Raw genomic sequence first — 144,179 nt, 5'->3', positions numbered from 1 at the left:
TGCACATGTTTATCTCCTGAACCTATCTGCCATCGTGTACAAATCAAACATACATGGTCAAAGCAACAAATAGCAACGAATGACAACCATAAGATGCTGTTTATGTGGGACTTAAAATTCTCTCAGCTGCAGATTTAACAGGACTGCAAGAAGTCTTTCGCAAGCAATTACCTGAGAAGTCCATGCATGACATGGTGACACTTGACCTAGTTCTGACAAATGGAGAATTACAAAGTAGAGCAAAGAAATAAAGGCCAATATGTAACCACAGAAACCAGTATAAGGAGAAATGTAATGGTCATCCAAATTTGACTACTATAACATCAAGCTTGACATTGCAATCATAAGTTTTCTTTTTGAGTGATAATATTATTCAACCATATTATTAATAAACTCTCAAAACTGGGTAGTGAAAGTACATATTCAAAGGTCCAAGCCTCCACATAACTGTTCAATAACTAAAACCAGATCCATTACTTTCCAAAATCCAAAGTAATAGGACCTTCTCTGCATATCTCTGCTTTCTAGGAAAGATTCTCCATTAACTATGCTCCTCTGACACAGTCATGTATCAGGGAAATACTGTAACATCCATTGTGCTTAACAAGAATGACATTGAGCTGTATTTAAAGGCAAAAAGCCATGGAGAACCCAAGACCGACAGTGCAAACATTGTGGGAAATCAGAATCACCTGCTGAAATCATACCCCCATATTGCTTATTAGAACATATGTTTCAATGGTGCCTTTAAAGTTGTGCATTGACGTTATACGCTGATGCAGATTGTATGCATCTGACGATGAACATGGTACTGCAAGCAGGCTGGTATTATCTTGTCCCAAATACAATGCAGAGTTGGTTTCCAATAGCAAGGCAGAAAATGCAGGCTTAAACAATTTGGGCTAAGCCAGATTCTTTGCCAGCCTGAGTGAAAAGATTAAGCTGTAAACAAAAGACTCACACCTTTACCTTGCAGCAGGTGTCTAGCAGCTAAGATTTAATGCTAAAAAATGCAGAGTAATATATTTAGGGCATAAAACCCTGAGGGAGAGTTCCAATACCGGAGATAACATTCTAAGCACAAAGGAAGAGTTGGGATCTGGGGGTAATTGTATCTGATGATCTTAAGGTGGACAAAGTGACAGTAAAAGCCAGAAAGATGTTTGGCTGCATAGGGAGAAGAATGATCAGCAGAGAAAGGGAGACGATGTTGTCCCCGTATAGGTCCTTGGTGAAACCTCATTTTCAATACTGGGCACAAATCTGGGGCCCGCATCTTCAAAAGGATATAAACAGGATGGAGTCAGTCCAGTGGGCGGCTACTAAAATGGTCAGCGGTCTTCATTCTAAAGCGTATGGGGATAGACTTAAAGATCTAAACATATATACCCTAGAGGAAAGGTGAGATAGGGGAGATATGATAGAGACATTTAAATATCTCAAAGGTTTCCATGTACAAGAGGCTAGCCTCTTTTAAAGGAAAGGGGGCTATGGGATGAGGGTGAAAGGGGGTAGACTCGGGAGTAATCTTAGGAAATATTTCTTGACAAAAGCGGAAGTAAATGCATGGAACAGCTTCCCAGTTGAAGTGGTGAAGAGGAAAAACAGTATCTGAATTCAAGAAAGCATGGGATAAAACACCAGAGGTCTCTAAGGAAGTGATTGGAATTAAATAAAGCTATATTAATTGGGCAGATGGGCAAATTAGATGGGCCATAAGGTCTTTCACTGCCACCATGTTTCTCTGGCATTTCACAAAGAAGAGTGATTGGCATATGAAATCAAAGAAGGCCCTGCATGGCTTGTCCAGGACCTGGAGAGGACAGGGGCAGAAATCATAAATATTAATGAAGTATTGCCCTCCTCCAAAGGAAGACAGTGGAGGAATTTATTTGGCTTATTGATCATGGAAAATGCATAAATATTATACTTGGTCTCAATTACTGAATATTTATATAAGCGGTGTGGTAAAACGCACAAAAAATCACATTAACAATTACAGTCAATCTTAACGACAGGACCCAACTACTAAGTACAGCATATTGTGCAATGCAGGTTTAAAGATGCCTAAGCACAGTGGTAATCACAAGCTGAAGGCCAGGTCATCTCCTAGATTCTCCGTCTGCCTGGCTTCATGGAGGCTGTTTGAGAGCTTAGGGCCCTGTCCTCTTGTCCTTCCTTTAATTTGTCTTACGTGTCGCTGTGACAGATTACACCTTATACTACTTAGAGCTTGTTAGATACTGAACAAAACCCAAGCTGTCTAGACCTCCGGTCAGTGGAATCTCTGGGCTGACTTGTCCTTTGTCCATCGGGCATGATCGCTTGGGGATTGGCATTATTGATGGCGCCTCCGTACATTAGCCCAGCCCTTCGTTTGCAGAAACGCCATTACAAAACATGACAATTGACTGGGGCGCTGCATTTAGGTTTGCAGAAAGAAACACATTGCAGCTCGTAAATTGTTTACAGGTTTCAAAGAACTATAAGAGACATTTTTTTTGAACTACAGCAATAATTTGTTTAATTTCTTGGCAAACCCCCCCCCCCCCCATGTATTTTGTCAAAAGATGTGAGAAGACGGCTTCTATGGCAGGAGCAGTATTACGATAAAGATTTAGGAGTATGTGCTAGTAGTGCAAGGAAATGGAAATCAGAAGGCTCCTATTAGCTTGATGCAGTCGATATGCATCTTATTGAAGAATGCTTACAGTACATGACATCATTTATAGATATAAAAAAAAGACTTTAACTTGCTTAAAAATTAAATGACTGCTGCTGGCTATTGCTGGAAATATCACTGTTATGCATAATTATTTTGCCTATTATAATATTGACTACTTGGGGCTCACTTGCTATTTTTCATAAAGACAATATAACAGACCCCACGTAGGGTAGGACAAAAGTAACAATTGGAGCTGTGCCATATTACCCCAGGAACCAGGGCGTCTGGTTGGGATGTGGGAAGCCAGAAGATAGGAGACCTGTTTTGCAAGGGTCATGACTGGTGTGTTAGTAGCTTGCAAAAACTGGAAAGAGATCCAAAGGTGATGTTTACTGTTAAGTAGGATCTTCCAGTGCTTTTTGCAAATGAGAGAAGTCCATAAGGTAAAACATTGTTTAAACTAATTATTCACAGTACCTTTAGCAAGCAAGTCCACCAGGCAAAAGTTAGTATATTATACACAGGAACAAGGCAAGGTCAGAATTTAAGAGAGGTTACAGGCATACCTGGGAATTTCTGAGTTCTGGTCAACCTGACACCTCTTATATTATGGAGCACACACACACCAGCAAGTCTAGCAAATAAATGTTCTCGATGGTAGGCGACATTGTGAGTCTCTGTCTTTGACATCTGACACTAAAGTTGGTAGAATAGTTAGTCTTTATTAAGACAAAAACCCTCTCTTCTGGTTTTCCTTGAATTCCGATGTAAGTGGCAGGACAACTGAGCTTATAGATTTTCATGCCCTCTGAACACCAATGTCCAAACCTTTGGGGGTTCACCCCCCCCCCCCCCCTACTGAACACTAATGCCCATAATTTTTTGCCAATACCTTGCGTTGTTGATTCCTCTGTTGTTTGTTCTGCCTGTCGTTTAATGCCTTAGGACAGTGATGGCAAACTGCAGTCCCACAAACAGGCACTCGAGGACTGGAGTTCACCACCTGTGCCTTAGGATGTTGCTGCCTCTGCTGCTGCCGTCTGTCTGTGTCCTGGGGCACTGTTGCCAGCACTGCTGCTGCTCTGCTCCTCTCTCGGTGTCTTGCATCATTAATGCCCCCTCTGCTGCTGTTTTGATCCATAGGTAGTTTAAGCCAAGCCTCCTTCACACGGTCTCTGCTGTTTTACTCTGTCCCCTCACTCAGTGCCAACAGTAGAGAGGAACCTTCGTTGATTGCAAGTTTCATAAAAATTGGATGGAAAAACCACTATTTTATAGGCAAAACTGGAATGCTTTATTGCTTCCTTCAGTTGTTTTAATGGAAACTACACAAATGATCATGAAATTATGTAATGACAAAAAAATCCAAATTGATATAAAGCGAAAATTTATTTTCATGCATAATAAATGGGCAAAATCAAACTTTCACTTCAAGGCAGACCTTATGTGAAGAAACAGAAGGTCACTTTGCAAAAACATGCCTGCTCAATTCATTGCACAAAATTAGTTATTTAGATACACTATGGGGCAGATTTTCAAAGGCTTATGTGCGTAAACCCCGGAAAGCTGCCCTTGCATGCGCCGAGCCTATCTTGCATAGGCTCGGTGGCGCGCGCAAGCTCCGGGATGCGCGTATTTCCTGGGGCTTGCAAAAAGGGGCGGGGCGTGGCCTGAGCCTCCAGGCACCATGGCCATTTGCTGCTGTGCCCGGGATCATGGGTCGGCCATCGGCCAGCGCACGTAAGTTATGCCTGCCCGGGGGCAAGCGTAACTTCTTCAACAAAGATAAGGGAGGGGGGTTTCTAGGTAGGGCTGGGGGGCAGGTTAGGTAGGGGAAGGGAGGGGAAGGTGCGGGGGGGAGTGGTGGAAGGAAAGTTCCCTCCAAGGCCGCTCTGATTTCGGAGCGGCCTCGGAGGGAACGGAGGCAGGCTGCGTGGCTTGGCGCACGCAAGTTGCACAATTGTGCACCCCCTTGCGCGTGCTGACCCTGGATTTTATAACATGCGCGCGGCTGCGTGCACATGTTATAAAATCGGGCATAGATTTGTTCGCGCTGGGTTGTGCGAACAAATCTGTGCTCGCGTGCAGGTTTTAAAATCTGCCCCTATTTGTTTACTGCACACAAAAGTGCATAGAATGAGACTTCCATTCAAGATGGCCCATCCTATTGTCTGATGCTGTCATCCATAAGAAATTTTCCATTCCAGTGATTTAACATTAGTCATTAGGATTGCCACCTGGCTGCATGTTATGAGGAACAAGCTAATCCAGTCCTGATTTTAGTGTATTGCTTGAAGGAACTTATACCTCTGATTGATTAACTGAGGCAACAATTAGAACTACAAATTCCTGCATGCAATTGGGTAAAACCAGTTCCAGATCAGTCTGTTCCTTATGACATGATACCAAGTGGCAACTGTAGTAGCCATGCAAATTTCAGGTGACTTTTTTTTTATGGCAAGTTGATTTTCATGAAATAAAGGCATATTGTAAAATTAACATTATCATAGCAGAGGATTTTGAAGACTTGTTTTCTGGCTCATGCACAACCTATTAGGTAATAGATATGAATGACATCAGAAATTTTAGATTCCTTTCTTACTGTGCAAATTTTTGATAATCAGTTTTTGCACTGGATCTTTTTCCAGTTTGTGCATAATCTGAATACAGAATATAATTGGATTTTATACATAGCATCCTCTTCTTCCTTAAAGCAAAGCAATTATTACTAATCAACCTTATCCTCTGCTATTTTCTTCCCAGATGGTGTCAGGGGCGTTCTATCTAATGCCAGAATTTGAATAGGAATTTAAGAATTATTTAAATGTTGTTTTTGAGCATCAGTTCCAGAGTTGCGATTGTTATATAAGAGATTTCAAAGTATTTTATGAGGATAATTTTCAAAGGGACTCCTGCAGGTAAAATAGTGCTTTACCCACAGGAATGGACCTTTATAAAATTATACAAACAAAGCACGTGTAAAATTAAGCACATACACTCTGTGGAGTAAATTTTCAAAGGGGCTTTGCATTTAAAAAATAGCATAATCGAGAATAGAGAGTCCACAGAGAATGCCGTTACAAAATAAACAAAAAATAACACAGCATTCACCCTTACTTTGAACGTCTTTCACATCCTCAAAAACATTTTTTCAGACAGTGACACAAAGTATTTGAAATATATTAAACAAATTCAGTCAAGTGGCTGCGAAAGAAACCTTCTTAACACCCATATGTGCAAAAAAACGTCTTGCACAAAATGCCGAGGTCATCTTTAATCATAGGGTCCTTTGTTTTCTTATGAGCAAATGTTTATACTTCAAATTTTTGGATTTTTTTTAATATGAGTAAAATGATTACCGGTAGTTCCCTTAAATTTGTTGGAAGCAAAGGCAGCGGCAGTTAGTCACTGAAACGCGGCAGTTTTCTTTTCAAAACAGACAAGGACGCCGTCTCTGTGTGTGTTCCCCTGATGCAGCCACCCCCCACGAAACAGGACGTTAAATCGGGTGCTTCATGAGTGCTTAGCTGCTGCTGCTGCTGCCACTGCCTTTTGCTTCCACCAAATTAAAAGCAAGGAATGAAAAGGGAATAGGTGTGGGCAGAGCAAAGAGAGGTTCTCGCATGTACCTACGCCCCTGGGCACACACCCAGGACCAGTGCGCATAACTTTACTTCTGCTATGGAGAGGATGTAAATTTAAAAAAAAATTAATACAGGTATCTGTGAAGGGTTTGAGTGGTCTGGGGAAAATGGGGGGGATTGCAGATCCAGAAGAACACTGGGAAACTGGTGGATGAACTGGTGAAACTGGTCCTCGGCTGGATGCACATCTGTTTTAAAATATAAGAACATAAGAACATGCCATGCTGGATCAGACCAAGGGTCCATCAAGCCCAGCATCCTGTTTCCAACAGTGGCCAAACCAGGCCACGGTAGGGGAGAAGAAAAACTGATACTTCACGCATAGCTCTCTGCTTCAACGGCAGGGGAGAAGAAAAACTGATACTTCACGCATATCCAGCATAGCTCCCTGCTTCAACGGCAGGGGAGAAGAAAAACTGATACTTCACGCATATCCAGCATAGCTCTCTGCTTCAACGGCAGGGGAGAAGAAAAAAGGATTCACACTCACAAAGCGGGGAGTAGCTGGCTTGTTACGGCGGTTACTACCCCAAACCAAATAAGCCTGATACTTCACTTTCAATGCATATCCTGCTTCAACCGCAGGGGAGAAGAAAAACTGATACTTCACGCATATCCAGCATAGCTCTCTGCTTCAACGGCAGGGGAGAAGAAAAACTGATACTACACGCATATCCAGCATAGCTCCCTGCTTCAACGGCAGGGGAGAAGAAAAACAACCAATAAGGGCTGAATAACACAGTCTGGGTAAAACAAATAAATAGGGATGTGAATCGTGTCCTCGATCGTCTTAACGATCGATTTCGGCTGGGAGGGGGAGGGAATCGTATTGTTGCCGTTTGGGGGGGTAAAATATCGTGAAAAATCGTTAAAAATCGAAAAACCGAAAAATCGAAAAACCGGCACATTAAAACCCCCTAAAACCCACCCCCGACCCTTTAAATTAAATCCCCCACCCTCCCGAACCCCATCCCTCGCCGGAACATCGTTAAAAATCGAAAAATCGAAAAATCGAAAAACCGGCACACTAAAACCCCCTAAAACCCACCCCCGACCCTTTAAATTAAATCCCCCACCCTCCCGAACCCCCCCCCAAATAACTTAAATAACCTGCGGGTCCAGCGGCGGTCCGGAACGGGCTCCTGCTCCTCAATCTTGTCATCTTCAGCCGGCGCCATTTTCCAAAATGGCGCCGAAAAATGGCGGCGGCCATAGACGAAAAAGATTGGACGGCAGGAGGTCCTTCCGGACCCCCGCTGGACTTTTGGCAAGTCTCGTGGGGGTCAGGAGGCCCCCCACAAGCTGGCCAAAAGTTCCTGGAGGTCCAGCGGGGGTCAGGGAGCGATTTCCCGCCGCGAATCGTTTTCGTACGGAAAATGGCGCCGGCAGGAGATCGACTGCAGGAGGTCGTTCAGCGAGGCGCCGGAACCCTCGCTGAACGACCTCCTGCAGTCGATCTCCTGCCGGCGCCATTTTCCGTACGAAAACGATTCGCGGCGGGAAATCGCTCCCTGACCCCCGCTGGACCTCCAGGAACTTTTGGCCAGCTTGTGGGGGGCCTCCTGACCCCCACGAGACTTGCCAAAAGTCCAGCGGGGGTCCGGAAGGACCTCCTGCCGTCCAATCTTTTTCGTTTATGGCCGCCGCCATTTTTCGGCGCCATTTTGGAAAATGGCGCCGGCTGAAGACGACAAGATTCAGGAGCAGGAGCCCGTTCCGGACCGCTGCCGTTCCGGACCGCCGCTGGACCCGCAGGTTATTTAAGTTATTTGGGGGGGGGGGTTCGGGAGGGTGGGGGATTTAATTTAAAGGGTCGGGGGTGGGTTTTAGGGGGTTTTAGTGTGCCGGCTCACGATTCTAACGATTTATAACGATAAATCGTTAGAATCTGTATTGTATTGTGTTCCATAATGGTTTAAGACGATATTAAAATTATCGGACGATAATTTTAATCGTCCTAAAACGATTCACATCCCTACAAATAAACATGGGTGTAGCTTGCTTATTGCGGCGGTTACTACCCCTACTACCCCTAACTAATCAAGCTTGATATTTCACTTGGTTGCAGCTCCATCACTGCTCTCTACATTAATGGTGGGGGTGGAAGAGAAATAGAACCAAAGAGCTAAGAGAAACAGATAAGTATGAGAAAAAAATGTGAAGCTTGCTGGGCAGACTGGATGGGCCGTTTGGTCTTCTTCTGCCGTCATTTCTATGTTTCTATGTTTCTATAAGAACCTGGCAAAAACTAAGTCTATTCCATGTTACTGTTGCTAGTAATAGCAGTGGTTATTATCTAAGTCAACTTAATTAATAGCAGGTAATGGACTTCTCCTCCAAGAACTTATCCAATCCTTTTTTAAACACAGCTACACTAACTGCACTAACCACATCCTCTGGCAACAAATTCCAGAGTTTAATTGTACGTTGAGTGAAAAAGAACTTTCTCCGATTAGTTTTAAATGTGCCACATGCTAACATCATGGAGTGCCCCCTAGTCTTTCTACTATCCGAAAGAGTAAATAACCGATTCACATCTACCCGTTCTAGACCTCTCATGATTTTAAACACCTCTGTCATATCCCCCCTCAGCCATCTCTTCTCCAAGCTGAACAGCCCTAACCTCTTCAGCCTTTCCTCATAGGGGAGCTGTTCCATTCCCTTTATCATTTTGGTTGCCCTTCTCTGTACCTTCTCAATCACATCTATATCTTTTTTGAGATGCGGTGACCAGAATTGTACAGAGTATTCAAGGCACTGTCGTGCATCTGTAAACTGACATGCTGCTGGGCATGGACAAGCTTAAAACTAGACACACACATATGCATGCCTAGACTATTTTATTACATGCCTGCATATGTGTGCACTTGTTATAAAATGGCTGGGTTTGAGTGTATGCCAGCGCACACGTGTATATATGCGCCTGCACACTGGTTTGAAAGTTACCCTCTGGGGCGGTAACTTTCAGACCAGCGCTCATGTGCACATTGGCACATGTATGCCGGGGTGTGTCCAGGGACATGACTTTATGACTTGCATGCACATATGTGCACGTTATAAACTACATTGGGCACACGCACAGTACACCTAATGTTAAGTAGGTGCATGCCTAGCCACGTAAATCCCGACTCTACTGCATAAGTCAGAATTTTAAAAGGGGCACATCCACACGTTTCACCACCCAGTTAACAGGTCCTCCAAACCCTCTGTTTTGATGTCCTGCACCCCCCCCCCCCCCAGACCATTTAAACCAGTCAGAAATGAATCTTTCTTTTTATTTTCTAATTTATAACACCTCCATAACAGAAGTAAACTTATGCAGCAGGGGAGCTGGGTGTGCACCCAGGTGTGCAAGTATTTATATACACAGCTCTTTGCCACACCTTGAAATGGCCAGAACATGCCCTGCCCCTTTTTTGAAAACTTTTGAGATCTACGTGCATCTGGGTGGCTTTTAAAATTCAGTGGGTGTGCATAAGCTCAACTTGTGCGCATATCTCTCGATTTTGGTGTGCACCAGGCTTTTAAAATCTACCTCTTAGTGTGCACAGTTTGAAAGCTGTGTGTGAAATTTGCAAAACCATACACACTATTTTTCAAAAACAAATTGAGACAAACTTTTTCCTGGTTTTAGGGGTCGAATTTCTTTTGCATGATACAAAACGAAAATGGGCTTCTTCTTCCCATTTTCATTTCAGATGAATACACATCCCTAATTTTCTGCCATGTCATATAGGTCACAAACCTGGAACCTTTTTGAACTTGCTTCCTTTTCCCCATTGTAATTCTGTTATGTTTTATTGTAAGCCATCTAGGACTATGGATAATGCAGCCTATAAGTATTTTTAAAAAGTAAATTAATGAAATAAATTGCAGTTGGAGTGGAAAGTGGAAGCTGCTGCTGGACCTGGCCTGCTACCTCTTTTTTTTTTTTTTTTATTAAAGATAATTCCCATTGTATGCAGGACTTTAATCCTGCCAGAACCTTTCTCAAGAGTTTTAAATGCAGCTGATTTGGACTCCACATTAGGAAGTCCACATTGAACAAGCAGGCAAGTTATCTGTCTAACTTTATCCAGATATTCAGAGGAACTTACCAGGATAAGTTTTCCACTGAATATTAAGTATGTGCATGGAAAATAAATTCATTTTGTTTTTTTGTTTTTCGTTTTCATTTTGGAAGGGGGATTAATTCAGGGTTTGGTTTGTTTAATATTTATTTTTGGTTTGTTTCATTTTGATGAACTGAAGCAAACATTAAATTAACAAAAACAGAACCCCCCAAAAGAAAACTAACTCCCCACCATTCCAGACCACACTTACCCCTTCTGTGGAGGTCTCTGATGAAGAAAGGAGTGGGAGTAATTCACTGTCGTTCCTGTCTTGCTGGCACCCAGTTTGGAAATGGCACCAGCCAGAGCTTCCTGGATTAAAAAAAAAAAAAACAACTGCACTCTAGAAATGCCCTCAGTGCCAGCTTATTTTGTCCACCACCTGTACAAAGTTAGCCAGGTAAATCTGGTTGGATGAAAATCTCTCCTAAAATTATTTGGATAGCCATATTGAGATACCTTTGTCCAGGTATATTTACCAGAACACTGAGCTGGCTAAGTCTCTCTGAGTCCCTGATGAAAGTTATCTGGGCATCTACCTGGATAGCTTATTCAATATGGATTTCTGGAGGTCTAAATCTAGTGCACTGCCTCCATTGTATGTAGACATATGTCATGCAGATTCATTTTGGGTTGGCCTGAAAACCAAACTGGTCTCTGACACTCCAGGTCTGGCATTGTCTACCCCTGACACACCTCATTACTTTAATCAGTACAGTGCTATGTGTTCTGCGGCCCACTTCATTAAGGAATACGAAAAGCAAAGACACATCCCCCAGAAGGAACGAAAAGTCAAACAGGCATCTGGGCTGAGACCAAGTTTGACATTTAGTCAAAGATAATGTGGCAATCATTTGAGTCTGCTGTGTGAATAAGGTCTATTTATATGTTATGTATTCTGTTTGCTCTTACTCATACGTTATGACTATAACCCCTTCCTCCCATGTTGTAGTACTCGGTAGGAATCCATCATGCTTTCCTGATAATGTCATCTCATTTTAGGGCTTGACTTGTCCTCATGACTCAGTTATGATGTAAGAGGCCAAGTCTTCTGTTTCAATATAATTCTCAAGCAATTTTAAAATAGCAGTGCAAATGATTTCTGGAGAAATTTAAATTGATCTTTTCCCAGTATTGGTGTATATTATATAGTTCTGAAAATACTGTTCAGTATGGGGAAAGTATTGTACAGTAGAGATGTGCCTTCGTTTTTCACGATTTAGCCAATGCCAACGACATTGTCTAATTCGTCATTGTTGGGGAAGTTGGGAAAAAGAATCAAAATTCCACGAATGTTCGGGTTAAAGTCGGTTTTTTATTACTGCGCACTAACGGATGTTAGTGCGCATGGACTATCCGTTAGCGCGCAGTCGCTGGACGTAGTGCGCAGTACATGGCGCCTCACCGTACTGCGCACTAACGGATTATTAGTGCGCACTAGGTACATGGCAGTGCGCAGTGATATATGTTAGTGCGCACTAACGTAAATTGATACTAAATTGACACTTTTTTTAAAATTGAAGGTTGAATATGTATTCCTATTGGGTGTCTTCTTGTTTTTTTATTCATTACCAAGGTTACCAACAGCCAAGGTGCTGTTTTTTACAGATTGTTTTATATGGGGGATGGGGAATGGGAATGGGGGATAGAGCTATTAGCTTGAAGTTCTAATCCTACTGTAGTAGTGTGTCTGTGGATATTGTGATTATGTCATCAATCATGTGACTAGAATTTGTTTGATATATTATGCATAATATTCATTTGCATCATTTTTGAATTGGCCACTTAAATTAATAGGTTTATTTTCCCTCCTACTTTTAGTCAATAGGTAGCAATAATAGCTATATAATAAGGGGTGCTCTGCTTATGTGTTGCTTTTGTTTTGTGGGTTTGAGGAGAAAACATCAGTCAATCAGTTTATAGCTAGCTGCAGCTGTTGATTTGATAGTTAGTTAATATTATACAGCCTTTATTGTTATTAAGGGGTACTAGCTGCTAGCTGGCTTAGCTAGCTGATACTAGTATCAGCCTATGATACTAGCAGCCAGCCAGTAGCCATTGCCACTAGCCACAGTAGCATATAGCTAGCTACTGCTAGCAGCCAAGCCACTAGCCAAAATAGCCAATAGCCACAACCAGTGAGCTGAGCTGAGCTCTACTCTTTTTTTCTGTTTCTTGAGTGAGCTCTTCGTTCGCAGCATTCCTAGCCTAGGCATAGGCAGGCACCAGCACTCCAGTCCAGCAGCAGGGCTTGCTTATAAAGGACAAGGTGAAGGTACTAAGGTAGGTGCGTTGATTGCTTTCTGAACATTGCAGCAGTAGAGTTTTAATAGATTTATAAATATATAAAATTATATAATATTATATTTATCAATATTATATAGATGTATGTGTAATCTACCAGATTTATCACTAATAGTGTTTTTAGCTAGCTAGCCATAGCCAGTGACACTAGGCTAATAGCTAGCTTGGCTATTAGCCTAGTGTCACTGGCTATGGCTAGCTATTAAAGCCAGTGAGTCACTACTATCAAATCAATTCTACTACTAAACCTATAATTGGCCAATAGTCTGTCCAATATCCTATATTATGTATCTTGTGCTTGGCTTGAGGCTTCTGCTCCTGTGTGTGAGATCTGTGGGTAAGACTTGAAGTGGGAGGGAGAAGTTATTTTAGTTCAAAGAACAGAATAGGCCTGAAAAGGATATGAAAAAATAGGAATAGGACTTCTCTAACCTCAATGCAGAAAAGCCTAGCCACTAGCCAGTCCTGCCAGGAGGCTAGTGTAATGAGTGAACTGAAGTATTGCAGCCTAGTTTCAGTCTCAGTCTGCTGCAGTTTGATGCTCTGGCCAATGCATGGTATAAATTGCAATATAATATATTAGTAAGTATACTATATCAAATTATCAATTGTCAGTGTCACTCACTGACTAATAAATAATCACTATATCCTTCTTTGTCCTGTGGTCTGGGGGTAGCCTTAGCAATAGCTAGCTAGCTAATGCTATTAGCTCAATAAAGTTTTAAAAATGAATACCAAACTAATTTATTAACTTGTTTAATGTACTATATTTATTATATATTTCTTTGACCACAGAATCATAATGCCCCTACCAGTACCCTCTGGAAAAAAACGTGTTGCTAGTGATAGTGCTACTGGAAAGAGCTGTCTGCCAGTCCCTAGGAAAAAACTGCGATTTTTTGAGAAGAAAGAGGATGTAGAAGTGCAAGGAAACTTGTTGCAAGGGAAGGAACGAGCAACATTTGAGGGAAAGGTGAAAAGATTAGATGAAAGAATGGTGCTACAGAAAGTATTGGATGATGATGATGAATCAGATATTGAGGAGGAGGAGGAGGAGGAGGAGGAGGATGATGATCAGGAGTTTTTGGCTAGTAAACATTCTGAGGAGAAGGAGGAGGAGGAGAACAGAAGCAATGACAATGTTAGTCAGATTGCAAAACAAACAACTACTGCCAGTGCCAGCAGTATTGCTGGTACCCTGTCCCCTACACCATTTGAACATCCACGTGTGACTACTACTACTACTACTATTTCTACTACTAGTATGAAAATGACAAGTATCCAGCCTAGAGTAAGGAACAGTACAAGGACATCAAAGATTTGGAATCATTATCATGTTGTGGCTGACCAGAGATTTGGACAATGTATCCATTGTAAAAAGATGGTGAGCCGTGGAAGAATTATTGGACATCTTACTAACAGCAACATGAATATCACCTTGAAAGAGAACATAGAGCACTGTTGCTTGCAGAAGAAGCTGGTCCCACTGTGCTTGCCCAGGCTTCAAGTAAAGCAACAGGGAAGCAGCCACAGAAGGAAAGTAGTACTAAAGAAGATACAGATTGTGTGCATCTGCAGAAGCAGCAGTCTCCTCTTCCTCATCCCCAGCAGCAGCGGCAAGCTACCATGGAGCAGATGGGGTGGTGTTCTTCTGCAATGTCACAGAGCAGGAAGCAGGCAATGTCTAAAGTGGGTACACGACATATTGCTCTAATGATTGCTTTGGATGATCAGCTGCTGCAGATTGTAGAAAATGAGGGATTTAAGCGGATGCTCCATTATTTCGCCCCTTACTACAAACTTCCTTCAAGAAGTACATTTAGCCGTCAGGTGCTTCCTTCCCTATACAGAAAATGTCGTGCTGAAATGCAGATTATGATGGCAAGGGCAAAGGGGAGGAGCATCCATCTCACCACTGATGTTTGGACTAGTATGAATGCAATGCATGCATATTTATCTCTAACAGCACATTGGTGGCAGCTGGATGAGGCATTAATACCTGTAAGCACTAGCAGCATTGGCAGTGGCAGTGGCAGCAGCTCCAAAAAGGTTTCGCCAGGATACCATTGGGCTTTACTGCATGCTCAAGTGCTAGACAAGAGACATACTTCCGAAAATATCTTACACGCAATTCAGGGGATGATGGAAAAATGGAATGGGCTCCTTAGAAGCAGTGATATGGAATGCTTAAATGGATTTTTCATTACTGACAATGGTTCCAATATTATTAAGGCTCTGGCTGATGGTAGATTCAACGGCATCCGATGCTTTGCACATACCCTGCATCTGATAGTGAGGGATGCTTTGGGGCTTAGTGGCAAGGAAGGTGGTACTACTAGTTGTAGTAGTCAACTCCTGAAGCGGTTGATTGAAAAGTGTCGCAAAATAGCTGGGCATTTCAATCGTAGTGTAAAAAGTGGGAAGCAACTCAGAAAGAGGCAAATAGCAGTTGGCGCACCTTTGCACAACCTTCTTCAGGATGTGCCTACCAGATGGAATTCCACCTATCTTATGTTGGAGAGGTTGTCTGAACAGCAGACACCTCTTCATGATTTGGCAATGGCAACTGAAATTGGATTGGAAAATCCTCTTGGATGTCAGGACTGGACAAACATTGCACACATGGTGCATGTCCTCAAGCCTTTCAAAGTATATACTGATGCATTGAGTTCAGCTAATGCCACTTTGGGTGGTGTCATCCCTGTAATAAACTATCTGGAGGAGGTATTAGAGGAATTTCTGCATCATCCAGATTTCTCTAAGGAAGTGTTAATGCTTGTTAAATGCTTAAAAGAGCAAGTTGAAAAAAGATTGAAACCTCTCATGCAAAGGGATTGCTATATGTTAGCCACGATGTGTGACCCACGTGTGAAAGGCAGTATTGCTCTCAAGAACAATGCTCTTACACATTGGAAAAAAAAGTTGATTACAATGGTTAAAAACATAATGTCTAACAGGGTCTGTTCCACTGGTAACGATGAAAAAGAATTAGTATCATCCTCTCAGTCTCCAACTCCATCCTGCTCAAGTACTAGTATGATCAGCTGCTCCCCTACCCCTTCCATAACACATCAAAATATGAGTCATTCCACATTTAATGAACTGCCTGCCATGTCACAAGCAATCGCATCAGCTGTTGGCAGAAGAGTTACTACTGAGTCCTACCTGCAGGAGAATGTTTCAGAACTGCATGTTAAGAGTTTTCTGTCCGAGCCAATTCAGAGCATGGACTCAGATCCCTTGAGATATTGGGTACAGAAAGCTTCAATGTGGCCTGATCTTGCAATACTAGCACAGCACTTTCTTTCCTGCCCGCCAACAAGTGTGCAAAGTGAAAGAGTATTTTCAATGACAGAGAACATAGTGAGTCCACACCGTGCACGTTTGTCTCCAGACTTAGTCGAGCAATTGGTTTTTATCAAAACGAACTTTCCACAGCTTGGGTATCTGAACTTTCCCTGTGACTGGGAGGAGTGAGTCTCTTGTCGAGGGCCGAGATCCAAGGTCAAGGGGTGGAAGAGAGGCTTGGCTCTATGCAGCTGTGCTCCCCGCATCGCTTGCTGGGGCGCCCGGCCACAAGAGGCAGCAGTGGCCACAACATTGCCGCTGCTGCCTCTTGTGGCCCACAGGAGAAGCCAGTCTGGGAGTCACAAGACATGAACACTCTGTCCTGCTGCGTCTCCAACACAGGCTTCTCACTCCCAGGCTCCTTTCCCCCAATGTCCACCTCTGAGGCAGGCAAGTCCTCGCTGGGTTCTTCTGCCTCAGCGTCCATCTCCAACAGCATGATTGTGTGAATGAAGTATGAAAGAATTTCAGGCCAATACAATATTAAATTGCACTTACAGTGCACAGAGAGGTTGATACTCTAACTAAGTAGCTAGTGGCTGTACTAGTAGTAGCTAGCTACTAGCTAGCTACTAGCTAGCTACTACTAGCTACTGGATATCCAAGTACTAGCTACTACTTGGATATCCAGTTTATATCCAACTAGTAGCTACTACTACTAGCTACTAGTTGGATATAAACTGTTACTGTTATATCCACTACTGTAACAATATATTGATTAACCAAATATATACAGACACCCTTGAGTGTAATAAAAAGAGAAAACTGAGCATCCAGAAGTTGTACATTTCTGAAGGATTTTTTGTTCATGAGTCTGCTTTCTCCTAGTCCTTACTCCTACTTTAGTATCACAAGCATTACATTTTTTGCTTCAAATGGCTGTCTTGGTCATGGAGCAATTTTTGGCATTGACGTGTGAGTCATTGCAGTAGCTTGAGTGCTGCACACAGTGCACAATATTGTATTGGCCAGGTTGAAAGATGTGTGAATGGTCAGTAGCCACGGTTGAAGCCTTGACGTTGGCGCTACTGCTCACAAGTATACAACTTGTGCTAATTCAGCCAGACTGAATGTTGTATGGAAGTGTATGACTAACTTAGTTACTACTACTAAAACAATGAAATGTGTTGGATTATAATAGACATACATCCGTACATGTCTGCTCTTTGTAATTTAGTAGTACCATACTATATTATTTTGGAATAATTATTATTAGTTAAATGACTAATAAAATAATATATAAAAAAGAACAAGCAAACACTTACAATGTTAACAAATTTATTTTAACATATTTATATTTTACATATTTTACATATTTATATTTCACATACCACCACCACATAGACACATTTAAAAAAAAAAAAACCAAAAAAAAAAAAAAAACCAGGCCAGCAGCCCAGGTCAAGGCGAAATATGATGCCTTGACTTCATGATGTTGCAGCAGGGTCAGGCTCATGTGGAGAGGAGGGTGCCGCCACTGGAGAAACCTGCTCTGAAGCAGAGGGAACTGGCACCTCCTCCTCATGAGGCATCTCATGAGGAGGAGAAGCCATTTCCCTCTGCTCCTGAGGGGCCTCCTCCAGGGCTAACAACCTCCTCTCCACATTGCACACACTGGCCTGCACCTCTCCGACCTTCTGCTGCAACATCATGAAGTCGGCATCATATTTCGCCTTGAACTGCCGTACTTCCTGCAGGATCTCCTCCAACTTTGAATATTGTGCACAGCAGCACTTACAGGTTGGAGGAGATCCTGGAGGAAGTACGGCAGTGCTGGTGCTGGTGCTGGCACTGGCGCTGGTGGTGGTGGTGCTGGTGGTGGTGCTGGTGGTGGTGCTGGTGGCAGTGGTGGGCCGCTGGGTTTTCACAGCTTTTTCTTGGCCTGTAAAGAAATTTAAAAAAAAAAAATTCAACATGAGACACAGAACTATACATTATACATACATTACATAGTCAGATATGACAAATAAAAAAGCAAATACTACTGGATGCATGTGAGCAAGTTTATAAAATAATCTACCCCTTATTTAGTTTATTGACCTTGAGGATTATAGAAAAATGAGTAGTCCATTACAGGGAAGAAGGAGTGAGGGGGAGAGTGGAGGGATATCAAATCTATCAACATAGATTAGAGAGAATACATAATTTGAAGGATTGGAAGGAGAAATAATAGTCAATCTCAGGTTACACAGAATATGATGGTAGGAGATACACTACAAACCTCTTCTTTTTTTTCACCTTCAATTCTTTAGTTTACTATCATAGCCACTCAGTGACATTTAATATATACAAATAAATAAATACACACATCCCCCCATTCCCAATCCCCAGCCACTATAACTGACTGATATAAAAAAAAAAGATTTTGTTTTCCAGCCTCAGATAATATATAGTACTACTGTACTGGCCGTGCCAAGATATATTATTTCCTACCTAGACCACTACTTGTTGACGTTGCTGACTCCGTCCTCCTCTGGTGACTAGGCCCAGGAAGCCCCGCCTCGTCCCTGCCTGGGTGTGGTTCTGTACAAGACAAATCAAAATTCAGAGAACAACAGTTAGAATTTTAAAAACAAGAATGAGATCAGACACAATGATTCATTCACTGTTATATTAAAGAAACATTTTTAAACACAAATTCCATTACAATTAATTGAATAGTTGTGTAATGTGTGTTGTTCTTGTGTAGTATTCTGAAAACAACTTACTAGGCACGGAACGGGGCAAGGTTCATCGGACCTCCTCGAGCCACCTACCCTCGTGCAATCGCAGATGGCGACCTGAAAATTAGAGGAATATACAGGAAAAAGAATAACATTGATTAATTTTTACAACATGCCCATGTTTTGCCTTGACCTACTAGATTATTTTTTATGCAACATACAAAAGTTAGTTATACATAAATACTATTTTATTTATATTTCAATGTGGCTTTCAAAAAAAATCCCAAATACCATCATTTCAAAAAGATAAATATAAATATCAATAATATACCACAGATAATTTTATTTCCTTTGTAGTCTAGTTATTAAGTATTAATACTAGTATAGTATAGGGTAAGGGTGGTACACTAGTAGCTAGCTAGCTAGCTACTAGTGTACCACCACTAGTGTACCACCACTAGTGTACTAGTATTTCTGTTTTTTTTTTAAATATATTTACTTAACATTATAACTTTTATTACTTATAGTAGTTAATTATTACATTATAATTATATAACTCACTGTATGCTACTAGTAGCTACTGTAGCTAGTATTACTATCATACTCTATTTAATTTTCAATGACAAAATAATATACATAATTTATAATTGAATAATATGATCAACATTATTATTTCTCACCTTTCTTTTTGAGGTCTTCCACCTCACGAGGGTAGGAGGCCCGCCGGCAAAACTCCTCCTGGAGAGAGGCCCAGGCAGCAGTCTCCCTTTGCAGGTTAGGCCTGCTGCCTGGGGGGGTGTAAAGGTTCCCCTCATCCAGGAGCATCAGCCGGGCCAGGAAGTCCACGTCGGCCTGGGTAAAGCGGGGCTTCCTGGACCTTGCTGCCACCTTGGAGGAGGACGGTGGGGAGGAGTCAGACTCCCTCCCCCTGTCATCTGACTCCCTTTCACGTTCCATCCTACCATGAGAAAATAAAAAAGAAGATGAAAAAAAGTATGTGCTATAGGACAGCTGTTTGTTCAGAAGCTCACACACTAATGCAGGGAGGGGCTAGGCAGCTCCCCCCTGTCTGTGAAGCCAGCCCTCAGCCCTCACCCTCACAGTGACAGTACGCTATTCAGTTCAGTGGCAGGGACATGGGGGGAGGGGAGGAGTGAGGGTCAGGCAGCTGAGCTCCCCCCCCCCCTGTCTGTGAAGCCAGCCAGCCTCTCACTATGTAATGCAGGCAGGGAGGGAGCTGTCTCAGCCCTCACCCTCACAGTGACAGACAGTACGCTATTCAGTTCAGTGGCAGGGACATGGGGGGAGGAGTGAGGGTCAGGCAGCTGAGCTCCCCCCCCCCTGTCTGTGAAGCCAGCCAGCCTCTCACTACATAATGCAGGCAGGGAGGGAGCTGTCTCAGCCCTCACCCTCACAGTGACAGACAGTACGCTATTCAGTTCAGTGGCAGGGACATGGGGGGAGGGGAGGAGTGAGGGTCAGGCAGCTGAGCTCCCCCCCCCCCCTGTCTGTGAAGCCAGCCAGCCTCTCACTACGTAATGCAGGCAGGGAGGGAGCTGTCTCAGCCCTCACCCTCACAGTGACAGACAGTACGCTATTCAGTTCAGTGGCAGGGACATGGGGGGAGGGGAGGAGTGAGGGGCAGGCAGCTGAGCTCCCCCCCCCCTGTCTGTGAAGCCAGCCAGCCTCTCACTACGTAATGCAGGCAGGGAGGGAGCTGTCTCAGCCCTCACCCTCACAGTGACAGACAGTACGCTATTCAGTTCAGTGGCAGGGACATGGGGGGGGGGGAGGAGTGAGGGTCAGGCAGCTGAGCTCCCCCCCCCCTGTCTGTGAAGCCAGCCAGCCTCTCACTACGTAATGCAGGCAGGGAGGGAGCTGTCTCAGCCCTCACCCTCACAGTGACAGACAGTACGCTATTCAGTTCAGTGGCAGGGACATGGGGGGAGGGGAGGAGTGAGGGTCAGGCAGCTGAGCTCCCCCCCCCCCCTGTCTGTGAAGCCAGCCAGCCTCTCACTACGTAATGCAGGCAGGGAGGGAGCTGTCTCAGCCCTCACCCTCACAGTGACAGACAGTACGCTATTCAGTTCAGTGGCAGGGACATGGGGGGAGGGGAGGAGTGAGGGTCAGGCAGCTGAGCTCCCCCCCCCCCTGTCTGTGAAGCCAGCCAGCCTCTCACTACGTAATGCAGGCAGGGAGGGAGCTGTCTCAGCCCTCACCCTCACAGTGACAGACAGTACGCTATTCAGTTCAGTGGCAGGGACATGGGGGGAGGGGAGGAGTGAGGGTCAGGCAGCTGAGCTCCCCCCCCCTGTCTGTGAAGCCAGCCAGCCTCTCACTACGTAATGCAGGCAGGGAGGGAGCTGTCTCAGCCCTCACCCTCACAGTGACAGACAGTACGCTATTCAGTTCAGTGGCAGGGACATGGGGGGAGGGGAGGAGTGAGGGTCAGGCAGCTGAGCTCCCCCCCCCTGTCTGTGAAGCCAGCCAGCCTCTCACTACGTAATGCAGGCAGGGAGGGAGCTGTCTCAGCCCTCACCCTCACAGTGACAGACAGTACGCTATTCAGTTCAGTGGCAGGGACATGGGGGGAGGGGAGGAGTGAGGGTCAGGCAGCTGAGCTCCCCCCCCCCCCTGTCTGTGAAGCCAGCCAGCCTCTCACTACGTAATGCAGGCAGGGAGGGAGCTGTCTCAGCCCTCACCCTCACAGTGACAGACAGTACGCTATTCAGTTCAGTGGCAGGGACATGGGGGGAGGGGAGGAGTGAGGGTCAGGCAGCTGAGCTCCCCCCCCCCTGTCTGTGAAGCCAGCCAGCCTCTCACTACGTAATGCAGGCAGGGAGGGAGCTGTCTCAGCCCTCACCCTCACAGTGACAGACAGTACGCTATTCAGTTCAGTGGCAGGGACATGGGGGGAGGGGAGGAGTGAGGGTCAGGCAGCTGAGCTCCCCCCCCCCCCTGTCTGTGAAGCCAGCCAGCCTCTCATGCAGGGAGGGAGCTGTCTGTGTGACACTGACAATCTCTGTTAAACTTTTTTTTCACTAAATTAGCATAAAATTAAATGAAGTACTTTTGTGTGTTAAACTTTTAATTTCCCCTAATGTAAGTAACTTCATTTAATATTATTTTTATATTATTTTATGCTACTTCACCGAAAAAAAAGTGCATTAACTATTTAACTTAACCAACTAAGTAACTAATAGTAAAGTAATACTGTATAAAAACTAAAAGAAAATCTTATATATTTATTATATTATACACTTACACTGGTAAAGTTGTTGATGATATTGTTTGTTGTAAGTCTCTGTGCTGTGCACAGCTCAAAACACAGCTTCAAGTTCCAACTTCTCTGGCACTGCTGCTGCTCTGTCAGACAGCACGTAGTAAAAAAAATAATTATTAGTGCGTGCAGCAAAATGGCCTCTGGGGACCTCACAGAGCATGCTCAAGAGAGCGCGCACTAAGCCGCGTTTGTGCGCACTACCCAGCGGTAGTGCGCACTATCCAGCGATAGTGCGCACTAAATACGGATGAGTTAAAATACTGATTCTACATTCCCATTGGCTGTTTTCCAGGTGGTGCGAACCAGTGGGAGCCCAGAACCGTACATTTAGCTAACGAACTCCTTAAAAATTGATACGTTTTACTTAAAAGTTGCAATTTTTGGTAGTGCGCACTAGCATTAGTTAGTGCGCACTAACGGGAACTTTGGGCGCACTAACCCCGTTAGTGCGCACTAACTCCGTTCGTAAAAAAACCCAAACCACACGCGAAAAACTAAACTTTTAAACGAATCGGTCGACCGAAGCCCGACCCGATTCCTAAAAACGAAGCACATCTCTATTGTACAGTATGATTTGTGAGTGCTAATTCTTTACATGCAGAAGATTTTATGCATTCCATGTACAACTTCCATGTATAAAATCCAATTTTATTCACATAAAATGGTATTTATATGTCTAAACTTTCCAAAGATGAATGGGACAAATGGATATTTTAGAACAAATTGGGGAATTTTCATTTGAACCAAAAACGATCGAGACAAACATTTTCCCGATGCACTTCCCTAAAAAGCATTCAATCAATAATAAAGATCGTAGTGTCAAAACGTCCCTTGCCCATTCTGAGTAAATTAGGACACTATTTAAAAATAGGCCCCGCAGTCTTATATATAGGAACCTTCATTTTCAGTTTATCAGCGTTATTCATAACCAACAAAAACAGGAGAAAATCACTGGGGGGAAAAAGGAGCTTTTATTTCCACTGATTTTCTACCATTTGGTTATTTAAAATAAAGACTGATAAATTCCCAGGGAAAATAAAATAAAAACTGAAAGCAAAAGGCCCCTCCCCTTATAGTATATAATATATACATGCCCTGGTTGTTTACTATCCTTTTCTGTGACTCTTCCATATTTTTCTTCCCCCCCCCCCCCCCCCCCCCATTTCTCTTCTCTTTCTTTGTCCTGTCTTGAATCCCTGGCTCTCACCCTCGTCCCAGCAAACCCAACCTTCTGTATTTCACCTGTCATTTGTGATGTCACGGCAGTGCAAAGGGTGCTGGTCAATGATTGGCAGAGTGGAAATAATTTATATTTCCTGATATTTCATTTCTTTATATCAGGACCATAATGTTCCTGTAACACAATTATCTAAGACAAAATATTCTCCTATATGATTTGGGGGCTTGGGGCAGTCCCACCAATTGGTAGTCGAACAGACATCAGAGGCCAAACAGGGGTAGCCAGAAGCATAAAACTGCTTCAGAAGAGGAGGTTTAAAAATGCATCCTTTATTTGAAAATCAATTATATATAAAAAAAACAAAAAACCCCTCTCCAACATCAGACTAAATGTCAAACTTGGTCTCAGCCCAGATGCCTGTTTGACTTTTCGTTCCTTCTGGGGGATGTGTCTTTGCTTTTCGTATTCCTTAATGAAGTGGGCCGCAGAACACATAGCACTGTACTAATTAAAGTAATGAGGTGTGTCAGGGGTAGACAATGCCAGACCTGGAGTGTCAGAGACCAGTTTGGTTTTCAGGCCAACCCAAAATGAATCTGCATGACATATGTCTACATACAATGGAGGCAGTGCATGCAATATATCAATCTTATTCCTAATTTCCTCTTTGTCTAGCCCTTATATAGATGGAGATATTCCTACAATGGGGCCAGACAAAGCGGCCCGTGTGGGTGAGATTAATAGAACATCAGAGATGTTTAAATACCCAGAAACTTCAAGCACCAATAGTCGAGCATTGTGTAGCTATGGATTGTGATTTCTTGGATTTGAAATGGACATACAGGAAATCGAGAGACTAGATTAAACATGAAGGAGCAATATTAGGTATTGTCACATGGTCTCCTGGAAGGACTGGGAGCATAGCAAACACAACATGTTCTTCCTATGCTTGTTCTCCTCTGCAGGATACAACCATCTCACAGTACTAAAGTCTTCAATATGGTAATCCTCCAACATATAAAGTTCAAAATGGTTTGCAGTAGGGCAACTCCCTTTTATGGCTGCAAAACAAATATGAAGCAATTGAAAAAGGCATGGTTCAAAATGTATTGCAGTAGGGCAGCTCTCTCATAACTGCCAGAACAAACACTCAAATAGCAATTTCAAAAGGCATGGTTCAAAATATATTGCAGTAGGTTAGTTCTTTCTATAACTGCCAAAACAAATGCTTAAGTAGCAATTCAGAAAAAAAACAGTTCAAAATGCACTGACCTTAGGTGGTGTCCATGCTCTCCTGCTCTAGTTCCTCACTCAGTTCTACTTCCATTTTATCTTCCATTCATGGCTGCAGCTGTGTCTTCCATCTAAGAAAACAGCACCTTTCCCTTTCCCTGTGCCCATCCAAAAGTTGATACTCTTATCCGATGTGAGGTCAGAGTCTCTGCCCACCCTGAGAGCCCCACAATTCCCTGGATACATTAGTCTCATCAGGAAATTAAGTTTCTACAACTTCTCTCACTGTTATCGGGTTTATTCTGACCTGCTGTCAATAAACTTCATGCCTGCGACAACCTGGCTCCTTGTCCTCAACCCTATCAGTTGCTCTCTCTAGATCTCACTCTGGTCTTATAGATCTCATATAGACATGGACCTCTGTAGGTTAGGGGAACTCTGCCCTGTTTCTCTTGTAGCTCTACTATTCTCTTGTGGAGAGAGCATTAACTCTTCAATCAACCAAACCCCAGGGAATGGATACAGAGATATAGTGTGATATGAGCTCATAACTACCTTAGCAGTAGGAGAAATGAGTGTCAGAGGTCTACCAGTTATTAAACAGAACATCTGCTAATCTTTCAGTGGGAAGCAAGCGAGCTCCTCGTGATTGCCTAGAAGCACTAATAGTACAAATAGGATTGGATGTGGAGGGTGATGAAAGATCTTTGAGCAATATTTTTATTTTGCCTGCAGAAAATGCTGCTGACGGAGGTTCAAAGCTGTCAGCATTTCCCCCTGAGGCAGATCAGACAGGAAACTTATCTTTTCTTGTTTGCTGATCTGTTTCTTTAAAAAGTTTATTTTCTTTGGTTTTGCTAATTCTGTAGTTTCTTTCCCCTTGTGAGCTGGTGATTTGTCCTCTTCACTATCAAACCAGGGGGGGTTGGAGGATCTAAGGTCTTCACTGGGCGAAGTGGTGGAAGAACTGGTGAAACTGGCAATGGTGTGGGCACATGAACCTTTTAAAATCCCCCGACTTATGCAGGAGAAACAGGATTTGCATGCCCATGCATGCATCCACTTAAAATTAAGTGCAAATGTGCACACGACTAGCCTATTTTATAACATGTGCGCTATGGGGTAGATTTTTTTAAAAAGTACGCTGGATTTTATAAGATACGCGCATAGCCGCGCGTATCCTCTAAAATCCTGGATCGGCGTGCGCAAGGCTGCCGAATTTGGGCAGCCTGCGCGTGCTGAGCCACGCAGCCTGCCTCCGTTCCCTTCGAGGCCGCTCCGAAATCGGAGCGGCCTCGGAGGGAACTTTCTTTCACCCTCCCCTCACCTTCCCCTCCCTAAACCCCCCCCCTTACCTTTGTCCCTAGATTTACGCCTGCGAGAAGCAGATGTAAATCTACGCGCGCCAGCGGACTGCTGGCGCGCCGTCTTCCGACCCAGGGGCTGGTCCGGAGGCCTGGACCACGCCCACGGGCCGGCACCACGCCCCCGGTCCCGCCCCCGAAATGCCGCGTCCCACCCCCGAAACGCCGCGTCATCTGGCCCCCGACACGCCCCCTTAAAAAAAAAACACGCGACCTACGCGCATCCCGGGGCTCTGCACGCGCCGGCGGCCTTTGCAAAATAGGCGCGCCGGTGCGCAAGGCCCTGCAGGGCTTTTAAAATCCGCCCCTATATGCATGCATGGTATAAAACGGCCATTTCCAGGGCACACGCTGATGCAAACGCACCAATGTGTGCCTGCTGATCAGTTTGAAAGTTACCATCTAAAATTTCTTACCTATACCTAACTATTTAACTATGGTGAATCAACATGATATAACCATGGCACAATAGATGACAACCTCATAATCATGTTAAAATATTTGTATTGTATATATATCACACATTGCTTTAATCACAGGTCAGGTCAACAAGATCATTCTTTTGAAAAATATCTTTTAATGTCTTTTAATGTCTACCACTGTTTTTTTTACTTTTTTTTTTTTTTTTTTTAAATTGCACTTAAAAATTTCATAATCTAGAACTGAGTTTTAATTATCTGCCAAGGCCCAATTTCACAATTGCAGACACACAATTTCCTGAGCACTCTATTCTTTTTAAATGAACTTATCTTTGTGCAAACATCGCAAGCTTGAATTACCAGACCCGACACAGCCCGTGTTTCGATGTCAACAGAACATCTACCTCAGGGGAAACTTTACTGCAACGTTGTGCCTCTACGAGGACTGTCTTTGGCACTTGCACATATAAATCAGGGTCTTATATATATTTTTTTGCACATAAAATATACGTGCATATATTTATAGAATAGGTAGAAAAAGGACGTGCCTTCAATGCATTGGTGCAGTTTGTGTATTCTAAAACATATGCGTGTTGAGGGGATGGACATACACATATTTTATAATCTATGCAGACCAGAAATACACAGGTTCTAAAATACTTTAGTGGAACTTTGTGTACCGATATCCACGCATATATGGAGCTATGTGGAGTTCTTAGAAACATATCTTGCTTATGGTTATTTTACAACATATTTATTTATTTATTTGTGGATTTTTATATACCGACATTAGTATGGGAACATCACATCGGTTTACATAGAACTAAAAAAATAGCAAACAAGCTTTACATGGAACAATTACAAAAATAGCAACAGATTTACCATGGAACTATGTACAGCATTATGAGCAGCATAGGAACTATGAAACTATGTACAGTATTATAAGCGACATGGAGCTATGGAATGGAAAATGACCAATTTTGAGATGGAAAAAATCAACTATGTGGATATAGCAGTAAGTTAAAAAAAATAAATAAAAGGATGGAATAAGTAAAATGCTTTGACTATGGTTTATGTTCTCGGGGGAAGAAGACTATATTAGAATCATGGATTGCATAAATATAAATAGGAGTGGAGTATGGGGAAACAGACGGGGGAGGGGCAGATTGGGCTGCTAAAGAATGACATAGGTGGAGAGCTCTGCAATCGACGGAAGGAAGAGGGGAGTCGGAAAGAAGGAGGAAGAACAAGGTGAATTTGAGGGGGTGGGGCTCTTCAGGTGTAGGCCTGCTTGAAAAGCCAGGTCTTTAGATTGTGCTTAAATTTCTTCGGGCAGATCTCAAGGCGTAAGTTGGTGGGCATAGTGTTCCATATTGTAGGCCCTGCAATGGATGAGGCCCGGCTTTTGGTGGAGGAGAGGTTGGAAAGTTTAGGGGATGGGGTGTATAGGGTAGCCAGATATTGCATTCTAGTAGGTTTTGTAGAGATACGGTACAGTAGAGAATCATTGAACCAGAGCATGCTGCGATTGTGAAGGGATTTATGGATAAGGGTAAGAGTCTTGTGGAGGATCTGGGATGTGATGGGGAGCCAGTGAAGTTCTTTGAGTAACACTCACATTTCTGTGAGTGTTAGTGAGGAAATGGACAGCCGCATTTTGAAGCATTTGGAGGGGCTGTAATGTATTTTTGGGAAGGCCTAGGAGGATGGCATTGCAATAATCAAGTTTTGATTGAATGGTGGACTGCAGAACTGTGCGAAAGTCATTGAGGTATAATAGAGGTTTCAGTTGTTTTAAGGTGTGAAGTTTGTTGAAGCCGTCTTTTAGGGTGGAATTGACTAATTTTCTTAGGTTGAGTTGGTTGTCCAAAGAGACGCCCAGGTTACATACCTGTTGCGAGAATGTGATATTGGGGGTGACGTAAGGAGAGAACGGGAGTTGGGATTGATGCTTTGGGTGGATATGGTTAAGAGCTCAGTTTTAGATGTGTTGAGTGCAAGGTTGATGTTAGAGAGAAGGCTTCTGATTGCTTGTAGGGCAGATTCCCATGTCTTAATAGCATTATGCAAGGTGTCTGTCACAGGAATGAGGATCTGCACATCATCTGCATATATAAAATGTGGAAGGCCGAGCTGAGAAAGGAGGTGGCAGAGGGGACGTAAGCATATGTTGAATAAGGTGGAGGACAATGAGAAGCCTTGTGGGACACCTTGTGTTAGCTTGATTGGTTTAGACTCATTGTTTCCGATTCTCACTTTGTAATGCCGGTTGTTTAGGTATGAGGTGAACCAATGTAATACAATATGCAGCTACTTTTAAAATACATAAGGATATAGTACTATAATACCCAGAAGGGGTCCTAATGTATGAATTATTTTGACTATTGGAAATAAAGCAAGCTGTGGACAGGTATGGCATGACTTCTTCCTGGGACACATCCTGTGACAGAATGTAGGTACCATGGATACCATTTCAGATATAGGTTGATGCAAGCAGAGCTGGAGCTTGATAAGCACTTTCCAAGGCTGCGACTTCAGGTCATTAGTCTCAGCTGCACTAAATGTAGATTGAATTACCTATTTTCCTCTCTACGGGATTTGACAAAGTGGACGCTTGTCCTGGAAAGCTTGTGCCTCAATAAATCCGTTCAACTACAAAGTGACACCGCCTTCTGGGTTGTTTTCTCTGCAGGTAGCAACCGATGTCACATTCTAGGTGAACGTGTCGTGCAGCTCTGGCTGTGTGGCTTATCGCAAAGAAACTGATGCACAGTTTGTAGTACTGGAGGTTTCCTTTTAGTCACTTCTAATGGGAAAAAATAATGTGAAATTTCAAACATGCTGATTGGATGTTTTCCAATGAATTACAGGGATTTTTCAGGGAGATTTGATGCTCATTTTGGGATAAAACAAATAAAAAATGCCCAATTTGGTTTGGATTACCATTTATTTTAAAATGAATCCACATCCCTAGTTACTTATAGTTCTATAATCAAAGCATTGACCTTAGTTGCAGTGTAGTTTCTTAAGCCTGCTAATTGCAGATAAGCTAATTTTTGCTAACATTTTTTTAGTTTGCTGTGACTTATTAACAAATGTAGATTTTCTGCCTACTGTCACTCTACATTGACATTTCAAACCTGTCATATAATTATTTTTGTATTCAATAGCAACATCAAAAATACAAAGTTTGCCAGGAGTATCCATATTTTATAAAGTTTAAAAGCAATGCAACAAAATTGTGGATTAATTTAACCCCTATTTGTACAGAATAGTGATGAGATTTCTTTCCTGACATTGTGCATAATTGCATGTTATATCTTTGACGCTTTGAGCCGTCTCTTATGGAGCAAGACTAAGCCTCTCATCCCTTGCTTCTACTCCGAGCTCCCAGTCTAGAGAGTTTGATTAATTTACTTGCATTTTTCAGACCCGTATAGGCAATTCCATTTCCTAGCTAAAATGAGGTAAGCAACATGATAGGTTTCCATAATCACTGGCTTATGAATAATTTATTAATGTGTTACCTCATAGCACCATGATAAATAATTTAGCAACAATTATACAAAAAAAAAAAAAGATTTCCCTAGCATGCTTTTCGTGAAAGGTATGCTATATCGAGCAGCATGCAGTCAGGACCCTAGGGATTCCGCAAAGTCCTAAGGGATCCAGCTCCCAAAGCATACCTATACACACCCTACATACACACTCACCCACACACTCTCTTTCTCAGACTCCGGGTACACTGGAATTGGACCAGAGCAGGCAGCTCAGTAGTAAAGAAACAGTAAAGTAAGCAGTCGTACAGGCACTCCTCTCCCCGCCTCACAGCCTGACTTTCTTCCCCAAGCTGCATCTTCATTTCTCCCTCCCCACTCCCCTTCAAAACAGTTGAGGGTCCCGATTTGGGTCCTTGCTTCTCCCTCCCACCCTAGCTGACAGAATTGAAGTACTTTATAGGGATGTGCGGAGTCAAAACATTTGTTTTGACTCGTTCGTTCATTTCATAGGTCACACTAAGAACATAAGAAATAGCCATGCAGGGTCAGACCAAGGGTCCATCAAGCCCAGCATCCTGTTTCCAACAGTGGCCAAACCAGGCCACAAGAACCTGGCAATTACCCAAACACTAAGAAGATCCCATGCTACTGAAGCAATTAATAGAAGTGGCTATTCCCTAAGTAAACTTGATTAATAGCTGTTAATGGACTTCTCCAAGAACTCATTCATTAGGTTTATCTCAAATGAAAAAAAAGATTTTTGTTTATTCCATTATTTTTCTTTTTTTACATTGACTTCACTGTAAAATAAAATATGGGACATGGACAAGTCCCATCACTGAGGCTAGGACCAATGCCAGGACCCATTCTAAGGCTGGGTTCCTTCGCTGAAGGCCCAAGCCCAACACCAGGGCCCATCTTGTCTTGGAGGCCTGGGATTCAGCCTTGATACCATTGCCGAGGCCAAAGTCTGGGCCCAGGCCCAATGCCATGTCCATCACCAAGGCCCAACTCTAGGCCCAGGCCTGGCGGCCCAGCACCAGGCCTTTCAACCTCTTCTTATATCACCAAAAAATGACACTATCCAATAGAAGGGCACGCTGCAATGTGGCGCCTTCCTCCAAGATGTACAGCCATTGAAATGTGCATCCTACATCACTATGGAGCCATCTGCTGAAGATGAAGGTGCTGCAGGTATGTCACTGTGGTGCATCGTTCCAATGGATGGCATCATTTTTCAGTGATCAAGGGAAGACAACAGAAGGCCTAGGCCTGGGCATTGGTGACAGGATCCAGCCTTGGGGCAGTCCTTGGCAACAGCCTGGGCCTGGGCCTGAGTGATGAGACTCAGCATCAGGTCTAGACCTAAGCATGAGCCTTAGTGTAGGAACCCAGCCTCAGGCCTATGTCTTGGTGATGAGACACTGCCCCTGTGACAAGACCCATTCTCAGGCTGGACCTGGTGTCGGGCCTGGGTCTAGGCCCAAGCCTTGGTGACTAGGACCTAACCTCAGGTTGGTGCCTCGTCTTGGGCTTAAGCCTTGGCAAATAATCCCAAGTTTTTGGCTGGACCCTAATGTTGGACTTGGGTCTATGCCTGGATCATGGTAATTAGATTTGGCATAGCGGCAGGCTCCAGCATTGGGCCTAGACATTCATGACAGGACCTAGCCTCAGGCCAGATACCTAGACCTCAATGATGGGATCCTGGCTCCAGCACAGGGCCTAGGCCTGGTTCCACTGGATGCCTATATTTTATTTAATATATGAATATGAAGAAAAATGAAAAAATTAGGTATTTTCATTGGAGGCTATTTTTGGTTAATTTCTTTCGGAGCAAACTAAAAATGGAATCATTCATTGAATTTTATACATTCATTTTAAACAAATGCACATCTCTATGACTTTATTTCTTGTGTACTCTGCCAACTACCTGACAATCCCAGTAGCTGGACAGTGTTGAACCCAGAGAGCCTACACGTTAATTTTCATCTAGTAAGATTAAGTTGCTTGCTCAGGGTCACACAAAGAGGGAACTTACGGGGTCTCCAGATTTTCGGGTTTTTATCCTGACCTATCTTACTTTGCCAAGACCAAACTCTTTCTTCCCATTAGAGTGACATTTCAGATTTACAGCATTGGTTTCTTCAGAAATCTTTGTTCTTGTCTCGTTTTGCATAACCGCTGGTATCTAACAGTTTGCAAAGCCTAAAATGTTCCCATAACTTTCTACACTTGACATCGAAGTAGGAGGATGTTAAACTGAAATAACAGCAGAAACTTTCTGAATACTATCCTAGGTAATTAAAATATAACACGCTTATTTTTAGCTATTTAGTTACATGGGGAAAACAAAATAGATTTAACAATTACTTGTATCTCTAGAGGAAATGATCAGTGAAAACTAAAATAGCACCGATTTAACTTTGCAAGTTTTTCATTGACCTCATTCTGCTTTCTTTTCCTTTTATCAGATTAGCAGAAAGAATTGTCTAAACAATTATGAAAATAACACATTTCTTCTTCCTTCTTCTTTCAGCCTCTTCATGCTTCAAACTGGAAAAAAAAATTAGGGCTGTGCAGTCATTGAAAAAAGAATGGGAAATCTGAATACAATTTTTCAGTTTGTTTCATTTTGGTTTTCAAACAAAAAAAAAGAAAAATGAACAAAATGTAATTTTTTTTGTTTTTTATAGATCATCACTGCTGTCAAATTCCACCCCTCCTCCACACTTTCCAGTGCCATCCCATGATATTTCCCTGCATTCTCCAGCCTCCAGCCCCTCTAACACTCACATCCTCTGATTGAAAATGTTTTCACTGAGAAGAAATAATCCGCAGTTATTCCTGCCCTACTGGTATGGTTATTGCAAATGATGCTGGCAGAACAAGGCTGGTACCAATGTATATTTTTGATGTGCAAAATGATGCCTGGTCAAATTTTGAATGGCTTGATTTAGGAAATTTTTCATCTTAAACACCTAACTGCTTAAATTCAGCTGAAAATTTTCCTAAACATAAACAACTAAAACGAATTTAAAATTAATTATAATTTCATTATCTCTATTCGCTACTTTATAACTTTTTATCATTTTTGTTATATGTGAACTGATGTGATGGCCATGGTTGAATATCGGTATACAAAAAAACCCAAAAATAAATAAAATAATTGGTAATCTTAGCTGCTGAGCTCCAAGGAATTCTGCCAATCTGCTTGAAATTCCAAGACACTTTGCTTACATCCACAGTGAATTTTCATAGAACTGTCATGAATTATGTGAGCTAACCTCTAATTACAAAAAAAAAAGGGTTTGTGAATTAATTGGAGGGATCCATGGATGGTACAAGACTCTGACAAACCAGTTTGCATGTCCAAAGCAGCTGCTGTATCCTTCCCGAGTTCCATCCCACTTCCAATGCCTATACCTATTTTAATAAAGAGAATGGGTAAAATGCACATGTGGCAAACTCAGTTTCTCTGTGGTGATGTGCGTTTCTCTTCTGACAAAGGAAAAATGCAACTTTAAATGTCGGTGGCACTGGAGTTTTTTCAGCACCGGCAGCAAGGGGAAGATCCCTTCCTTACTTCCTTCTGGTTTTTTCCTCTTTTTCACGTTGGTGTGCATTTTGTTTCTAGTAAACAAGCCAAACTGAAATGAATATCCAACACAATGAAAAAATGAACAACAACAAAATGAGAAACACGAAACAAAAATGTTTTCGTGCTGTAGCCCGGACTGCAAAGGAAATGCGTGCTATTTTGTTTGGCTGTGAACAGTTTTCTTCAATATGTTTGTGGGAGAAAATTGACTGTAAAATCAGCTCATAGGCTACTGGAAAGAATCAGGAAGAAACATCATGCTACAGCATCAGCCCTACCTCCCAGAATGATGCTATTACATCTGCAAGAAAAAAAAAACATTCAGGTAAAATACAACCTGGGAAGGAAATTCCGTCCTTTAGTTCCCTCTAGTGGTTCTGTTTCCCTGTTCTTGCTGTTCACAAGTGCTGGACTTCATTTTTCTTCAGCTATGGCTCTAGTCTAATCCATTGGCTGCCATCTCAGTTTCACAGGGCACTACCATTTCAACCCTGTGCAAGGGTATATTTATTACAAATTAGAATGCCTTTCAATGATGCGTCTTGACAAGTGAAGAAAAGATTTAACATAGAAAGATGGCCACAGATGTGGACCACTTGGTTCTTCTAGTCCACTGAGTTGTGACTGCCGATATTTATCAATGATATGCTTGCAAGTTTTGTCTACTGAGGCTTTCCTAAAGTGGATTCCTTTTGTAGGTTTCTTTTCTGGGAATTTGCCTGCTTACTTGGATGCAGCTCCATCACCGCTCTCTACATTAATGGCGGGGGTGGAAGGGAATTAGAACCAAGAGCTAAGAGAAACAGATAAGTATGAGAGAAGAAATGAGGGAAGCTTGCTGGGCAGACTGGATGGGCCATTTGGTCTTCTTCTGCCGTCATTTCTATGTTTCTATGTTACTAGGGGTGACTCAGTCTCCAAAGACACTGGCAACCCCTTAATCCTTCCCTTATCCTTTCCACCCTCTGTGGACCATTCTTATCTCATCCTTGGGTCATAAAAAGTCAATATTGGGCAGTAGTGATGCCCAGCCATGCCTACCTCACTGTTTTACAAATGGTGCCATCTGGCCATGAGGCTAATGCCATACAGCATTTGGAACCAGAATGGAACCAGCTTCAATGGCTGGCTGGCACGTATTGAAAATGGGAGCCAGTGGAGCAGGAGCATCTGGGGATCGCTCCGGTCCCATTTCAACTTCTTGCAACCCATGAATAAGATAAGATGCGTGTGGGGACGGTAGGAAAATGTGGGAAGGCTCAGATGGAGTGAATTATTTTTATTTTGGTGATGCTGAGAGAGGGGAAGGATTTTCCTCTTTTTTTGTTTCATTTTGTTTATTGTTTTTTTTTTTTCCATTTTTTTAAAATTCGATGTTGATTTCAGCTAAGTGAAACAAATTGAAATAGACATGAATAAAAAAAAAATGACTACAATTCTCAAACAAATAAGAAAACAAAATGAGATACCTGCTGTTCATCAATTGATACTTAAATTTCCCAGGGGAAACTCCTTAAGAATTGCAGTCACATGTTGCTCAGTCATTTCCATTCCAAGCATGAGGTAAGAAAATATTTTAAAGATGATTAAATTATGAATGTATATGAAGAATGTGTGAATGGATAGTAGCTAAGGGTGAAACTTTGCCCACTGGTGCAACTGCTCCCAAATTTCAAACTTGTGCAGATTAAACCGATTTTTTTGTATCTGTTGCTATATGTCCAATATATGCACATACATTTTTCTGCGCAATTATAGTGAGGCAGATTTTGCATATGTACCACCAAGTATGTTCTCATTACAAATCCAAGGAAATGGCTCCCCTGTGTGCCAAGAGAACTTTTAATTTATTTGTAAACTTTAAAATATATTAAACAAGTTAAGAGGATGAGGATCATGGCAGGATCGGTGGCAATGTACAAATCTTGCTATAGTTTTTGTGATCTTAGCTCCATTCCCAGCTTCCCAGCTACATTTTTTAAAATTGTGCTCCTCTCCCAGCCCTCATTCCTCTCCTCTCCTCTCCCTGGACAATCACATCCACCGACAAATTTGTTCACCTATTGATTTTTAACTTTCCCAAGGAACTTCCTTCAGAGGCACAGGCTGAATGTTGCTCAGCATTTCAAATCCAAGCATCATGTAAGCAGACGTGATATATACGCTCCACTTTATATGGATATTTTTAAGCTGATTGATTTATGAATGTGTATGAATGATGTGCAGATGGACAGTAGCCTCTGTTGAAGTCTTGATAATTAGTGCTACTGCTACCCAATTTCAAACTTGTGTTAATTCAATCCCTTTTTTTGTGTCTGTTACAGTGTGTCCAAGATAAGAGTAGTGTTTATTGGCGTGCATAGCTTAGCACATACGTGCATAAGCAGGTGTGCCTAAAATTATGCCATTAATTTTATATAAAATATTGAGTATTTTGCCCCAAAAGTCCATGTGTATGTTTTAATGCAGGGATCTGCATATTTTACTTACCTATTTTATTAAAGTGCATGCATATATTTTACGTATTCAATAATTGTATCATGTGTAACAATCCTTAGTTTAAACTTAGAGGCAGCTATTTTATAAAATTGGCTGATGTATGCACATACTTCACTTATGAAAATACTTCCTTGCTTGAGTATTTCCAAGCAGCTGTTTGCCGAGACCTCCAGAAGTTGGCCCACACCTTCAACAGTTCACCTGCACCCTCCACCACTTGATCCAAACCCCTCCTCCCACCCAAAAACTGCAGACAAAAAAGAAGTCAGATTTAATTTCTGCAATTAAAAGCCTGCAGGCATGTTTGATGACGTATGAATGTACTCAGTTTATAAAATACATACATATGCATGTTCTTGCAAACCCTGCCCTGGAATGCTCTAAAGATATCCCGTGTGTGTGTTCATAGTTTCCTGCACTGCAGCGACAGCGAGTACATAGTCCTAACCCTTCTGAACATTCACTTACCACGCACAGACACTAAGTACATGTGCGATCCTTATATGTGCATGAAAATTCATCCCTATAAGTGCATGTATTTTTCATGAACAAATACAAGGACACCAGTCCCAGCACATTCATTAATGACAGAAGAACATTCTCTATCTACTCCGATCCAACAGCCACTTATGTAAGATGTGAAGCGACAACTTGTCTTCGGATTTTTGCTTAGATTCTTTTTATGACATTTTTCCTAGCAGATGAACATTTCTTTTTACCTAATTGGAAAAACTGCAGAAAGGTGAGGTTTCTGCTTGTAGTTAATGGTAGCATACAGTATATGGAACACTAGAAAAGCTGCTATGTTGAAGTATAGCAGAAGAGTATATTTAAAATTTAGGAAATTAGGGTAGGTGGGATGACAGGTAGGCAAGTCACAAGGGCTTGTAGTCAAGGGTCCACAGACCCTTGCACCCTATGCAGACCAATGTAACATCCCCCCCAAAAATTCACCCTGAGTTGAAAGTGCCCCTCTTACAGTGGGAGATAGAGTGTCAGATTGTCTCTCTCTCTCCCCTCCCCCCCCCAAAAAAAATATTCCAGGCTTGTGCCTCAGAGATGGCTGAGGGGGATATGATAGAGGTGTTTAAAATCATGAGAGGTCTAGAACAGGTAGATGTGAATCGGTTATTTACGCTTTTGAATAATAGGACTAGGGAGCATTCCATGAAGTTAGCATGTGGCACATTTAAACCTAATTGGAGAAAATTCTTTTTCACTCAAAGCACAGTTAAGCTCTGGAATTTGTTGCCAGAGGATATGGTTAGTGCAGTTAATTTAGCTGGGTTTAAAAAAACTTTGGATAAGTTCTTGGAGACGTCCATTAACTGCTATTAATCAAGTTGACTTAGGGAATGGACTCTGCTATTACTGACATCAGTAGCATGGGATCTACTTAGTTTTTGGGTAATTGCCAGGTACTTTGTAGCCTGGATTGGCCACTGTTGGAAACAGGATGTTGGGCTTGATCGACCCTTGGTCTGACCCAGTATGGCAATTTCTTACGTTCTTATGTTTTTATCATGCATGTAACTTGACATACTTTCCCATGTTCAGTCTTGGAAATTTCAGGGGTTATGTGCATAAGTCTTGGCACCACTCCGGAACACCCTTGCTCCTTCTCTGCCTCCTTGTTCTTGACGTGGGCACAGGGATGTACGCATGTACTTCCTGGCTTCTTAAAATTAGCGTTGCTCATGATTGACCCACATATGCGTGAATGGGGCCATTTCTGCGTGAGCAACGCTTTTAAAGTCTACCTGAAAGTACATAGACATTTTTATCGTGTTTATTTTGCATTTATTAATTTTCAAAGACAAATAACACAGCTAGTTTCTCTTTGAACATGTTGTATTAGCCCAGAATCTGAACTCAGGGAGACCCATATAAAGCAGCCACCCAGTGTAAGAACTCCTCTGGGAAACCCAGACTACGAAGCACTGAAAACATACAGTATATTTCCAAAAGAATCTGTCAAATGCCTTTATCAGCATCTAATGACAGAATCAGCACAGATATGTTCATCTTCTTTACCAAGTGGATTATATTAATCAAACGCCTAATATTGTTAATAGAGGATCTCCCTTTACCAAAACCTGTCTGGTCTAGGTTAATCTATAGTGGAAGTATAGGTGCCAGTTGAAGTTGTAATATTTTCACCATGATCTTCATGTCTGTATTAATAAGGGGAGTAGAGGAGTATTGTCATGGTTAGAGCAGCAGGCTCTGAATCAGGGAAGCCAGAGTTCAAATCCACTGCTGCTCCTAATGATCTTGCATATGTTACCTTATCCTCCGTTGACTTAAGTACAAACTTAGATCATGGGCCCTCTGGGGATAGGGAAATATCTATAGAACCTGAATGTAATCAGCTTTGAAATGCCACAAAGCAAGAATATAAATCAAAGTATTATATCGCTAAAGTGCGCACATTAAGAGCACCCACATGGATTGTAACTACAAAGGCTTTTTGAAAAATTGTTTCCATAACGCTCTAAAGGCAGCTCGATAACAAGGAGAGGGCTTTTAAACTCTAGTTTACTTTTTGGGGAGCAACTACCTGCGTGTTTGCACAGTAGGAGAGTATTTTCATCCCATAATTACTTATTGCAAATTTTAATAAAGAAACTACCTAGGTAGCTTCTCTTGGAAACTTTGCTAGCATGAAACATGCAAGCTAAAAAAGTGTCTGCATGCTTTGCACCTGCTATTTTATTTTTTTTTGTGGCAGACGAAAAAGGGTGGGTGTAGGGGTGAGGATAGGGTAAATACCTTTGGAACCCCCAGTTATACATGCTGTTTTTCTCCTAAATACGTCCCTTCTCCTGGGAACACCTCTTTTGAAGCTGGCTAAAAGTGCATGCACGATGAAAGCCCACATGTACTTTTAGCCAGACAGAGCAGGACATTTTACCCAGATAAATCAGTATTTACCTGGGTACATGGTTGCCCTCAATTAAAAAAAAAAAACCAAAAAACACAACATACAAGATAATATTTTGCAATAATTTTTTTTTATTAAAGGTAAAAATACATTTCTGGATTATTTTACAGGCCTACCTACAGTTCTTTTTTTTTTTTTGTTTATAAATATAGCTATAATTCTATTAGGCTATCTCGTGTTCTCATCTGGCACTTAAGAACGGGTTATAGGTCCTTTACCAAGTCATTTTCTTTTCAGTTTCCATCTAAAATATTACAGCAGGTTTTTTTTTGTTTTTGTTTTTTTTTAAATGTAAACATGATTAGCACTGATTGGTTCCAGAGTAGTTACATGTGCTTTGAGTGGTTCTAAACCTCGCTCAACAGCCGATTTCCAGTGACGGAAATGTCAAGATTCACCATTACAGTAATGCTCTCTGTCACCTGCATTTCCTACGTCGTAGCACCTGGGTCTGAAGATGCATTCCCTCGGCTTCATTATTCCCTTTCCAGCTAAGGCTTCAGAAGGGTCTTTTGGTATCACTAGAATTACGGTGCTGGAAGAAAAGCATCTGATTTGATGTAGGCAACTTGGCCTCTGCGTGAACAAAACTGCCTGCGTGTTACAAAGGGTTTGATCATAAGCAATGTGGGGAAACTGGGAAACATTTGTCGTATTTGCTACAAGACCAGACCGAATCTTGGTCCCATGAGAAAGTCATTCTCCTGCAAGAAGAGTTTTTGCATCGCAAACCGTGCCCAGCTGGTACCTGTTATTTGATCCACGTGGGTTTCGTTCCCATCACCTGCTCCGTTTTTTTTGCTTCCTTGAAATGCTGGTTGACTAGATCAAATAATGTGTGAAGGACGTCGTTCCTCCTTTCCCTTTAATTAGCGTTGACATTTATTTATTTAAGTTCTTCCCAAATTTATCACTGAGCTGCTGTATAAGTTCTGCTAACTCCCCAGTAGCCTGTGATTTTTCCTCTAGAAGTTCATAACGCAGACTTGAAATATCTTGCTTAATTTCTTTAAGCTCACCTGAAATGAAAAACAGCATTGGGTTACAAGACCGCGACTCAAGATCACTCACAAAAAAGCTTACTTTTATTTCTGAAAGCTGTCTGTTTGGGGAGCAGAGAAAGCAGGAATAGCCTTGTCTGTAGAAGTCATTGTTTAAAGTGTTCATTTAATGTTAACTTATTTCACTCTGCTTCTTTGCACACTTTGAATACCCAGAGAAAAGATGAGAACTCTTCCCTGATAAGGTAAACAAGCAGAGTGCTAATTGTTGCACATTTCACAAACTGTGATTTATTGTTTACAATTTATATTCATTCAGAGATGCATTATTTAAGGCTTATCTGATGGATCAGTAGCAATGCTGCAGTGTGCCCTGCCATGCAGAAGGACTAGGATTCGATACCTGCATCAGCTTTTTTTTGCTCCCTGAATTGGCCGGCATTGGGGATGCTGGGGGTTAGGGTGGGGGTGGCACTCGCAACCCCAGGTCATTGCACAACAGTGACAGATTTGGGACCCAGTACTGCAGGGTTACAGAGCATGGCCCCAGGATGAACGCTGTTACTGAAATGACTGGGCTGAGGGAGTTGGAAGTGGGATATTAAAGAAGGTAAAATACCCGGAAAGCTGCAGATAAACGCTTATGGTGTTGTAGCCCAATAGAGGCCGGTTCCCATCGAGCTGGAAGACTAAATCAAATAATGTGTGAAGGACGTCGTTCCTCCTTTCCCTTTATTTAGCATTGACATTTATTTATTTATTTAAGTTCTTCCCAAAGGAAGGTTGGGAAAAAAAAAGATTTGGGCAATTGAAAAGGATGGATAACCGTGACCCAGCTCTGCTGTTTTGCAGTGAGATGATATGGCATCACGGCAATGAAAATGGAGGGGGATTATTGGAGCCACCTTGCAATGCACCATTCCTTGCCGATATAAATTAAAGGGGATGCACGTGCCTTGCCCGCCTCCCCCCCTCCCCAATGTTTATGCGCGAGGGGCGTCTGAAAATTAGCCCGATAGGGAGTAATATTCAGACACTGACCAGATTGCACAGCTTACCAGATCAATTTAGCCAGCTTTAGGGGGATATTCAGTAGTGCAGCCTCACTAATGAGGATAGCCAGATATCTTACAAATGGCCTGATAAGTTTATTTTTAGGGTTATTCCATGGCATGACCAGACTTATCTCTGACTATCTGTGTTAGTGAGATAACATGGCTGGCTAGCTAACTCCTATGATTCCAGCTAAATGTCAGATAAGTAGATAAATTATCTGGCTAAAATTGAGCCAGATAAATGGGGGAAATATTTAAGCCGGCATTTAACCGGTTAATTCATTAATTATCCAGCTAAATGCTGCTGGATATTGACCCTTTATTCTTTAAATATACGTTGTGCTGAATAAGAACCCATAGATCACCCCCTCCTCTCTCTTATTTCCAGGCAACAACAGTATTTACAGAATTAGAGGCAAGAGAGGGAGGAAAAGATGGGGAGGAACAGCAGAGATAGCATTCTGCCTTACTACTATTACTTTAGGGAAAAAGATGCCTAAGGGGGAGAGGTTGGAGTGACAGAGATAGGGTCCTACCAGGCTGACCTCACTTTAAAAGAAGAGGTCAGAGAAGAGGAGGTAACAGTAAGGATGGAGGAGGGAGGTCCAACTGCTGCCTGTTCTTATGGAACACGCGCCTTTCTTGCAACAGGAAAAGGATTCCCATGGGACCATTTCTCAGATGTAGTTCTGTAGGAATCCCACAGGTAAAAAAAAAAAAAAAGAAATATAAAAATTGTAATCCATGGACTGGGATCAGTCTTTAAAAATATATTGTGCCTGCTTCGGATGAATCATGGTCAATGCATCTTTTGGTTAAATTGACAAATAATACAACATACAATATGCTGTCTGTGAAACCGTTATTAAAGTTACTGATCAAACCCGTTTTGTTCCATGCATGATAGAATCAGTGTGATGGGTAAAAAAAACCTATGTTTTCTTTTTTAACCAGTAGCGGATGAGTTTTACTAATGAGAAAAAAAACCAAAACAACCAGTCAGCGCTTCTAGAAGGAAGAAATGAGACGCTCAATTTTTCACTGCCGTAAAGTTTTTCAGAAAAGAGCTGACAAGTCAATTACTCAGTGGTACAAGCTGTCTTCCAAAGAAAGAAACCCACCGCAGACCGGCAGCTGCATCATGTTCTCTGAGACATCCCCTTAAGCAGTACAAGACTGCATACTCAACATGTCTTTTTGATCCAAGAGAACGACCAGGGCTCAATGGATCACTGAGAGAGAAGCAAATGGCGCTTTTGTAAGAACAACCCCCAGGGGAAAACTTTCAGCTTACAAGGAATATTGAACTCTTGAAACAAATTGAACAGGACTATTTGCCATGGCATTAGTGGCTCTTTCTAGCCACTAAACAACAATTTGGATATTTTGGGATTTGAAATGTTGTCATAATAGAGAATGTCATGTGCACATAATTTCCCTAGCCCTGTTGCTTGCCCAGAGACCGTAAGTAAATCAGGATGAAAGAAAATGCACTTTCCCAACTGGTAATATGATCACCTCGCAGTTGACTATAACACAATATCAACATTGCTGATGAAAGAAAACATTAATTTTCGGTACTTGATGACAACTTAGCCGGATACGTTTGGACTTATCCGGCTAAGTGGCACCGTTTGAATATTCAGCCATGTTCAGTTGCCGCCACTTAGCCGGATTACTATTTATCTGCCTAAATAGTTATTTGGCTAAGTGGGAGGAGGGATAGGGGCTTTCTGGGGCGGAGATACTTATTCAGCTAACTAAGAGGGTCATTTATCAAAACGTGATGTGGGGTTATTGTGTGTGTTAGAGCGTTATCACACCCTAACTGCATGCGATAACTTACGCATCACGATGGTAAAATTTAAATGAGGGAAAGAGGAGAGGTTTGGGAGGGGTTAGGGAAATGTTTTTTCTGGTACCGCTGCAGTAGTGCTGGAAATAACACTACCTTTTACGGTGGCACTATGGGGGGGAGGGGGCAATAGTGTGCACCGCACCACAACCGCAGCAGGCGAAATTGCACCGCTGCGATGTGGCCAGTTGCACAATATCGCCCCCTGCCCCCTTTTTCCTTCCCGGGTCATCATTCCACTGTAAACATCATGGAATGATGAATCCCCCTATTAGCTGGATAAGTGTTGATATTCAGCCTTATCCAGCTAACTAAGCCAGATAAATTAGACCTGCTGTTGAACAGGTCAAAAATTGGTTGGATAAACCTATCCACCTAACTATAGATAACCAATAATATTCAGCTACATGGCCATGCTGCTGAATATCCCAGTCAAATTAGATGGATATGCTTATCTGGCTAACTTATTCATCTGGATAGCGGCTGAATATGGATAAATGGTGGAATCTGAAAATGTCCACTGGCTGACCATCTCTGAATTATCTTGCTAAGTGCTTGGCTAAATAGAATTTAGCTGGATAACTTGGATAAAGTTATCAAGATATCTTTAAGATATAGTCTTATATATTTGGTGGTGCCTCCCTACTGCTGAATATCCAAAAAATATTAGTTGGATAAGTTTATCCAGTTAACTTTGATGGCCAAGCTTAAGTCTAACCATCTACAGACAATTAATAATATTGCATCTGTGGATCTCACTTGGGCTTACCTCAGAAGACGACAGCATCCAGAAAAGAAAATTCTGATATAGGACCTGATTCACTAAGGCTTTTCTTCCATAGGGAAAGGCAATTTTCAAAACCATTTACCAGGGTAAATACTAGGGATGTGCTATCATTTAGGATAAAATTGCCTAATTCGTCCTGGTTCGGGGACTTCGAAACCCGAACACATTTTTCCCATAAAAGTGTGCACTAACCCAAAATTCAGGTCCCTCTGAATTTCAAAGGCCTGAACCACAGGAAATACGATATTTCCCATGGTGGTCAGAAAATGAAGCCTGAACCGAAAGGTTCGGGCTTTGCACATCCCTAAATACTGATTCACCTTGTTTAAATTCTGCCCTTCTCAGATTTGGATAAAATTACCATCAAGCCTACCACAGCATGCATATTTCTGGCTGTGTTAAAAAAACAGGCATTCTCGGTCGGAGGTAGGGGGTACATGGGATTTCAGAATGTACCCCCCTTGGCTGCTTGCACAAATGGCAGGGACACATTTTTGCTCACGTACTTTACACTAGCTAGGTTTCAAAGAACAAGTATCCACATAGTATTGCTTTGGTAATTAGCAACAAATACTCATGTGCTTTGCGACTATGTGAGCTACTCAAAATTGTCCCCTCTATATTGAAAAAAAAAATTGTAGATCAGGCCTTTAGTGCAGTTAAAATGTCAGTAAAAACCATGTTACATTTTTACTCCAGCAGATGGCACCATTTAATAGTTGGCAACATTGAGCCATGTCCCCTAAGTTCAAAATGGAAGAAATTCCTTCAGAAATGGAATATATTATCCAGGCAGTACTAGCAAGGTCACTACAAGGACACGCAATCATTTGAAAGGCTTCTGTGCAGCTTTACACATCTCTGTACAAATAATTACATTTTTTCCAAACATGGCACCAATTATGATAGGAACAAACCTTAGCACAAATCATATCCCCTACATAGGTACACTTCATGCAAGTGGTATGCATACTATATGCTTTAAAATCATGCAATAGATCATAAGCATGTATCGTATGCATTTCTGTTGTGTGCTTACATTTTATGATTTTGAATGGAGATTTTAGTGAAAAAATTGCATGTATGGCAGAAAATATATTTATATATAATTATGCAATATGACATTAATATATTGACATGCTATTTTAAATTATTATTTGTAGTATATACTAACTTATTCAGATTGATATATAATATTTGTTATTGGTTTATAGCAAAGAGTTACTTGCCTTCATTAACTTCATCATTTTCTCTGTCAACCTGAGCCTTCAAAACATATCTCTTAATTAGGCGCTTCATAATTTTCTGGAAAAGAAAAATAGGGTATAAAGAAATGATAGCAATGTTTATTTATCTGCAAATCAACAACTTATGTCAAGTCTCAAATGTTCCAAGTGGCTGTTATTTTGACATAGAACAAAAGACTCTCCCTACTGGTATGCATTTGGCCTATTTGTTGATAATGGATTATTTCTGCAGTGCAAAAGCATGTGCTTTGCATGCTTTTGCACAGTGCATGCAAAATGCATGCACTGTGCTGAATGCATGCATTTTGCATGCATTCAGCACAGTGCATTTCTGTAGAATATGCACTGCAAGTTTGAAGTTTTTTACTTCAGGAAGTTTCTATAGCCAAGAATAATAAGGAAGCCTAAAAACTGACTTCAAATTCTGGCTAACATGATGAAATAGGCTTTACGAAAATATTCACAGGGTCATTTATCATTTTGCACGCTAGTATGCAAATGTCACATTTGCTATGCAAGTGGGAAGAGTTTGGGCGGAGTTAATGGTAATGAGCAGCTCCTAACATGGAATGTGATAGAGTAATGCACAGCGACGTGGGTTTTAATGCCAGAAATAACCACACCTTTTTTTCTGTGTGTTGTGCCCACGTTATCTTCAGACAAGCTAGTGCATTGTACAAATCAACTCCTCTTATACCTTTCATTGATTCAGAAAATCTTCAGTGATGTCAACTTTGCTGTTCTATGGTTAAAATTGAAAATTTCTAAAATGTATTCCTGGAATAAAAGATATGTCTTCTCAGCCTCCCTGTGGAGGTAGTGGAGCTCAGGATAATATCTGAAAACAAGTAAGCATGGGATATCTGAGGGAATGGTAGAGACTATAGAGCTCAGCTGTGCAGTTGGTGTGGATGGGCAGATCAGAAAGGCCATATGATCTTTTTCTCTGTTTCCCTTGCAGATAAACATTAATTGTAAATATTATCTCATTCTTTGTTCCTCTATTTTCCTCACAGAGAAAGCAAAACTCCTCTGTTGAGTATACTCTTGTAAGAGAGAAAGGTCAAAATGCAAATAATTCATTAAGTATATTAATTACTTAATACTTAAGTAAAAGTGATTTTATGAAAATGGATTAAAAGCCAGAGTGCGTCTCTTCTCAGTTCAACACATTAGGTACTACAATTCAGACTGTGCATGGTTTTGACAATTGCCTTGTCAAACCATGCTTGCACTGAACAAGAAGTAAATACTTATCTGGCACATATTCCACAGAGGCTCTCTCAAGACTTGTTAAAATCAGTCGGCCTATAGCGATTTATTTACCCATCAGCATTCCTGAAGAGGCTTTCCCAGGACATCTTGTGGAGGAAACTATAAAGCACTGAAAGAAAATATGGAAGCCTCACATCCTTTTAGCTGCATTTCGAAGCAGCACAGCTGGCAATGTTTTCAGCTTGCAGGAGGAACACAGTGGGTGCAGATTGCATTTTGAAACTCTATGCGGGCTGCTTCCCATGGGAAAAGCCCCCACGCAAAAAAAAAAGGCGGGTATAAGTCTCCACGATACATTTTTACCCATCGCGTTTCAAGAGTTTGTTTTCTCATAGAAATTTGGTGCCAAGCCTGTGGGTGAAATGCACCCTGAGCACATTGTCCCAGCCAGCACAGTCTGAATACCTGCCCTGAAGGAATCAAACAGGAGCATGGGAATCCTCACCCGTTTCCAGACACAGTCCCGCCGTTTGCCAGCTATCGTATCATCCCTTCTTCCTCCCTCCCACTTCCACCCTTTTACTTTATCGGGTAATTCTCAAAAAGATTTATGTGCATAAACCCCGATTTGTGTGTATAAATCGGCTTTTGAATGTCAACCAAGGGGGACCGTGCTGGATGAAGAATGATTGTAACTCAATGACGCACCCACATTTTGCCGCACTTGCAGAGGATGGCGTTACGACTTGCACACATACTTTTTCATTTCAAGATGTCTACATGCAAGTTACCCGGCACAAGCTAAGCCCTGCTTGGAGCAAATGTAACTTTGTGAGAGGTAACTGGTGCACCCACCCAGCAAGTAACCAAGAATTACACGCAGACTTTACCACTATGCTGACTGCTAGAAAATTACCTCCCCTATCACCATGGTAATACAACCTGTGATTTACATGTATATTTAGATAATGCCAAACTTCCCATTTTGCTTTGCCCGGAAGAAAGGCATGTATCTCTTGACAACTCAACAGACTGTTAACAAACGTTTATCGACTACAGATTTTTTGTGGACCTTTATTCTACTCGTTTAAAAAACAAAACAACTGCACCAGTGTTTGTAGTGCTACAATTTAATTTTCAAAAAGATTAAGCCTCAGTCACATGTTAATGATAAGTAATACACATTTTGATATGGCACTTTGAAACTTGAATTCCGTTCATTTATACATTGATTTCAATAGAATGAACCCCTCGTTATGTACTTTACGCCAATGCCAACACATGATAGCTCTTAAAAAGATTTGGGTCAGTAAAGAGGGTGATGCCTTGGTCACGCTTTGAAATATATTGGAGTAAGATAGCATTTTGAAGAGATAAAAGGAAGAAATGGCCAATTTTGTCTATGCAGGTTTTGGGAAACCTTCTTCTTAAGAAGGAGCATTGCAAGAATAAATAACTTACATGAATTTCTTGCAAAGCATTTTCTGAAATATCGTAGCGCTGTGCTACTCTGTATAAAATACACATCTTGGTGACATATGCTGAAAACATGAGAATCAGCAAATCAGACTGACTGTCTACTGTTTTCAGCAAATATCATTAAGGTACATCATCAAACAACAATAAGAATAATAGTCTGCCATGCATTATGCAGGAAGGTGATATTGCCCCTGTATAGGTCCCTGGTGAGACTCACTTGGAATACTGTGTACAATTCTGGAGACCGCACCTTAAAAAAGCTATAAACAGGATGGAGTTGCTCCAGTGGATGGCTACTAAAATGGGTAGTGGTCTTTGTTCCAAAGCATATGGGGATAGACTAGAGCAGGGGTGGGCAATTCTGGTCCTCTAGGGCTGCAAACCAGTCGGGTTTTCAGGATATCCTTAATGAATATGCATGAGAGAGACCTGCATACACACTGCCTCAGTTGTATGCAAATCTATTTCATGCATATTCATTAGGAGTATCCTGAAAACCCGACTGGTTTGCAGCCCTCGAGGACTGGACTTGCCCATCCCTGCCCTAGAGGAAAGGCAAGATAGGGGAGATATGATAGAGACATTCAAATATCTCATGCACACGAGGTGAGCCTTTTACAATGAAAAGGAGGCTCTTGAATGAGGAATCATGAGATGAGATTGAAAGGGGATAGAGTCAGGAGTAATCTTAGGAAATATTTCTTTACAGAGAGGGTGGTGGATGTGTGGAACAGCCTCCCAGTGGAGGTGGTAGAGACAAAAACAATATCTGAAGTCAAGAAAGCATGGGATAACTACATGAGATCTCTAAAGAACTGATGTAAATTTTAATGCTAAATTAATTGGGCAGACTGGATGGGCCATATAGTCTTTTTCTGCCATTATGTTTCTATGTTGTATGTTCTTTGTCATATTTTTGCTATAAGAAATGATTCACTCTTCCATTTCTTAGCATATCCAAGGACAGCAGCTGAACATGTTTGATATTTTGATAAGATAACTGCATGGGCAAAACATATAGCACAGTATCAATATGGAAAAAAAAACCTTAGAAGAGGTAGATTAGCAGTACATAAGGAATGCAATTTTATAACTGCACAGTGAAGTTCACTTTGAAAATTGCAATGTAAGTGAGCTGGAACATGCAGATAAGTTATGCCTTTGAAGAGCAGGTGCAACTTTGTGCGGTACATTTCAGCATTTACCAGCCCACTTACACGAGAACTTTCAATTCAGGGTACTGTCTGCTTGTAAAAGGTATCCCTACCTGCATAGTTATGCAATTACTCTCTAAATAAGAAAGGATGGCTTTTCTTGTTGAATTCTAATGGTGAATAATAATAATTAGCATTGATAAGCATAAAGCAGATTAGAGTGTTAGAGCGATCAATAATTCAGTGTATGCAATAGATATTGCTTCCATTTTAAGAGGCATAAGAATTTTTCCAAAATTGTGAGATTAGCTATGCAGAAGAAGAGGGCAATTTTCAAAAAGTCCGCATTGCTGGAAAATCTCCAGGTACTTTTTATGCGCAGTCTTTGCACTGATTTTCAAAGAAAAAGTACATACATACTTTGACATTGAAAATTGCCATGGCTTTTCCTGTGGCTATTTTTTTCAGTGGAAAACATGCATTGAATGCTCATGCTATTCACGTATATTTTAAAACATGCTTGCTTAATATAAATAACCAGTTTTCAGATTGCCATACCAGTTCATTCCAGTCCTTCTCCAGGTCATCAAGACCTTCCCGGTTCTTCAGCCTGAAACTCCCCCCAAGTTCACTGAAGATCTCCCACCCAATCCTTGCTACACAATGAGCACGTTTAATATCACTTATGCCAAATAATTAGCGGGTGAGTAAGTTGGCAAATCTAATAATTAAAGTATCTTTTAAAAGATGAACTTATGGGCATAATGGTCCTTTCTGGAATGCCCTTAAACTGCCCCAATTTTTTGGGAGGTATAAGCTAATTTTATGTGCATAAGTGCTTTTAAAATTCACCCCTATGTGTATTAATTTCCTCTCCCAACCTACACGCACCACTGAGAATGCCTCCTCCCAATGCAGCTGAAAGTATATGCATTGTGCTTTTAGCTGGGCTAAGGGAGGGCAATTTTCAGGCAGCCCTTTTACCTAAATAAATCGATATTCACCCGGGTAAAGGGTTTTAAAAAAGTACCCGTCATTTTCATTCATTTTCAAAACTTTGCCAGCATTTTCCATTTGGCAGCAAAGACACTTAGCAGTGCTTTTCTGTTAATTAAATATGAATAATTAGTTTTGATGTGGTTAAAGTCAAATAAAGCAAAGTAAGTACAACAAGTAAAAAAAAAAAAATACAGATCTACAGCAGTGGATGGAGGCAATCACAGAATTGCAATGTCATGGAATTGCAACAGATTGAACTATGAATGGGAAAAATAAACAGATGGTGAAAAGTAGAAAAATGATTAATGAGGTGAAGTAGGGAACCCGATTTTATATTAAAGCACTCTGGGCTGAAGTCTGTGCACACAAGCACACGTGAACTTCAGCCATAGTTTTGAAAGAGTGTACTGAAAATATTAGCGGGCATGCACAAATCATTGTCCGGCGTACTCATGTCTGCATGGGAGCAGGTGTAAACAGATGTAAATTTCCATGCATACTTTTACGCGCATACATTTTGATTTTGGAACGTACACGCGCAAATGGTTTCCCTGTCCTAACTCCACTCACAGGAATGCCGCTTCCAGGAATGCATAAAAATATGTGTGAAATTGCTTCTGCATGTACGTTATCATGTACAACTCATGGGATAATTTCCAAATGGCTTTTCTATATATATATATATATATATATATATATATATATATATATATATATCTAGGTTTAAAAGTGTGTTTTATGCATATATGTGCTTTTGAAAATTCACTCCATAGATTGAAAAGACGACATATTAAATCTCTCATGGAATTCATCTCATAGTGTGTGTTCTCTGTTCTTGCATGGCCAACAGAGATTCTAAATACATGTTATGCCATTTGTAGCTACCTCTTATGTGGGCAGCTAGAGCTGTAATTCAGTATTGTGTCAGTTGTTCCCCAACAACATTTCAGGTACAAGGCTAAAGAAAGCAGTCAGTGGGAGTCTAGCAGCAAATGATGACTCTCAGGCTGCAACCATGATTTGTTCTCTGAATTAGGACATCTGTCACCCAATTTTATCCTACCACGTTTAAAGTCAGATTTGTTGCTAGGTCCTATATATATATATATCTTTTTTTTTAACCTTCAATTAATTATAATGAATTTATATATATGAATAGTTTTGTCAGAGGAATATAGAAAGGAGCCTTCTTGGACAGATAGAAGAGCTGAGTTACTCAGGCCAGTTCTAGCTGTCAGTTCCAGGATCTGCACCAGTAGCTGCAAGAGAGTTGTAAAGGCAGCAGAACACACTTTCAAATTAGTTTGGAGCTATGACCCTATTTAAATAGTGGTAGAGCCCTAATTTCCACAAAATTGTGATTTTAGGGCCTTACTTGTCAGCAGTTTTTCTACCAGCAGGCTGCCAGTTCTCTGTTTCCTGCAAGGTTATCTGTCTTGTCCTCTACTCAGCCTCAACTGTTTAAAATTCATCCTACAGTTTAGGTAGTGCCCTATTTGGAGATTATTTTTAATTCCTCCAGTATTGTTAGGACCACAATATACAGGCTGTGGGATCTACTTAAGAAAAAAAAAAAGCAAGAAGTCAGATCCCAAAAGTTAAGAACCTAGAGAATGAACCTTTCTTAAATTGAGACTCTAAAACTCCAGGATGAATTTTACCTTAGAGTGTGAATGGAAAAAATGTTTGGCTCTATTTGCTATTTTGTTTCCATTATCATTTTTTCTCCATTTAATTTGATTTGGTTCCCAAATTCATTTGTTTCATTTATTAAATTGTTTCATTAATTTTCATTAAAATCAATGGAGGAAGCAAAGCATCCTATTTTATTTATTTAAAATTTCTTATTAAGAATCTCCCTGACCCAGAAACAGGAACCCCAGGCCATGTACAAATAGAACTTGCATAATTCTCAACATGTTACGAAATCAACAACAATAATAGCCGCAATAGTTGTAAGGAAAAAATGATTACCCTTCATTTCTAAAGCCACATCCTGAGTTAACCCATCAATTAGTTCACCTTATTTGGCTAATCCAATGCCTTTATCCTTCTTACAAGATGAGATCCTAAAGTAGCCAGCCACCCAAAATGCACCACGAGAGTGGCAAAATAGTACAAACAATGACATTAACACTGCAATGCAGCATAAGAGAGGCAAAGCTGCACCAACACCCCAAGGCACCAAGAGGGGGAAAGGTCACCCACAGCAGTGGTATGAAGACTCCAAGGCATCAAAAGATAGGAAAAGGGCACCACCAACAATGGCAGGAAGACTTCAAGACACCAAAACAAGGAAAAATAATGGCACATGAAGACCCCCCCCCCAAGGCCACAAGAGGTAGAAGGGCACCAACAACAGAGATCTGAAGACTCCAAGGCACTGAAATGGGGCAAAAGCAACACATGAACACCCCCAAGACACCAAGACTTGGACAAAGGACACTAACAGTGGCATGAACACATAAGGTACCAGAAAAGGGGGAAAAGTGAGACATGAACACTCCAAGGAACCAAGAGAAGAGCAAAGGGCACAAGCATAAAAAATGGTGCAAAAGTGGCACAAGAACACTCCAAGGCATCAAGCGATGGGCAAACTGTACCAAACACAGTGGTATGAAGATCCCAGGGCTCCAAAAGAGAGGAAAAATCACCAAAAGTGGCATGAACTTCTCAAGGTACAAAAGAGAGGAATGACGAAGGATAAAATAACTACTGCCCTAATTTAGTTTCTCAGATCATCTCCATTTAGAAACTTTCTTGTCAGATAGGAATCAAGGAAATGGTAATGTAGACGATCAAAATAAAGAATAAATACTCTCCTCACTCCAGATAGTATAAATATGGTAACATAATGTATTATTTTTATGTTAAATAATTATTTTGTTTTCTTATCCCCCCGATTATGTAGAACTATATGTTTCTTGATGTGTAATTTTGAGAATTATAAGACATGATCTGTATTTTGTTACCTATATATATATATGTTTAAATCATGGAAAAATTTATTAAAGTATAAATTAAAAAAAATAAAATAAAATTACTGCTCTAATTGTTCTTAGTTTTACTTTCACCTAAAAAATAAATGACGACGTTATGACATTCAGCTGCTAGTTGGGATAAGCTGGTTGAAAAACGTGCTGAAATATGATTGGTTTTGCTCCTTCCTTGTCCTAACAGGCTCCTTTCAAGTCTAAAAGATACTTTACTCTGCTTCCCCCTCAGACTAATGAAACCAAACTAAAAAAGCCAAAAAGGATTCAGATTTTTTTTTGAGGACCATGGTCATTTGGTTCAGTTGACCCAAACAGAAATGAAAATCAACTCATTTGTTGGATTTTTCCATTCAGATCAAAATAAATGTACATCCCTAGTTTTATCCATACTTTTGAATAATAAAAAGGCCTAGAGAAAGGAGGAGATAGAGGTGTGTTTGTGTGTATGAGAGAGAGCTTGAGTATGTGTATGTGAGAGAGCCTGCATATGCATGAGAGAGAGAACGCCTGTGTGTATATGAGAGAGCTTGCATGTGTATGAGTTATAAATAGATTTATGGGGGGTCCATTTGATTTGCATGGCTGGAATGGGGTTCTGTTTGCTCATTTCTTTGTCTGGATTGTGCTGCTCTTCTTAGTTATTTAGGAAAAATATGACATTTATTGTAGAGATATTTTGGGTCAATTCTGCCAGGGTTGATTTAGCATACTTGTGGGAGCTGTTGATGCATGTACTGCAGGGAAAGTTTATGAAGGAGTCAGATACCCTGTGGACCATCTTTGAAAAAAATCCCCCGGGCTGCTATATTCCTGCAATCCTCCCCTGGCTCCATTGAAAAGGGTCTGTCTCCGATCTGTGCCTGTACCTTACTGTGTACATTTTATAGCACTATATAGTTGATTTATACTAGCAGTGGTTGTCAAACTTCCCCAGATTTGTTAGTGAATCTGGGGAAAATCGGAAAATTCTATTGAACTCAAGGCAGAAATTTGCTTGGTTTGAATTAAATCTTCAATTTTACATACATCCTCTAATCCTTACCATTAGTGTGAATATTCTGAGGGATTTAGGTAAATGAGAATTTAATTAACATCCCACTTTTACTCTGAGGAGAATGATGGACCATCAAAGGCCATGAGCAAGCTGGCTAAGTATCACCTTTCTAAGCAACATGAAGTAATAGTACTTCCATTCCATGGATGTAAGAGAATATATCCTATTATCATTATGTGTTATATAAAATAATTAATAAATTTTGCTCAAAGAGTTTTACAAATATAGTTCACCACTGTTAAGAGTTTGTTACAATTTACATTTTGAAGGATGAATGATGAGGTTACTGTATTACCTGATATCTTGATGGCTTCCTCACAATGTACCTTTCTGAGTTTCGTGCATTGGCTTGGAATCGAGTCTTCTGAAATTATAACACAGAATAAAAGTAAAACAGAAAATAATTTCAGAAGAAGAATTGTAATAGGTTTTTTTTTTGGGGGGGGGGGGGGTTTAAGGGGCACATTCTAGAAAAACAAAACAAAAAAAATCATCCCCAGAAAATAACATTACCATTAAATCAAAGCAAATGAAATACTACCCAGACTTCTTCCCAAGTGCATAGAGTTGCCAACTGGCTCCATTCTTTTCAGGTCAAGTTGACCTAGTCCTGATTTTTATCCCCATTGCATGCATGGACTTGTAGTTCTGATTATGAAATACATTTCTACAAGGCTTTGTATACAGCTGGGTAAAGTCTGAACTGGAACAACCTGTCCTGAAAAACATGGAGCCAGTTTTCAGTCCTACATATTTCCTGCGATGAGGAACTTAACATGCCAGAATTCTACTCTGAACAAACCAATTGACTGATTTAAATTGTCCTAGCAACGAGGACAAGGTTTTGCAGAAATACGGGTCAACAAGTGAGATGTAGGTGATGCCTTTCAATTGGACTAACTTACATTTAAATTGTGACCTGTTTTTAAGGGATAAGCTCCCATTATCAGTTCAAAATTTCCCTCAAGATTCAGTCACAAATGCAGTAAGTTAGTCCAATAGGAAGGCATTAGCCTTGTTGTCCTTTACTTCTAAACATTCAAGTGTGCTAACATGGCAACCATAAAACTTTATTCAGAAAAAAAGATTTGAATGCATATCATAGAAAAATAGTCCTTCAATAAAAAGTAGGATTTGGCATCTGGGCACTGCAGAAGGATATTAATACTTAACTTCCCAATTTCTTTAAAAAAAATAAACGAAAAAAGAAAAGAAGGAAAATCTGTTGTGTACAATACTTAAGGTCCTTCAGGATTTGAGCAGCTGCCGATGGATATGCCCAGCTTCTTGTGTTGGATGACTACATCCTGTTTCCTGTTCTGCTGCTAGGACAGTATGTGAGGAAAACAGGAAGAAGACCCATGTAATACTGGGAAATGGGGGCTGCAGCTGCCCCAGGCCTCTGGCAACTTTTTTTTCTAAAGCAGAAAGTTTCAGCTAGCTTAAGAGTGATCATTATTGTTATTAATTAATAGGGATGTCTTTGGCTTGAAAGCAGAGAAGCAGCAAACATTGTTTTGTGTTGCGTCATCATCAAAATGAAGTGAAAGAAAGACAAACACAATTTCATTTCTTTTTTTTTTCTGCTTTAGTGAGTGTTAAAGGGTTTTAACGCCCACTAAATGGTTTTAATTCACATTAAAATGATTTAACGCACACCAAAACCAAAAGGCATAAAAAAGAAAATTGAAATAAAACAAGCCCCCACTATCAGTAAGACAAATACATAGTTGCAGACCTCTACTAATTAACAATACAGTAATACTTTTGCAAAAGACAGGCAACTGCTTCTCTTTATAAAGGGGGAAATCCAATGTGAAGTTCTCCATCCCTCCATATCAGGAATAAGACAATAATGGCAGAGCTGCTCAGAGAAGTTTTCCACAATTCAAATGCTCTGTGCTAGGCAATACCCTTAATCTGTCACTTTGATGAATAACAGTAAAGAAATGCATTCTGTTTTCTCAGTTCAGTAACTGAGTACATAAAAGATGTGAATTTAACTGGTAAAATGCGTAGGCTTTATCAGAGTAGTCACAGACAACTTGAAGGTCTCATCTTTATAAATTGTCTTGGAGCACCAAAAGGATACTTGACAGCATGGTGGTGATTGGAGAGATTTTATTCAGAGTTGTTTTTTTGAGTGGCTCATGACTAGAAAATAATTAAGATCCACCGTGTGCGAGGATAATATATAGAAATTTCTTGGACTACCTACATGGAAGGTTGAACCTATTTCTCTGATACAGCATGAGCCGTGGCCATCTGTGTGCATTTGCTGGCAATTCTATTACTTTACATGGAGCAATTTGCAGATTGACCATGGGCACCTATGCTAATGATCTGTAGCCTTCCCTGAAACATTTGGCCATCTTGCATTGTATCTCGGCAAAAGAAGTTATAGTTTTCAAATATTACCAGAGGAAAATGAGAAAACATTACCCTTAGCTTCGAGTTCAGCATGCTGCCCATTTCAAGATCATTTTCACAGCTTTTGGCCTTCGATTTGCAGAGTTTTACGAGGCACATTTTGATTCTCATTATGAGATAATAAAATGACTTAGGGCTTGGCACTAGATTATAAGGAGCAGGTAGGGTTCTCCCCTCATCAAAATAGGATAACCAAAGCTTGGCCCGTGCAAACTTCCACTCCACGTCTGCATCTTCCTGTGAGGAAAAGAATGTTGTATAACAAGGAGTTGGGAGCAGAAATTGAACTTAAATTATGCTTGCAAATGTATTACAAACTGTACATACAATGCACTTAAAGGAATCAACTTCAAACTAAATTATGCACATAAATGGCTTCTTGTAAAACTGTGCAGGGGTTCTACGGATAAAAGTATGCGCATAACTGATTTTACACATATGCAAAAAAACATAGGCATTCGGGGGGGGGGGGGTGGAGCTGGGATTTACATGCATATTGTAAGGGCAGAAAGTATTTATTTATTTATAGGTTTTTATATACCGACAACCGTTTGCACATCGTGTCGGTTTACAGATAACTTAAAACTTTTTGGCAGTGTCATTACATAGAACTTTTTGGCAGTGCCATTACATAGAACAGTAAACTATGCATACAAGAGAAAAACATAGAACAGTAAACTATGGATACAAGAGACAAATATGAACATATGGAAACTGGGTAACTATTTACAGGGAATGAAAATTCCTCAACCGGGGACGGATGAGGAAAAAGTCAACAGGAGCACATTGTAAAGGTAATCAATAATCAGTGCAAAGAGCAGGTGTGACTTTGTGCAGGTTAGATTTTGTGTGTTATATTGTTTTCAAACCTTAGAAAACTGTCATAATTTATGTGTTTTTGCAATGTACGGGTTATTGTAAAATTACCTTCCCCTTTCCATAAACCCATTCTTATGTTATTTAATTAATATGTACAGATAGTTCCATGTCATAAGGAAGAGGATACAGTAAGGTAAATCATGCCTGGCTCAGACTGCCTCTTATTAACTGGAGCTATCTGATCAGTACCATGGGTGAATATTCAAAGAGGGTAAAGATAATAGGGGACATTCAGCTGCATTTACCCAGTAATTCTGTGGTTGAATATCTGGTTTCTAAAACTTGAATGGGTAGATTTAGTTGAATCATTTGTCCAGCTGGGCTTGAGTGGGCGAATGACACCAGTTGGCGCTCAATGTCATGCTAACTCCTTTGTACCTGGCTAACCCCTAGATGTATCATTTTGCTATAAAATTGTGAAAAATAGTGCCCGGAATAAAAAAAAAAGGAAGGAAGGAGAGAGGGAGAGAGAGAGAGAGAACACCTCTTTTTAAGGCTCTCATATTTATTTTATTTATTTTAGTTTAGTTTTTTCTATACCGGCATTCGTGAGGGTATCACATCATGCCGGTTTACAATAAACAGTGGGGTGATAAACGGAAACAGTGAACGAAATAAATAAATAATAGGTGCTAAAAAATAACATAGTTACAGTTACAATAAAACAGGGAGGCGTAAAACTAGGAGCAAGAAGAAATTGATAGGAACTTTAACATAGAATGTTAACCTGAAGTATGACGGGGTACAATATAAAGCATTTTGTGATTTACAATGACTTGTTCATTTGAGGTAATTGCGGTTTTGAACATAAGGGTGGAGAATAGAAAGGTAAAGTTTTTTACATAAGGGTAGAGATCAGAAGTAATGGTTTTCTGGGTATTGGTAGTGCTTGAAAGTTGGTTATAGGTGAGTAATGAGTTTAGTCAGAGTCTGGGAAGGCTTGTTTGAAAAGCCACATTTTGAGTCTTTTCCATGAAGATTTGATGACCTTTGGAGTGAGTTTCCTCACTCCAAAGGTCATCAAATCTTCATGAGACCACTGTTCTGTCCGTAGGTGTCACGTAGAATGTCAGAGTGGCCCCTAACCCCCTACACTCTTACCTAATCCCCCACCTCGAGTTACTAGGTGGGCCTCCCATAGGGATACAAATACCTACCTATGGGCCATGACATTATGGCCAGTCTCTCTCTCTCTCTTTCTCTTTCTCTCTTTGTGTCTAGGACCATTAACAATGGTCCCCTGATGGTTGAATGAAGGAAATACAACAGGTCTGGCACTTATTGCAGAATCTGAAAATGGTATCGCAATTTGTGCTAACTTAGCTCTTTGCACAGGTAATTAGCGCAAATTGCGATAAATGCTATATTAGCATAAAACATGCCCCTTTTGCTATCGCATGCGGTACTTACCGCATTTTGATAAATCCACCCCTAAGTTTGTACGACTTGTGGTTTTTTTCTGTGCACATTTAGCTAGTTGGAGAGGCCAGGTTTTTAACCAGTTAGATTTCCCCAGCAAACATAAGATAACCTGGTAATTTTAGCCAGTTCTTTTCAGGCAGATTTTCAGCCGAACATCTCCCTAAAGTTAACTGGCAGAAACTACTCAGTCACCTTACCCATTCACCTGCTCTTTGAAAATTGAATCCATGGTGCATATGTTCGGCTAAAATTTAGCTGCTCATTCCTGGTCAATTTGACTTGGATCCCAGCTAGATGGCTTTAAAAAATTTCCCTTCCCACTTCTGGCCAGGGAAGCTCTAGGCCTCTGTCTCATCCCTCTCTAGCCAATAGCAAATCACATCCCATGATGCAGAAAGTGAGCCCCGAAGGAAAGAATCTGAGATTTACTGGTGAGCATATGAAAAGAGCATCTTCAAAAATTATTTTTTTTTAAAGTATTTTTGCATTAATTCTAAGAACTGAAGTGAGAGAGGACTGACTGGAGTTCTTATTTGAAGGAGTATAAGATCACTCAAATCTGACTAACAAACAGAGTATGTGACTGCACTACATCATTACGGAAAATAAGAGAAAAGTGACATATTTGCTGAATCAAATGTCTATATATCATTGTTTGAAAGCCAGCGCTCGGAAACCACATTCAGATAAGTTGTAGGCATCCTCTTACCCTTTTCTCCCCTGGGCATTGCCATCTACAGAATAATAATCCTGTTTAGAGAAGGAGCTATCACATGGGAAAATTGGGTTTTAAGCTGAAGGGGTTTCTTCATCTGATTTCTGGCACTTTTACATTTGCTACAGTGCCGTCAGTGCTAGCTAACATTAATTCTACTGAAATACGTGCTCTTCAGCATAGCCTCTGGCATTAAAGCGGATCCTCCTCGCTCCCTCACTCGAGAGCTGTGTCACTCCTTGGAAAGGTGGTTAGTGAAAGCGATGAAGGGCAGTCGATCCGGGCAGGACTGGAATGCAAATACTGCTCTGAGAGCTGCAGAATAAATAAGCCGTATTTTTGTACAAGGGTGCTGCCCACAAAATACACACTTGAACCGGAAGAACTGTACCCTGATATATCAAGGATTTATAAACTATGCCAGCATGCAGACTGGCTTCATTATCACCCCAGCACGTGCAGGGGCTGCTGACTGTCCACTAGTGCAAACAGTGATGCATCCTGTTATCAATCTGGTGGTATTCCTCCATGGAGCATGAAGTCTGATGAATTATATTGAAGGATTTCTAAACAAGCCATCAAGAGTTTAATTAAGTTTGAACTATGGATGTAAAGATAGATTCAGAGGGAGAGTTACAACAGTTTTATATGTCTCAGTTTGCATATTTGTGTAACTGTTGTGTAACTGTTACCTGTACACTATCTGATTAACTAAGGGCGTACCCTTAGTTAATCAGATAGTGTAGGTCAGTATGTGGTGGGGGGAGGGGCAGGATACCATCCACGTTCAGCCCCTCCCTTTTTGGGGGCTTAAAATTGCCATCCCTCCGAAAGTATTCATAACAGCTCTCTCCCGAGAGCCTGTGGGCAACTCCTTTACGGTTTTTGGAGAGTTAGGAGGTAGTTAAGGAGCTTCACCTGATTTGCATTTTTCAGACCCAGTCAGAGGAAGCGGATCCTGACCAGAGTCCTGTGGGCCTACAGAGAAACCTCACGGAAGTGCACCTCAATGACTCGCCCAAAGGGTTCCCCACCACCAGCTGAAAAACCTCAGGGCATCGCCAATGATGTCATGCTGGTGGGGTTTCCACACCCTACCGACCAAAAGGAAGACCTGGAGAGGGGGGATGAAGGGAAGGGAGCTGAGGGATAAAGGGGGTGGTGTGAATGAGGCAGAAGAAAAGGGGGGGTGTGAGAGGGGAGAGGAGTGAAGGGGTGAAGGGTTGAAGGAGTGAGAAAAGAGAATGAGTGGGGAGGGGAGGGAAGGAGGGGTGAAAGATGGAAAGAGGTGAGAAGGGGTGGGGTGAGAAAAGTGGGGTGAATGAACAGGAAGAGGAGGGAAGAGGTGAGGGAGAAACAAGAGAGAGTGAGTGAGGGGTGAGAGGTGGTGGGAAGAGGGGTGAATGAACAGGAGGATGAAGAGGAAGAAAGCAAGGGTGAGTGAGAGGAGAGGGAAGGTGATTGACTGAGAATGGAGGAGAGAAAATGTCAGGTAAGCAAGAGGAGCGTGAAGAGAAAGGGGCTGAGTGAGAATGGAGGGAAGATAAGGAAAGGAAAGGGAAGAAGAGATGAGTGAGAAGGAAAGATGTGAAAGGGTGGGAATTAGAGAGGGAGCAACAATGTATGGGGTGCGTTAGAGGGAGAGAGTGCTGGGCTGTCTTAGGTGCTACAGTTTTGGGGGCAGCACTGGGATGACTGCGCTTCCTTGCTCTTCCTGCCTGCGTGGGCCTGTTAGAGGAAGTTATGTTGTATGAATCTGCCCAAGGGGGAAGAAGGAGGCACAATTGCTGCAGCCATAAGGAGTAGGAATAGCGTCAGCGCGTATGGCCCCCGCCTCAGAAAGAAAGAGAAATGGAAGCTGCTGCTGCTGCATGTGAGCTCCGGAGGGGGAGAAGAGTGAGTAAGAGAGTGTGTGTGTGTGTGTGTGAGAGCAAACATCTGAGAGAGTGTGAACGAGCGTGCTTGAGAATTTACATATGTGTGTTACAGAGTATGTATATAGGAGAGGGGACAAGGTTTGTACGCAGCCTTCCTCCCCCATTAATCCACAACAATCTCTGGTGACTAGAAATCAAAAATTCCTAGGTATGGACAACAGGGAATTTTTAAAATTTGTATTCGTTTATTGTTGGGTGGTGTTTGAAATGTCTGATGTTTTGAAATATTTTATTGGTTTTTGAGAACTTTTTAAACATTTTTTATGAGTTTATTTATTGAATGATGTTCTATTTGTCAGCTGTTTTGAAATATGTATTCTTTTTATTAAGATGATTTTACTATTATGATTGAGGTCTTATATTTCTTGATTTTATGAGGAATGGTGATGTTTTAGTTTTTCTATTCTTGTCCAGTTTGCTTTTTGTCCTCATGTTTCTATTTATACTTTATGGTCTGTATTCTGCAAGTGTGACTGAGATGAGGTTTCTGCGCAGTTTCTGTAGGTGCATTTAGTTCCTGTGTAGGGATGTATAGCAGATTAGCTTGTTCTGTTTTCCTAATAGGAGGTGTATTGGAGTTTTAGGGCCTGGTGTAATATTTGCAGTATTGTCTTTCATAGGTAGGGTTGTTACTGCGTGGATGCTGGCTTGGCTTGAGAGGTTTACTATATTATAAGTGAGTTTATTTATGGGTTTCTGAGGGACAAGCCTACACACAAAACATGCTTTACGATAGGCCTAATACCATATGCGTTCCAAGTGTCTTTGCATGGACTACTGTGGTTGACACTAGAGAAGAACAGGTAAAAATAATATACATGTTGTTGTGATATTTTTACCTCAGAAGACTATGTTTTGAAGGTCCTTTTTCATGTAAAATCTGTTATAAATGCATAGGGGCCAATTTTAATTCCTACGTGCGTGGGGTACATTTGTGCGCGCTGTGTACACCCGATTTTATAACATGCGTGCGCTGCCACACGCATGTTATAAAATCCGGGGTCGGCACACGCAAGATGCACATGAGCCCGAGGGGAGCCCCGATGGCTTTCCCCGTTCCCTCCAAGGCCGCTCCGATTTCGGAGCGGCCTTGGAGGGAACTTTTTTTTTAGGTCCCTCCACCTTTCCCTCCCTTCCCCTATCTAACCCGCCCCCCAGCCCTAACTAAATCTCCCCCTACCTTATTTCTTCAAGTTACGCCTGCTGGCCAGCTGCCAATGCGCCAACCCCCGGCATAGGCCGCTGTGCAGGAGGACCCGGGACCGCCCCTGGACTGCCCCCAGACTGCCGCCATGCCCCCGGTCCGGCGCCACACCCTAGCCATGCCCCCGCCCTGGCCATGCCCCCAGACCGCCCATTTTTGAAAGCCCCGGGACATACACGTGTCCCGGGGCTTGCGTGTGTGCCGCCAAGCCTATGCAAAATAGGCTCGTCACGCGCAGGGGTAGGTTTTCGGGGGTTACGCACGTATCTTACTCGCGTAACCCTTTGAAATTCTACCCCATAGTTTTTAATTGTGTGTGTGTGTGTGTATGTGTGTGTGTGTATTTGTGTGTGTGTATATGTGTGTGTGTGTGTGTGTGTGTGTGTGTGTATATGTGTGTGTGTGTGTGTATGTGTGTGTGTGTATATGTGTGTGTGTGTGTGTGTATATGTGTGTGTGTGTGTGTGTGTGTGTGGGGTGAAGGCCAGGTGGAGGGGAGTTGCAAGACTGTAAGGATTGCCCAGGGCACCTAACACACTTGGACTGGTACAGAAAGAGATTGCCACACGCAGACCCCCCACCATTCACACATCTCCCACTTCTCTGGGGGGGGGGGAGGGGGCAGCAAATGCTGGGGAAAAGATGGGAGGCAGGCCTTAGGGCTCCCGGGAGTGTGGCAGGGTTGCCGGCTTTCCTAGAAATATTATCACAGATATTCTAATCTGCCGCTTCTCTGGGAACTCTGACCCCTGCTTTCCCCCCCCCCTCCCCTTCTGCAGCACTGCAAATCAAACTACAAAGAGACCCCCCCTTACCCTTGTCCCCCTTCTGATGATTTGACCTGTTCCGCCGTGCCTTGGTTTAGGGAGGAAGGAGCCGGGGGGCGGCATCTCATCCTTCGCCTCAGGCAGCGGTTTGTCTTCAGCCACCCGTGCCACAATGTTTCACAGAACGTTTGATACCGACTCTAGGACTATTCCAGCTAGTCTGCTCAGTAGGGAAAACAGCACTGGCTCATAAGAGAATGATGATAAAAATCAACATTCTTGTTTTTCATGAACACAGAGCACGCCAAAAGTGATCTTTCATCCTCACAGATTTACAACATATGGCAGGGAATTAAATAAATCATTAGCTTAGTTGCTTATCTTACCTCAATTTCCTGATAGGAATTGTTGATCATGGCTATTAACATATTTAGCAAGACCACTACCATGGTAACATTGTAAACTCCATATAGCACATAGCCAATATTCTCGATAAACTTGTGGTCATATTTCAGCACAACAGATACCACTTCAGACAGGCCAAATATTGACCAGAATAAGGTTTTGAAACTTTCTTCTACCCTAAATATAAAACAAATAAACTTTTAGTATACATACATAAATGATATATATATATATTATTTTTTTTTATTAATATATGCTTCACCAACATAGTATAGTTTTGAAGAAAACATTGCATAAGGATCACTATACATCAATGAATCCTAGCAGTATCATGAAACTATGAGCATTTTAATGTATTTCACTTTATCTACATATTCTTCATCTTTTGTAAATAGACAGCTGGATATGTAGTGGGCAGGATTTGGTCATTCTGGGAAGGAGCTACGTATCTGTCTCAGCCTTATCTGGTTAAATTAACTGTATAAGTTAAACCTGCTCAATAACAGCTAACTAGTGATTTTTAGGGGAATATCCCTTGTAGGTTAGCTGGATATCCCTTGTAGGTTAGCTGGATAAGTCTTTTCTGGGTAACTTATTTAACCAGATATCATTGAATATCTATCCCCTAGGGGAATTATTGCCATAATAATCCAATTGTAATGCAAGATATTACAGACATTTTCATCCCCACATGCATTTTTTTTTGCTTCTCACTGACTTAGTATGTTCATTCTTATGGTTCATGTTAACACTTACGATTGTCTAAGAGAAGTCACAGCTTAAACCATGAGTTTATTCATTTTCTTAGACACAACTCAGCATTGTAATAATCGCTGCCTACTCCATTCTTGTTCCTTGCTCATGCTTTCGACCCAGGTTAAATAGCAGTCCAGATTTATAAATGTACGCTGTCAGCATTCCTACTCCTGTACCAAAACTAGCTCATGCCAAAAGTTTAGAACATGCTAATTAATTATACCATAACCTTTGACACAGATGCTGCATTAGATGGAGAATTTATGAGGAAATCTGCAGCAACTTCTGCAGTTTTTCCCCAATTAATATAGAGGTCTTGTCCGGCACGCCTCTTCTCTATTGTCCTGTTCCCAATTTACTTTTCACATCCGCAGTCCTTTCATGGTTTTCATTTTATCTTTCTGCCCAGCACTTTTGCATTCTTTTCAATGCTAAGTGTTCTTCAACCTTTGCACTCTGTGTTGGGTGTTCCATGTGGCTCCATTCTTACGCTAAATCTTTTCTACATGTATACACATTCGCTATTGCCTTCAGAGGCATGAACCCCTTGCTACTGCTGAGCGTATGATACTCGGCACTTCCAAATACACAGCATTTGACAACTCATCTAAGTCATCCAACTGACTGATCAACCCATGGTGCTTTAGGTTGCTTTTAATAGATGCAGACAGAAGAGCGTGGGATTCATATGCCATCTGCACAGGGTGGCTGAGTTGAAGGATACTACGCAGAAATATCATCTTAAGAGGTGGGCGGGTGAGGACTGACACAAAAATTATATTTAAGGTAGAAGAGGGCTGTGGGATCAGCTCTACATAACCCAATTCTTTTTTAGAAAGAGATTTGGGTGGCAAAGGGGATTAGGAGAGGGCTCCACTTAACCAGATAATTTTGTTTGGGGGAGGGTTTGGCTGCTGCTCAGCTGTTACTTAAAAAAAAAAAAAGTTATCCGGCTACCTTTAGGCCTGAGGTTTTTCCAACCAGAGTTAGCCAGATAACTTTTCCCACCTTGTAGTGTATAAGAACCCAAGTGGGTAAATTTAATCCATGACCCCCAGAATACACTCAACACTGCCCCATTTTTTCTGTCTAAGTTAAAGCCGGGGTAATGACTTGCCAGGCTACAACTTAGCAGGTCAACTGGGCAGGATATTTAAACTCCAGCTTTGTCTGGCTAAGTCCTGCCTAAGTGCAGAAAAAAAAAATTCCTTTTTTGTTCATTTATTCTTTTTTTTTTTGTTTGTTTTTCATTTTCCTGCATTTGAAAACTGCTGAGTTTTAATTTTTATTCATTTTCAGCAAATAGAGCTATTTGAAAATAGTGTGTATTATTTGCTGAAAATGAATAAAAACAGAAATTGCCATTTTTTCCTGATTCAAATTCAGTTTGTTTGAGACAAACTGAAAACAGGCTCATTTATCCCATTTTACTTATTCGTTTGAAATGAATGCACATGCATAATACTGACCTCTATGTTACTATGTTGGGACTAGCTATATCTGAAGATACTATTTTATATGCAATTGGAAAGAATTTTCTGAGTCTGAATCCTTTGCTATAATTAAAACTGCATTATATTTCAGCTTCCTTGATGTAATGCCTAACTGTCAGTATGTTTTCTTTATAAAATATTTTAAGCGTGTAAAACTGTTGTTGATATCAATGACATTCTTCCAATCCTAATTAGTTGTAACTAAGAATATGAGCTGTCACCTGCAGTTGGAGGAAAACAAAATATTAAAAATCCATTAGGTGGGTTTTTTCTGCTGAGATTCCTATTGAGGATCAAGTAGTCAGAACAGACAACTTATTTATTTAAACAATGTATATCTTGCCTCTTCACCATTCTAGACAGCTTACAAGTGACATACATCCTAATACTGTACTAAATAATTTCTCTCAAAAAGAATTGTGTGACCAATGATTGGAATTTAAAAGATTGCCACTAATGAGAAAATAATTTAAAATACAATTATCATAACAAAGAGATACAGTTTCCTAAGCAAAAGAGTTGCATTAAAAACAATAAATTTCTTAGCTGTTAGCATGAAATAAAAATGGGTGAACCAGCTGTGACCCATATTGGATGCAAGTTTTGGTTGAAACTTTTATGTTCTGAAATCAGCTATAACTACATTCGTCATTGATTTATAAGTGAGATTAATTTTCTATGAGAACAGAATCAGACTGATTTATTTTTCTAAGAAAGAGATGGGTAAGGAGGTTTCTTATTAAGCAGCTCTCCAAGTTAGGGGTGCCATCTAGCTCCGTGTCATAAGGAACAGGCTAATCCAGTCCTGGTTTTACCCTTATTGTATGGCGTAGTTCTGATTTTCTTAGATCAATGGAACAATCGCAAGTACAAGTCTCTGAATTCAATAGAAAATGAAGGTAGAACAAGACTAATGTCTATCTAGTCTTCCCATCTGCCCAGGACTGAATTAGCCTGCTCCTTATGACCTTAATCCCAATCTTACTTTTCTCAGATGGATGGCAAGTGAAAATTACCTCGTGGTTCACTTTCATTCAGAATCTTGACCTTGGTAATAAATAGAACCCAAAGCTGAGGGTTGACATGGAAAACACTTGCTACTTATGCTCAGGGCCAGATTTAAAATTTCATTGCCCATTCAGGGATTCCCAGAATATCATTGGAAGGCATGAGGCCCCTGCCCAGGGCTTCCTGTACTCCTCTCCCCTTCACCTGTGGACCTGCGACAATTTCTTCTTCATTTGGCCACTTGACTGCACCAAGAACTTCACCTACAGTCATCGCGGGGGTCTGCAAGCTGGCACAGTCCTGATAGATCCTGCAATGCTCCAGCCGTCACACAGATTTCCACTGATAGCAGGAAGCCCATGCTGGAGCAGGGGGCAGGGCTGTCGCTGGATCTGTGAGGACACACCAGCTCACAGGCTCCATGCTTGAATGTAGGTGAAGATCTTGGTGCGGTCAAACAGCCAGAAGAAGACGATATCGTTCCAACCTGGATGGTGGCAGGGGTGGCAACGATACAGCGCCAATCAAAATTTGGCACCGGAGGCAGTTGCCTATGTTGCTAATGCATCAATTCCTAAAATCTGGGCCTAGTTATGCTCAATAGACATGCCTAAGTTGAAAAGTATTAGACACATTTGTCTGAATCAAGCACATAGTGCTTGTGCAAGCATTGTTGGTTCTGATTTTGCAAAAACATATTCAGAGCAGAACCTCATGTTTATTTAGTCTGTGCTATACTAAAATTTGTCTGTTATTAAAATTGAAGAGGTCTATATTCAGAAGTATTTAGCTGGATAACTCAAAAATTATCCAGCTAAATTAATGTTTAGGAACATGCAGCTAAATTCTTATCCAGGTAAAATTTGGCTGGATAGTTAAGTCTGGGGCATTCCATGCATGTAACTGGGAGGAGCTGAGTTACCCAGATAAGTTATCCAGTTAACTCCGATATTCAGAATTAGCCGGATAATTTAACCAGCTAGCTCTGGTTGCCCTGTTCATCTGTCCCAAAGTTAGCCAAATAATCTTATCAGGCTAACTTTAAGATAGCTGGATATAGAGTATATGGATTAAGAAAGCCAGATAAGTTTATCTTGCTAACTAGCTGAGCCAAACAGTAACTGAATATTAATCTCATTGTTTCTTTCCTTCTCCTGGCATCCTTGATTTACTATTAACGTACATGCAATAAAGCAGCAAAAAAACTTTACTTTTAGACATATTTGCTTTTCCTTGCTTTAACCTCACGTCTATGGGGCATACTTCAAAATAGCTGAATATAGACAGGATCAGGGTGAGTCACTATTGAGGGCTCATAGTGAGAGTGAAGCCATCAGAGTAGACCTGGTAAGGAGATCCATGTGTAATACTGCAAATTCATGACCTAATAGAGACTGCCAGTCTTAGAATATACTCACGTTGTAAATGCCGGATTGTATTTCGCACCCAGGTAGTAGGAATAAAGGTTGAACATTCCGATCATAAAGGCAACAAAGACCATAATAAAGATGACCATGAATTTGAAAATGTCTTTCACGGTTCTGCCCAAGGAGATCTGAAGGGGGCCGAAGCTTTCGTTAGCAGGGAGGATGTAAGCAATGCGGGAAAAACTCAGAACCACGGCAATGGCGTAGAGTCCCTCTGATATGATTTGAGGATCGGAAGGGAGCCACTTGTTCCTGGCTGAAAAATAAGGACAACAAACGCATTCACAAAATAATGGTTAAAGAAACAGTAGTGCATTTTATTGCCAAGTTTAACGTCTTTACACTCTGCAGGACATGTAGACAGCTTTGAAACATATAAGCTTATTGTGACCTGCAGTCTGGAGTTAGCACTCCCATTTTATCTTACTCATTTTGAAAAGTTTGCGATCATTGGTGATACCAGCCAAGAGAGTCTCCATTTGCTTACACAAAAATCAGTGAATGAAAAGATGATCAGTAATTTAAATGTATCTACCTATTGTCCTTGAAACAGGCATTCACCGAAACAATAGCTATTGTCAACAACCTGATCAGTGCGTAGATGCTTCTAGTCATCAATTCCATCAAGACAAGGGCACTAGGCTGTTCTGTTCTTGAGAAGTGGATACTTTTTTATGAAATGGCTTTGTAGTGGCACATAGATTTAGATAAGTAAAAATTCCAGTTACATTTTTTTTTTATGATAAACTGGAGTAAAAGATAGAGAAACTGGACTCAAAGGTTTATGTCTTGAGCTGAATCTGTGTATTTTATTTGTATAGGGGCCTTGTTCTATTATAGTTTATTTTAGTTGTTATTGATCAATATGTTAAATGTATTTTTTTATTCTATTTTTTATTTTATTTTATTTTTAGTTCTTTATTTTAAATTTTTTGTTATTACTGTAAACCGCTTTGTTCAATCATGTATTGGTAAAATGGTTTATAAATGTGTTAAATAAATAAATAAATAATCCTTTTGGTCTTATGATAGTCCTCATTTTTTTAAATCATTTATATATCCTCTTTATTATATATAAAAGATGTGCATTTGTTTGAAATGACAGACAATATCAATGGCAATGACTATGTCATTTCAAGTTGTTTTTAAATGAAATGATAGAAAATAAAACATTAAATTTTGTGATTTTTTTTCTATCATTTTCATGCTTACTGTTTGCAGATACTGCGCACAAGTTCCCCTGATAAACCTCATAACCCAAGTATCTCCATAGATCTCCTGTCCCATTCCCCCTGCTACCCCTGAAGAAAGCTGAAGTCCCCTTAGACAGGTTATATTTAAGGAAAAACTCCCATTCACATGGACCACTTCCTACTCTTCCCTTTTGTTTAAAAAATAACCCCCTCAGCTGCCAGCCCACTCTCCCAACCACTCCAACTTACCAAAATTGCCTGGTGGTCTAGTAGGGGCCTGGGAGTGACCCCCTAAATTCCTGGACCTGGCAGCCATCCTGTTGCTGGACCTTTGCCCCTTTCATGTGACAGAGGCTACTGTTGCCATTGGATAGTCCCTCTCACATGATAGGGTCAAAGGGCTGGTGCCATTTTGAGCTATTTAGGGGTTGATTTTCCAAACATTTATGCGCATAAAACTCACTTTATAAACATAAATCGCCTTTTGAAAATCCACCAGGGGACAGTGCATGTAAAAGTGCGGGTGTTGATTTGATTACCTGCATATGTTTGCATGCATTCGCAAGAGGCATTCCAGGAGCCACAGTTGGGGCAGGTTTAAAGATTTGTTTGCATACTTTTGCTTTTCTAATGTCCATGCGTACACCTATACCTACTTAGGATCAGGAGTAACTTTGTGCGTGTAAGTCAGCACAAAGACAGGGGACACCCACAAATTTTCAAAGTGGATTTGTGAACACAAGTCTTTTTTGAAAGTTCAAGCTGAAGCCTGCGGGGACAAAGCAGACATGCCCTGCATGGACATATTTGAAAATTACCCTCTCAAAATGGTACTTTAGATGTTTAAAAGGAATACAAACTTCTGGAAAGTTATCTACTACTTCTAAGTATGTTAACAATCAAGTCCCAATGTAATTGTATTAGCTCTGCAGTTTTGTTTTGCCTCTGAGTTTCTGGATAGGGAACCAAAATTCTGAATCTAAAAAATGTATCTTGAGATCTCTTACTGTGTATTCCACTGTTATGGGGCTAATGGGTCTCCCTCATGGTATTATTGTTCAAGAAATTATTTTTTTTTTCTTTTTCATATAAATTATAAATATCTATTGTTATACTGTGCCAGTGCAAATAGATGTTTAATAAGAAAACATAATCAATGTCTTATTTTGTGTTGATGTTTGCTTGAAAGCAAATGGATAAAAATAATTTCATATGTTTTTATTATAAAAGCAACAGCGGGTAGCTATTGTAGTATTGTCATTTGCAAAGTGTAGCAGACATATTATTAGCAATAGTCATTATATACAAGAAACAAACTCTACAAATGTCCCTGAAAGGAAATGTAAAAATCAATATATATTCCAAACACAACAAGCCAGTTAAAGTTAATGAAAAACTCAATAATGAATAAAAACTACTTTCACAAAATATTTAAATTATTTAAATTGTCACAGTTGGCTGTTACAACTTCTACAACTACATAATGTGGAGGAAAAGACCTCAGATTAGAATATGAGCAAGTCAAAAAACCTAAGAACTTACTACACTCATTCCAATCATTGGTCACAAAATCCTCTAACCTTCCTTTTATTCAAATCCAAAAATTATTTTTTGACAAATTCTTTATATCTAAACTTATCTTACAACAATGTACATTCCAATCCACAATTTTGACTAGACCCAATCTGCATTGTGATAGGCAAGAGGACTGTAGTCACATTACTAGGTAGGGGTTCTCCGTAAATGGACAGAATGACACAGGGGTTGGATAAACTGGTAGTAGGGCAACCAAATTGATGTATCAGCAATTCATAGATAAAATTGCCTCTGGCTACATAATCTACTAAAGCTTAGGTCTGAACTGAGTGTTTTCCATAAGTAAGACATGCCAGTACCATTAGTAGCAGAGAGGAAGCAGGATGGTGCAAGGCTACCTTCCCGATGAAACTTCTCTTTATAGAGTTTTCTGGTCTCAAGGGATGCTGACGGACAAAATAATCTTGTGCTGCACAGTAAAGACATATTTTGCGATCTTCGCCTTTGTTTCCAATCAAACGAAAGTCAGGTATTAACCAAGCGCATGAGTTCTTCGAAGGCAGCCACATTCGGTGGTTCCAGGTTGGATTGCGAGATATTCAGAGGTCTGGGAACAACGAGCGAGGTCCGCTGAGAATTATTCTGTTCACGAGCTAGTTTCTGGAATCTCAAGTCAATACGAATAGCCAAGACAATGAGTGCTTTGAGGGATAGAAGTTGTTCCTGGGCTGTAAGATAATCTTTTATTTGTTCAGGTAATCCCCGCCAAAAAATGGCGGTTTGGCTATCTTTACCCCAACCAAGTACAGAAGCTAAGGTGTGGAATTCTACTGCATATTCATCACAGAATGATTGCCTTGACGAATACAGAGGAGTTCTGTGGAAGCAGATGTGACACGCTCAAGTTGATCAAAGATCAGACAATTGTGAATTCAACTTTTCCAAATTCCTAAGAAGCAAATCATATTGTTCCCACAAGGGAGAGGCCCAAGCAGGAGGTGGACTATCCAACAGGGAGAGAATATAAGTGTTCTTGACATGGGTAGAGAAACAATGAGCTGGCTGAAATTGAAATTACATCTTGCACATGTTAAGGAATCCTCTGCATGCTTTAGGATCACCCTCATACCTTGGAGGTGGCGGGAGTTGAATCATGGACTCACCAGTCTGAACAGGTGCCGGTGCAGGTTTCACCAGAACTGAAACTGAGACTGAAGCTGAACTTGTATTATGTCTAAAAGCTGTGACAAGATCTGCAATGAGTCTATTATTTGACTGAGTTGCTGCTGGGCATGTTGCATGAACTGGTGCAGTCAATTCTGGTGCAATCAATTCTGCTTTTTGATCTTGCATCTGGGTGATCAAGGCAGTGATGGCCTGTCACAGGATGCATTCACCAAACTCATGGCCTCAGAAAACTGTAAGTAACTGCATATGCGTGAGCCCCTCTTGCTGTGGTGCAACCTTGTGGACAAGGCCCCAAGGCCTGTGTCATCGGCAGGTGCGCGTGTCTTAGCACAAGCCAGACCTTGACAGAATTCCAAGGCAAAACAGAGGCTGAAAACCTGACGCTGGCAAGGCTGATGGCTTGAGACAAGGCTGATGGCTTGCACAGCACTGGTAGAACCTGAAGCATGCAGTGGAGCCAAAGGCGAAGACTGAAGCAAAGCTGAAGGCTAAAAAGACAGAAACGAAACAGAAGACTGGAGACTGGACCAATTGAAGTTGAGGACGGGAGCCAGGCAGAATCTGAATAGAAGAACCAGGCTTATGCTGAAGGCAGGAACCAGGCTGGAACTGAAGGCAAGAACCAGGCTGAAGCTGAAAGCTTGAGCAATAAGGAAGACTGGAACCAGGGTGAGCAGGAACTAGGAAACTTTCTTGCTGAGGAAAAGCCGAGGAGTCTGAAGAGCTCTTTTTATAGGGCAATTGGCAAAGATGTTATCCAAGGGTGCAGCGGGCAGGAGCATCGCACGAACACAGCATTGGAGGGGCAGCGGTGTCGGCCGCATAGGATTGCTGGCGGTGTCTTCCCTGCCGTGTGAAACAGCAACTTCTGGCCGGCGTCGGGGTAAGTGATACCGCTCATGGGGCCGTCCTGCAGTATGGGAGCTGCTGAGTCCATGAACTTTAAACCACAGGACATAGTCACATAGAGATCCATATTCAGAGGCAACTCACAAGTTATCTGGGTAAATGCCGACTTTTGAATATTTTGGACACTTATTTACCTCAACTTTAACCAGATATCTCATTGTCCGGCTAAAATGTAGTAACATAAAGAAGGGGGTATTCCAGGGTTGTTTCTGATATTCAGAGTTAACTGGATAAACATAGCCAGCCAACTCTGGTCATGCCCTAGAGCAGCCCTAAAGTTAGCCAGAAAAACTTAGCTCGCTACTTTTATATTCAATAGTGTGACTGCACCACTGAATATCCCTCCAAAGTTACAGGAGAACATAAGAACAGCCATACTGGGTCAGACAGAGGGTCCATCAAGCCCAGCATCCAGTCTCCAACAAAGGCCAATCCAAGTCACAACTACCTGGCAGGATCCCATGCTGCTATCGCACACTCAAGTAGCTCTTATTCGCAGGGCTATTTTATAAACATCACACATATGCGTGCAAATATCAATGCATGAATAATTTTACTTGTGTAAAAAAAAAAAGTGGCAGACTTGGGGGGAGGGGGGGCAACACTTATGTGTTGCGATCACTAGCTGGACATATTGACATGAACACTTAATGTTAATAACAGATGGATTAACAAAATAAGCAACATTTACGTTGAGGAGCAAAAAACAGAAGTCCTAGTGTATACAGGCATGTACTGTATTTTATTGCATGCAGTTGAATTTTCCAGGTATTTTTGCAAAAAAACACTTTGTAAATGATTGCAGAATTTCTGGAAGAAAGAAGAAGATTTTTTTTTCTTTGGCTTGCCTCTCTTTGTAGATTACCTAAAATGTTAGTGAATCTGGATTTCTGCACTATTAAGTTTTTTTAGGATGTAAGTTAGCATAGGATATGCTTACTAAAGTATGTAGAGACAGACAGTCTTATCATTTGAGCCCTTATAGAATAACTGTGAATGTCCTGGAACAGGTGGGTGTGTGGGGAGGGGGCGGGGGGTATATGCGTGAAGGGAGAATGTTAATGGGTGTGACAAGGGTACATGTGAGAGGGTTTATGTGTGTATGTGTGTGTTTGAGAGAGGTGTGATTGTGCCTATCAGTGCGTGAGGTTATGTGTTTGCCAGTATGGGGTATGACAGTGCTTGTGGTGTTGTTGAGAGTTATATATATGTGGATGTGTGTGTGTGTGTGTGTGTATTTGTGTGCGCACGGGTGTGAATTTTGCAGGCATATTTTTATGCCATCCTTTGTCAGTTGCTTCAGTTATTCTATCTGTTTCATTCTTTCTGTGTGCGTGTGTTGCTCTCTTGCAATGGTTTGGAAGAGTCAGCGTTGGTCCTCATTCCCACAGTTATAATAGAAACCAATTGTTTCAATTGGAGATTTTTTTTTCCCCCATTGAAAGCATTGGAGATTTTTTTTTTTTGGAGGCTTGATTCTCTGAAAATACTGATCTGATATTTATGGTTTTCAAACTCAGATATTCCTGCATGCCAAATTCCCATATCTTTTTTTTTTTTTTTTTTTGGAAAGAAATTGCGCCTACAGAAAGACTAACAATGAACCCTTTTACATAATTCTTTCCAGCTTGAAATCTGCTATTTCTATGGGCTTAAACCAACGAAAAATATAATGCAACCATCAACAATACTGGGCTAAGCAAATGGTGCTGCCCATGTTAATCAAACAGTATAGTAAAATGTTGCATGAAATCCTGAAAGACAGATGAAAAATGGTAATTTGCATAGCTTTGCTCCTATTGTCTTTTACAGCTGTTATAATTACGCTCTGAGTTGATGACTGCTTTTCATTAATCACTCGGAAAAAATGCATCCGCTATTGAAGAATGCTCTTTGTGCAGTTGATACCATTACCCCTGGTTCTCCCTGATCATGGCCTTCTTCATTTTAACCATTTTCTGTACAGCAAAAAATTAAAAAAAAGTGCCTCTGTGTCTTGTTTGTGTGTCTTGGCTAGAGTGTAAGCTCCACAGAGCAGGAACTGCGCGTGTGCAGTGCTGCATAGGGAAGGTGCTTTTGTTTGGAATGACACTGGAAATTTGAACAAAGTTTTCGGTTTCATTTTCTTTCATTACATTTGTTTCTTTTTTTGTTCTTCTAGCTAAGCAGCCATTCCTTGCCCCTGCTATAAAAATGTAAAATATTCAGCGCCCCCCCCCCCCCCCTCCGAGCTTAACTCCTCTTTCCCCAAATGCCCAATCCTTGGCTTTTAAAACCCAAATGGGGCTTGAGTAATCTGCTATCATTTTTTGTTTTATCCCTAATCCCCAGTTTAACTCTGTGCACTTACTCTCCTCAAGGAGAGTCCTGGTTGGCTTTGCAAAAATACCCAGGCCTTATTCAACTTGCCAAAAGCCAGAAAGTCCTTAAGGCCCCACAATTCTCTTGAAAAATTTTTCAGATTCTAGGTCCTACAAAACAAAATGTCTTGTTTTGTGCTTCAGAAAATCAAACCTCCCTTGGAGAAGGAGACTGAATTGTCCCTTCTTGAAAACAAAAAAAATCACCTTGATAGATTTCCAGCAGGAATCTATCTGCCAGCCTTCATCAGGCTTCTCTTGATAGATTCTGAAGCATTATAACTACTGATTATATTAGAGAAGCAAGATTTTCCTGATATATTATCAGTCCAGCTTTAGGAGGAGTTAGAGTATGAAGATCCCTTTCATCTCATTGATTGATGACTTGAGGAGAAGTTGGATAGGGGAATAGGTTCAGTGTTGGTTTCTTGAAATCCTTCTGATGCCTTGGATACCGTAGACCAGACCCATCTTGCCAGGTTGTCTAAAAAGTCGTAGTATCAAAGGCAGCAGGGTAAATTGGTTTCATTCTTCTCTGGAAAGCAGGTCCTCACGTGTCAAATTTGATGAGTACTTTTCATGCCTGTGGCAGTTAGAATATGGAGCCCAATATTATCACCCATTCTTTTCAATATTTGTCTTCAACCACTGGGAAAATTAATCAGGATTTAGATATTTTAGATTTAATTACTTGCCTTTTCCAAATCTGAGCTCGAGATTACAATTCAGAATCCTGTTTCTCCCAAAGCTTTTCGTAACTTTGAGCATTTCACTTCACCCTCCATTGCCTCAGGTTCAACTCAGAGTGTAAGTCAGCTTGGGCAGGGAAATAACTACCACTCCTTCCATTCTTCTTGTGTTTATCAAGTCAATGTAGAAGGGAGGAGAGTATTCGTATTTAGGCAAAAATGTATTTAGCCCATAAAAAGGAATCAGTCACCTAAATCTTATTTGTCAACCTTTATTTCTATGTAGACTAACACAGCAACCTTGCTTTCTTGAATTCCATGACCATTTTTGTCTCCATCACCTTCTACTAAGAGTTCATTAGATGCTACCAACTCCTTTTCCCATGAGAAATATTTTTAGGTGTTGCTCCTGGGTCGACCCCTTTGGAGGTCACAGTATGAGCTTCCAAAGGAGTAAACTCAGGAGCAACTTTTGAAATTATTTCTTCATGAAAGAGTGCTGGATGCATGGAATGCGCTCCTAGTGGAGGTGGTAGAGACAACAGTAGTAATGGAATTCAAGGAAGCATGTTTGCTGTGATAGAAAACTTAGAAATAAAGGTTGATAAATAAGATGTATGCGATTGATTTTTATTGACTAAATAAATATCTGACTAAATTTAAAAGCTCTGCTCCTTTCTACATTGACCTGATAAGCTCGGAGAATCCCTTGTTGTGAAGAATTGAAGAGAAAACCTGAATATCTTTCCCAACTTCTGGCCTTCTACATGCCCATGAGGGAGCTTAGATTCTCCCTTCTATCCTCACCTTCACTGGCTTTAGCTAGCTTAACATGCTCAAGACCTCACACGTTCCGCTGCTCTGCCCTTAAAATATGGAACAACATCCCTCTAGTTCATCACTTGGAAACCTTTTGCATCACTTTCCAGAAAAAAGGTCAAAGCTTGGCTGATTAGCCAGTCCTTTCCTTGGATACCACAGCAAAATCTTTTAGTATCTGCCCACCAAAAGTCTCCTTGATTGTGGAATTCACAATGTTAACTCACTTATGGGCTACATCTATCCAACCTACTTCTTAATTAAATATATGCAACTTAGACCTAATGTACTTACTTCCTTACTCCTACTTAATGAACCCCACTTCTTGTCTATTAACTTGCAATCTACTTCATATCTATATGCATCCATTGTACTCAATGTCTTGTTACTTTATGTAATCTGACTTAGGCCTACCTTTATGAAAAGGTGGAATATCAAATGCTTATCAATAACTAAATAACTAACCACAGTACTTTATTCAAGCTCTCAAAAGATAAAACCAATGGCAGTAATTTCATTTTTTCACCAGAGGGCACTGTTTACCATACATCATTTAATGGGGTTTCCCATTGCATAGAAGCACACCATACTCAGTTCACTTCCCTGTTGATGCAAATATAGAAAGAAAATAAACTTACTACTAATACTACTTGCCATTTATAATGCACTATAGCCACACATTGTGCTGTATGGATACAGTGCCTGCTACATGGAATTTACAATCTAGTCAAAACAAACATACATGACAAACTAGAGTCAATGGGAAGTGTGTGTATTGTAGAGAAGTGGTTAGAAGTTAAAAAAAAAAGCCAAATCCTTTTCAATTGCTGGTACTGTACTTCGGAAAGACTTAGCTTTTCTCGAGTCACTGGATTTCTACTGGACATTTCTTGTTTTTAAAATGTATTGTGATGAGTATAATTTGTGTTTTGTCTATTTTTATGGATATTATGAATGTTTTATTGTTTTTTTGAGTTGAACAATGATATTGGAAATTGCAGAATGTAAGAAAAAACATATAAATACAAAAGGTGAGCTTTTAGACTGGAATTTGAATATGACCAGAGAGAGCATGATGCACTGACTCAAGGAGTGTCTATAGGATGCAGCAAGGTGGAAAGCAGGGAGTCTGGAAATGGTGGTGGAGGAGAAGGGCACAGATAAGAGCACTCACGAGGAAGGGTGGAAGAGAAGTGAAGATAGATAATGAGGAAATGCAGGGTGATTGCATTGGTAGGTAAGGAAGAGAAGCTTGAAATGCATGCAGAAATGGACAGGGTGCCAACTGACAAAAAACCTTGGCATGACCTTTGAACAGATATTAGTATATACAGAAGATGTAAGGGCATTACCTAGTCTTTAGTGTCCCAGTGAAATAGTCACCCTATGACCTTCACCTATCAGGGACATTAATAAAACAAACTGCCTTCACTGCTGGTTAATTTCATTTTAATCTTGTGTAAACCAGGGTAGCATTTTATCAGCTTTCTCCATCGCCTTCTAGTTACTGGTTTCTTTGTGTGCTATCACAATGATGTACTCCAGGTCTGAGGACCAAAAATGGGGGAATTTTAAAAGTCTTACTCAGCGAATGCTGAGTAAGACTTCCCATTCGGCTAAAGTAGAAGATTTTTGAAAAGGAAAAAGCCTGCATGATATCCAGCATGGCAATCAAGTCAGAGCACGTTCCAGTACATGCATATGCCACGTTTTCAGAGCACACTGTGTGCGGATGCCATTGCCCACTGTGTGATCACTGGGGAAGGAAAAGCACAGTTTGTGATTTGGGATGTTGACGGTTGGTTTGTTGATGATTGCCTCGTACAGCTTGTTTAGAATGCTGTTGCCTGGATGTCATCAAAAACATGCAGGCATGACCATATTACACCAGTTTTGCTCGATGTATTCTGGCTGCCAGTTAAGTGGCATGTTCAGTTTAGGGTCACCTATATTATTCACAGGTTACTCTTTGGAAATGGAGAGTTCAGATTAAATATCATACTTTGAGTAACAATATAAACTATCAAGGTGTTTAAGATCAGTTGGCCCCTTACTCTGGAATTCACTGCTGGACGATTTTAGAGCTATAACACTTAAAACTTTTTTTTCCAAGGTATTTGCATGATACTATAGACTATGTTCCTTTTCAGTGTGGTTTTTTTTTTTTAATTTAGTGAGTAGATTTGTCATTTTCTGTCAGTATTGTTTATGATTTATGTATGGTTTTTATTGTAATCCACCTCTGACATTTTTAATTATTATTATGTTACATTTTATATTATCATCAGTTTTATGGGGTTATCTGCTAAGCAAGTGTTCATCAGATATGGATTTGACAAAAAAATTAACATCTCTGCCAGGAGGTAAAAAGGGGGATTTATAGAGTACATTCCAGAAAAACCATGTATGCCTGTAGATTGAAATGTGACCACTATTTTAAGCTTTCTAACCCTAGGCAGTTTACACACCACCATGGGTGGCCAGTCAGCCATATCTCAGTGTATTTATCACTTTGTTGATGTTCTTCTCAGGACCCTAATCAATATATTTCTTTTCCTAGAGAAACGCAGCACCAACAACAAAGCATAAGATACTTTTAATGAGGTAGCCAATTCCTCTTCAATTGATTTCATGCTTGTAATCAGGCCACCACCTGCTACTGAGTGAAGCCAAAGGAGTAGGCATCCTTCCACTCCATAACATGCAGATATTGTGCACTGCCAAACAGAGGAACGCATGGGGAAAAAAAACCTTTTGGTTTGGTTTGGCTTTTTGGTTCCTATTTCATTCTGATCAGATCAGAAGCTCATTTGTTTCAATCTGGTTACTTATTTCATTAGTTTCTATTAAAGTTAATGGGGGAAGCAATGCATCCTATTTTTGACTCTAACTATGGGGGTCTCATTCAAGTTTTATAAAAAATTTGCTGGCAAGCATCAGCAGCAGAGGCAAGAGTAGGCCAAGACACCAAGAGCGGCATGAACATCCTATGGCACCAAAAGAAGATCAAAGGGCACCCAACAGTAGCAGGAGCTGCCCAAGCCAGAGGAAGAAGGGTTAAGCACCAAAAGAGTGAAAAAACAGTGCAAACAGTGGAACGAATACCCCGAGACATTAAAAAAAAGAGAAAAGGCCACTAACAGTAGCATCAATACCCCCAGGACATAAAGTGAAGGGTATGGCAACAAGCACCGTGACATCAACATCCCAAGGCATAGACTGAGGTGAGTGGCAGGAAGAAGGATGGCAAATACACCTCAAAACAATGGGTGTAGGTCATGGTAACACGTACAGTGTCATGAACATCCCAAGCCATGGAGTGAGGGGTAGGATAATGAGCACAGTGGCATCAAAGCCTCGAGGCATGCTTGCCATACACAAGGAACTTAATATGCAAGAGTCATACACAGAAGAATGAATGCAGTGTTACAGCGTCATTGACTCTTTTGTACAGAGAACGCAAGCTCACAGTCGGTCTGTGGTTTCTCCGCACACCCTGCAAAAGCAAATCAATCTCTCTGCATATTTCTTACAGGCACCGACGCATACTGACCGCCTGCTGCAGAAGAGAAGAGCACTCTTACCCTGCTGATATACAGCGATGAACATCCCTCTGACAGAGATGACAGTTTCTCCTGCTGCTAGCAGCACACTTAAGACACAGTGACAGAGACAGTAAGGGCACACCTTGCTTCCTCCTCTAAATCTATTTAACCTTTTCTAGGGATGCGCAGGTCAAACAAATTAGTTTTCATTCATTTTTTTGTTTTTGTTTTTTTTGTTTTTTACTGTTTTTCTGTCTATTTAAAAATGTATTTAGGTAATAAAAAAAAAATCCTGAAATAGGGCCTCTCTGGGCCTCTTCCTCCTTCCCAAGTAACCTGTGGGGCCTGGATCTACCTGGCTGGTCAAACCCAAACAGGGTTTCCCCAAGCCTCTCTGTTCTTCCCTCCCCAAGAAATTTCCACAGCTAGGAACCAGTCTGGCCCGCTCTTACTCCTTCCATCCCTGTTTTAATAGCTACATTTGACCTTCTCTGATTTACAGAATGGCTTTTACTTCAGTAAGGCAAAAGAGCCTTATAGGACTGTAAGAGGAAGTCTTTCCTTCTGCATAGTTATACTGAAAAGGTTGGTGTTGATTATTTAATAATTACAGACTACAACAATTATAAACTATGTAGACCACAATAACTAAATACTGTATAGAACACAAATTGCAAAGTGTCTATAATAAAATCAGTACTATACACAGTAATTACACCATATAGACTGCAGAAGAACAATTTTAAAAAGCGGGCTATAGGGCCATAGTGTAACGTGCACACCATTTATACCAAACCAAGTGAAAATGTAAAACATAATATAGTTGGACAAGAAAGGAGGCAGGATAAAAAAAAAGAGGCAACAGAACCAAGAGAACCAGCAGCACTGTAACCTTGAAGAATCAAAGTAAGTACTTTTGTATTTAAGTATATATATTTTTTTGTTTTACAGTAGAAAGGGCTCTGCAAGCATAAGAGAGCAAGATAATTCCCATAACTCCTATGGATCAAGGCAGGTGTCTAAAACATTATGAAATTGCCTGCTCATTCGGCATGGAACTGTTGGTAGAATCTCCCTTCTTTTGGAGAATTGCTGAAAGCCTGTTTCTGATTCAGATCTACGGCAGGCTTTCCATTCACCTCGAATAAATATTACAGTGGGACCCCAGCTGAACTGACTCTGGCAGGAGCAGAGGTTATGAGATGGAGAGCTGTTGCTGAGTAGAAATTTAAATTAGCCAAAGTCTGGAGAACTGGTAAGACTTGGATCTCCAGATTTTTGTGCTGTGTGCTAAACCTGTTTATAATCTGGATAAATTTTATAGGCTAAGATGCTTTATTAGGATGGCTTCATTACTGTCAAAACCAGTCTATCACCCCAAGGTCTTTTTTTCCCAGTCTGTGCACATCAATCTCTGCAGCTGTACATATTGAAGTGAATATTAACGCATAGAGGCAGATGATGTCTTACCGTAGGTAAAGTAGGCAACCTCAGGGGGCAGTGTGACATTATTTAGATTGTTATCCTGCACATAGTGATCAACGTACTGTTGTGCTTCAGTAGCTTTCAGAAAGGCCATAAGCCTTGCAGTGAATGATGCCACAAAAATGGACAGCATCCCAAAGTCAAGGAGATTCCAGAGATGCATCACATATTCCCGAGGACCTTCTTCCCAGATCTCTTTGCATTCTGACCAAATCATGCCTGAGGGAAAGAGATTTATAGACCGTTTTATATGTTTTAATAGCACAATCTTCAATAGTCTGCATGTCATCAAATGCATGCATAAGTGGGCCCACAGAGATTTATGCTAGTATTTTATAAACCGTGTGGCACATGTTTGCTTCAGTATGCACATATATTTGTAATGCATTAAAATGCACACTTTTTCTATCCATTTTATAAAGAAAACACGGATATATTTCACACATGTAATAATTGTAACACATATGTAATAACCCAGAGTTATATGCAGAAGCACTTATTTTATAAATAATGCATGTACTCCATTTCTGAAAATACTTGTACATGTATTTGCAATCGCCAGTTTGCAGACACCTCCACCAGTTCACCCAGATCCTGCTATTAAGTTCACTTAGAGAATAGCCACTGCCATTAGCAATGGTTACATGGAATAGACTTAGCTTTTGGGTACTTGCCAGGTTCTTATGGCCTGAATTGGCCACTGTTGGAAACAGGATGCTGGGCTTGATGGACTCTTGGTCTGACCCAGTATGGCATTTTCTTATGTTCTTTTTTTTTTTATTATTATTTCTTTATGCGTTTTAAACATTTAACAAGATTACATCTTAAAAGAAAATACAGAGATAACATAATTTATACATCAAAACTATCACCAGTCTAGGAAATACAATCTTATTATCAGTGTATAAAGTCCTCAAGCAGAGTGAGGACAGAGTATACTCAACTTAAAGAAATGTAGAAAAATAATTATTTTACTACAATAAAGAAATAATGCTGGGTAGATACAGAGACTAAATAACTATGAGGAACTTGAGACAATCGTACTTGGTAAGGCAGGTGTTACCACATTTTTCCCCACTAGAAACTGTGTCAGTTGGGGGGGGGGGGTCAAAGAAAATATAAGTATTATTATTATGCTTTATTATGCATTTACATGGAAACTTTAAGTAATACGCCCCCCCAATTTGTAGGACCTGAGATCTTAATAACAGAAAGGCCCTCCTCCTTTTTTGTGTCTCCCGCGAGATATCCGGGAACACTCTGATATTACAATGAAGAAATATTTTAGACCTATGACGGAGGCCTAAACGAAGTAACCACTCCTTATGTTCCAGAGCAAGCATCACTATCAGCGTGGCTGGTGTTGCCAAATCTGAGTCCGAGTCAGTATTTTTGAAACCCAGGACTTTGAGTTTTGTGTTTCTTCTCTCAGCCTTGATCATTATATGAAACCATACCGTCTGATGATCACTGGTGCTCAGATGGGCATCTATCCAGACATTAGAGATACTGCCTCTTTTTGTGAGTTCTGGGCCCAGTATCACCCTCCCCTCATGGGTCCCCTGAAGGGCATCCACAATTTCTCTACTTCTTACAGATTCTGCAAAAGGGATTCGCCAACTCACATCTGGAATATTACAATTTCCAACCAGCAACACCTCGCCGTTCCTTCCCGCCTTTTGGATATCTTCATCCAGATCTCTGTTCAGTTCCTCTATCTGAATTCCAGGCCTTTCTCTCAGTCCCATCTATCCTCCCTTCAGTCTCTCTTCTCACCAGAAGAAACCCATGTAAATGAAAGTGTTATCACCCTTTTTTGAAACAGGCTACGGTGCTTCCTCCTTTCCTCACACCTCCTGCATGTCAGCTGTTTGGATATTGTTTTTGATATAAAGAGTTTACTCCTTCCCTTTTTCTATCATCTCTGTCCTTCCTCAACAGATTATAGACCATTCATGTGACTCGCCCAAACATATCTCTGTAACAGCAACAATATCCAAATCTCCATTCACCATTAAGGCCTACATATCTGGATCTTTATTGCCCAGGTTATGAGCATTTGTGTTCATAGCTTTCCAGCTGTTCCTCATTCCTGTTCTTCTTTTCTGCCATTTTGATGAAGAGTGGACTATTGAGCTGATTTAGTTTATTTTCTCCATTCATATTCTGTGTTTGTTGGGGACGACATTCCAAAGCCATTGGCTTCCATCTGCCACCTCAGTTTTATGCATGTAAATAGCTTTGAAAATTAATGTACAATATCTGAGTAGTTAAAAGAAATGTAATATATTTATCTTGTACTGTTGTAAAAAAGTGATAATATATTTAAAAATATCCTGATTATTTATGAAAGGTTGGAGAAAGTCAAGCATTGTGCTTTCTCAAACAACATCCTGTAATCATGCACCAAAATTCTTTGATGTACATGCGAGTCATCATGTGGTAGTAACCACAGGTTTAATAATGCTTGCCAATATCACAATGAGGCTGATATTCAAAAGATCTAGGCACCTAACTTAAGGAAGTATGGATCTATACAAGTGAATTGTGCTTGAATAATTTATTATAACAGGTAGCAACCAAACTAAGTGATAAAACACAGCATTGAGCAGTGTAAATGAAACGGAGGAAGTCAGTTCAAAAAAGACGATGCAACCACCTAACAGGCCACCGTGGTTTATAGCGCCATCTGCCCGTGGGAGAAGTTACTTCTCTTTCTAACTAGGGTACATTGCATAGCTCCATTCACATGCCCTTGCCTTTTCCAACATTTCTGACATTCACTTTACACAGTGGATATTCTCCAAAAGAAAAAAAAACTTTCCTCAAAGTGTCTTTTGGTCCAACTGGTTACTTCAGCAAGAATAAAAGATGATGAATAGCACTGATTGAAACTTACGGATAAACCAAACTCATAGTGCTCATTAGAAACAAGTCTGAAAAGACATTTGAACTCTCTGATTGTTTCCCTGATCATCCAGTTGCTTGCGCTGTAATTGTGCCATACTTGTTCTGTACCATATTATGAGGGACTGAATTAACAAAGGAAGTCAGATTGCATTCTTAGTCAAAGAAGTGCGGCAAAATTACAAGTCAGAGAGCTCTGACAGAGAACAGAAACAGGAGAAATGCTATGTAGGATGCTATGTCTGGCAATAAACCATATATTAGAGAATGGAACTTTCACACTGAGATATTTGATTGGCCAATAGGGATGCATATTTTTTTTGGAAACAGAATGAGAAATATTAACCAACTTTTCCATTTCATTTCAATTTTGTATTAAAATAAAAGAAAATGAAACAAAAATTGTGTTCATTTTTGTTCATTTCACTTTTTTAAAATTTATGCTGCCACCACCACAAAAAACAGCTCTCCTGGACCTTTCTTGCCCGCCTCCCCCCCCCCCCCCCCAAAAAAAAAAATTCTTACTTACCCTATTACTTCTTTCTTCATGGGGCAGGCGTGGCTATTGCAAATGGCACTGGTCTCAGTCTTCCAGCACCATTTGCAGCATCTACGGGGCTGGAGCGACTGGGGGATCATACCGATCCCATGAAGAAAGAAGAATAGGGTAAGTGGGTCCAGTAAAGGGGGATGAGGGGTGGGGGAGGGGGGAGGGGGGAGGATTGAGGGTGAGAAAAGCCCTCAGCTATTTTCTATGGCTATCTGTAGATCTAATGCCTTATAAGGTGCCTTGGGTTAGCTTGGCAAATGAATGACTAAATAAATAACTGATTTCATGTCACGGACAGCACACGAACGCAACATTTTGCTTACTTGCTTTTCACCAATAATCCAATTATGTTCGGTATATGGAAAAAGGATTTACTGAATACATTCTGTACATGATGAATTCTAATAATCCGACAGTGCTGGAATTTGGAAGCCTCTCTCAGCCGTCCTCTATCAAAGAAACGTTTTTTAGACCTGGAGCATACGCAGCACAATTTTGAAAGGTAATAGCAGAATGGCTCTGCCTGGAAAGAAGCGCTACGTGCACGGGATGAATAACCCCTGGCTCGTAGCTCTCTCTCGTTATCTCAAAGCGAACAGCTGCATGGGTTCCTGCACGGGGGTCCCATATGCATCACATTCAGAGCTCGCAAAACCCATTTAATCTTTTATCATTGCAACTCATAACTGCCTACCTTTTGTACAAACATCATGTTCTATAAAACTACATTTTATGATATTACAAATGTAGGCTGGCATGCGATACGTCTTTCACGGCCTGACTGAATATGATTTCAGAAAGGGATAGGGGACACATTATGTCAGTGATAGTGATGATCCCCTGGGGGACATTTGGCTATTGCCATTTTTGGAGGGTGATCAGCAAATATTTATCTTGCATGGGATCCTCCGTATGTAAAACTGATAATTGTTCAGCAATAAGCACATCAGATGGTCAAAACTGCGTACATCTCTCTATCTATGGCTAGAGATGTATAAAACTGAAACTTGCTATTAAAGACAAGGGCCAATAAAATATTGAATCCCAAACATTTTCCCTTTGGGGCCCACACATTTCTGTTCAATTAAAAAAAAAAAATGGGGGAGGGGGCAACACTAAATAAAATCATTCATATGAACATAAGAATTGCTCTGCTGTGTCAAATCCGTGTCCATCGAACCCTGACAGTGGTCAGTCTGGGTCACAAGTACCTGGCAGGATCCCAAGGGGTAGATAAGATTCCAAGCTGCTTATCCCAGGGATAAGGCATGGATTTCTGCAACTCTACCTTAATAATGGTTAATGAATTTTTCCTCCAGGAACTTGTCCAAATCTTTTTTAAACACAGCTACAATAATAGCTTTTATCACATCCTCTGGCAATGAATTCCAGAGCTTAATTATGCATTGAGTAAAAAATATTTTCTCTTATTGGTTATAAATGTATTACCTAGTGACTTCATTGTGAGTCCCCTGGTCTTTGTACTTTTCAAAAGAGTAAACGACTGATTAATGTTTACTCTTTCCATTCCACTCATTTTATAGACCTCTATCATATCCCTCCTCAGCCGTCTCTTCTCCAAGCTGAACAGTCCTAACCTCTTTAGCTTTTCCTCATAAGAGACTTGTTCCATCCCCTTTACCATTTTGGTCACCCTTCTCTGTAACTTTTCTATTTCCGCTATATCTTTTTTGAGATGCAGTGACCAGAATATGCAAGAAGAGATCACACGATGGGGAGATACAAAGGCATTATAATATTCCCTGTTTTATTCTCCATTCCTTTCCTAATAATTCTTATCATTCTACTTGCTCTCTTGGCTGCTACTGCACACTGGGCAGAACATTTCAACATATTTTCAAGGATGACACCTAGATCCTTTTCTTGAATGGAGACTCAGATTGTGGAACCTTGTACTGTGTAGCTATAATTTGATTAACTCTTCCCTAAGTGCATCACTTTGGGCTTATCCATATTAAATTTTATCTACTATTTGCATGCCCAGTCTCTCAGTTTTGCAATGTCCTCTTGCAATTTCTCACAATCCTCTTGTGATTTAACAACTTTAAATAATTTTGTATCACCTGCAAATTTGATCACCTCACAAGTTGTTCATAAATACATTAAAAAGCATTGGTCCCAGAACAGATCCTTGGGGCACTCCACTATTCGCCTTTCTCCATTGGGAAAATTCACCATTTAGCCCTACTCCCTGTTTTCGATCCTTTAACCAGTTGGCAATCCACAATAGGACATTGTCCCTATCCCATGAATTTTTAATTTCCTAAGAAGTCGCTCATAAGTGACTTTGTCAAATGCTTTCTGGAAATCCAGATACACTATATTAACTGGCTCGCCTTTATCCACATGAATATTGATGCCCTCAAACAAATATAGCAGGTTGGTGAGGAAAACTTTACTTGGATAAATCCATGTTGGTTTTGTCCCATTAAACTATGCCTAGCTGTATGTTCAGCAATTTTGTTCTTTATGATAGTTTCTACCATTTTGCCTGGCACAGACGTCTTTAGTTTCCTGGATCATAACTGGATGTCTTTTTAAAAATTGGTGTTACACTGGCTTGATCGCTTTGAGTGAAAAAGTATTTTCTACAATCTGTTTTGAATCTGCCAATTGTTAGTTTCATGGAGTATCCTCTTCTTTTAGTATTATTGGAAAGGATAAATTACTATCCTTTATTTACCCATTCCATCCATCTCTTTTCCAAGCTGAAGAGCACTAGCCTGTGGAGTCTACCATCATAGAAGCAGTGCCTGTGGCAGTGTGTCCAGCCACCCTAGGTGGTGACATCATCGCCGCATACGATATTTTCCATTTTATTCTCCATTCCTTTTCGGATCATTCCTAACATTCTATTTGCTCTTTTGGGCACCGCCACGAACCGAGCTGAGGTTTTTAATGCGATTTGTAACACTTGAAGTATTTTCACAATGCTGTTGCTCTTAAGGTTATGATATTACAGTTCCATAGATACTATTCACTACTGCTCATGTCCTGATCCCCTACGCTCTTAACCTTTCCCTCTGTTTACTTATCTCTTTCTTTCACCCTTTAACTTTGCAAACACACTATGAAGTCAATATTGCGAACAGCAAATTTATCTAGGGAAAGTTATGCAAGTAACTTATCCCAGATATTCAGCAGGACTTACGTGCGCAAGTCTCCCACTGAGTATACGTGGATAAAGTTGTGTGCATAACTTAAGTTAGGACTGCTATCTTTCTGACCAGGCATACGCACATAACTTTAGCCAGTGCTCAATGAGTCTAATTTTCAACACAGTCTGCATAATTTACCAAATGTACATGTAAGTGAGTCTGAGATTCATGCTAGTGTTTTATAAACTGTGTGGCTGTGAACTTCTGCCCTGAAAGTCAGTACACATGCTTCTGTAGGCATGTATATTTGTAATGCATGAAAACGCATACTTTCTCTACCCATTATATAAAATTGTGCATATATATTTTACACGCATGATAATTATAATATGTGTACATATTAACCTGGAGTTACACGTGGAGGTCTATATTTTATAAAGAAAGTGCATACTCCGCTTATGAAAATTCTTACTTGTGCATGTACTTGCAATCACCAGTTTACTGATACCTCCACCAGTTCACATTTACCTTCCAGCATTCAGAGAACCGCAGCCCCCCCCCCCCCTCCAGCATTTAACTCCGATTTCCTGCCATCCAAAAACTCTAGATAAAAGAGAAGTGCAATTTCTCTTCCGTGGCATAATTGGTAGGTATGGACAAGTTTGATAATGCGTGTGCATGCATCACTTACAAAACAGCAAATTATGCACATCCTTCTGAACCCCACCCTGGAATGCCCCTAAATCACCCCATGTTTTCCTTGTGAGACTGCAAGTATAGGTTTACTTGTGATATTTCCAAAATAGCATATTTGGTGTGACCTTTTGAAAATTAACCCCAATAAAAGTTAGGTTGAGCCAGGAGATATTAAATAATATTCTACATGTATCACCTAATACTCTGTACCCACCTATTGACAAATCTGCCCTATGTTCATGAAAAAATCTAAAGCAAACAAATTTAGGGTCATATTTTTACTAAGATTTTCCTTTCATTAGGAAGAAAAAAAGCTTAGTAAAGTAGGGCCTTAATCTTATAATACCAGGAATCCCGTTTGCACAGAGCACTTGCTGTCAGATTATGGCATCCCTGTATTAAAGACACTCATCTTCACCTCAGGTCTATAAATTCCTTCGTGCACCTTTTCCTTCCATTATGTGAGGTCTTCCCATCCTGTTGCTTTGCAGTTCACTTTTGTAGGTGCACGGACTGAATGGAATTCAGCTGTACATTTTCCCAAACCAGTTCCCAAACCAGTTCCACACCACACCTAGAACATTACAACTCTCTTTTTCATTTTTAAATGTAGCAGCAGCATCAGAATGCCATGAGCTTCCACTGCAATTCTGTCATGTTTACTGTCATATTTCTGTTCCTTCCTAGAATGCACTTTCATCATTGTACAGATTTCTCACCCAGGAGCTCAGAAGTTGATTACATTTCCATCTTACCTATAACCCATTTCATGATTAGCATCTCTGTCCACGTGAACTGGGTAGTTTTTACGCGAAAGACCTGTTTGGGATAATCTGTGATGGTTTCATTCGGAAGATTTTTTACTCCTTCAAAACGGTCCGAGGCATTCAGTACCAATAATCCGAGGAAGATTGTGAAAGACACAGCATGCGCCACAAACTTCATAAAAGGGCTTCTGAGGATTCGTCCTACCTAAAAATCAAAGGAGCACACGGTCATTTCCTACTTCGCCAAGTCCCACACAGTTTTGCATTGTTTTCTAATGTTTTATCCAGACTCTACAAGCTTGAAGAAGTCCGTTGAGCACTTCAGCATTTATACTCATGGCTCTTGTCTATTTTGAAGTAGCAGGAGGGCCCTTTGCTTTAGCTATAATTGTTTATTTTTTGTTCAGTTACATACTGATCCCTGATTTCTCTGCACTACCTGCACATTTCGTTGATGCTCGGGGACAGTAACATTTAAACAACCGCACGTGCGTACATGTATAGGTGTATGCTGGCTCACGCCAATGGACACAGCTATTTTATAACATGCACACATGGTATAAAATAGGCTGTAGGCTCCTACATATTTGCAAAATTTTATGTGGATGTGAGTATGTGCACACAAATGCTGCCTGTACTGTGTAAATGGGGGGGATTTTGGTAGGCACACATGCCGACGCAAGTACCAGTTTCCCCAGTTGTTTCCCAGTTCACCCAGGTAAAGGATAGGACTTCCTACCCCCCCCCCCCCACCAATTAATTAGCCTCCTTTTTATACTGTTAGCTCCGACCCTTAAAACCCCACAGACTAGCCTAGGTCTTTCTATTTTCCAACTTACATGCCATCCACAGCAGAAGTAAAGTTACGCAGAAGAGGACCCCTGGCGCTCGCTTCTCTGCATAAGTAATTACGCGTTGGTTCCATTCAAAAATCCTGGAACGCCCATGCCCCGCCCAGACCACACCCCACCCCTTTTAAAAGAAAAGATTTGTGTGCGCGTACTTGTGCGCCTTTTAAAATCTGCGTGGCGTGCGCGAGCCCGACATCTGGGTGTATCTCCTGGCTTTGGTGCGTGTAGGGCTTTTAATATTCACCTTTAAGTGAATGAAATAAGTGAAGTTAGAAAATTCTATCTGGACTCATAAAATGATTGCCCAAAGCCTTAGCAAGCAGTGCTTCAAAGTGCTATGCAGTGCCATGGTGAACCTTGTCTGTTTTCACAAAGTATATCATTGCAGGTTAACTGTTTTGGAAACATGACCCATGTGTACAATTGCTAATCATACAAAATTAATCAGAAACGAGCACCTGTTGTGTCCATGGATAGTCCTATTCAACTCAGTGGATAGGCCTTTGGGCCTGACTCCTACAGCTGCCCAATATGTTCCTTAATTATTGAAGACAGGATTTCTTTTCCTGCTACTAACTTTTCCATGTGTTTTTGCTTTCCTAATCAGTCAGCCAATATTTATTTATTTTTTTATTTATTTAACATTTTTCTATACCGAACTTCATGACAAGCTTCATATCAGGCCAGTTTACATCAAACTTAGGGGTAAACTTAGCAAAAAAACTGTATAACAAGAAGGCCGAAGCGCAGATACAAATAACAGGGACACATGACGCTGAGCATATGACTTTACCTCTATTCTAGGCACCTAAAGTTCAGCGAAATTTCAGCTGACATTAGACGCTGATTTCTTCGGATGAAAATTCTGGTATATGAGCCTAAATTTAGGCTTAGAATTAATTTGCCTAGATGTAAGCTCCGAATTCTAAAATCTGAGTTAAATACCTAACTTATTTCCCTACCTTATATCTGTTCCATAGCACCCCATTTTTTAAGCACTTAAATTTAGATGCCTAATGAAAATAGATTTCTAAATTTAGATGCACAGCCCAGGTCGGTTTTCAAAGTGGCCAAGTTAAGTGAAGTCCCTAACAAGGTCATTTATCAAAACGCAATGGGTCATTATCCCATGCGTTAGGGCATTATTGCATGCAATAATGCCCTAATGCACATGATAACTACCGTATACAATTATAGCGGAATGAAGAATCCCAGCGTCAGTTAGGCACCAAAACCCTTTGAAAATTACTCCTCACTATTTGATTTGGTGTCTTCTTGAACTGTTCTTGTTCTGTAAGGGCTACTGCAGGGCTTTTGTCCTGCCAGATGATCTAATTTTTCATGCAGTGGCAGTCACTCAAAAGAATGACCACCCAGCAATCCTGAAGACATAAAGAAGCTCAGCAGAGAAACATAGAAACATAGAAATGACGGCAGAAGAAGACCAAACGGCCCATCCAGTCTGCCCAGCAAGCTTCACATTTTTTTCTCACACTTATCTGTTTCTCTTAGCTCTTTGGTTCTATTTCCCTTCCACCCCCACCATTAATGTAGAGAGCAGTGATGGAGCTGCAACCAAGTGAAATATCAAGCTTGATTAGTTACGGGTAGTAGGGGAAGTAACCGCCGCAATAAGCAAGCTACACCCATGCTTATTTGTTTTACCCAGACTGTGTTATTCAGCCCTTATTGGTTGTTTTTCTTCTCCCCTGCTGTTGAAGCAGGGAGCTATGCTGGATATGCTTTAGTATCAGTTTTTCTTCTCCCCTGCCGTTGAAGCAGGATATGCATTGAAAGTGAAGTATCAGGCTTATTTGGTTTGGGGTAGTAACCGCCGTAACAAGCCAGCTACTCCCCGCTTTGTGAGTGCGAATCCTTTTTTCTTCTCCCCTGCTGTTGAAGCAGAGAGCTATGCTGGATATGCGTGAAGTATCAGTTTTTCTTCTCCCCTGCCGTTGAAGCAGAGAGCTATGCTGGATATGCGTGAAGTATCAGTTTTTCTTCTCCCCTGCCGTTGAAGCAGAGAGCTATGCTGGATATGCGTGAAGTATCAGTTTTTCTTCTCCCCTGCTGTTGAAGCAGGGAGCTATGCTGGATATGCGTGAAGTATGCTGGATATGCGAGAAGACAGGAAACATCAGGCTCCTTAGTGCTCTTCTGCAGCATATGGTAATTAGAAAAATTCCAAGACAGGAGCTCTCATTTAAACTTTATCCAAATGAAACTGAGTATTCCATTCCATGTTCATTATACCTTTCCTCCAAAATGCATTTCAAGCTAAAGTAGAACATATTTCAGATGCATCTGAGAGAAAATAACAGGAAGATTGAACTATATTGCCCTTTGTTATTCTGACCTAGACTTCTGGAGCATTGAAAACTCAAGCTTCTTGCCTAGCCAAAGACCCCTTAATTTGGTGGCATCTCACCTTCCTTGAACTTTACAGTCATTAATTTTGCATCGTATCCTTCACAGGCAGCAAAGCAAATTAACTTTCTTCCTACCATGTTGGACCTCGAGCAACACAGATTATTAAGGCTTTGACCAAACTATAAACCTAAGTTTTGAAGATTGTTTTTTAAGGATGCACTTTTCTTTGAAACAAAACAAAACAGGAAATTTCAATTCAATTTCCTGTTTTGTTTCATTTCATTTTAAAAATAAAACAAAAGCAAAATGAACACAATTTTATTCATTTTCTTTTGTTTTGTTTCCCAAAGAAGCCACCAGTCCCTTGATATTCCCCTCCCTTAAAAAAATAATTAAAAACTGCTGTGGTACCACACAATAAAAAAAATTTCAAGCCCCCCTCCTGGACATGCCCTCAACTTCACTCCCCCCAAACCACCTCTTCATGGACCCATCTTACCCCATCCTTAGGTATTTAGAAATCAAAATGGGGCAGGAGCAGTCCCTAGACCCTCCTGCCCTTCCGGGTCATTGTTTGACCCTGTGGCCCGTGCCATTTTGCTGTAAGGAAATACCTCTTTACAACAAAATGGCACAGACCTCAAGACCAACTGGCATCACTTTAAATAACAACCTGGTGTGCCAGGCGTGACGGGGGATTGCTTCGGCCCCATTTGGATTTTTAAATAAAATAAACCATAAATGAAATGCAGAAAACCAAACTCAAAGCAAAAAGCAAGGCACACCCCCCCCCCCCCCCAGTTGACCCAGACCTCTCTCCCTGTCCTGTAAGCCCTAAAACTTGAGATCTCCAGACCTGCTCCTCATCTGGAGCAGCAGAAAAGTTACGCAGATAAGAAGCCGATGGGCACTGCGGTCTCTGGCTTTAAAATGCGGAGTTGTGCGTGTAACTGTTTCCCCGCCCCTTTTCCACCCTCTTATTTTTTACGTGCACTCGGGTATGTACCATGTGCTTTGTGGCTTTATTTTAATCTACATTGCTTGCGCACAGCCCACATAAGTACATATATGGGCATTTATGCGCAAGCAATGCTTTTACAATTGATCCCTATGTACTCATCCTTATTATTGTTGGTAACTGACCACTTTCTAAACACATACAGATATAAACACTAATCAAGTTGCACATGTACCAAAATATAAATAAGGAAATGTCTGAGATGAGTGTACAGCTCAGCCAATGGCTTGAGTATTTGTTTGCCTAATTCTGTAAAAAGAGCAGATATACTCTATCTAGTATAATGATATTCGAAAAGCTGCTTGTTCTCTCAATTTTAGTGCTTCTTTTCTGCTTGAATTCTCTTTGATTGAGGCTTTTCATACCTTTATGGGAAACAGAACAAATTCACTGGCAGCTTCTAATATGTTTCATTTCTATAATTCATTTGGAAAAGAACTCAAAGAATTCAAAAAACTCAAAGCAATAAACCATTATTGTTTTACAGAAAATAGAACATAATCTAATTCATGGTGTAACTATTTTCTGCTTGTTTTCAGTCACTCCATAATCTACTATATTTAGGGGTATGCACAGACTTTTTTTCATTTTGTTTTATTTTTCATTTCATTTGTTGTTTCCTTTCTTATTGTTTATTTAAAACAAAAATTTGAAATAAACAATTTAAAAGCAAAGAAAAATATCAAAATGAAAAACAAAAAAACAAAAAGAAAACATAAGTCAAGTCAAGTCCTATCAAAGGAAAAACAATTCTCCATGGACTCCCTCCCCTGTGATTCACCTCCACTCCCCTCCCTGAACCATCTTACCATCTTTTTCTTCATGGAGCAGGAGTTTTGCTTACAAATGGTGCCAGCAGACTGAGGCTGGTGCCATTGTTAATAGGGGATGTGCATTTCTTTAAAATGAATGAGTAATCTGAATGCCCATTTTTGGTTTGGTTTGTTTCCAATATACCGATTGGCTAGCGCCTCCAAAAAATCAAAAAATATTCAGATATTTCATTTTGGCAAGTAGTGCATGCTATTAGAAACAACTAGCATGTCTTATTTAGCAAAATTTGTCAAACAAAAACAAGCATCCTCCATGGCCCTCTGCCATCTTTCCCCTTGATCTTTCTTACCCCTTCTGCAGGTCTTCCGATGATGAAAGAGGCAGAAGGGATCCCAAGTCACTCCTGCCTCACTGGATCTGCAGGAAAAATGGCACCAATCTCAGGGCTGGTTGTGCCAAATATTTATGGCCATTTTTCAAATTTTTTAAAACTTTCAGAGGCACTAGCCATTTGGTTCATTTGATATATGCACTCATCAATTAATTTTTTATTTGGGGAAACATAGGCTGATCCAGAGACTCCATTCACACTCCATGTAGAAGACCTAGGTTTGATTCCCTGACCAGGCTCCTGTTTCCCAGATGAACTGGGACTGCCGAGTCTGCAAGCACAGTCCCTGGAAGAGCAAGTCAGTTATTGCTCTATGGAGACATCTAGACATCAGACTTAAGAGGATAATTTTCAAACAAATGCCCATGGGGTAGATTTCAAAAGATGTGCAGCGTGTCCATGTGCACCCAGTTTGCGGCGCGCACACGTTATAAAATACGATACCCGAGCGTGCAAGTGAGGGTGGGTTGCGACTCGCGTGCACAAGGGGGGTGATTTTCAAAAAAAAAAAGTGCGGTGACACAATTGGGCCATTCCCAGAACTTCCCTATCCCCCTACCTATTCGTCCTCCCTTTTCTCCTCTCCTCTACTCCCCGACCCCTAACCCGGAAACTATTAGAATTTTTTTTGTTTTAAAACTTACTTCCTCTTCACTGGTGAAGTAAGTTCCGCACGCCAGCCGGCTGCCAGTGTGTGGTTCCCCGGGCCAGGGCCAGGGCCTAATGGCTGCTGTCCTGGCCGGGCCCTGCCCCGTCCAGACCCCGCCCCCAGCCCACCACTTTCACAGCGCCCGGCACTTCCACTCATACCAGGAGATACACGCTTGGCCGGGCCGTTTAAAAAATGCACTGGGCACATGTGCTTATCTCCTGGTATTTGCATACGTCGGGTTCTGAAAATTTACCTGCTGGTGGGTACATGACTGTGAGTAGATAAACACAAGTGTTTTATAACCCACACATATGATATATGTGTTTTATAAAATGCACATCTCTCTACCTGTAACATACATCAGTGCATTGAATAAGTGTACTTTTCCTACCTGTTTTAAAAATATACACGCCTATATTTTATATGCAAAAGCAAAGTAAGACTTATTCGCATAAGTCCTGATTAACGTGTGCAAGTCGGCCAATTTTAAAACATGTGCATGTTACTGAAAATAACCAGTTTACCAATTAGTCCACCAGTTCGCCCAGTCCTTCTCTGGTTCATCAAGACCTTCCTGGTTCTTCAGCCTTTACTGCTCCAGTTTATCCAGATCACCAACCCAATCAGCATTGTACTATAAATATGTTTAATATCACTTACACCAGATAATTAGCAGGTGTAGAAAATAATTGAGTAAGCTGCCAAATGTACATGCATAAGTGTTTTTTCAAATAGCAACTGACATTCATATAAGTGTTGGTCCCACCCTGGACACCCCTAGATAGCCTTTCTTTTCCCATGCATATATTTGTGCATGAAAGTGAAAATACTCACATATTTTCAACTTCTATAAAATATTGATTATACAAGTAGAGGCTATGCATGCACATATATGCTCATTTTTACACACAAGTTTGGAAAATTCAGCCCATAGGGTTCATGTTTGCTGAGTTCTGGAGGGAGCTGTGGTTTATACGACCCTGGCCCAGGTCTGTTCATGCAATGGCTGGGCTACACTAAGAGGGGAATATAAAAATAGCATATTGAATGAAAACCCTGGCTAGTTGTGAAGAGCGTCATGATGCCATTGCCCAATAGAAGCTGGTTCTGATAAAGCTGGAAACCCAAAAGAATCAGGAGGAAATTGCCAAATAAAAAAAAAAAAAAAAAGATAAACAGGAAATATGAATGGCCAAATAATATGCATTGGTTCCATTTGTGTAAATTATTCAAAGAAATGACTGCTAGCCTGTGCATTACCTAAAAGGTCTTTTTATCTTTTTTGCTCTTTAATTTATTCTTGAAAAACCCATCAAACAGGCTAAGTAGGGGACTCGCCTGTCAAGGTAGTAAAAAGAAACATTTTATACTCATAGGACCAGCAGAAGTTTTTGAAAAATAAATTTGTTTCTGCGTTTAATTAAATGAAGTCACAAGAATCAGGCACAAAGATAAAATGTTGAGGGCAGTTCCCCGAATTCTGCATTGTACTGACTCTAGAAATCATTATTTATGTCAACATTTTTGTTGCCCAAATCATCAGTCAAAAAGCATGACTGACCTGATGACCTCACCATTGTCAACTGCAAGTCAACATCTAGCTCCTCAGCACTATGCAAGACTGATCACTGTAAATGCACAAAACACACTTTGATTGCAAATGAGATTCACTTCCAGATCAAACAAGGCTGCGGATCAAACATAGCTCAAGTATGTAAACTCTAGTTCTGTACTTTTTAAACCTCTCAGCAAAAAATATTTTAATTAGCGAATGTACCTCCTGCAAACACTTATCCTCCCCTCATTTATCACTTACTGAGAAAGGCCATGAAAGGGTGTCAGGTTTCTTTATGTGTTTGAAGAAAAGAAAAGGGAAAGTGAAGTGATGGGCAACAAAACAGCTTTAAATTAGGAATACAAAATCAGCACCATTAAAATATGCCTCGGAATGCTTTAAATTCATTTATCAGGGATTGGAGCGGACTGGAAGCTTCATAAACAGGGTTTATTTTAGTGAGAAACAAACTGTAACTAAAAAATAGACCATAGTCAAAATAATTCCAAAGCATATAAACTGGGCTAGCATTCATTTATTCTTTTAATTGCTTTCCCACTGTGTTGAGTGACCAGATCAGAATAAATGTGCAATACATTTTACTTTGAAAATTGAAAGGCGTTAAGTATATCCAAATACAACTGTAATAGGACAGCAGATACATCACAACATCTTTGACAAAAGAGTAAAATTCTCTTAAAGATCAATTTAAAAAAATGCTTACCACCTTGCTTAGATGGCCAAATTTAGGCTGCCTTAAATTTAAGAACTATTTTAAGCAGGTATTAGGCACTTAAGCTTTTGGCAAAATCCCCCTAAATCTAGGTGACCAAAATCAGGTCACCTAGATTTAGGCCTGATATTAGCATACCTAAATTTAGATGTGTAAGTTAAATGACTAAACTCTGAAAAGTGACCCGTAGGTTACTGACAATACACGGCAATACAAAAAGGATGTGTGCGTTTCCTTACATCATGATCCATGACCCAATTTGAAAACTCACACAAAATCCGTTGAGTCATCAAATCTCTGTTTTAAAGAGATAAGCCCATTGCACTCAAAATCCTAAGCAGCTCTACAGATATCCACTAGAAGGTCCATTCAAAATCAACTTCTGACTTCCCATCCTTGGATCTGCAAGAAAAACCCGATAGATATTCCCTTGTGGATTTGTAATGAATTCATGGATTTTGTCAACCTTGAAAGAGGCTAAAATCTTCCTGGTTTAAGTGTGACTCACTACACTAGAAACAAGCAATGCATATCTAATAGTCTAGAAACCCCCACCACTACAACACATGCACATACCAGCTCCTACTGGAAACATGAATTGATAAGATTAAACTGTACAAATAAAACATTTAATGTCAAGCAGAGAATATAAATAACTAAATATGCACCTTAACAAATCTGTACCTTGCTGCAAGGGGCAATCCAATAAGCGATAGCGAGGAAAGGGAGCCCTACAGAGACTCCCAGAACGGCCAAGAATTTCACAGATACAGATTGCTGACGCAGGCCTGAGAGATTTTCATACCACATGGTAAGCAACTGCTGCTGACAGTTGGGATGTGCAACGAACTGTAAGCAAACAGAATAAATGATCATTTCTTGCTTCGTATCAACAGCATGAAAAAAGAAGAATAAATCACAGTAACAGCATTTTGATGACAACAGAAATGGTCAGTTTTTTGCAGTGATGAACTACACACAGCCAGCATTACTGAGTTAAAGAAGTATTTACTGTTATTATTGCCAGGGTACAAAATATACCCCATTTAACTGCTTGAGAGAACCATTAATGCACAGAAGAATTTACAAGTTTAAACAATAAGTACTAATGAAAAAAAAAAAAGTTTCAATCATTTAATTGCCAAAATATTATTTAAGAGTCCATTTGCTCATCCAATTTTTATTTTAAAGTTGAACAGGTAGTAAATGTTAAAGGTTTTACAAGATCTCGCTCCCATCTACAAAGATGATTAAAATAAGTAATTTGTGTTGTCGCTCTTCATCAGAACCTCAGGCAGGCATGTGTATGATGAAAATGTTACAAACTGGAGAAAAGGAGGTGCCGTAAAAGATCTGTAAAACAGGGAGGATAACGTTCAAACAAATGCGCGCGGTAGCATGCATGTATGTATGTTCCTGTGTATTTTATAGTTTGTACATATGATATATGTGCATTTTATAAAATATGCTTATCTCTACCCCACAACATATACGATGTATATGTAGGATGCATGCAATGCACTGAAAACACATATATTAATGTGCTGTATGTGTATAAGAACATAAGAACATAAGAAAATGCCATACTGGGTCAGATCAAGGGTCCATCAAGCCCAGCATCCTGTTTCCAACAGTGGCCAATCCAGGCCATAAGAACCTGGAAAGTACCCAAAAACTAAGTCTATTCCATGTTACCATTGCTAATGGCAGTGGCTATTCTCTAAGTGAACTTAATAGCAGGTAATGGACTTCTCCTCCAAGAACTTATCCAATCCTTTTTTAAATACAGCTATACTAACTGCACTAACCACATCCTCTGGCAACAAATTCCAGAGTTTAATTTTCCTTTGAGTAAAAAAGAACTTTCTCCGATTAGTTTTAAATGTGCCCCATGCTAACTTCATGGAGTGCCCCTAGTCTTTCTACTATCCGAAAGAGTAAATAACCGATTCACATCTACCCGTTCTAGACCTCTCATGATTTTAAACACCTCTATCATATCCCCCCTCAGTCATCTCTTCTCCAAGCTGAAAAGTCCTAACCTCTTTAGTCTTTCCTCATAGGGAAGTTGTTCCATTCCCCTTATCATTTTGGTAGCCCTTCTCTGTACCTATTTTAAAAATATAGGCATGTATATTCTATGCATGAAAATAAAGTAGAACTTACCGATTTACACATATAAGTAGGTCAATTTTAAAACATGCGAGTGCAAATGAAAAAAATAACCATTTTACCAATTTATTTATTTATTTCGCATTTCTTATATACCGGTAACTGAGATACCAGATCTGACCAGGGTGGTGAACAACAATTCCAAAACACATAACCGAATAAAACCAAATGATAAAAAAATAAACTAACAAATAATTCCCATCGAGATTAATAAAAACCCAAATCAAACCCTTCCATACCCCCCTACTACATACCAGCTTACTTTTCTTAAGCAAAAACCTCCCCTCAGCATGCCGCTTGATTTGGAAAAAACTAGCTGGTGGATTTTAAAAGCCCTTTGCGCACCAAAGATACGTGTGTGTCTCGGGCTGGCGCATGCCGCGTGGATTTTAAGTAGCGCTCATGTACGTACGTATCTCCTGGTATGCGCCCAAATAAAAAAAGTTCAAGAAAGGGGTGGGGCATGGGAGTGTTGGGGGAAGACCATGAGATGTGCACAAGTGCGCACCAGGGCTCACCACCGCATAACTTTACTTCTGCTATTGCTTGTGTGTAAGTCAAAAACTAAAAAAAACAGGGCTAGTCAGCAGGGTTTAACAGGGGAGAGGGGAGCCTTTAAAACTAGGGATGTTAGGAAGTCCTGGGTGAACTGGGAATGAATTGGGAAAAGGGTAAGCAGTCTCATCGTGCACCTCTTATAAAATTCCCCCCATTTTCGAGGTAGATGTGGCATTTGCTCACACATGTGCGTGTCTATATAAAATTGAGCGCACGTGTACATGCATACAGACAATTTTATAGCATACGCCTGCATATGATATAAAATGGCCACGTCCGTTGGAGCAAGCTGGCGTATGTATGCACAGGTCTTAAAATTTACCCTTACGATTTTACTTTCTTTCTGAATACCAAATTGTTCATCTCCAGGGTTACCTCCAATAGGGCAGAATTCCACAATTCTGGACCTGCCATGCAGAAAATCCTCCTTCGATTTATAACTTGATGGATCTCTCGAGCTAATGGTGTTTGAAGCAAAGTGCTCTGTGCAGATTATAAACTATGATTGGGTATATAGTTCTTAAACTGCAAATATTTTGCTCCCTGTCCATACGCTGCCTTAAACATTAGAATCAGGAATTTGTATAGGGGCCCTTTCCTTAATTGCCCAGCAGTGTAATTGATGCATAAAAGATGCCACAGTCAGTTTTTGCGGGCAACCAAAAATTAGCTTAGATGCCATATTCTGCGCTACCTGTAAATAGTAGGGATATGCATTCGTCCAGGACGAATTAGTCAATTTCAACGAAATTTCCTAATTCATCCTGGATTGGGGAGCCCGAAATCCAAAGGAATTTTTCCCAAAATTTCAGGAAAAATTAATTTCAGGCTTAGTGCGCACTAACGGGGTCTCCCCGAATTTTAAAGGCCCAAACCATGGGAAATACAAGATTTCCCATGGTGGGCCTAGTAAATAGGATTGCCAACTGGCTTCAGATTTTCAGGACAGGTTGATCGAGTCCTGCTTTTACTCCCTTGCATGCAAGTACTTATAGCCTTGATTTTCTCAGGGAATGTAATAAGATCCAGCATGCAATAGGGTAAAACTGGTACTGGATCAATCTGTCCTGAAAATATGGAGTCAGCTGGCAACCCTACCTGTAAATAATGAACATCTGGAAGACGCACCAGTAATACTTTACAGTAATCCAATATAAGTAGAACAAATGTCTGGACCACTCTTCGAAACACAGAAGTACTCAGCAGCAGCCACAATTTCTTTAGTTGTTGAATCTAAAAAACACTTCCTACACCATTGCCGATAAATGTGGTTCAAAAGTCAACATATCATCAACTGCCATCCCCAAATTCCTCACTTTACAACCTCTCTCAGCGATATCCTTAATTTTCAAACTCAAAGGTTCTGATACACAATCCATCCCCCCCATCTTACCTTTATTCAAAATTAGTTTATTTTTCTGAAACCGCTGCATGATCATATTCAGACCATCATTAATCCTATGCATAGAAGCAGCTGGATCTGATTCCACTGAGATCATCAGCTGCACATCATCCACATATTTAAAAAAAAACAACAAACAAACCAAAAAGCCCTATCTATAAAAACTCTATTAAAAAGTCACTAGTTCACCCAGGCCTACTACAGGTCATTGAGTGCTTCTTGGCTGTTTAGCTTGAACGCCCCCCAGTTCACCCAGATCTCACACCCAGTCAGCACTACACAATAAACAACTTTAATATCACTCGTGGCAGATAAATAGCAGGCATAACAATATGCAAGTAAGTTGGCAAATGTATGTGAGTGTCTTTTAAAATATTAACTTAAGGGGTAGATTTTCAAAGCCCTGCGGCGATTTTACTTCAGCGTGTATCTTGGACCGTGGCTGGACCGTTTTTAAAATGCGCTCGGCATGCGCACAGCCCGGCCACACACATACCCCCTGGTTTTTGCACGTGCCAGGATTAAAAAATTTGGGCTTAAGTGCACAAGTGTTGGCCCCGCTTGGAAACGTCCCTAGACTGCCCCTTTTTTATGTGTGCATGAAAGTAAAAATATTCACATCTTTTTGACTTTTATAAGTAGCTGATTTGCTACTGTGTCCCTGATGAAAGCCAGATTGTCTAGGACAGAATGCAATAGTTTTGTCTAATAAGATCAAATCCCGCTGCTGATCCTTGGATAAGTCCTTCACCTTCCATTGCCTCAATGTAATCCACTTTGAAGTGGCTGAAAGACAGAATATAAATCAAATACATCCACATTCATAAAGAAACACAATAACTATGTCACAGGGGGCAGGGGTGGGATTTGAGCCCTCCCTTCCCTGATTCATAGCCCATTCTGTTAATCACTAGGCTACTCCTTATGCTGTTTTGATTTATGATAGAAAGCAGGTATATTAAATAATAAACTAAACTACATAAACCACAAGTGAAACGGAAAAGAAAAACATAAACAAAAAAAAAAGAACAAAATGAGAAACAAAATGAAATGAAACATTTTCCAGCTCACGCCCCTAATTTCATCTCAGCCTGGTTCATTAAGACTATAGGCTCACAGCAGTTTTCCAAGTGAGCGTAACCGCTGAAAAGGAAGCCACCTCTGAGGTGGAACCCTTCACTTTGGGTTCTCAACTGCTCCATTCCTTCAGTAGAGACTGATCCAGTCCTGGGTTTACCCCACTGAATACATGGACTTGCTATCCTGCTTTTCTTAGGGAAATCAGAGCTACAAGACCATGCATGCGAGAGGGTAAAACCAGGTCTGGATTGCACTGTCCCAAAGAAATGGGGGCCAGCTGCGTATCCTACCTTCTCCTTCTTTTACTATTTCAGGGGTTATCAACCCAGTCCTCGAGACAAACCTAGCTAGTCAGGTTTTAAGGATATGCACAATGAATATGCATGAGAGAGATTTGCATACAGTAGAAGCAGTGCATGCAAATTTCTCTCTTATATATTCATTGCATTTATCCTGAAAACCTGACTGGCTGCTGGGTTGAGAACCCTTGCATTATGTAATAGCAGCCACTATCACAGGTTATCAGCATCATCCTTAAAACCCAATTCCATAAGTTCTCTGTTATGCCCAACCTCTGCAAGTTCCAGCAGGTGATAAAACAACATAGTAACAGGGAGCTCAATCTTCAGCATGCAATAAAACCATTTACTGTATGCTAAACCTACAGATACAAAATGAAATGAAAACAAAGCAAAAAAAAAAAAGAAAAGAAAAGAAAATGAAACAAAGGTTACAGACAAAAGTAAAAAAAGATCACTTTTGTAACCAAAGTGTAACCTTGGGGAAATTTATATTCATCAAAGTGTTATTGCATTGTATCTTGTCAGAACTTATTAAGGAGTATGGATTGTAAACCATGCAGGTTTTTGGATGGTAATGTGACAAAGCAACCATGTTTTGAAAGGGCTAGAACTGTGCATGCTGTAGAGCAGTTTTTTAAATATGTTGTTGAGGAGAAGAAATGATAATGTCCCGCAATTGTCATAGTGGATAGAGAAAGGCAGATGGCAACAGCAGAGAGGATGCTTTCCACAATTAGCCAAATAAACAGCATAGGGTGACGCAAGAAGGAAATCAAGGGAACAATGAATATTAATGCAACTGAATAGTGCAGCAGGAAAGCATGAGCCACAGCAGAGAAGAAAGCCAGTGGCAAAAGCAATAAACGTACACACACACACAAACAATCAGAGTTCAAAAGCGTTTCCATAATAATATTGTTTGAAATTCATTTTTAGGAGTGAAATAAAGTATATACTCCTCCTTGTAACTCTCCCTGAAGTGTGAAATGTATTTCACATTCTTTTCAATCAAATCGACTCGAAAGGGTTTGATGTTCAAAGGAAAGTATTTCAAACTCCTTTGTGGAAAAAGTTAGATGAGGGCTGTACTAGCATGCTAATGCCAACAATTATATTGTATGCAGCAGTGACATGCTGGAGCCTCTGCTTGAATCATTTTTTGAGAGCAGAGGGACTCACGAAGTAAAGCAGGGCTGGTGAGAGCCCCTTGATAAGAATTTGAAAGCACATCACTTGTACCCAGTGATCGACAACGGAGCTGGTATCACCCAGTACCGCATGGGTTGGATTCTCGTTATTTATTACCACCTGCCCTTTTCAAGAATAAATCTGCTTTGGCACCATCATTTGAATTTATCTCCGGGAGTCTGATCCCTGCTTACTTACCGCTCTCTAAATGAAATCCATCTTGAAGCCCTCCAAGGTCTGCCTTTCTGACAGTTCTTTTTACCACTCTCGCCTCAGCCTGCTGATTCTCCTATTCCTATAATTTAACCACATATTAACCATATTGGAAGAACTGATTTTAGAAAACAAATGCTTCTTGCACTGTATATAGTAAAATGACAAACACATCGGGAGTTTGCATGCAGTGTGATTCCTATGGGGCGAGCTTTTCCATGCAGGCTGATCCTAGTATCCATGGCAGTCAAGAAGAGGCGTCATCGGATAAGGGTTATGCACTTGCTATGCAAGGATTTGGTAGTCTGGGAAAGATTCCTGGCTAAAGTTAACATCACAATAGTCTGGTTTACTCCCACCAGTTTCCAGTTCCGCTTTGCAACTTTACTCAGATGCCTCGGGGGTCATGGGGTTCAACTTGTATTGCCAAGAGTCCTGGTGTGCAGAAATGTGGCCGGAAGAATTGACCCAGTCAATGTCACATCAAATATCACCTTCCTGGAATTGTTCCCAATAGTAGTAGTGCTATACATTTGGAGCAAGGGTTTAACCAACAGAAGGGTGTTATTTTGGTGCAACAACCTCACTGTGGTCCAAATCATCAATCGCCAAGCCACTATATGCGTGTCTGTGTCTGGATTGCTGAGGGTAATGGTCTTAAGGTGTTTGCAGTTGAACCTGGTGTCGCTGAGGAGTCGGGAAAGCCAGTACTGACACACCTTTAGACCATTGGAGTAAGGATACACTCGAGCTGCTGCACCAGTCTAATGCACCATCCACCTGGCAAGCCTACGTGAGGGGATACAACGTGGTCATGGAATTCGTGGACTCAATGAACCTGCTGCAGGGTCCCACACCATCTCACCAGATTGTGCAATATAATGTGCAGGCATGGCAGAATGGGACATCCAGGGGCATGGTTCAGGCCAACTTAGCTGGCTGCCTTTTTTGCCAAGGCACATGGTTGGCCCAGTCCAGTCAGAGACTTCACTGTAAGGCAAGTTCTAGTAGGTTGGAATAGGTTGAAGCCCTTTGACCCAGATGACCGTAGGACAATTCTGCAAGATCACTTGCTTTGCCATCAGTAGTGTCAAGCCAATTTGAGCTATTTTGTGCTTTCACCATTACATTCTTCAGAGTATTTAGAGTAAATAAGCTGGTGGTGGCAGCAAGCTGCAGGAATGACACTTTCAGCCTCTGTGCCTTGTATGTCTCGGTCTGTGATGGGACGTTTCAGCTTAGGATCAGGAGGTCCAAGATAGATCAGACGGGCCACAACATGTTGGTTACCTTGGCTGCCATGCAGGGGCCGCCCATGTGCCCCGTGATGAATGCCTTGCATTTATGCAGCTATTAGGCCAGCCAGGGGAGTCCAGTTCCTAGTGCATGCAAACTTACTCCTGCCGAGAAGATCCAGATATCAGTTCAATGCCATACAGAAGCAAGCACTAGGTGTAGCCGGGATGCAGGCAGAGCAATTCAGAACACATTTCTTCAGAACTGGGGCCGTCTGTAGCGCAGCCACATCTGGACTTCATGGATCCACAATTCAGTGCATTGGCAGCTGGTGCTCCCCCACTTACCTATCCTACATCAAGCAGGTGGCCAGCACCCTTGGCCATTCCACATACTAGCGAGCTAGCTTATTGCATCAGCAGTTCAGGTCTAGGCAGCGCAAGATCCCCTTGGTTGCACATTCGTGTTTTGGGTGGAGCATCATGCAAGGAAAAGTGCTCTCGGTGCGCCCTTGGGTTTTGTGCCCCATGACGTAATGATTCAGTGGCTGGGCAGAAGAGGTATACATTGGGATCAGCTCATCCCACTTCTGCGGCACCTGCTGGTCAGATTTGCTCCACCTGATGTACTCTTCATTCATCTGGAAGGCAACGATCTGGGGGACATTCCCGGCCAGCTCCTAACTGACAGCAATAGGAATGACACCGCTCTCAATTCATCACTGATGCCCTGCACGAGAGTCGTGTGGTCTGAAAAACATCCTCTGTCGCCGGTTTCTGAACGCGTAGGTTGAACAAGCAGATAAACAACTTCACTGAGTGTTGGAGCGGGGGAGGGGGAGGGCATCATATCAGGTATCATTAGCTCTGCGTTGAGTGTGAGCACCTGCTCCACAAGGATGGAGTGCACTTATTGGACAGGCTCATGACTTCTTTTTAAATGCTTTAAGATTCAAAGGGTGCTGTTCAGGTCTTTAGAGTGGGGCGGGTCCCGGGGAAGCCATCTGGCTACCTGAGCCAAGAGGAGAGTTTCAACTGTATGTACAGAAACATTACCAGACCTGTGTATCACAGGCTCATTATTGCTAGATGCAAATTTTATGATCTTCCATGTGTTGCTTTCCTTGTCAACAGTGATTCATCTTCCAAATGTTGTCGTGTTTAGCAATACCCTTCAGAAACTGGGAACATTCATTGCTTTTAATTTAATTATCTTTTATCTTTAATTATGATAGAAGATAATGTAAAACGTGTTCACATTTACCTGTATCATGAATTTTATAATTTTTCTTTTTGTTTGTTAACCTTAATTTCTGTGCATTCAAAAGGACTAACACTATACTACTAGTGTGCAATAGTAATAGCACTATTCCTAATGCTACATAATACTAATTAACATTGCTTTTTGTAAGCAATACAATTTTGTCCATGTTCAAAACCAGTAACTGTTACCAGTTTTGTGAGGGGAATTAGCTATAGGAGTGGAAAGGAAACAGACTTGCAAATGAAAAACAACAAATTCTTGAAGAGCAGAACATCACCTAATTAACTAATATTTTGTAATATATAGACGGCCAATACTATACAACTATTCATGTACTTTTACCTGGAGAAAGGGTAGACATTCTGGGTGCTCTGGTGGGGGGGGGGGGGGAAGAGGCAGAAGAGAGAGGCTGGGGCAGGGTTAGCACTAATATGCTTGCTTTTTATTTTAAAAAATTTGCACATAAATTTCCAAGGAAAAAATAGCACACAAATAGCAGGTATGGGTCTGTACACGCACTTTTTGCCAACTCAGTTTACTAAAGGAGCTTTTTCCCTTTGAAAATTGGCAAGCCGTCGGTAGGCATAAAACAAGTTGCCTGCAGACGCTGCACTCCTGTGCGCACAGTTTGAAAGTTACCCTCTTATGGGTTCAATGTACTAACAGACTCCAAAGCGGAGTTAGGATCCGAGCCCTAACATGAATTTACAGCTTTATCACTCAGAATCCCAAGGCAGTTACATATATTTTACTCACTTTCACCAACTTTAACTTTCCATTTCCGTTCAACGCTAGCCTGGGGAAGCGCGCGCCGGCAGCCGGCCAGCGCGCAGAGATTACTTTTGCTCCCAAGGAGCAGTTAAGTAATCGAACAAAAAAAAAATGTAAGCAGTTAGGAAGGGGTTAGGGGTCGGGGAGGAGAGAGGAAAGGGTAGAAGGTTAGATTAGGGGTGTAGGGAAGTTCCCTCCCAGTCCACTCCTTAACTGAGCACAGAGGAGGCCATCTGTCCGCACATGCACACGCGGATGTTAAAATGCACCATGCGTAGGAGCGCAGATATCGTATTTTATAACAAGCGCGTGCCAATGTGCACGTGCTATAAAACAGCTGTGTCCAAGTCTTAAAATTGACCCCCTTGGTGAATAATGGTTTCATCATCTCTGCATTCATAAATGATACAGGTTTGATGCCTTCAGCTATTAAAGTCAGGACCACAGCAGTTACAGAAGCATAACTTAATGCAGCAGCTTGTATTCTGTTGGAAGTGGCTTTCGACTGTTAATTAAAAATGAAGCAATTATGAGAAACAAAGGTTCCTGCAGTAGTTCTGGATAAATATGATTTAGGGAGCCATCTGTGATTCTGTTTAGCTGTAAGTAATGTTTTCCAAACCCAATTTAAGTGTCCTGTTGTTAACAGAAATGGAAAACTGGCAAAAGGGAATGCTGGCCTGGCATTGTGATCAGCAAGCTTGAAAAGAGAGAGGAAGGATACGAGGAGAAGATGGAAATTTCCTCCTCTTCCTTTCTTTTCACGTATTTAGGATCCTGGCCATGCGCTGTGTACAGGGCTGAAATCTGCGTGTAGAAAGCCGCATGCAGATTTAGCCCAAATTTCCAAATCAAATAGGCGCTTACTCCTGCACGGCGCACGTCTACACATCCTCGCCCGCTACGGAACAGGTGTGAACGCGTGCGTGTGCATTCGTGCACATGTATGTGAAAATCAAAAGTTTGCACGCAAATGATTTCCTCACCCCTGACTCCGCCCCCCCTCCCGAACGTGTCTTTACAGTGCGCGTAAAAGTATACAGATACTCTTACACGTACAACCCCCCCCCCCCCCCCCCCCCCGGGCAATTTTCAAAAACAAATTTGCCTGCGTAAAACCCGGTTTTAGGCAGGGAAATGCTTTTTGAAAATTCAGCTCATTGTGACTCACGCATTATGTACCTTTTCTGGTGCTTCTAGACTGGCTGCTGAGTGATGGATCAAATATTTCATGGCTGCAGCACCATTAGAAACCAGGTTGCTACTTATTGCTGTGCAGCATTAAAAACTATTTGAAAGGACTCATTCATACAACAGATGTAGTTTTTGGGATCGCAGCCTCGGATGGTAAGTGGAAACTTTTCATTCCCAGTTATATTCTTTAAAATAGAATATGGTTAACCCTCCTTTCAAAGAATATATCATCTCTCCTCTGCTTCCCTGAATCTACAGTACTTAAAGGAAAGAGGTTTTTAGAGTATTACCATTGAAATGTTTATTGTATGTAAATACATGTTTGTTTAGCATATATAATAACAATTAGCATACTGTCAAAAGTCACTAGACAGAATAATTCATCTTTGCTCTCTGCCTCCCACATTCAGGACCAGCATAATGCACAATTATCTGTGAGATTTCTACTTTGCATTTAGATTTATTTCCCACTGGAGGAAAGCATGACTTTCAAATGCTAAATGGAAAGCTGACGCATCACCTGGATTTGTGGGCGTCAATATTTTGCTTGTAAGGCAAAGTGATGTGTGAAACAATGAAGGTCAAATTCAAAACAGGTGGATTTCAGCCCCTTGTGCTTATATTCTCGAGTTTCAGATTTTTCTGCAATTTCGTTGGAAAGGCAATCGAACTTGATGCATCCAGATCTGACAAATTTCATTAAGATCCTGGGGTTAGAAGTTAAGACTTAAAAAAATAATTACTTGCTCTTGACCCTCACTATCAAAATGTTCAAAATCTCAGGATGACACTTTTCCAGTTCTTTATTTTATTAGTTCTGATTGATTGATTGAGTGTGTGTGTGTGTGTGTGTGTGTGTGTGTGTGTGTTGGAGAGGACAGGGACATGCAATCATTGGCTCCACTGCCACATAAGACCCTGCAGGCAGTGTGGTACTAGTTTGCAGTGTGGTATAGGAGTGCCACAGGTAATGGTAGTGGGGGTGGACTGGATGGAGCTGGTAGGGTTTCACTAGTGGTGGCAAAGCTGTGACAAAACTGAGAAAAAGTTCACATCTGACCCTCAGACTCTTCACCACTGTTGGCATTCTTCCTTTCTGTACCCTAAGTCCTCGGTGTTAAAATAGAAATAAAAATAAAACACAAGCTGAGGCCCTGCAAGAGTTAACCTGATCCTGGACCATGCTGAAAGTCTGGCAGAATGTCAGTTATTCTGATGTCACCTCAGTAACAGCAACACAAACTTTCTCCACTAGCGGACACATTTGTGAAGTAATTAAAAACCCCCCCTGCAGAACAGACACTCATAATCTGTATTCTACACTCCCCTCTAATCTCCAAGTCCCACCTCATCTCATAGCACCTTCTTTTCTCATTCCTGTCAAGGTATTGTGCAGAATTAACCCCTTTGTAGACTTCATCCCAAGAATAAACAGCTCCTGTGCTTGCCACGTCATAGAAAAAAATGCTAAGTAGTGAAGAGCTTCAGGAGGACAAAAGGGGTGACTTTTGGCTTGGATGAATGTGCTAAGATGACTTTAATTAAAAGAAAGCTACACAAAACCGAAAGCTGAACTTGAGCAGAAAGGAATATATCTATAATCTATATATGTATATTTAGTACTTAGGAGGAAAAAGCTAACAAAGTTTAAAGAGCAAGGGAGGAAGGAAATGAGCTTATGTTTAAAGAGTGCCAGGAAGAGAGAGTAGGGGGGTCAGGATGCAACAGGGAAATTTTTAACGAGTTCAAGGGAAGGGAGATTTATTTATTTTTTTTAGTAAAAAAAAAAAAATTATAAGGACCACAGGGAAATTATATCATTTGAAAATTATAGATGATACAAAAAGAAAGAAAAAAAAAACATATCCACAGGTGTACCACAAGACCTCTATACAGGGGATGGTGCAAGACACAAACTCCAAAAGAATTATAGCAAGGAAGAAGAAACAATCAATCATGACCATACAAATTTATCAATTCGAGTTGCTCTGTCTAATGAGGAATCTAGTTTCATGCTTCCATTTAGTTTGGAGCTCTATGGAGAAGCAAATGCGTCCCCTAACATCTTGTAATTACATAGATTACATAAAAAGACCTCCCCACTGTGAACCTCTCCCTTCTGGTAGAAGGAATTGGTTTCCCCTTTTCTGAGTTTCTCTAGAATCATCAGGGAACACTTGCAGACAACAATTCATAAACAATACATCTCTAAGTAAAAAAAAAAAAATCAATTTTAAGAGCCAATCCCTATCAGGAGCAGGAGTGATAACCACTGTAGAAGAAATCACTTGCTATGACCCAGACCCTCCAAAACTCCCATTCAGATCATCAAATTGTTACTCCCTACCTCTCAATTTCATTCCTTTTACAGAGTGGCAAATAAAAAGCTTTAGAAAGAGGCGGAAAAGTATCGGGCGATATGTTAAAACCAAGAGTAGCGTATTTCTTAAACATCTCATGTGCAGGTGTAGAGGGAGTTTTTGAAACATTCAAAAAGCATACATTTCTACACGGAAAATACTCTTCTACCTGCAGAAGTCCCCTTGACTGTTACCCTGCTCGTGAAACAGTACATTTAATTTACTTTCTGGAATCGCAAGTTTACACAAATCTTTAAGAAAGTGTCCTTATTGAAAACCGTGTAGGAAGTTCAGCAAGACCTTTCAGAGTTTATTATAGCACAAGGGGAAAATACATTTCCTGCACCCTTCCCCCTCCCAAAATCCCCCCCCCCACACAAACTTTTGCTGCAGTTTGACGATACTTTAAAACAGCCAAGGAATTTTGTCAGCAAGGATTAAAACACTGTCTGCAGCACTAGACAATGTAAACCTTTCCCTGGAAATGCCAAAGTCCCGTATTTTAAGAAAATTGAAAAATGTTAAAATGAATGCTGTTACCTTTTTGACCTCATATTTAATGGCAAGTTTAATTCTGCTCAGACTAGGCCGGTGATGATCAGTCCATACTTCTAAGCTTACATCACCATTCAAGATGGCCTCCACTTCCTCCGTGTCACGGCAGAGATCCAGGACGCCCACAACAAAATCCTTGCATTGCATAGATAGCTTTCTGTAATCATTCTAGTAGGATAAAAGAAAACAACACTTTAATGTGGCACTATGTCAGGGCATACATATATACATACTTGGGCATACACATATATCTATCTATCTATATGGTGCTTGGTCCTGTAAAATCAGGATTAACCAGCAGGAAAACCATTGCAGAAATCAAGATCTGACTGGAGTGCGCTCAGAATCCATTGGAAAAAATCCACTGCAGTTAAATGTTTCAACTTACTTCTTCATTCAGAGGGCTAGGCTAGGAATGTTAGCCTCACTGGAACTGCAGTTAATTTTCTTATAGGGGAACAGATTAAACAAAAAACAGTGAGCAGGGCAAAATTACTAAAACAGAAAGGGGCTGTGTGGGACAGTCCCTCGATAACGTTTATTCTACCTACGATCCTTGATGTTCTGCCCAGAGTATTGAACTGGAAGAATGCCATATACAATCAATCAATGTCCGTGCTTAAATTCCAGTACGATGAAATTGGTTTTCCTGCATAAAAAAATACTACATAGAACAGGAGATAATAGAATACCGATTCTCTGGAACTTTGAAAATAATAGCAGATAAAACTGGAAAAACCTCATATTTACAATTTAGACCTCTGTTAAGCATCGTAATTAAGAAGTGCATGCCAAGCTTAACAACAACATTTGCTACACCGTGATTTCCTTGTACATTTTTGTAAAATTGTCATCTTTTTCGGACTGCAGCCCTGCAGATACTTTTAAAATGCCATGCTGAATCACAATTCGACGTCGATATTTTGGTTGCTGAAAGAAAGGGGGGCCGGATGTGACACAATGCGGGAAGCTCTCAGCAAAATTTCTCATGCTCCATTATGTATTCAGGAGGCCAACAAGCGGAGCAGCAGAATTTCACCGTGCAAGCATGAGAACAAGATGTCAGGTAGTCAGGCGTGTGCCTGTAATGCACTGCAGAGGTATAGGATAAGAAATATCCCCCCCACACACAAATACACTCTGTATTAGAAGTATGCAGTCACTTGAAAAGGACAAAGCTAAACAGGATAAAAACGAACATAATTTCCTTGTGTTCTGGTTTTCCATTTGGAGTACACTAAAAGCATTTAGCGCGTGCCGAAGTCAGTTGAATGCTCGCTAAATGGTTTTACTGTTCATGGGGAGAGTCATTTTCAAAATACCCCACATAGGGCTGAACTCTGTGGGGGGTCTTTGCACATATGTCTGCTTTGAAAGTTTGTGAGCGCCTCTCCCCCCCACCCAGTAATAATGGTGTGCAGTCTTTAAAAAAAAAAAAAAGAGAGTCATTTCGTGTCATTTGGGAGTCGATTTTCATTGTCGTTATTATTTTCCCTCTTTTCGTATTGTTTTTTTTTTACCTTTATGAAAGCGTGTGCACTCTTCCAAAAACGGCCACTGCTTGGCCTTTGCCCCATGATGGAAAAAGGCCACCACGGGCCTGGAGGCTAGGGGGGGCGCTGCGGGCCTCCACTGTACCACCAATGCCTGCTTTTAAAGATAGAGGAAGTCCAGGGCTAGGGAAGGATTCTGGGGCTTGATAAGACCACCAGGGAGGTGTGTGTTATGTGAGGGGGGGGGGGGGGGGGGAGAGAGGCGAGCCACTGAACTGCCAGGGTTATTTTTTTCACTAAAGGGGAGAGGCTGGGGTTGGGGGCGGGGTGTCCATCCTCTTTTAAGTATTCTTTAATATCGGGCACTACCTCTACCTGCAAGGGTGGCCGGGGGAGGGAGAGACTCCTGGGTGGTTTTACTTCTTTGAAGAGCGAGGGAGGGCTGTTCTTGGGGCTGAGCAGTGGCCCCTTTAAGTGATGGTGGCCCCACAGTCCCTGGAGGGCGGGGCTACACTGGATGGGGACCGTTCGCTGTGAGATTCACAAAGCCGCAGGCTCATTTAGCAGACTTTTGTGACTCCCAGGTAACTCTAACACCACCCACCTGCCTGCTCAGTGAGACCTGCACTCATTACAGTGTAAATATAAATTAGAGACCTTCCCACACTGAATCACACACAGTTACTTCGAAATACAAATTCAAGCCTTTTACGCAAAAATGTCACTTGCAGTTAAAACATCAAAAGATAATTAATTCATCAGATCTCATTTCCTGCCCACCAGAAGAGTTCTGTTATGCAAGAATGTGATACCGGAGAACATCGCTCCTGCTCTTCTGAACCACCGGACCACCAGGAGGTACCTGGTTCCTAGCCCCACTGTTTTTTTTTTTTGTTTCTTTTTAAAGGAAGGGGAAGTCAGAAGGGCCCAGGCCAGGCCTAGCCAGGTAGGCCCAAGCAGGGATCTGTTTCATGGGAGGAAGGAAGATCAGAGCTGTGTCTGGCCAAGGGCTCCTGTTGCTTCTGTTGGGGGGAGCTGCAGGACCTCCAGGAGGCCTTTTTAAAAATGTTGTCCCTGTACAAAAACAAAAGTACGCCCACATTTTTGGATATTTTTGTAAGAGACCATTTTCAGTTTGCTCCATTCTGATTTATGCTTTGGGCTCATCAACCATGTTTTCTGAGCAGAAAGCATTTTTCGTGTGCATGAATCATATTTTGTGCTGAGAAGGGTGGCCCTGGAGATCAGATAGTGGGTGAAGTCCCTCTGCCTCCCCCCCCCCCCCAGTCACATGACCGTGCCCCTTTGGACGGCTGGAGCAGGCTCCTGCTTGGCACAGCTGCACTCCACCTTGGCTTGGGCATCAGGCACCCTCGGCAATCCGCTTAGGTTGCCTATGGATGAGAAGGTTAAATAATCCCAGGTGGTAAAGAACAAGTGAATAGGGAATGATAATTAACTCTGTTAAACAATTGTTCCCGCTTTTGGGATCGTCTGGCCGTGGGAAAAAATCATTTTCCCATGTTTCCCCATTTTGTTTTTTTTTTTAGTGAAAAATCATTTTTCGTGTTAGCGCGCACTAACAAAAATAGCAAAAAATAACAAAAAGTAACAAAAATAAACGTTTTTTTGTTAGTGCCGCTAACTCCCATTAGCGCGTACTAACCCGAAAAATGATTTTTACAAAAAATTGGGGGTAAAATTGATCGTTTCTTTCTTTTATCCAATTTCTAACGAATTTAAAAATATTGTACGATATTTCAATTCCTTAGAAAAACGATTCACATCCCTAATATTCAACAAGTTTGAGGTCATACAGCAAAATGAGGCCTCAAAGAGGAATTGGGAGTCAGAACTGACTGGGGATCGTTCCTGCCCCTTTCTACATTCAAAACACCACAGAACAGGTTAAGCGAGGGTTGGCGAGCTGAGGAATCCCTGTTTCAGCTCCAGAAGGATGGGGATGAAAGCTACAGCGAAGTCCTTTCTGGGTTTGTTTTTTTTTAAAAAAAGGAACTGAAAATATACAAAAAATGTGTCTATATGTTCAGCGGAGCCGATTTTTGGTTCATTCCTTTGTAATGAAATGAAAAATCAACTCATATCATTTTACACATTCATTTTAAGTGACTGCACAACCGTGTTGGAGGGTGCTGTTCCTGCCCCTTGCACACGGCGCCACTGGCGCTAAAGCCGGCCCTGCTTATGCATCCGTCATTTGCAGGGTTGCCTATTAAACTGCTGCAAGAACATTTGAATTATTGTTTGTTTTTTCTTATCAGTTTCCTGCTTCCCCTCAGTCTCAGCTGCCACCTGCATTTCAGCAGCGCAGGCCGAATGTTACTCCATGCCCTGTTAACAAAACCAGACTGCGCCCCCAAGAGGCCAATTACCTGCGAGAAATAAAAGGCGTCGGCTCTCTGAATTCCTAATTCAGATGCGGAAGGCCCAAAATTTGAAATTTCTCTCTTTTATATTGAGCACAGACTCTTAAAAAAAGGCATTATCTCCATTTTTCTTGCAATTTGCTTAAGGCAGCAATGGTGATAGGTTGGTGAGTGGGAGAATGATGCATGTGAAGAGAAAAAATGTGTGGCACCTTTCAAGTCGAAACAATACCTTTGAGCAATAAATGAATATTAGGATTCTTTTTTCTTTTTCCATCCTGCAGTGGTCCCAGTATGAGTGATTCCTTTGTTGAACCTGTAACTATTATTTTCCTGCAGCACGTATCACTGCATTTCAGCCCGGCTTACAGACTCCCACAATATCATTTTCTGCTTTAGAAGCATGCGATCATTTGTGTCCTCTGACATTAAGAGTTTTATCGCCTGCTGCCGGGATATTCCTCAGGTTCGGTGTTTCTCCAAGCGCGAGAGAATGAAAAGTATAGCTTGACCCTGCTTCTTGGATTCACTGCACTGTGATGTATCTTTCTCCTTTTGGGAAATACCCGGGATTCTTTGTTAGCAAATTTAAATACATGAAACTGCACGGCTACACAAATTAGGCAGCGTTATCAGTAACATCGAGCAGCCGGGATCGTTACAAAACGACTCCAGTTTTAAATGGACCGACTTGGTTACTAATTTCATTAACAAATGATTTTAAAAGCATTCACATCGAGGCATTTCGCACTGCCAACTCCAAAAAGAAAAAAAAATCAGCCCAGTTGAAAAGTCCCCCCCTCCCCCCCCCCCCTCCACGGCCCTGGAGTGCTAAAACACCGCAGTATTGTACATAGCCCTGTAAGGAGAAAACAGCTTTCTTAATAACGCTGCAGTTCGGAACATTCCTCTGATTACCTTCTGCTAGGCTCGGTGGAGAACTGAAGCATTGTTAAGGGTGGTATAAAACTCTAATCTCGAGGATGGGTCACAGCATGGGGAATTGTGTTGTGCAGCACGCCTACGCTGCACATTTTAGGCTTAGAGAGTGCACTCTTTCTGCAGGGCGGCGTAAAAGGCTGATTCCTGCCGGGTGCACAAAAAAAGTAGTGCGTCATCAGTTGTGCTGTTTAAGTGTGTGTGTGTGTGCGCTAACATTTTCATCTCCGGTGCATTAACACAATTTATTTAGCATGAGCTTCCCTTTAATGTTTTAGGTAGCTACAGTATAATTTCTCTTTAATTGAAAACTAGCTTGCTGGTTCCTTCATCATTTATATATTGTGCAGTACTTTGCTTTCAACTCTGCTGAAAGGCTTTTTTTAATAAAGTGAAGCTGAAGGGGAAAAATGATATTACAGCATGGTCTAATATCTGAGACAAAGCTCTGGCAAAAATAAATAACTATTATACTTCACTTTTTATTATCAACTTATCCTTTGAGTTTCTTTGGTACTTATAAAATTGGAATAACTTTTAGTTTTCTCATGACAATTTGAATTTTTATTAGTTTTAAATTTCCTACATATTTTCTTTTACTAGAATTGAATACCATTAGGCTTAATGTCAGGATTTTGTTTTTACAAAATACAATTGGTTTCCCTTCAAGTCATTTAAATTAAGGGGTAGATTTTTAAAAAATGCGCCTTCGCGTACTTTTGTTGGCGCACCAGTCGCAAACAAAAGTACACTGGATTTTAGTAGATACGCACGTAGCCGCACATATCTGCTAAAATCCAGGATCGGCGCGCGCGCAAGGCTGCCGATTTTGGGCAGCTGGCACGCGCCGAGCCGCGCAGCCTGCCTCCGTTCCCTCCGAGGCCGCTCCGAAATTGGAGCGGCCTCGGAGGGAACTCTCTTTCGCCCTCCCCTCACCTTCCCCTCCCTTCCTCTACCTAACCCCTCCCCCTACCTTTGTTGACGGATTTACGCCTCCCGGAGGGAGAAGTAAATCCACGCGCGCCAGCGGGCCGCTGGCGCGCCGAGACGCAACCCGGGGTGGTTCCGGAGGGCATGGCCACGCCCCCAGACCGCCCTGGGCCGAAACCACGCCCCGGGCCTGCCCCCGAAACGCCGCGTCCCGCCCCCAAAACGCCGCGATCGGCCCCGCCCCGACACGCCCCCGACAAAAAACCCCGGGACTTACGCGAGTCCCGGGGCTCTGCGCGCGCCAGCAGGCCTATGGAAAATAGGCGCGCCGGCGCACAAGGCCCTGCTCGCGTAAATCCAGGCGGATTTACGCGAGCAGGGCTTTTAAAATCCGCCCCTATTTGAATTAAAATTTAATTCCTAGCTAGCAAAAGGTCCATTGTAAAAGGATGACCACAAACAAGTGACTCGTTAACATTGTTTTATGTAAGAAAGACCATTTAAGATCCTTTCTGTGTTATCTTGACTAGAGTCATGCAGAAAAGATAAGTCAAAGTTGAACAGAGTCAGTTTCAGCCTATTTGAGTTTTCAGATTTTCCCCAGATTTGCTGCAGAAATTTGTTGAAATTTCCTAGGTAGATCTGTGAAAGATGCACATTTGTCAAACATTCACCAGTTTTCAAGAATTTATATTAAATCTGCCTACAGGAATAGGCAGAAGAGCAGCAGCGCACAGCACTATTCTAAGAATGTGCATTAGAATAGTCTATGAACTCTGTAATCACAACAAACTTAATTGTAAACACTATGAATATGATTTTTACTCATGAACAGTACCTTACAGGTACACCTGGTCATGACCTACTTCACTAAACAATTGATTGACTTTAACGATATATTGTAACTGAACCTTTAGTGGCACCTGTTAGAATGTACTATAGTATGCATTCACCTACATTAATTTATGTGCCTACATGTAAACCGTTGCGATGGTATATAAGTTAGCGACGGTATAGAAAAGATTTTAAATAAAATAAATAAATGAATATTGTTAATCCTGTGCATGAGGCACATCTATTCTAACGTACGCCAATGCAGAGCCTTCAATTCAAGGAATCATCATACGATTTTTTTTTTTAACTTGACAACTAGCTTCAGATTCATTAACCCAATTTACAAACTTTTTATAAAAAGTTCACACATCTTAATGTGTTTACAAGAGATCAATACTGAATTTTATTTATTCAATCCTACCATTGTAAAAGAAGTAAACATGTAAGCAATGACAAACTGAAGATTGATTGCATAGATATGGAATCCCTTCAGCTTGTATTATGAGCATGATAGTCTTGCATGAGTTCCTTAGTTATTCTTCTGCAGATATTAAGGGATGCTTCTCTCTTAAGGGATGGTTAAATTAGTCTTTTTTATATACTAGTGCTTGATCAAAATTCAAATGACTGGAAGGTACATATAATAATTTCACTATAATTCCCTTCATTAAGTAATGGCCTCAAAATACGTTCCAGTCCTGATTTTGATGTCTTTTGGCATACTCTCTGCTAGTTGACATACCTGAACCTGTCCTGTGGAAAGACTTTAAGCTGACATGGATGTCTTCCAGTTAACCACTTTAGCGTATCATTATGGTGCGGGTTGTTGGACACGGAATTGAAATTTAAAGGTGACAGGCATTTTTTTCTGTATTTGAAAACCAAGACATACACTATTCACGCTCCCAAAATGCTCCAAGTTAAAGTTATACTAGAATGAATAAAATAAATAAAGAAGACTTTAATGGAAAAGGAAGGAGAAATATCTGTCACTCGTTCCTCATTTGGCAGAGATTTGGTTTTTTTAAAAAAAAAAAGAGGAGCTACTATTTTGGGAAAAAAACCCCAGAAAGTTTATAGAATTTAAACAAATATTTTACTATCTGCCTACATAAAATTCAAATGGAAAATTAAATCCTCAAACAAAAATATGAACCAAAGCAAAAATGAGGGGCAGGACATACCTAATACTTTGTTATGTGTAACGCCCCTCACTTCTGGCCTGATGTGCCGCCGGCATCAGAGTAACGATGGCAGAACAAAAAAAAATCAAATGATCCATCCAGTCTGCCCAGCAAGTTTCTTGTGGTAGTAACTAGGTGTGGGAAGGGGGGAAAATGTCATTTCATTTATTTACTTCCCATCACTTCCCATTGTCTTTCCAGCTCTATACTCAGTTTATTATATATATGCCACCCAACCTGGGAAACTGTAAATTGCTGCTGTAAATTACCATCGAACCTGTAAATAGTTACCCCATTTCTGTATTAGTTGCAAGTTCTTGTATGCATAGTTATTGTTCCCTGTAAAGGCATCGCTGGAAAGTTGAGTTACTTGTAAACCGATACGATGTGCAAACGGTTGTCGGTATATAAAAAGTTCAAAATAAATAAATAAATACATTTATTTTTTGGGGAGGGATTCCCCATGAATTTCATTTTGTGAGACATTTATTTAATTTCTTTAGTTTAAAAAACGGAAATATTGAAAACCCCATCCCATCCCTCCCACCCGGAAAAATGGCGGAGCCAGGATCCTTCCTAGCCCCCACTTCCCCGAGGGGAGGCTAACCGGCCTGTAGTTTCCAGCCTCCTCTCTGCTACTGCTCTTGCGAGGCGGGACCACCAATGCTCTTTTCCAACCTTGAGGCATCCCTCCCATCTCCAGGCATCCATTAAACAGGCCAGCACATCTCTGAGCTCCCTCAGTATCCTGGCAGGTACCTCACTTCCTGCAGCTCTTGAGCCCTTTTATAGGTCCTGCTGACAGGACTTTTCATGTGACACCTTCCGATGACATCACATCCTGCCTAGTATAAATGGAGTCTCAAACTGCTGTCTCTCAACAGGTATCTTGCTTTCTTTAGCAGTGTTGGTTGCCCAGTGTGTTCTTGTGCATCTTCACTGTTCCTGCTGCTATTCCTGCCTCCTGTCTTTCTCCGGGTATCCTCCTTGTGAGTCCTGTGGCTCCCTGTTCCACTCCCTGTTTTCCTTGACTGCCCTGTTGCTTATTCTGGTGTTTCTTGAAACAGAAACTTAACTGTAGGGATGTGCACTGATTTAGTTTTTGTGTCATTTTTTGTTTTGGGTTGTTATCTGTTTAATTTTGTTTTTAAAACGGTTTGGGGGTGTTTATTTCATATTTCCCTAGTTTTGGACCTGTGAGGGAACTTCCCTTCCCCCTAACCTGAACTTCCTACTCCTTCCCCTAACCTTTCCCCCCCCCCCCCCAGCCCTACTCTAAGCCCCCCAAAATTTTTATTTTACCTTTTGTGCCTGCCGCTGTGCTGGCGCGCGATCCCTGGCACCGCAGCAAATACGGCCGCTGTGCCGGAAGCCTGACCCCGCCCTCGGATTGCCCCAGACCGCCCATGCCCCACCCCTTCCCATCCCTTTTTGCAAGCCCCGGGATTTACTCGCGTCCCAGGGCTTTGTGTGCGCAGCCGGGCCTTTTTAAAATAGTGCACACTAAACGGATGTTAGCATGTACTACCTATAGCTAGGTGCCTACAGAGAAAGAGAAAGAGAGAAATGCCCCTTTATATTCATTTTGTATTTTATGTTAGATAAGCAATTTACACCCACGTTGATGGGAGTGCTTCTTTTAAATCTGCTCTGAGTAGCTCAACATGAATTCCTGGTACAGAGATAAAAAAGAAAATAATGTTAGCACACCAGGGATAATTTGTAGATCAGAGGACAATTTACTTTTTTGTTACTATATCCCAAAGAAAAAAAAATTGCTAAAACATTTTCCATCAGATGCTTTCATCAGCCTCTAGATAAGGAAAATGTACTTCTTATATTCCAATCCATTTAGTTCTGTCTTTTCAATATGACAATCATCTCCTCTGTACAACAGGAAAATTAATACATTGGGCAATTTCATGAAGCTTTCTTTTTTTCTGGAAGCCTTTAGGATAAAAGAATACAAACTCAGTACCTGATGATACCCAACATCTTTCACTTCAGGGCATCCATAATAAATACTCATTAGCTGCTAGGGGTCTGCAGAGGCTTTTTTTTTTTCATTTCACATTTTATTCCTTATGTTTTTTCTTTTTATTTGTTGCTAATTTTTTTTGTTAATTTAAAATAAAATAAAATAAAAAAAAAAAGGAAAGGAAAACCAGGAGAAGAAAAAAAAAACCCAAACACCCCCGGTCTGGGTCCAGGCCTAGGCCATGGCTGCTGCCATCTTGAATGAAAAAATTAAGACGTGCGCCGGCCTCAGTCTGCCGGCTCCATGTACCTCTGACAGAGCAGCAGCAATGGGCGGATCACTCCTGCCCTGTGAAGAAGAAGACAACTTTGGTATGAGGGTTTCGGGAAGGGGGCGGGGAGGGACCAGAAGGGAAGCCTAGGAGAGTTTTTTTTTTCTTTCATGGTGGTGGTGTCAGCAGCCTTTAAAATTCAAACAAAAGAAATCGAACAAAATTGTAATTTTAGTTTTTGTTTCATTTTAAAACCAGTTTGAGGTGAAATGGGAAATTTCATCACCACTTCCCATTTAATTTCATACAAATGCACATTCTGAATATCCACACAAATCTGCTTTAGCAAACAGATTAATTTTCATATTATGGAGACTGTAATATGAAAATGAACCTGTTTGCTGTGCCAAATTTGTGCAGATATTATGGATTTACATTCTTCTAAAATTTATAGTGAACCTGAAAACTAGGATGCTTCACAGCTATCAAAGAAGAAATTCTGTAATGCCTCAGAGGAATCATACTGCAGAGATTATATAGGAAAAACATCAACTTGACAGCTACTGCTGTACAGGTATGACGCAGAGAAAATGGCATGAGCATCCCAAGGCACCACGAGATGAACAAAGCAGCAGAAACAGGGACACGAATGCCCCCAAGCCATAGAGTGAGGGAGATGGCAGAAAGCAGTGTCATCAACACGCCAAGACACTACATGAAGGTTAATGCATCAAGAGGAGTGGCGTCAACGCTCTCAGGCACAGAGAGCAGAGCGAGGCAGCGAGAGGAGTCACGTCAACAGTGCAAGGCATTGAACCAAGACAGAGGCAGGGCAAGAGGATAAGACAGGGCCCACAGCAGTGGCCCAAACAACACAGCAAAGGTGCTCAACCAGGGCATGAGAAGCAGGCTGGTGGCAGGCAACGGCAGCAGCACAGCAAGGAATTGGACACGAGGAGCCGGGCCCAGGCAACAGCTGTAAGATTGGTAACTGGCAAAAACACAATTAGTAACCGAACTGGAAAAACTGTCTTCCTGACTCTTTTACACAGAGAATGCAGGAAGCGGCCTCTGAGTCTCTGTAGTACACCAACACGCTACAAGAAATAGAAAGGCAATTTCTCTGTATCTTCCTCGTGTCAGCTGCAGTAGTAGTCTTACCTTGATCACACACACTGTAACCCTCTCACAGATATTACAGACTTTAAGAAAATAAGAAGGGCCAGCTGGGTTAGACCGAGGTCCATTGAGCCCATCATTCTGTACCCAACAGTGACCAGTCCGGGTCAGATCACTCCCACAGGAAAGTGCCGGCTCTCCCAAGCCTATCTGGCTAATAACTGTTTCTGGACCTATCCTTCAGGAACTTGTGCAATCCTCCTTTGATTCCCACTATTTTTGTTGCCTTGACCATGTCCTGAATATTTGCTGAGTGAAAAAAATACGTCCTAAAATTTGTTTTAAATCTGCTAGTTTCATGGAGTGTTCCTTAGTCCTATTGTTATTTGAAAGGATAAATAACCATTCCCTATTTACCTGTTCCTCCTCACTCATGATTTCACAAATTTCAATTATATCCCCTCTTGCTCATCTCTTTTCCAAGCTAAAGAGCCCTAAATCTGTTTATCCTTTCTCTATAAGGGAGCATTTCCATTCCCTTTATCATTTTTATCGCCCTTCTCTGTACATTTTCTATGTTCTCGATGGTCTTTTTGACCACCATAGCACACTAAGCTGAAGATTTTAAGGTATTGTCCGCAAGGACTTCTCCTGGGTGGTGATTCCTAACAAAGAATCAAGCACTGGGTGCCTGCAGTCAGGATTATTTTTCCCTATGTGCATTACTTTGCACTTGTCCACATTAAATTGCACCTGCCATTTAAAAGCCCAGTCTCCAGGTCTCTCAAGGTCCTTCTGCGGGTTTTCACAATCTGCTGTTTTAACAACTCAAAACAATGTTGTGTCATCTGAAAATTTAGTTGCCTCACTCATTGCTCCTTTCTAGAGATCATTTACGAATATGCTAAATAGCACAATTCCCGATACCGATGCTTGGGGCACTCCACTAACAACCTTTCTCCATTTAGAAAACTGACCATTTAGACCTACCCTCTGTTTCCTGGTCTTTTATCCAGTTATCATTTCATAATAGGACACTGCCTCTAATCCCATGACCTCACAATTTCCTGAGGAGTCTCTCATAAGGGACTTTATCAAATGCCTTCTGAAAATCCAAATTCATAAGCCAACCATCTCACTTTTGTCTGCATGTTTATTTACACCCTCAACAAATATAATATATTGGTAAAACACAACTTCTCTTTGCAAAACCCATGTTGATTCTTCCCCATTAAACCATGTCTATTTATATTTATGTAGTGACAGTAATTTTGTTTTTAAGAGCAGTTTCAACCATTTTGCCCGGCACCAATGTCAGGCTCACTGGTCCATAGTTTCATGGATCACCCCCTGTGGCCCTTTTTAAAAAATTGGCATCATATTGGCCACCAGTCTTCTGGTACCAAGGCTGTTTTAAATGATAGGCTGCAAATCACCAGAAAAAAAGGTCTGTCATTTCATGCTTGAGTTCCTTCAGACTTTCTCCTGCTACTAGAGGGCCATCCAAACCACAACTGGGCACAGTGTCAGTGAGAGACTTTAACAGCACACTTTATGTTCTCCTGTAAATTAATCTAAATAGTTTTATGTAAGGGTTTCTTTAAGTTACATTTGGAGCAAGGATTTCAGAATCTTTACTTCCTCTCTCCGAGATTCAACAGAGGAACGATTGCGAGCAAATAGTCACTACTCAAATTGTTCTTAGTTTCACTTTCACCTAAAATGGGATATTCTGATTGAAAAAGTGACAAACATGATCTGTCCTGCTCCTTCCTTGTTCTATCTCCAGTCAGCTCTGCTCTGTCTGGCTTAGAGTGCAAAAAAAAGTATTGCTTTCTCTTCCCCATATACTTTAATGGGATAGAGCCAAAAAATGATTTGAATGACTCCATTTGGTTCAGTTGCCCTGAATCAAACTGAAAATTGATTCATTTGTTTCGTTTTTTCCATTCAGATTAAAACAAAGGCACATCTCTACATGCTGAGCAATATAGTGTATCTCATCCAGTGTAAGAGAAGCCCCCAACAAGCTGACCCTCCATAGCAGGAAAAACCCTTAATACGCCCCCTAAACCAAGTCTTTATATCCAACACAATCACTAATGCACCTATGGGTTGACACTTTGCCCGGCCAGGACATTCAGTCTCTGACTTGTCAGTATTAACTCTTAAAGGCAACTTTAAAAACATGACATGAGAGAGAAAATGTATTCATTTACAAAACTTAAAAATAATGGACTGAAACAAGACATTTGGATTAATGACTCATTAGGGTAAGTCTTTTGCACTCTCTGCTCTAGTTCTTATGAGGTGTTATATTTACCACCTTCCTTTGCATGCATTACTAACACCTTCAATGACTAAGCTTTTGCTAACTGATATTAATCCCTGCTAATCCAATAGCCACCTTATGCCTTCCCAAGAACTCTACAGTAGAAATCTCTGTTCTATATCTTCCTGCCAAGCTTGCATACTTCCTTCTTTCAACCTTCCACTCCCATCCGAAGAAGAGACCTATTAGTTCCTAAAAGTTCATCTACTGTTGCATTTTTGGATTATTCTTACTTGGATCTAGTGAAAGCAGTGGTGATTTTCTGCCAGGCTGCCAATTCGGAACCTTTTCTTGCCAACCTGGAAGGTGGAAACTGCCGCTGGTCTTGACTTGGTACCTTTTCTGTTCAGAAAATTAATACTGAATAAAAGGTATCACAACCTAGAAAGAATCCAACTAATGAAATAGCAGATACCAAGCAAAATACATCTACAAGGTCCTCTGGTAGAAAAATGATCTTGTTATTCTGTGGGATTTATCTCTGTTAATCCAAGCCGGAATACTTTGTGTAATATTGGGCAATATTGTACATAGGCAGGGAGAGTTTCAAAGCCGCTTCAGTGGGTCAAATAGTGCTTTCCCTGTGGAAATGGGCTTTTAGAAAATGGTTTTTCCTGCATGCAGTGAGATGAGACATTCCCCGGGACAGAGCTGGGACAAGGGCTTGCACTTGCGTGCATCCTTTTGAATTTTTAAAAGTGTGTTTTTAAAATTCCAAAGGATGTATGATTTTTTTCTTGGGAAAAACACTTGCTGAAAATGAGGTGCAAATGTATGCAGGATTTTTCCTGGAATAATTTTCAAATTGAAAGCATAATTTGAAATCTGTGGGCATGAAATTTACACACATAGGGCCTCATTTTCTAAAGTATCGCAGACCTGCGATACTTTAGAAAACTGTGTTAATGGGGGGCAGGGGTCGAAGCGGGGGGGGGGGGGGCGGTCCTGCGCTAGCCGGCAGCGATCGTACCGCCGCGGTGCGATCACTGCCGGTTTCGCACCCAATAGCGCCACCATAGAAGGTGTAGCTATTGGGCGCGAAGTAGGACGCGAAAAGGCCCTTACCTTTTCGCCATCCGCGGCGTCTTCATGGAGTCGGCCCCGGTGATGCCCTGACTCCTCCTCTTCCTCTTCCAGGGCTGACTCCGCCCAGATTTAGGTAGCACAGGTGTGTGCTACCTTTGCAGGCTATTGCAGGATAGCCTTGGTAAATAAGGCCCAGAGTTTGCACCAAAGCAGGCAACTGGAAAATAGCCACCTAAATGATATTCAATGGCTACAGCATACTCATAATACTTCATATTGTGATTAATCTAAAATGTGCAACAATACAATACACTACATTGTGTAATCCTGCATATTATGAATAAACTACGATGTGCAGACTCCAAAATCTGGGGTTAGATTTCTAGGTTTGGCAAAAAAAAAAAAAAAAAGAAAGTCAGAAGGTGTTGGATAGTGAAAGTAAACAAAAGTATGGATAGTGAATTTCATCCAAATGAACTTATTGCCCCTGTTAAAATGTATAATTGCATACATTTTTGTGTTTGCATTTATACGAATTATAAACTCAATATCTTAAATATTTATTTGGTAATTCTTTGTGCAGCATTAACAGCAAAGCCATGCATTTTCACCTGGATGTAAAATATTGCAACAACATATGCTATAGGGATGTGCATTTGTTTTATTTGTTTCTGAGTTATGCGCATAACTCATGGACTTTATATTACATATGTAAAAACAATTGTATGCGCATAACTCGAGTTATTAAAAGCACACGCATACATAGAAACATAGAAACATAGAAACATAGAAATGACGGCAGAAGAAGACCAACCGGTCCATCCAGTCTGCCCAGCAAGCTTCACACATTTGTTCTCATACTTAACTGTTTCTCTTGGCTCTTAGTAACCTTATGTTCTAATTCCCTTTTCACCCCCACCATTAATGTAGAGAGCAGTGCTGGAGCTGCTTCCAAGTGAAATATTAAGTTTGATTAGTTGGGTAAGCGGCAGCATAGCTCTCTGCCATGAAGCAGAGGGCAATGCTGGAAATGTGTGAAGTATCAGTTTTTCTTTTCCCCTGTCATTGAAGCAAGGAGTCATGCCGGACATGCACCGAAAGTGAAGAATGCCTTGAAAGTCACATTAACTATCATCAAATATTGAAAAGCCTAATAATTGGTAATACCTATAAGCCCATGAACCCATCCCTGTTTTTTTTTCTTTTTTTCTTTTCTTTTTTTAATTGGGAGATGGATGCCCTTCATCCTTCTACTCTGTGAAGGTGGACACCTACCACCGGCCACTGGCATCCCGCTCCGTTAATGCCTCTGTGGCTACTGCCGCTCCATGCAGTGTTTTACTACCTGCTCTTTATATGCGTCCTCTAGAACTGATGGATCCCATCCCTGGGTTTTTTTATTATTTATTTAATTGGGAGATGACAGCCCTCCATCCTTCCGCTCCGTGAAGGTGGACACCTACCACTGGCCACTGGCATCCCGCTCCGTGAATGCCTCTGTGGCTACTGCCGCTCTGTGCAGTATTTTACTACCTGCTCTTTATATGGACACCTACCACTGGCCACTGGCATCCCGCTCCGTGAATGCCTCTGTGGCTACTGCCGCTCCGTGCAGTATTTTACTACCTGCTCTTTATATGTGTCCTCTAGACCTGATGGATCCCATCCCTGTTTTGTTTTTTGTTTTTGTTTTTTATTTAATTGGGAGATGACAGCCCTACATCCTTCCGCTCCATGAAGGTGGACACCTACCACTGGCCACTGGCATCCCGCTCCGTGAATGCCTCTGTGGCTACTGCCGCTCCGTGCAGTATTTTACTACCTGCTCTTTATATGCGTCCTCTGGACCTGATGGATCCACAATATTTATCCCATGCCCCTTTGAAGTGCTTCACAGTTTTGGACTTCACCACTTCCTCCGGAAGGGCATTCCAGGCATCCACCACTCTCTCCGTGAAGAAATTCTTCCTGACATTGGTTCTTAGTCTTCCTCCTTGGAGCCTCAGCTCGTGACCTCTGGTTCTGCTGATTTTTTTCTGTTGGAAAAGGTTTGTCATTGTCTTTGGATCGTTAAAGTTTTTCAAGTATCTGAAAGTTTGAATCATATCACCCCTGCTCCTCCTTTCCTCCAGGGTGTACATATTTAGATTCTTCAATCTCTCCTCGTATGTCAACCGATGAAGACCCTCCACCTTCCTGGTCGCCCTTCTCTGTACCGCCTCCAACTTGTCCTTGTCTCTTTGTAGATACGGTCTCCAGAACTGAACACAGTACTCCAGGTGAGGCCTCACCAAGGACCTGTACAAGGGGATTATCACTTCCCTTTTCTTACTCGATATTCCTCTCTCTATGCATCCCAGCATTCTTCTGGCTTTTGCAATCGCCTTGTCGCATTGTTTCGCCGACTTCATATCATTAGACACTATCACCCCAAGGTCTCTCTCCTGCTCCGTGCACATCAGCCTTTCCCCCCCCATCGAATACAGTTCATTCGGATTTCCACTCCCCAAATGCATGACTTTGCACTTCTTGGCATTGAATTTCAGCTGCCATATCTTCGACCACTCTTCCAGCTTCCTTAAATCCCGTCTCATTCTCTCCACTCCTTCCGGCGTGTCCACTCTGTTGCAGATCTTAGTGTCGTCCGCAAAAAGACAAACCTTACCTTCTATCCCGTCCGCAATGTCGCTCACAAAGATATTGAACAGGACCGGTCCCAACACCGATCCTTGCGGTACACCACTTAAAACCGCTCTCTCTTCAGAGAAAGTTCCATTTACCATCACGCATTGTCTTCTGTCCGTCAACCAGTTTGCAATCCAGGTCACCACTTCGGCACTCACTCCCAAGCTTTTTGTTTTATTCACCAGTCTCCTGTGCGGAACCGTATCAAAAGCTTTGCTGAAATCCAAGTAGATGACATCTAGCGCTCTTCCTTGATCCAATTCCTTGGTTACCCAGTCGAAAAAGTCAATCAGATTTGTCTGACAGGATCTTCCCCTGGTGAATCCATGCTGCCTCTGGTCCATCAATTCTCCGGACTGTAGATATTTCACTATTCTCTCTTTCAACAGTGACTCCATTACTTTTCCCACCACCGAAGTGAGGCTAACCGGTCTGTAGTTACCAGCCTCTTCTCTGTTCCCACTCTTGTGAAGCGGGACCACCACCGCTCTTCTCCAATCACTCGGCACCACTCCCGTTTCTAGGGATCTATTGAACAGGTCACACAGCGGACCCGCCAGCACATCTCTGAGCTCCCTCAGAATCCTTGGATGAATCCCATCAGGCCCCATGGCTTTGTCCACTTTCAGATTCTTTAGCTCTTCCCATACATTTTCTACTGTAAAATGATTTTCATCTATTCCACTACCCTCCAGCTTCTTGTGTAGAAATGGTCCTTCTCCAGGGTCTTCTTTAGTGAATACAGAGCTGAAGTATTCATTTAATATTTCTGCCATTTCTTCGTCTCTCTCCACACATTGATCATTTCCACCTTTCAATTTCACTATACCACTATGGACTTTTCTCTTTTCGCTGATGTATCTGAAAAATGTTTTGTCACCATTTTTTATCTCCTTGGCAATCCTCTCTTCCGCTTGACTTTTTGCCAACTTGATTAATTTCTTCGTCTCCCTCAGTTGAATCAAATATTCTTCTTTGTGCTCCTCCCTTTGGGATCTTTTATATTTTTTGAATGCTGTTCTTTTAGCTTTAATTTTGTCAGCCACCTCGTTTGAGAACCAGATAGGTTTCATTTTCCTTTTGCTTTTCTTTACATTTCTAACATAAAGAGTAGTTGCCTTGGTGATTGCTCCTTTTAGATTGATCCACTGCTGATCCACATCTCTCTCATTCTCCCATCCATTTAGTTCTTCCTCTAGGTACTTCCCCATTTCCTCAAAGTCTGTGTTTTTGAATTGTAAAACTCGGGTCTTTGTGGTTCTTTTCCTGTACTATACCTGTACTATACCTGTGTGTAAATCACTGTGTGTAAATCACTGTGTGTATACCTGTGTGTAAATCACTCCGTGATTTACACACATAAATAACGAAATGAATGAAACGAATGCAGATGATTAATATGCTATACTGTTATGGAGTGAATTTTCAAAAGAGCTACACAAATACAAGTCTCTGGATGGCACACATATTTGTCCTCTATTTATACCACTGTAGGAGGGTCAACTAGTAAATTGAGGTGAGGTTTTGGTGGTGGTCTAGGGTTTGGGGGCCAGTTTTACATGCCCAGTCAGAGGTATGAACAGCACAGTACACATCAGTAAACATTTGATGTGATTTGGTGTAAGGAAAGGTACACAAAGATAAGATTTCTACAATGTACTTTCACCCTAGCTTGATAGCACCTAGGTAGAGAGTGCATGTAAAACTGGCCCCCAAACCACCAAAACCTCACCTCGAGTTACTAGTTGACATCCTACAGTGATATAAATAGTTGACTAATATGAGAGTCTTATAAAGTCTCTCTCTCTCTCTCCATGGAAAATGGCTGTTTGGGCAGTAAAAATAGCACGTGTTGCAGTATCTCAAAAATTACCTTAACAATGCCCTTTTTTTTTTTTTTTTTATCGCGGGCACTATTCATGAGAAAATTATAGCAAAATGATGAATCTAGGCCTCAGTTTACTAGCATGTACAAATATCAGTAGTTGCATGCACAAAATGGCAAATTGTGCATTAAAATACTGATATGCTCGCAAGCTACTGAACTGCAAACACACATTGCTGAATATCACAAAAAAAAAAGAAATGGAAAAAACCCACCAAAATGCAAATTTCCACCAAAACAACCATTTTGGGCATGCACATATCCATTATTAATACCTTTCAGATATTTAAATGTCTTTATCGTTTCCCGCAATCTCTCGTCTCCTCTAAAGTATACACATTTACTTCCTTACATCTTATCTAATTTGGTTTTTGGTATTGACCCTGCAATATTTTGGTTGCTTTTCTAGCAATACTCTAGGTGAGATCTCCCCAATGCCCAGACAGAAGTCTTATCACCCCCTTTTTTTTTGCCAGTTTTATAATCTCCCTGTACACCCTAGCATTCCTCAGGCTGGCCACCACCTTATCACACTGTTTTGCTACCTTGAGATCATCGTACTACCCTCCCGAGGTATCTCTATCTTTGTCAGTTCGCATTAAATTTTCACCTCCCATCATGTACTATTCCGCAGATTTCTGATCCCAAATGCATGACAGATTTCTTGACATCTGAGTCTTAACTGCTAAGCATTAAACCATTCCTCAAACTTTTAATCTGTCTCCTCCCTTGGGTGTGTAATCATTTTGTAATTGGAAGCCTTCTCCTTCCAGTTTATCAATGTCTGTCTCTTTTCACAACCCACTTGCTAGAAGTCTTTCTTGGCTGAGTCTTCTCTTTTCTCTCATTCCTCTCGTTCTTTCCTACTGTCCCCATGAAACTGGAGAGTTTAAATATCCCTTTCTTCAAGGCAAAATCAATTACACAGTGACTAATGATGTGGACAGAGCTATAATGAAGCAAAATTGAAGTGTAAGCATACAAGCATCACAGAAAAAGAGCAGGTCCTATTGCAACTATCTTTGTACAGTGCTACTGTGAATTATAAAAAAACAAAACAAAACACAACAAATCATTTTGTGTAATACTGGAAACTTTGAGATTTCAACAAATAAAATTATTATAAAAGAATCATCTAAATATCCCTGCGCACCCAGGGGTAGATTTTCAAAGGGTTACGCGCGTAAGATAAGCGTGTAACCCCCGAAAAGCTGCCCAAGCTGCCCCTGCGCACGCCGAGCCTATCTTGCATAGGCGCGGGACGCTCAAGCCCCGGGACGCACGTATGTCCCGGGGCTTTCAGAAATGGGCGGTCCAGGGGCGGGGGCATGGGCGTTCCCGAGTCCTCCAGCACTGCAGCCGTGCCAGAGGTTTGCGCGCTGGCAGCCCTCTGGCAGGCGTAACTTTTGAAACAAAGGTAGGCAGGGGGATTTAGTTAGGGCTGGGGGGGTGGGTTAGACAGGAGAAGGGAGGGAACGGAGGCAGCCTGCGCGGCTCGGTGTGCGCAAGTTGCACAATTGTGCACCCCTTTGGGCGCGCCGACCCTGGATTTTATAACATGCGTGCGGCAGCACACGCATGTTATAAAATTGGGCGTAGATTTGTTCGCGCCAGGTTGCGCAAACAAATCTGCGCCCGCACGCAGGTTTTAAAATCTGCCCCTCAGACTCTGAATAGTTATGAAAAAGTCATCGATAGATGTTATCACATCAAAGTCAAATTTCGAAAGTTTAACTAGCCAATCCAAGAAAAGAGATGGCTAAACTTCAGCTTTTAAAATCCTGCCCCCTCCCTTACTGACTGCCGAAATGAATCTACATTCCCAAGGAGTCAAATTTGGCTGGGCAAAAACGGGTTGTTCCAGAAGTGCTCCCTGGTTGTGGGGAAGGGAGCTTATGACTCAGCCGGCCAGTGTTGATTTTCAGTGCTGGCTGGCTAAGTTTAGGAAGGCAACCCCAGGCACACAAATAGTGGTCCTTGTTGATCAAATTGGACCAATTAGGTTTTGGTGAATCATCAGTCAAAAATGTTGCTGGTTAGATTCAAACATTTAAAATTAGCTGAATATTTTATCCACCCCAGTAGCTTTTTTGAAAATTGACCCCATTGCTTCCTATGGTACCCATATTGCAGAAGAGAGCATTATTTGTAGTTTATTCACATTTTTTACCATGCCCACACTAAATCTTCTTGTATCACTGGTTAAATAGCTTTTTAATGTACACGTTACTTTTTTTTTTGTGAACCCATGCTAAAACCTCTCTTACGTGTTTATTTATTGCACGGGCCCCATTCATGCTGAGGTATGTGAAATGCATGACATTTGCATGTCACATTTCATTATGCTGATGTCTGACTTTGGGTTTTCTTTGTTCTTTTTGCTGAAGAAAGGATGATCTGCTAGGCCTGACCCCCCAATAGAAGAAAATAAAGGGAAAATATTCATCAAAGAGAAATAGATGTAAGGCCAATGTAAGGATTAGGGGAAGAGTAGGGAAAAAAACACAAAAATGTATCAACTCACTTCATTTTCATAGTTTTGCAATAGAAATCCTTTTGCCAGTGTCTTTAATTCCTTGCAACTTCTGGGATGGAGAGCATTGCCCAGAATCTGTTGTGCAACGTCTGCTGCTAGCTTGAGTTGTAACTTCACAAAGGCTATAAATTGAGAAAAGTAAGTACCATAGACTCTGACTAGGCCACTGAAATGGATTTTTAAAGGGCAAACACCCAACTTGACAACAGCTTGTAGTCTTACATCATACTGTTGTACAAAGGACTGAGAAATTTTCACTGGCAAAAAGCCAGTTAACTTGCAGTGCATTACGAGTTGTGGTTGCTATGCTTCTGACGTCTAATGACGCATTCCGGATGTTTCCAAAATATTTAAGACAATACGTTAGATATCACAGTATGCATGTTCCACACAGGTGGGTGAAAGTTGCTAATCATTAGTAACAAGCTTCACAAATTGCCTGTTGAGAGCAATTTAGCTATTTGCCAGTACAATTTCTCAGTCTTTTCTACAACAGCGTGAGGTAAGACTAAACACTGATAATTAGCAACTTTCACCCTCCTGTGTGGAACATGAATATTGTCATACCTAACATACTGTCTTAATATTTTGAAAGCATCCAAAATGTGTCATTAGACAGCAGAAGCACAGGAACCATAACTCATAATGCGTCTCAAGTCAAGTGACTCGAGTTATTATAAGTGCACACACACTGTTATGCATGTACTATAAAGTCTGATTTTCACGCATAAATAAAACGAAATACAACATTTTGTAGCACATGCATGCTAAAACATTTTTCAAGTGCATTTTAGTGAATGGGCCCCATAATCTCACAGACCAGTGTCTGAAACAATTCAATTCAATGTTTTGGAATGGACTGGAAATTTCAATTGCTGGACTGTGACATCGTTAGAAAGCAAGGTACAATAAGAGAAGGCTGATCACGCTGAATAACTTTTAGGCAACATACCAAGCAAATTCTGAATATTGAAATAAGAAAATGAATTTAACAGTCAAAAAAATGTTGGTATAGTACATTGAAATGTAATCACGCATCAAAATGACTCATGATAGGGCAACAGGTTTCTCGTGCCATCCCTATTGCAATAATTATCATGCAAAAAGTAAATCATTCATTTTCAATATTGCATTTTAGAATGCATCTTTTTACTGAGCTGCAGCACTCATTTTTAATAAAACATCAGAGCAACTTGACTAGATGTGATATACTAGAACTGTGCATTATGGGCCAAATTTTAAAAGGTGTGCGCAGGCGTAGATTTGATCACACAACCCGGTACGAACAAATCTACGCCCAATTTTATAACATGTGCATGCTGCTGCGTGCATGTTATAAAATCCAGGGTTGGCGCACGCAAGGGGGTGCACAATTGTGCAACTTGCGTGCGCCAAGCTGCGCAGCCTTCCTCTGTTCCTTCTAAGGCCTCGGAGGGAACTTTCCTTCCACGTCCCCCCACCTTCCCCTCCCTAACCCACCCCCCAGCCCTACCTAGAACCCCCCCTTACCTTTGTCGGGTAATTTGCGCCTACCTCCCGGCAGGTGTAGCTTATGCATGCCGGCCGACAGCTGGCCCGCAATCCCAGGCACAGCAGCAAATGGCCGCTGTGCCTGGAGGCTCCAGCCCTGCCCCTGCCCTGCCCCGCCCCCACCCCACCCCTTTTTGCAAGCCCCGGGACATACGCGTGTCCCGAGGCTTGCTCGGTGCGCACGGGGCAGATTTTCTCAGGTTACGCGCGTAGCCTTTGAAAATCTGCCCCAATGAGTGCATTTTCAAAAACTTTAGTCAGAGCTTACACACACAAAAAAAGGACTAACATACTTATATGAACTTTCAGCCACCTGAAAAACTGCACAATGCATATAAGTTTAACAACATAAAAAAAGAGGTATTTTTGGTACGTGCAATGAATTTACATGTGTAACTTGTATTTTCAGATATATGCACGTAAATCACATACAATTTACATGCTTAAACTTTATGTCACATATAGCAACAAGGTAACGTTCCAAATATATCTATTTACTCATATATTCAAACTCAATTTCTGCGCAGATTTTGTATTTGAAAATCAGGTTGTTCCGTACATGCCTGAAATAAGAACTTTGCAAATAGGAGTGTTTCAAAAAATGTGCCCCTTTAACGACTTCAGTTTGCTTAGTAATTCCCTTCTTGGTTTCTTTTGTTTCTCTCTTTACTGTAGTGAATTCAACCGCAGCATTTCCTGACATGAAACTCAGGTAATTCTCGGCGAGCTTGGAGTGCTTGTGAGTACTCTCCATGGAGCTTCCTTTGAAAATCTTGGCAAGCTGGTGTCAGCTGGCAGTCTTTATCACCCCTCCCCCGCCCTCATACTTTGAAGGTGCAGAGTATTCAACATAAAGCAGAGAAAGCAGGCAGGGGGATTTCAAAATGATCTCCATTCTGTCCCGAATCTACCCCTTTTCACCACAGGAAAAAAGTGCATGTGCAACATTCATACTCTTTGACCACAGAGGACTGGGGGCAATTTTCAAAGCCATCTTCTCCATGCGTAAACACTGATTTATCCACATGCACCCAAGGGCCACATTTTCAAAGACTTTTGCACCTTTTTTTGTGCATAGGGATGGTAATTTTTAAACAGGCGCGTGGGCGCACACGGGCGCACATTCATCAGACCGCGTCCATTTTATGACATGCATGTGTATACGCGTGCATGCTCTACAATAGCCTGACTGCGTGCACATGTGCATGCAACTTTAAGTGGGTGCGCACCTGAGTGCATAAATGCAGCTTCTACTGCATAAGTAGGGGGTATTTTAGTTGACGCACACCGACGCCATTTCCAGTTTTCCCAGTCACTCCCAGTTCACCCAGGTTAGGGATGGGACTTCCAAACCTTCTAGTTTAATAACTTCCCATTTCCCCTGTTAGCTACCACCCTTAAAACTCCGCCGATCTATTTATTTTTATTTTCTTACTTACATGTCCCCCATTAGCAGAAGTAAAGTTACATGGCTGGGGACCCCAGCGCGCTCCTGTGCGCGTAAGCATTTATGTGCAAATTTAAGGTCGAAATCCAGGAAGGCCTGTTCCTCGCCCCTTTTTCAGAACTTATGATTTCTGCGCATGGCGGGAGATATGTGCATACATCTCCTTTTAAAATCCACTCGGCACGTGCTGGCCCGACATATTCACCTATCTCCCAGTTTTGATGCATGCCGGTCTTTTAAAATTCACCTTAAAATGAAGATTAACCTTCCTAAATCAGCTCTCTCTAGCTAAGTGGATTTTTAGCCAGCTGAAAGTAAGTTCATAGTTTAACAATGCACATTCTTTTAGCCCCATATAAAAGTGATGCTTGAGGCGGGGAGCATTTCAGATGTGTTGGAAAATATGCGCGCGCATATTTTCCAACAGATATACACTGCCAGGCTGGCAGCATTTTGTAGATGATGTACATGTGAACTTTGTACCATTGTTTTAGATGGTATAATCATGCATGCTTATTTTCAGTCACATCACTGGATTTGTGTGGGCTAAAAAGCATATTCATAAAATACTAGTCTCACCCCCACTGAAAATGTATCCCATACGGACTATTTCTATGTGTCTCTATGGTATACATTCAAATTAAGTAAATATATTTGAGGACATCATTAAAATGCTAATATTAATAATTATTTTGACCATTGTTTATGCGCTTCAAAATTCAAAAGTAAGTCCCAGGAAGACATTGCCTGGTCACTTTTTACAACTTATTGCAATAAACTGTTATTTTTAGGAGTGAAATCTACTACAGCCAGGTTACCTTTGAAGAGAAAGCCTAATGAAAAGCACTATTAGTTTTGACAAAGTGTAACATGGCAGAGATAATCTGACATGTGAATCAATAAAGCTATTTTGAACATTTCTCCCAGGATGTAATTGACAATCGATTAGTAATTGTAATACAGAATATTAATTAATGCTAAAAAAAAAAAAAAAAGTATTGAAGGAAATCCCACATTTATGAGTAAAAATGACCTAAAAACCCGAGGCAGGGATCTCTTGCTCTCCCTCCTTCTGCATGCGAGCAATCATTCACTGTATGTGGGTATTGACTTATCTGTCTTTGCCTTGTAGAACACTGCAAGCACTACTAACATTACACAGAAATGATAATTTGAATGAATGTTCTGGCTATTCATTACTAACTAGAAAAAAAATCTTTCTTTGAAAAACAAAACAAAACCCAGGACATTTTTAAAATGAAAACAAATGACATTTTTATAATTTAAAAAAATAAAGCCACCACCAGCACCGGCCTCCACCCCTCTCCCTCACCAAAAAAAATAACATTGCTGGTGCCACAAAAATGTAAAATTGAAGTCTCGTCCCCCTGCCAGCCTTTCGCTCTCCCTTCCCATCTCCCTGGCATCCCTGTATCCCCATCCATGGGTGCAGAACTCCCAATGAGGCCGGACAGATCCCGTAGACCAGAGACCCTGGACTACTGGATCCCTACTCCGACATGATGAGGGCCAGCCCTGAGGCTAACACCGTTCTTGTTATATGGAGGTTTGCTCATATCTCTGTACAGCAAAATGGCGCCTACCTCAGGCCTGAGCCCCATTTCGAGTTCCACAGACCCAAGGATGAGATAAAGGAGCTGGGGGGGGGGGGGGGGGCAGGTTGGTGGGAGAAGGGAGAGGGGTGCAGAGAGAGCGAAAGGCTGGGGCAGGTCTTAAAGAATTACATTTTTGCAGCACCGGTAATGCTTTTTTTTTTTCCAGCAGGGGAGAGAGAAATCCAGTCAGCCCTTGCATATAATATATGTTCTTTTTTTGTTTTCTGTTTCATTCGCTTGATTTCATTACAAATACACAAAATGAAACAAAGTAAACCACAAATGAAACAAAACAGAAAATAAAATGAAACAAAAGACTTACGTGAGCACCCCTGGCAATTTTCAGACTCCCCATGCTTGAGACAAAATCCATGGATACATTTTCCCCCGCAGAACTTGCACCAAGTGTGACAGTGCAAACGTGTGTATTCTTTCAGTTTGAAACTTGCCATGAGTTTCAGAGCACTTGCAGGAATTTGCACCTGTTTTGGGGCATTCAGTAATTTATTTATTTATTTATTACTCACCTACGTACCTAAGGGGGTTGTTTACTAAACGTTTATCGCATCCTTTAGAGCCTTATCGCACATGATAAGGCCCTAACGCACACGATAAACCCCTATCGCACGCGAAAAGGGCCTTTTCGCGTACGATAGGATTTAAATTAGCTGGAGAGGAGGAATTGGGGCGGGGAGGGGGAGGAGTCGGCCATGGCACCGCTACTGGCAATAATGTACATAAAACCTTGTTTCTTTCATGGAAAACAACACGTGGAGAGTTTAAAATGCAATGTACGTGCATTATTTTTTCAATCCTGCCTGCAATACTCCCATGGGAACTTGGGGCATGCACACCAAAATATTTTGCTTGGTTTTGTTTAGTGGGAGTTTGCTTATTTTTTCTGTTTAAAATTGTATTTCATTTTATTTCATTTCATTTCGTTTTCCATTTCTAGTGTGCAGTATTTGCAAATAGTGTGCTCAAAAAATGAAAAACGAAACAAAATGAAATTCAATTCAATTTCATTAGCTAAATTCTTTTTCATTTTATTTTGAAATGACATGAAATTGGCTTCTTTTGATGACTTTCCTGTCATTTTAGAATGAAAGCACATTCCTGTCGGGAATGCTGTCCTTAATTGCAGCTAATTATACATGTGTTACGGAACAATGGCATATTTTAGCCATATTGAAGAAGAGTGATTTTCAGACAGCCAGTTTATGTATGTAAATTGCTCTTTATTCATGTAAATGTCATTGAAAATTGCCCTTTAAGGGAGCAATTTTGTTTTAAAGTATGTACACACTTTTGAATGCGTGTACCTTCTCTCTAATTCTGAAAGGGAAACTACTGCATACTAAGAGCCACATACATTTGCTATTTCCATCTCTGAAACATTGAACATTTGAAATAGGAATATACATGTGCTATTTACTCCTTTGACCTATATCCCCCACCCCAGTAACGCCTCTTTAACAAGGTTAAAAGTGCATGCATTGAGAAAGTCCACACCTACTTTAAACCATTTTGAATTAGGCAATTTTCAACCACTGTTGTACGTAAGCGGGTAAGGTGCGTACAATATGAGAATGCAATATGACATTTAACTTTTCAAGTTCCTTGCTCCAATTTCATTTTGTAATCATTTTTGCCATTTTTAACCAACCCTTTGTACTTTGTTTGACTCTCACTGATATTAACCGGAAGTATTTGAAAACATCTAGAAATAATATATTTTGTTACCAAAGGCTTTACCATCATTACCTTAAATTCCGTTTCAATGTTAGCTAGCCTCGCCAGTTCGTTGCTCAATTCTAAAGCAGTAAGGACCGGGTCTTCACTGGAGAGGGACAAATAAGCTGCACTTGCTAATCCTTTGTAGGCATTCATTCGTGATCGAGAATGACTAAAAGAATCCTTCCTCTGCTTCTCGGAACATTCGTTGCATTTGCAGAAGTAATCATGGGGCCTTTCTATCCGTGCCCCTTTGATAAGAAGGATATGAACAATTTCATATTCTTGGCAATGTGCTGCAAGTATTATTGGAGTGATATCATGGGAAAATCGAGTTCCATCTTCATCGTAAGCATAAAAATCATCATCCCGAAGCTCCTGCTCCAGAGGGCTCAGTGTGAGCCGCTGTCCTTGAGCAAAGGCTGGGTGGTTCAGTATTGCCTCTACAATTCTTACATATCCTTTGCTGATAGCTAAGAGCAGTCCATCCCCTACTCTTGCCAAATTCTCCTTTTTCAGGAGAAGCTCAGATACCTCCAGATGTTCATTCCCCACCGCAAGTTGCAAGGCATTTTGTCCCATGTAGTCAACACAGTTGAAGTTTAATGTTTTGGATTCTTCCAGCATTTTCCGTACCACTGGTATGTTGCCATATTCTGCTGAATCCAAAAACCGTTCTTCCTCTGGGGTCAGGCTAGTGCCCTTTTCATTAAACATATAGGCAGGTCCTCTAATAGCCTGTCTCCGGCCCTTCTCCCGAAGAGTTGTGTGCCGTCGATGCATGTTTTTAAAGTTGCTGTTTCCCAGCCTATAAAAAGATAACAGTAGGAAAATTAATTCATTTTTCATTGAGCTAATACCTGTGTTTTGCACTGCAGTAGTCCATAAATACAGGTGAAACCTTATCAATGAGCATTCTCATCCAAGATTGAATTTTGCAATTAGGTAGCTTAGCAAAGGAATGCATCATGAAAGTCAATGGGATTGGCAACTACTATAATGTAGAACAGTTAAGTATCAGTGAATATTTTGTAATAAAAGGGCTGATAGAAAATTCCTGGTGTACTTTCAAAAGACAAGTTAGCTTGTGCTTCATTTATTCAAAAAAAATCTAAAAAGGATCTAATGAGTTCTTATAAAGAAGAATTTATTAATGCTACAGTTTTGGTTGACAAGCGAGGCCAGCTACCGTCACTAACTTTATTCAGATCAACTAACAGAAGCATGTTATCTAACCGAAGCTCTGAAAAAAAGAATATTATTAGGTAACAAGAAAGGGCCAATGTACTAAACTGTGCTAATGTTGATTGCTAATGCATTGTGTTTTATCTGAGCACACAGACTGTAACTTTCAAAGGGGTACGCAGGTGCGCAATGTCACGCATCTGTTGGTGCGTGCCCAGGGATGCAGCGATTTTAAAACATACGCCTGATATGATCTGAATTTCTCAGATAGCATCTTCTTTCCTGCTACTGACAAATGTAGGCTATCCTTTCCATATACTCAACCAAAAATAAGGGAATATAACTAGTATAATATCAAAACAACAAAGTCAACTAGTTATTAATGTGTGGGCACCCACAAAGTTACCTAACTTCTGGGAGTTGCTATCTCAAATGAAAAAAATGTTTTATTTTTATTTTTGTGCAATACTTAAACATCCATATAATTTTGTGAAATTTTAATGAAAAGGAGTAGACCTCAGCAACTCAGCTTTGCAATCATTAAATTCCTGTTTATTAACAGAATGATTGAGCCGGTGCTGAGGTCTACTCCTTTTCATTAAAATTTCACAAAATTACATGGATGTTTAAGTATTGCACAAAAATAAAAATAAAATTTTTTTTCATTTGAGATAGCAACTCCCAGAAGTAGGTAACTTTGTGGGTGCCCACACATTAATAACTGGTTGACTTTGTTGTTTTTATCCTTTCCATATAGCCTTTTACTGGTCCTTACTCAACCCCGGCCTCCAATGAATGCAAAACCACTTTCTGAAAAGTATAGAGATTTTCTCTCTATCATCATCTCAAATAATATATCCCTTCCTATAAAGACTATTACATGCTTTAAGATGAATTTTAAAAGCCCGGCACACATCAACTGGGGATGCGCGCACAAGATGGGCTTACACGCGCTGACCCTATTTTAAAAAGTGGGCAGATATGCACGTGAAACCCTCTGCGCACACATCTGAAAAAGGTTTCCAAAAGGGGCGGGGCCTGGCCAAGAGACGTGCGGGTAAATACTTATTCGCCCCGGCGCGCACCGAGGCCCCCCTGCCGCGTAACTTCACTTCTGCTATGGAGGAGGCTTAAGTTTAAAAATAAAAAGAGAGAACCATTTCTGAGGGGTTTAAAGGGTCTGTGGCAACTGGGGGGGGGGGGGTGTAGGCTATCAAACCAAGGGGGTTTGGAGGACCTAAGCCGTTAAACTGGGCGAATTGGTGGACAAACTGACAACGGTGTGGATAGACGCCCCTTTTAAAATTCCCCCACTTATGCGGTAAAAGTGGGATTTACGCGCCTATGCGTGCGTTCACTTAAAATTTGACGCACATGTGCGCATGGCCAAGCTATTTTATTACATGCGTGCATGTATTCTAAAATGGCCATGCATCTCGGCATACGTGCACGTATATGTGCCTGCGTGGCGGTTTGAAAATCTTCGTTCTTTATTTTCTAACATGGAAAAAGGGCACTTGGTTATATTTTGCGGTATGCTGATTCTTCTGATTAATCAGCTATGGGAATTGCACTGACAATTATATCCAACACTGAAGTGCTTGGGAGCCTTAACTAGTCAACTGAGAGGTTACCCAGCTGGAGATTGTAATTAACCTTGTCTTTTGCTTTGTGAAAACAATTCAGAAAACCAAGAAGTGATAAAAAGATTTGAGAAAAAAAGAAAATATATGATCTATGGATAATTTACAAAAGCAACTCAGATAAATATAGTATATTCAGATTAAGCAAGGTGTTAATAAACTGCATGGTTCCTATTAGAGCTAATAAAATAGAAGTGGTACCTATTTCTTTCAAGACATTAAATTTAATTTCCATGTTCTACACATTCCATTGCTATCTTCTTCACCAACAATACCTTTTTTTCAGAATTTTTTAAAATATATTTTTTTGCTTCTAGCGCAACATAAGCCATTTTTACAGTGGAGGAGCAGCCTAGTGGTCAGAGCAGCTAAAAACTGGAGAGAAAACGTTTGAACCACGCTTCACCCCTTGTAACCTTGGGCAACTGACTTCACCCTCCATTGTCAGAGATAACAGCTAAGATTTAAGTTTCACGTGGGCAGGGAAATAGCTACAGCATCTGAAATGCAACTCATCTTGGGATTGGATTTGGAAAAGGCAAGCAATTAAATCTACAACGATTACTGCTTTTGAACATCCTTTTTTTTTTTCCCGGTGCCTCGTTTTGACCTAGCATGCTGGGTTTCCTCGTTGTAGTGCTGTTTATGAATGTGTTTATGAATGGCAGAGTCGTACTCAGATTCATTTAGACTCACACTAACCGTTACGGCTCAGTTACATAGGAAATGCTTTCAAAATCATTATTAAACTTATTTTGCCTTAAGAACAAAATGAAATAAAAAAATCATAGAATTTATGTTTGTATTTTATTTTGAGATTCATTTACATATAATAGATAAGCCTATTTTGTACTTTTAGATTAAAGAGACAGAGGGTAAAAGTGCAAAATATGTTCCATTTTACCTCTGTCATGTACTCGTTAAATTGGAGAGATGATGGGTCCAGCCCTGTGCTTCATGCAGTAATGCTGCATCCCATG

The 144,179-nt window shown here is 41.1% G+C and overlaps 1 protein-coding gene across 1 annotated transcript; it reads right to left on the bottom strand.

Moving 5' to 3' along the window:
* Positions 1 to 38,823: 38,823 nt before the first annotated feature.
* TRPC7 (transient receptor potential cation channel subfamily C member 7) lies at positions 38,824 to 141,175 on the bottom strand. Its single transcript, XM_029583692.1, has 11 exons — positions 140,402 to 141,175; positions 112,431 to 112,613; positions 98,836 to 99,000; positions 89,796 to 90,012; positions 81,754 to 81,987; positions 68,036 to 68,300; positions 63,342 to 63,537; positions 56,044 to 56,268; positions 53,897 to 53,965; positions 44,687 to 44,762; positions 38,824 to 39,778 (listed from the first exon to the last, which is right to left on the bottom strand). The coding sequence occupies exons 1-11, from the start codon at positions 141,152 to 141,154 to the stop codon at positions 39,642 to 39,644; spliced, it is 2,520 nt and encodes an 839-aa protein (XP_029439552.1). The 5' UTR covers positions 141,155 to 141,175; the 3' UTR covers positions 38,824 to 39,641.
* Between the last annotated feature and the right edge of the window lie 3,004 nt (positions 141,176 to 144,179).

Source organism: Rhinatrema bivittatum, chromosome 18, assembly GCF_901001135.1.
Source record: "Rhinatrema bivittatum chromosome 18, aRhiBiv1.1, whole genome shotgun sequence".
NCBI lineage: Eukaryota > Metazoa > Chordata > Amphibia > Gymnophiona > Rhinatrematidae > Rhinatrema > Rhinatrema bivittatum.
The sequence above is the reverse complement of the archived record's forward strand: the minus strand, read 5'-3'. Positions and strand labels throughout refer to the sequence as shown.

Bases quoted from the DNA above. Each gene is read 5' to 3' on its own strand.
- TRPC7 (XM_029583692.1), bottom strand. From the start codon at position 141,154: ATGCATCGACGGCACACAACTCTTCGGGAGAAGGGCCGGAGACAGGCT. The intron at 112,614-140,401 runs GTAATGATGGTA...TTATCCTACTAG, and splicing joins ACATTGAAACGGAATTTAAG to AATGATTACAGAAAGCTATC. The intron at 81,988-89,795 runs GTAAGATGGAAA...TCTTTCCCTCAG, and splicing joins AATCATGAAATGGGTTATAG to GCATGATTTGGTCAGAATGC.